This window comes from Micropterus salmoides, unplaced genomic scaffold, assembly GCF_014851395.1.
Source record: "Micropterus salmoides isolate LMB-PRFRI ecotype aquatic unplaced genomic scaffold, ASM1485139v1 Ms_hic_scaffold_19, whole genome shotgun sequence".
Taxonomy (NCBI): domain Eukaryota; kingdom Metazoa; phylum Chordata; class Actinopteri; order Centrarchiformes; family Centrarchidae; genus Micropterus; species Micropterus salmoides.
Window position 1 is genome coordinate 6,121,635 of NW_024041039.1, and position 121,896 is coordinate 6,243,530.

The 121,896-nt window shown below is 39.0% G+C and overlaps 3 protein-coding genes and 4 long non-coding RNA genes across 8 annotated transcripts in view; 4 read left to right on the forward strand and 3 right to left on the reverse strand.

Moving 5' to 3' along the window:
• Window positions 1-26,199, reverse strand: part of LOC119910077 (exocyst complex component 3-like protein 4) — a 31,719-nt gene extending 5,520 nt beyond the window's left edge. The window contains 16 exon segments of the mRNA XM_038728458.1: window positions 2,086-2,204; window positions 3,352-3,504; window positions 4,605-4,727; window positions 6,307-6,430; window positions 9,049-9,135; window positions 11,170-11,224; window positions 11,227-11,269; window positions 11,553-11,678; window positions 12,471-12,588; window positions 14,626-15,244; window positions 17,641-17,862; window positions 18,146-18,250; window positions 18,586-18,783; window positions 19,321-19,446; window positions 22,774-23,040; window positions 26,080-26,199. Coding sequence (XP_038584386.1) covers window positions 2,086-2,204; window positions 3,352-3,504; window positions 4,605-4,727; window positions 6,307-6,430; window positions 9,049-9,135; window positions 11,170-11,224; window positions 11,227-11,269; window positions 11,553-11,678; window positions 12,471-12,588; window positions 14,626-15,244; window positions 17,641-17,862; window positions 18,146-18,250; window positions 18,586-18,783; window positions 19,321-19,446; window positions 22,774-23,011 — 2,456 coding nt within the window. The 5' untranslated portion in view covers window positions 23,012-23,040; window positions 26,080-26,199.
• On the forward strand, window positions 20,518-24,865 carry LOC119910078. Its single transcript, XR_005445582.1, has 2 exons — window positions 20,518-20,656; window positions 24,178-24,865. It is a non-coding gene; the product is annotated as an uncharacterized LOC119910078 (long non-coding RNA).
• Window positions 26,200-63,825: 37,626 nt separating the features above from the next.
• Window positions 63,826-75,849, reverse strand: LOC119910936 (protein LBH-like). Of its 2 annotated transcripts, none has more exons than XM_038729784.1 (4): window positions 75,650-75,849; window positions 70,091-70,169; window positions 68,369-68,543; window positions 63,826-64,987 (listed from the first exon to the last, which is right to left on the reverse strand). In XM_038729784.1, exons 2-4 carry the CDS (start codon window positions 70,166-70,168, stop codon window positions 64,920-64,922), a joined length of 321 nt encoding a protein of 106 aa, XP_038585712.1. In that variant the 5' UTR covers window position 70,169; window positions 75,650-75,849; the 3' UTR covers window positions 63,826-64,919. The 2 variants fall into 2 exon arrangements, with proteins under 2 accessions (XP_038585712.1, XP_038585714.1); XM_038729786.1 differs by lacking the exon at window positions 75,650-75,849 and adding an exon at window positions 75,543-75,600.
• LOC119910937 lies at window positions 68,473-70,235 on the forward strand. Its single transcript, XR_005445723.1, has 2 exons — window positions 68,473-68,558; window positions 70,024-70,235. It is a non-coding gene; the product is annotated as an uncharacterized LOC119910937 (long non-coding RNA).
• LOC119910938 lies at window positions 75,426-75,956 on the forward strand. Its single transcript, XR_005445724.1, has 2 exons — window positions 75,426-75,465; window positions 75,608-75,956. It is a non-coding gene; the product is annotated as an uncharacterized LOC119910938 (long non-coding RNA).
• A 2,190-nt stretch (window positions 75,957-78,146) lies between these two features.
• LOC119910557 (neuroblast differentiation-associated protein AHNAK-like) lies at window positions 78,147-104,956 on the reverse strand. Its single transcript, XM_038729225.1, has 7 exons — window positions 104,530-104,956; window positions 97,372-97,421; window positions 96,121-96,231; window positions 93,591-93,704; window positions 93,308-93,461; window positions 92,448-92,608; window positions 78,147-92,358 (listed from the first exon to the last, which is right to left on the reverse strand). Exons 1-7 carry the CDS (start codon window positions 104,582-104,584, stop codon window positions 79,096-79,098), a joined length of 13,908 nt encoding a protein of 4,635 aa, XP_038585153.1. The 5' UTR covers window positions 104,585-104,956; the 3' UTR covers window positions 78,147-79,095.
• On the forward strand, window positions 96,156-115,382 carry LOC119910558. The gene is made up of 3 exons (XR_005445644.1): window positions 96,156-96,246; window positions 104,206-104,327; window positions 115,364-115,382. It is a non-coding gene; the product is annotated as an uncharacterized LOC119910558 (long non-coding RNA).
• Window positions 115,383-121,896: the final 6,514 nt, after the last annotated feature.

The following is a 121,896-nucleotide window of genomic DNA, read 5'->3' on the forward strand; positions in this document are numbered from 1 at the left end:
CTGATGGTGTAATGTAAAGCGCAGACTGCAGACTCTCTGTTTGATTGTGAAGAACACTGAATTATTAGAGTGAAATGAAGGGGACAATTTATATATATATATATGACATTAAACCTGTGCTGTCATATAACTTTGATTAACAACTTAACCAAAATTATCTTTGTGAACAGTTTGGGCAGTGTGATTTTCTTTTTTGCAGTAACAGAAAATAGATGGCGCTGTGATGGACGTCAAAGAAAAAGAGGCTTCCTTCAGTGCAGTAAACTGTTGGGAAGACTTTTTTTCTGTGCTGTTGAAGGTTTGTCAGAGTTTCTGAGTGAGAGTAGCTATACAAATACAAGTAGATGTGATTGGTGCTTGTATTATCACACAAAGAGAGGAAATTAAACGTTACATTATTAAGTTGAGGTGCTTTAAATCTGTGGGTCAAAGCATACCCAGGCTTAGGTTTTTTACTGGTGAAGGCTTTGTTTTTTATTTTATTTTATCTTGCCAGGTTGGGTTAGGAGTAAAGCAATAAAATCTCATCTCAACTTCAACACATCATCATTTATTTTGTCTGCAGAGGTGGATGTCATCTCACAGCCATTAACTCTGATTAATACAGTTAATTATTCCATGTAAAGTATTCTGTTTATTGGGGTTATGGGCTCCTCTTTCTTCCATATCAGACCAAAAACATGACATTTCCTTAAAGCGTTCATGAAACCCTCCAGAAGTTGTGTCTGTCTGTGTTGGACTGCAGCTTACTCATGATAAATGTCAAAGGTTTTATTTAAATCTGAAGTGTTCACTGCTATCTGTTTGGGGTAAATTAGTAACTAAAATGTACTTCCCACTTTATTTTGTTCACCCTTTTTGTTGACATTTCATCATCACTTCCTGCTTTTCCTGGTTACATTATTATATTAAGTCCAGTTGGGCGTGTTTCAGTTCAAAATGGGAGATTCTCGCATAACTTTAATCTTTTGGCTGCTCTATCTAATCCATCTAAACAGATGCAATTTCATCTCACACTTCCACAATTTAAAAAGGGGAAACTTTCTTTCAACTGTCCAACAGAACTTAAAATCAGGATGTTGGTTGAATGTCTCCACTCTGGGCTTTTTTCTTCATGATTTTTTGTGTCAGAGCCTGTAGATTTTGGTTTGTAAAGAGCAACAAAACCGCAGCTTTTCAACACAGAGACATGTCGCAGCACTCTGGATGTTTCACTTGTACAAAACAGGCTGGTTTATTAGAAACTGTGAATGGGACCCCCCCCCCCCCCGTTTTCGGCTGGCTCTGCATGATACACACTGCTGGATCAAAACTGTTGCTGCTGCTGCTGCTGCTGCTGGATGAAAAGATGATTTATCTCATTAGCCTTGACGTCCACATTCTTTGCTTAAACCTGAGGTCTCCTCTGAAACATCTGACAAGCTGGTTGACCATAAATGTGTTTAAACTAAAGATAGTTTCCCCACAGATCTGCTTTGTAATGAACACTTGTGATCACGGCCGCTTTCACACTGTATAAAATAGAATGTGTGGTCTTGACTCTATTTGGGTAATGACCTACAGCACTGTTTGTTAAATTGTAGTTAATCAAATTACGAAGCTTTAAAGAAGGTTTAAATAAGTGTATAATGTTCTTTCAACAGCAAAACAACTAGATTTTTAATTATACCATCTGATAAACACTAAAAGATCATGATCTGTGATTTACAAGTTTAATTTATATTGAGTTTGAACCTGCGGTGCAATCTAACTAGGTAAATTTACTCAAGTATTGTAATTAAGTAACCTACATTTTTACCCATTTACCTGCCAGAAATCCATCCGATACTCCAAGAGCCAGATTGTCGTGATTAATCAGAAACCGTGACCTTAAACTGCTTATCAAAAAACAACTGGCAGAAATTTGTTGGTGGCGACATAATGGCGGCTAAAATCAGGCTTAACCCATTCAATGACTGCCTGGTTTAACAGGATAAGTGTGTTTCACCAGTGGAAAGATTTATGTACTTTTCTTAGATTTATTTTTTGAATTCTGCTGGAAAACTAGGTTTGTCATATAGAATGAGATTTAAATGAGTTGCTCACCTGAAGTCTGGGTAATGGTCCACTAAAGGCTGCAGGTGGATCTTTATCTCTGTCTTATTCGTCGTGATGATGTTGCACAGGTCGTCTCCTACATAGTGGAGCCAGTCGTGAGTTGACCGCTAAGACGGAAGAAACACCAAAACATAAAAAATAATAGTTGAAATATGTTTTGAATATTTGAACTATATGTGGTGGGATTTTCATCTGGGCAACCAAAAAAGAAATTCGTATTCAGATTTGGTATTTCTTATATTTATTTTAAGCCAATTATTCCAGTGAGGGAAAGCAAGAGGGTGAGGAATCCAATGTTCAGCCAGTTTGAGAGAGGCTGAGGAGTTATCTTTGTTTGCGTTCTTGAGACTACAAATGTTCTGTGTTGCATTGTGGGAAATGTAAGATCCAGTACTTTTGGAGCTCGGCCCAAAGTGGGGAGTAAAAGTCAGAATATCTTGGCCTCTGCTGAAAGAATTTCTTTTTTCATCTGTCTCTTGTTATTTATCCAAACTTAATGTAAGTGCAATTCTAAATTACTGACATAACAGTGGTGGAAGAAGTAGTCATATCTGTTACTTAAGTAAAAGTACCTGTACAACAATAGAAAAATACTACATTACGTACTTAAGTAAAGGTACAGAAGTATTTTGAGCTACATGTGCTTAAATTACCCAAAGTAAATCTAATATATTATTATATCTGACAAAATTAGATTGTTCATACTTTTGCATCAACGTTAGAGCAGCTTTTTCTGTTGCAGTTGCTCGAGGTGGAGCTAGTTTTAACTTCTTTAAACACAGTTAGCTAGTTTAGTTCAGTGGTTCCCAACCTAGAGGGTCACAAGTTAAATCGGAGGGGTCGTGAGATGAATAATGGGAGAGGAAAAAAAGAAAAAACACACAGGGCCCCCAACTTTGTAAGATATCAGATGCCAAAAAGGTTTGAGAATCACTTTGTTAATTTCTAATACTGTAGTGTTGTTTTTTTATATGCAGTGTATATATAAACTCTGAATCTGTACAGCTTTAGCTATATCTGCCAGATAAATGTAGTGGACTAAAATGTAGTGGACTTACAAGTAACTCAAATTACTAAAGTATAGTTCATGAGTAAATGTACTTACTGTTACTTTCCACCTCTCCATTAAATCTGTTTAATTCACCAAATGGTTTGGTTTACTGCATCATGACTCAAGCTATCTTACTCAGTGGAGACGCAGGCCAAACAGAAAAGATGCTGTTAATGTTGATGGGAAAGTAAAGAGTTTATTACCATATCCTCAAACAGGACTCTGAGTTTATCCCACTGTTCACGGATCTTTCTCGCTGCCTTCTCGTGTTTTTGGTTCTTGCATGAGTAGTTATTCTTCATTAGCTGGCCGATGTATTCCTTCACCACATGGTAGTGCAATCGGCTCGCAAACTCCTGTTGCCGGGAAACATACACACACACAGAGGCAGTGATGTTGCAGAATAACAGGATGGGTGCAAAAAAAAAGGGAAATACAAGTGGGAATTTCTTTATTCGTGTAAAACGCAACCCGCACTGGTTCATCTGAGCTAACACCTCCACTTCCACCTATTCATTCATATGCCTGCTGCCCAGGTTTTCCTCCTCTCGCTTCACTGTTTTCTGCAGTCGCAGCATCCGTCTAAAAACAATGGTGCCCTCTTTGAATCACTGGAACTTCGACATAAATAAGGATTTCCTCTCCTGGGGCCTAATTAAAGAAAACATTCCCAACAGCTTAGCAAAGATCTTTGTTAGATTTTTATTTAGGTATATATTACAAAAGCAAATCCTGAACTAATCCTATCTTATTGACCTTATATCTTATATTCAATCTGCATCGTCCTGTCATGTCTCTTTCCTTGAGAAGAATTATTATAATTAATATCAACAGCTGTCTCACTTCACTGCTCACTGCGGCACCAGACTATAGATAGCTTGAGTTACCCCTATGAGGCTATAAAGACAGATCTGCAACATAGAAGTCAACCTTAACAAAAAGGGTATTGGTGATCTGTATCTGGCACCTCTCCAGCTACCAGTGCACACTCCATATCTCTGGTCAGAGCTGGACTTGAACCAGCAACCCTCTGGTTCCCAAGCCTAATAGCAGAAATTCTAAATGTCATCCCAAACAGGATTTCACACTTGACGTCCAAAGCAATTACGAATAAGTGTGAAAAACTGAACTTTATTTTTAACTGATATTGTGCATCTTTTGTCCTGATTAAATTCTAACCCTAAAAAACACATGGCTGACAAAAGTACTTGTCAGCCAAGTACTAGGGATTTGTCTAATCTAATCAGGATGGGACAAATGCCAGGAATTCTTTGGCCCTAGATTGGGAACCTGAATCATATCTGACACTTTGGCGGGTAACCAATCACCATAAAGAGGTGGAGGTCATTCCTGTGACTACAATGATTTGGCTGGTAAGTAAAGCTCTTGTTAAATCCTGGAATCCCCTCTGACGGCTTCTTCCTGCCCACCTCTTCCTCCTCCGCCTCCTCCTCACCTGGACATGTGGAGGTCTCATGACAGTGCAGTGTTGAAAAAGCAGCTCTGTCCGACGCTGAAGCTGTTTAAAGTCTTCGTCGTTGGTGAGCCACTTCCTCGTCATCATTCTCCTCAGATAAGGCTGCAAAATAACAGAGAAAACAGGTTAAAAGTGAAACATTTTAAAACACTTATTACACAGTGTGTTAATTGTTTTATTCTCCATAGATTCCTGCTTATTTCCTCCCTCCGAGAAAAGTCACTGTCATATATGCAGCAGGTTGGATTTTAACAAGTGCTCCAAATTAAATGACAACACACATAAGTGTTTTCTGATCTGATGCCCACATCGGCAGGAAGACATAACTCATCTTCCAAAATATAATCAAAGTTTCAGTGCAGTGTAAGTTATCAATCTACTAGTTAAAGGCAGTGGTAAAAAGAAAAATCTTCGGTCTTAATTTAAAAGAACTGACAGTTTCAGCAGACCTGCAGTTATCTGGGAGTTTGTTCCAGATATACGGAACATAATAACTGAACGCTGCTTTGTTCATTCTGGCACATCCAATCGTTGACTTGCTCAATACAGTTACTCAACACTTGTATGGGATCATAGTCCCCTGGTGAAATGGTTGTGTAAATCTGTGTGTCATCTGCATAATTATGGTAACATAAAAGCAGCTACAATGAATTTTTTAAATAATATTGTAGCTGCAGCTCAGCTAAGATGTTAAGAATGAAAAATGTTACATTGAATAAACAAAAGGCACTTGGAGCACTAAGAATGAGTATTTAAGCTGTGAATGAAATGTCGTCAATTGAATAATCAGCAAATATGTCACTTTTTCCAAGCCAAAATGCCCAAATCCAGAATCCAGCCTCTGGGTTTTAAGAAATTTCTGCTTTTATTTGATACATGTGATAGTAAACTGATTATTTTTGGGGTTTGGTATGTTGGTCGGACAAAACAAAACATTTGAAAACCATCTATCAATTAACTGAGGACATAATAAGTAAATTAATTAATTATGAAAAGAATTGTTAGTTGCAGCCCTAAAATAAAGTATTACTTATTTTTTTTATCTATAAATTTAGGCGGATGGCGAGTAAATCTGGGGCTACATGAGTTTGTCTGGCAGATGATGACTACTTGTCCCGTCAGCTGCTCAGTACTAATCAGAGACTGCCATCAGCACAGACATAACAGCACTGTTCAAACACTTAAAATAACAATGTTTATACTGTCTTGAACACAACATAAAACCTCTCAGGAAAGAGGTCAAAGTGGATCGCTGGACATAAAAAGTGTCCAACTTTTTGTTTCCTGCAGTCAGTGTAGGTTTTATTTTACTGTGACCGCAATCTTTCCCTGACTGTAACCAAATCTTTACCCTAATGGTTTTTGAAAGCCAACAAGGAAGGATTTTGTCTTATTGATTGGACAACTTGTTATGAGATGAGCCTGCCTCTGTCTTACATCCTGTTTCCCTACACGTGGCACACTTTTAATATGATCTTTTCTAGTAAATGCCTTGCTTAGAAGCATCTATGCACTGTTTTTGAATAGAGGTACAGGAAAGGAGTTTCCCTTTCTCAATTCCCCTTTCAGAAACCACAACTTAAAATGGTTGCTCTCTGAGTGAGGAAATTAATTGATGAAAAACGGAATTGGGCTTTCACCTAGAATAACCCTACTTTCATCCACTTTTCTCTAATGGTACCTTGACCTCCTCTTTGAACTGGTCCTCCAGATCCTGTGTGAGCCTGACAATCAGCCACTTGACCTCTTTTCTGAACCCTTCCACCTCACCAGGACAGGCTTCCTGGTACCCATCCATGTGCTGCCTGCAGGAGGAAAAATAGCATGAAATAGAAAAGCATCACTGACAGCAGTGATATTTGACTTTTGTAAAGCGTTTCAGTAAAGACAAAAGCTGCTCTGGTGATGTTCAGCTGATTTAGTTTAGTTCCGCCTTTAAATAAAGCAGCGTCCACGTTGGATGTCTTGTCACATGCTTCAACAAAGTTGCAAGCAGTTACACAAAAAAATGATTTCCCTTTAAACTTGTCAGATGGTTAAAGGTGAAGGTCAGTTACATTCAAACCCTCGCCAAAGGAGGTTCACACAACACTTATTAAACCTCTCACTGCCAGGTAAATCTCTTCCTTTTTTGCGGTAGACTAGAGTGTTTAAATCTGTGGCGACATTCCCACACCATTATGCCAACCAGCAATAATTGGTTTGCCACAGCTGAAGGGTGGAGCAATACATCAGAAGTGCATGTCAACAGTGTTTGTGTAATTACTCTCACGGTCAGAAGGGGGAGACTAAAGTTCTGCACTGCAGGTTCAAATAACTTAAACTTAAATGATCACATTATTCACCAAAAAAGCAAATATTAGAAAAAACTTCTACTTTGTGTATCAGAACATAGTTCTCCCATTAATCATCTCACAAGCCCTCAGATTCATCTGGTGAACCTTTGGAGGGACCTGACCTCTAGGTTGGGAACCACTGGACAAACTTAGCTAAATGTATGTAAAACAGATGAAACTACAGTAAAAATCTGCTCTAACATTGATGCACCAGTGGTAACAATCTAATGTTGTCACAGGAGACCTTTTACTGCAGAATAAGTTATTTTATTTTTGATACTTAAAGCATATTCGGCTGATAATACTTCTGTACTTTTACTATTTTGAATAAAGGAATTTTACTTGGAATGGAGTATTTTTACATTGTTCTATTAGTATTATCCCGAAGTAAACTGCTGTTCACATGAACATATTTTCACACTTACTGTTCTACTTCTTAGGTTGGCATCTTAAACCCCGTACCACAAGGGGAATCAAATATGATTACATCTGACATACAAACTCACAAAACCACGTTTTTAATCACTGTACATTACAACAAATGCAACATTTGTAAGGCCTCACACATATTTCCACATACACTGACCTCTAATTCAGGAGCTTTTTTGTTTCTTTTCTGTAAATGTCATGGACTGCAGAACTGAGGGAGATGTGTGGTGCAAAAGGTTGACAGGCGACAGGAAGTTGCCGATGTTTGTAACTGAAATCAACCACAGACATCAAGTCTGCACCTATGCCTGCTGCAGCCATAATCAAACACCGTTCAAGGCGTCCTTGAACGACCCGCCACAGTACACATCTGCTTTTATTATGAAGAATGGAAAGCAGCTGGGAGTACTTTCTCTTTCCACGCCCTTTAACAGAGCAGCTTTTCTCACTCGCAGCCCTGATTCCCCGAAATCACATGAGGCAGCACTCGTTCTAAAGCTGGCACGTTTATGTCATCTCTTGTAGTGGCATGCACTCGTTTTACGTGGGTGCTGAACTACTCCCAGCTTGGGACAGATTGCCGTTCTGACTTGCGCTTGAATCTCATAAGAAGAGTGTTGGCATGAATGCTGGGAAAGTCCCAGCTCCCAAAGTCTAAAATAGCTCAGATATGCATCGCTCAAGTAAAAGCTCTGCATGACTTTCTAACTATCCAAACATCCCGCACGGTCCTTATCAAGATGCAGAAACAGGACACCATCAAGATGATTGGCTTAAAGCCATTCAACCAAAATATAATTGGATTATAGAATTTTTCCCACATATCTACAAAAGCAACTTCTATTTTGGGCAAACTTCAAAGTAAAAGCACATGTTATCAGTAGAGCTTGAAAGTTCATTCTTGAATGTTAATGAGTTGTTTGACCAAGAAAAAGTCTCTCAAATTAATGTCCACTGAGTAGCTTTTTCCTGAGATCTTCCGCGGGGGTTGGCGTTTGCCCAGTTATCATGGAGACAAGATGGTGAAATGCAGAAAATGGTTATAAGTGGGCGTTGAGTTAAGATTTTCTTTGTCAAATGTAAGGCATGTATTCAAACTAATTTACTTAAATATGTCAAACTCCTGTCAGATGGTACAGGAGATGTTTTTAACAATTAATTATGGTGATTAATGCACATGCAACCTACTATTAAATGTTGTTGTATCCTAAATTATCCTAACAAAGTTAAAAAAAAGTAAAATTTCTGACATTAACTGCTATATGTACACAGTAGTTGCTATAGATATACCTGTAATCTGTGTGCCTCAACCAATAAGAAGCCACATGTTATTTATCATTTATATCTTTACACACTTTTACAGTATTTTATATTTTAAAGTTGAATGCTTTGCTTTAAGTATTGCATTTGTATGTTTCACAAATGTACTTTGTTTTATACTTTGGTGGTATTTTCTTTACTTGTTTTTTGTTTGTATCATGTTCCTGTTCCACTTTTATATCTTGGTTGGCAAAGGACAATTTCCCACTCTGATGGAAGTTTGTGTATATATTTAAATGTATTTGTATACATTTGAGCTTTTATTTTGAAGATAAAACTAAAATACTTTTGGCAGAGTGAGTTAGTGTTGCGCTGTGCCTCGAAGTCATGTGACTTACTGTAAAGCAGTGAAGCTGTTGATGTAGGTTATGTGATACTCAGTCCAAAGACTCTGTGGTCTGAGACGCTTGTACTCCTGCTCAAACCTGCAGAGGAAAGAGGAGACTTCAGTTAGAGGAAGATGACTAAAAGGGTTTCAAACTCCCACTGAAATAGACTGCCTGTTTAAATCATTTACCCCTAACAACAGTAAATGAAATACTCTTCCTCATATTTCACACTTTGACTTTGTATTTAATATGTTGAGATAGCTGCATCACTTTTATTGTGTTAATACTTTGTAGTTTCTGGTGTTTTATTGCTACTTTTTTATTAATTTCAGCAGCGTCTTTGTGTTTCCTTTATCCTGCTACAATTGCTGCTGCAGAGACAAAACGTCTGCAAAGAAAACAAATAAGATGTATCCGTTCTGTCTTCGATTGTGTGATAAAGAATGAAGGATGAAGGAGAGGAGGGCATGACTTTCAGAGGCTATTTCTTAATAAAACCCACAGTGGGGTTTCGTGATTCAGTTAAAAACAGAACTAGTCATAAATCATGCAAAGGAAATATTCTCACATTACTCAACTGGAAATTAACTCAACTGTGGGTTTATTTCAGAGGCCATGATCCTGTTTTTGGTTTGTTTTGGTCTGTTTTTCTTTGAGCAGGTTCCCCCTCATACCTTCACCTTCCTCTTCTACTTTACTTTATTGATATTCTTAAATACACGTGGCTTTATTTGTGTATCAAGTGGCATTTCCTAAAAGTGTTTGACTTTACAGAATGCATTACTTATCCTTCTGGCCTCGTGCTGCCATTCGACCTTTGTCCTCCTCACTAATAGTCATGAGGACTTTTGTAACAAGACATGGGACATGAAGTTGAAACTTTTATAGCTTGTTTTGGTGACTAACAAGACTGATGACGGTGCTGTAAAACCAAAACAGTTGTTTGTGATAATTTTATGGGTTCGTCATTGTGTCACTACACATTATCATTTGACTGTTCATACTTTAACAAGGCTAAGAGTGTACAGCCACTACAATGCTAACATGCTGATGTTTAGCAGGTATAAAATTGATCATTTTTACCTTCTTAGTTTATCCTGTTAGCATGCTAACACTTGCTAATTAGCATTAAATACAAAGTACAGCTGAGGCTGAAGGGCTTGTCATTAGTCTTGCAGGAATTGGATGATTTGAAATTCTGACCTGATGGTAGAGCTAAATGAAACGTGAAAGAAAATGAATGTCTGAATCAAATTTCATTGCATTTGAGATGTTTCAGTCTGTCCCAAAGTCGGGGAACAATAAAACAACATTACCATCCTTAATAGCTGGCATGGCTGAAAACAAAGACAAAACTATGTAGCATAGTGTGAAAATATTCAATAAATAAATTTACATATTACATATATACAAACATATTTGTCTAACAATCTAAAGTAATGATCTCAATAAATAAATGTATCTATGAAATTTGCACTGGCTGCCAGCGTTAATCAATAATGTGTCTACAAAACAAGACAACAAGATAGATTTATTTATCATATTAAAACACAGGATTGTTTGCTGAGGTGAAGTTGTAGTTCCCTTTATGTTACTGAAATAATATACACTAGATGTGTGGATAAATAACAAGTCATGAACATAGAAGCTGTTCTGAAGTCCGGTCTTTCGACAGCGGATACTTCTGTATCTCTGTAGGGTGAACGGGCTGGGATGCTATAGGCATTTAGTACATTGTCAGAATTTTTTGATATCAGATCAATTTAAATTATTGCAGGGCACAATGAAACAATCAGGAGCAGCCTCAGCAATCTGTTTTATGGAGCTGGTAACATGCTGCACCTCCAACTTCTCAGTCAAGTAACCAATTCCTTTCACTGTGCCCTGCTGTTTGCAGGCTCAAGTCCTGTGCAGCATAAAATCAGATCACGTTTGCTCACAGAATGATTGAAATAGGCCAATTACTGCCTAACTTCTTTAGTACAAAGGTTTGTTTTGCTGCCCCCAAGAATTCTGTGACCTGTAGGCTACACCTGCTGTTAGGCCAAAAACTTAAGGATTACAACTTTAAGGCCTGTGCTCAGTCACATAAAGCATCTTCCAAAGGTATGCGTCTCTATGTTAACATACCTTTTGGGGAACTGTTTCAGCTCTTCGAGGCAGGCAGAGATCACTTTCTGTTCAGCTGAGCATCAATATGCCCAGAGATCAAAACAGTTCCCTTCACTTTCTGTGGAGACAAACCAGCATTCAGTCCAGTAAAACAATGAGATTTATATGAAGCTCTCTGCTGCGCCCACATGGTCGAACCACCACACATGAGTGTGGCAAAATTAAGAACATTCCTTTCAATATGAGAGTATATCTGCAATGTATTTTAGCACACATAGGGTATTTAAAAAAATAGAAAATGAACAACATGTTTGATTTTGACCCCACTACATAAAGGCGTCATGTGAAATATCATCCTTGATCTCTAATCAATCTATGTAGCAGGTACTGCTCTGTCGTACCGTCCAGATGTCCATGTGAATCTCAGAGTTGAGGAAGTCCTCCTCCTTCTTTGGAGTCCTACTATCCTTCCAAAGTTCCTTATTTTCAAGTTCAATAACTCTGTCAAGGGAAGATCTCAATTCCTCCTGTACAAACAAACCAGGAGAAGAAAAGTGGCAGTTAACACTTAAGAGTTTGTAAAAAAAAACAACTTCAATCTCAACAACAGGCAGTCCCTTTTCTGAGAAATTACACTTTTAGCTCCTCTTCCCTTAGGGATAATCACAAGAACTAGTAATACTATATAATTTAAATAAATATTTAGCTGTATTTATATATATATATATATATATATGTTTTGAATTTCTGACTGACATGTCTGCAAAAAGATTTAATTCTGAAAGTTGATTTAGACTTTTCAGAAGACAAATGAACAAAAACTACACATTGTTGTTTTCTGATTTGGTTCTTGATTTCTTCTTTGGTTTTCTTGACCACAATCACTCCCCCACCCCCCCTTTTTGTATCTTGAAGAAAATAATTACAACAATAGCTAGGTATGAAAACAAGGGGAAAGAAAGAAAACATCCTGTCCCTAACCAGGTATAATTCATTTAAATCACCTTGAATTTAACCTAATGAAGGTCTGTGGACAGTACAAGTGAACTAGTATGTGCATTATATTTTTATCTTAAACATACAGTACATAAAATAAACACTATGTTTTATTTCCCAACATAAAGAACTAAAGGGCCTGTTTACTTTAACTCTTGAAATACTGAATCCTGGGGGGATATAATGGGTCTAAAACAACTGGAATCAGTCATTACAAAAAGTTTTTTAATAACTCTTCAAGGCAGCTAAAATCCCCCAATTCCCAGACACATTACAGACAGTCAGTGTCCTCAATAAGAGCTCCAACCCTGCATGCTCCTCACCTTCACTTTGCAGCAGTACTTTCCTTTCAGCTGCTTCAGGAAGTCACCCTCCAGCTGCAGATCATCCCTCTCATCCTTCATGTCCGGCTGCAGGGAGGGACTTCCCATGATCCTCTCGCTGTCGGGGTGAAACACGACACATCATACACATCACAACATATCTGTTACTAACATCTAACTAACATCTGTTGGCACCAAAGACTGCTGGAGACAAGTTGCTTTATGTCGGCGGAAAGATGAAATGTAGTTAAAAGCTCTCTCAAGACCTTTGTGATGTTGTATGACGTTATTTGGGAAACGTAATCTTTAAATTAGGCTTTACAGCATTACAAAACAGCTGAAAATTGTTCCCAGAAATGCTACACTCCAGTAAGAAGATGAATCAAGTTTAATTCAAGATTCAAGATTCAGTGCACAATGTGATGATGGAGTTAATACTTATTTGTATGAAAAGGACTGCATGTTACAGTGTATGTCTGATCTACTGTATAAAGAATCTTTTTTAGGATGCTACTTTACATAATCTGTGAGAAATGTGAGCACGACCTGATTTAAATTTTTCCATTTTGGCCTCGAGAGTGTTGTGCCTCTTTTTTATCAGATCAGCTGTTTATTTTTGGTCTCCCAAATGTTGTTTTGAGCGCAGTCTTTTAGTTTGGTGTGGCCTGATTCAACAAATGATGTCAGCAGTGCTGCCTCTTTTTTTAACTGCTCCCCCTTTCACGCTCGCTGTGGTGGTGTTTGGTATCTTTTAAACATCTCTGTTTGCACCATCTGTGAACACATTTTTATTGTATGTGGGCAGCCGAAATGTGTTTTTAGATGTGTTTTGGGTTTTTTCCTGCAACTTTGAGATTATAAACATTGCTGCAATCAGTTATATGTGTTAGAACGTGGTTCAATAAGCATTCACATCACTGGGCTGTTCAGAGTTTGTCTAATTGTCTGGGCACTTGTCTGGATTTTTTGTGATTTTCCCATGACCCCAGACCTCATTAATCACATTAGTGAGTAAAATTATCCAGGTTTCTGTTCGCCATGTTCACTGTATGTCATTTCGTTTTAGTAATTGGATCAATTGCACATTTGTTTGGGAATTTTGCACCGCTAGTGCAATTATAATATCAACTAAATTGGGTCTTGCATTTTGAGATAAAGTGGTCATATTATGCTCATTTTCAGGGTTATAATTTTTTTAGGGGTTGTACCAGAACACATTTACATGGTTTCATTTTCAAAAAATACTCATACTGGACAGCTCCTCTTTTCACCCTGTGTTGAAGGCTTCGTTTTAGCTATAGAGTGATGCTTCTTGCCTTACAAGATCTTTGTTGGGAGTTGCACATGCGCAGTTGCTAGTTAAGGACCACTAGCCAATCAGAAGCACAGTAGGGCGGGTTGTGAAAAGCCGGTAAACACGGCTTCGGTTCACCTGTACATGTTCCCCTTACCAGCTTAGCAACATGGACTGAGCAAGAGTTTCATAGTGGTGAGTTATTAATCTGTAACAAATGTATCTTTTATCCATAAAGTTATAACCAATCGCTCAATAAAGTTTAGTTTAGTAAAATTACAACCAATTACAATAAAGGTTTAAATCCAGCCAAGGAGTACTGGCTTCATTGGATGTACTGTAAAAGGAATTTGGAGGCGACAGGGTACACACCAAAACTTCTGTCTGCGGCTTTCAGCTCCAAGCCCATTGGTTGCTACTGAAGACACAAATCCTTGAAAAGAAGGTGACTCCAACAGCCAGGAGCACTAACAAACCAAGCGGTGTCCATAACCTGGATAACGACCCCACAGAGGTTAGAACTGAAGAAGCCTGTTGGTGAGCTGCTGCAAAAATGTCTTTGAGGATTTTCAGCCTAGTTAAGTTGCCCTTGATTTTAACCCCACCTTGGATAACTTTGACCTCGATGACTGAGAATCTTCATAGACATCCATAAAAACGGGTTAACTGTTTAAAAAAGCTCAGTAATTTTCCAAAACAGCAGGTCCCGGTAGTTTTAACAAACGTTACTCTAAGATGAGGAGATGGTGCATTGGTTAGGGACGATTTTTTTGCAAATGAATCCACATTTGGGGCTCTAGTGAGTATTTGGGGCAGCAGAACGACTGTGTGTGGGATTGAGTCAAAATAACATTCACTGACCTCTTGTAGCGGTTGATGATCCAGTCCAGCAGAGCGTACAGATCCTTTAGCTCCGTCACCTGCTTCTCCAGCTGCTTCACGTGCTGCCCAACGACTCTGTGGTAACTCTTCACGTAGGTGCTGAAGACTTTAAAGCTGGGTGGGTACGACCCTCGCAGTTCCCTCTTCACGTTCTCCAAGTCCTCCAAGATGGCTTTACCTAGCAGACCCAGATGAACTGCCAACCAGGAGGTGTTCTGCTCCCTCTGGTCCAGGTGAATGCTCTTCACCTTCGCCTGCACCCCCTCGCCCACCGCCTCCCTCCAGGCCTCCATCCAGCTGTCCGCAAGCCCGCCGGGTTCCTCAGCTCTCCTCTCCTCCTCTTGGATGATGCGGGCCACAGGTACCAGCAGCTCCTTGTTTCTGGCGGGAAGAGAGTTGGATTCGCGCACTATGGTGTTGACCTTGTTCCTCAGCTCTCCATAGAGGAGGCTAAGGTCTTTCTCCTTCTTGGCCAGCTCCATGGGCGAGTCTTCGCCACACCGCTCCCGTTCCTGCTGGAACTCCTGCCGCAGGGAGAGCAGGTTCAGGTGAGCCTCCTCCAGCACCTCCATCTCTATCAGCTTATTGATCTGCATCACTGGGAGAAAATTAGAGATGATGATGAATCTCTCCAAATGTCTCCAAATGAAATACAAATGCAGAGATTGAATATTCCTGTAGGAAAAGAGAGAGGCAAGGGAGGACACAGACTATTCTCATTCATAGCATTCATTTCAGTGTCTCACTATGGGATGCGCCTCTCCACGTGTTCCTTAGAAGCATTTATCTCATTACACCAATCCTGATTGGCTGGTGATTGGAGCATATCTTGATCAGTCGAACAGAAAAACAATAAGCGCGTCAGCAGCGAAGGGAGCCGTAGCGCTCCTCGGGAGTGGCGAGGCTGCCGTCGGTGCACCTCACGCATGCACAGTGTCGTCCAGGAGTCACGCTCGCGCCCCGCTGCTAGATGGCCCCATGAAGCCATTATTGACGGTGCACAGTGGGGAAGACACACGGGGGGCTGCCACGTACAGATCCTTTAGCTCCGTCACCTGCTTCTCCAGCTGCTTCACGTGCTGCCCAACGACTCTGTGGTAACTCTTCACGAAGGTGAAGCTGGAGCTGAGAGCGATGCAAGCGTGGTCGCGTTATGGGCCGAGGTGTACCTGTTTGCATCGAGAGTCAATGCGCAGTGTCCGCTGTTTTCTCTGCTCAGAGTGTGGCGTGTGCAGCACAAGTGCTGCTTCCTGAGAGCCGGTGGTTGTTGAGATAAGCTTATCTGGCAATACGGGAGTCTCCATATCCCATAGTGAGACATTGAAACAAATTCTATAAATGAGAACTTTAGGTTACTTGTGTAACCCCGGTTCTCAGAGTAGTATGAGTGAGATGTCTCACCAGACTGCATTTCTTGCTGGGGCGGAGCGAGAAGAGGTGCTTATTTTGAATGGTGTCTGCGTTGTAGCGTAAGCTATTTAAGCGTAGGTGGACCCACCAGATGCAGACACCGCAATCACCTGCCAATGAAGATTGGCATAATGAGATAAATGCTTCTGAGGAATGCGCGGGGAGAGGCATGCCGAGTAGAGTGCAAATCACCACCAGGTGTGACTGGGGACAGCTGTGACAGGTGTGGGAACAAGGAGTGCAGCAGGGCAGGCTGTGTGTTCAGTCAGCTAAATGAGTTAATGTAAAGTCATGTATAAAAATACATGTAGTATCTAACCGGTCGAGGCAGATGGCCGCCCACCCTAATTCTGCTTGAGGTTTCCGCCTCTTAAAAAGAAGTTTTTCCTTGCTTCTGTCGCCAAGTGCTTGCTCATGGTGGGAATTGTTGGGTCTCGGTAAATAATAGCACACAGAGTACAGTCTAGACCTGCTCTATATGAAAAGCTCTATGAGATAACTGTTGTTTTGAATTGGAGCTATTAAATAACATTTAATTGAAAATGAATTGCATAGATTAGCTGCAGACAGATAACAACACATGATTGCCACAAGGTGTGATAAATCAGAGCGAAAGAACAGCAGGGAAACTCAAACTCAAATTAAATTATTAAAATCAGAAGAAATAACATGTGGCTGGCATTTTAACAGTTAAAGCAATGACTCCTCTGTAAGGCAGGATTTAGACTGACCAAACTGAACCCCGGTGTATTTACACCCGGAATAAGATTCCTATCTTTAGGTGCTTTTGTTGCCAAAACAGAGAAAGATAAATGAGAATGTACAGACAAAGAGACAATAAGAATGTTTGGGAAGATTATGAGAAAAGGTTGCGTTCATAGCTTGCAGCTATGAATGTCTTTAAACACTTAACAAGGTTGGCATTTAGATGTAAGCTGAAGGACACAGGTTTAAACTTTTCTACACAATCTGACAACCAATGAAAATATAAGGAACTGAATATCAAATCCAAATATACCCATATAAGTTTCAAATGTCCAGCAGGAATGTCATTTGTAAACTTATTTTCCGGGAGCCAGTGATAAATAAAATAGTTAATGAAAACATTAAAGCGACTATAATCAATATTTTAGTATAACATATCAGATATGAAACATCACAGATATGAAAACAATGTGACATGGTTAAAGGTGTCAACTATAACCAGAATCTGCAGCGCTCTCGACTTTCAGCTCACTGTACAGCCACAACTTAACTGTTTTGGTTCACTCTCACCACTCTCATAGAGTCATTTTTGGCCGCAGCAGGCAGCTGGTGTCGGAGGAAAAGTTGTAAAAACCCAGTATACGCTACTTGCTCAGCAGTAAACAGCAGACAGACACAGTTAGAGGCTGTGTTGCTACAAACATCATATGCTAAAGATAACCTATGCTTGTCATTAGCATGTTATAGAAACATGATACCGAGGACAGCTCTGTCTTCCACTATGGCTGCCAGAGGGAAGGTGATAGGCGGCCTTAAAGGAGGGCAGCAACCTCCTTGGTTAAATAAGGTTTTTAAAAAAACATCTAACAGAGACTGTACCTGAGAGCGGTGTGAGGGGCATTTCTGGCAGTGTATACGACTCCTCAAGCTCCTCCCACGCCACATCCTCCAGCACTTTTTCATCCTTCTCCACTGAGCCTTCAGAGACAGGGAAGAGTGGCTCCTGTCCGCAGGTTTTATCCTTCTTATTGTTGAAAATCTGACTCAGACGATTGGATGATCCTCTTTTAAAAGAGTCACCGGACCTGCCCATATTGGGATCTGAGGATGGACAACACAAAGTTTTGTTAAAGCAGCCCAGCTACAGAGGTGCTGTATAGAAATCTGTTTCAAGTGTCCATGTACTTTATTTTGGTATCTCACACTTTTGACCATGTTGTGTATGTAATGGTGAGAGAAAACCTTTTTTATAAGCTACTTGGATCCAAAACATCGAGAAAGCATATAAATAAAAGCCATTAAAACTTAACTGTGAGCAGTTTTTGATAATAAAAATTAGCCCCGTATTAAATGACAGCTTTACGTGTCTTTGAACGTGTCAGACCTTTTCTTTTCTGCGGAGCGATGTTGGCGTCGTCTTCCTCTTTTTTCTGGAAAAAGCCTTTGATGTTCTTCAGAGGAGAGGTCACAGGAGAGCCAGTACTCAGGCCTGCCAGAGAGGCAAAGAGAGATGGCTGATAAAAGCAGAACGTTTCCCAGTAGACTGTCTCCTTAGAAAACTTCTTATTTAATAACCTCTTCATATGTTTTGTTTGCAAAAAGCTGAATTTAAACTAAAACAAACTAAAATATACATGTTACGCAGCTTCAAACATGACATGCTAAAGATAAACTATGCTAAACATTAGCATGTTACAGAAACATGATACTGTGGACAGCTCTGTCTTCCAATATGGCTGCCAGAGGGAAGGTGATGGGTGGCCTTAAAGCAGGACAGCAGCAAACCCTCATTGGTTAAATAAGGTTTTTAAAAAAAATAGAGACCTGACTCCTCAAGTCCCTCCCACACCGCATCCTCCTGCACTTTTTCATCCTTCTTCTCCTCCACTGAGTCTTCAGAGACAGGGAAGAGTGGCTCCTGTCTGCAGGTTTTCTCCTTGTCCTTCTTACTGCCAAATCTCAGGCTTCGACGAATGGATGATCGTCTTTTGAGAGACTCACTGATCCAGCTCATATTGGGATCTGAGGATGGAAAACACAAAGTTTATGTTAATGCAGCAATAAATAATATGTGGGAAGTTGTTTTGTACTGACCCAGATATTATTTCGGGTCTGGTTTGGCTTAAAATCACTCAATAAATGGATTGTGGTTTGTTTTTTACTGTATGTGCTGCTGGCCACCTACGGAGGTGCTGTACATAAAACTGTTTAAAAATTGGTTATATTTAAGATGACAGATTCCCATTGCTTTTATTCATTTTTCTAAATGATTAACTTAACTTTGTCTAATTATCTTTAGGTCAGCCTGTATGACTATTCACACGTGGACTAATAAGGTTGTTTTTCATGTATTTATCCACTTCGCTGCTGTTATTTTAGCCTTGGTAATGTTCAAGTGTCCAAGTACTTTTTTGGGTATCTCTATCTCTATCTGAATTTTTTACAAGCTACCTGGTACCAAAAAAATCAAGAAAGCAAAAAAAAAAAGACAGTTGAGCTTCAATGTTAGCAGCCAGGACACTTGTTAATATTTGGCCCAGTATTAAATGACAGCTTTACCTGTCTTTGAACGAGTCAGACCTTTCCTTTTTTGTGGACTGATGTTGGCATTGTCTTCCTCTTTTTTCTGGGATAAGTCCCCGATGTTCTTCAGAGGAGAGGTCACAGGAGAGCCAGCACTCAGGCCTGCCAGAGAGGCAAAGAGAGAGAGAGAGATGGCTGATAAAAGCAGAAAGCTTCCCGGTAAAATGGCTCCATAGTTTCACAATCACACCTCTCTTTGTGTTGAGGAATTCAGTCCTGACATTGATCCGGTTCTGTTTACTTAAAGTTCATAATTACATTTACGGGAAGTGCATGTGTGCATGACTCTGCAGTATTTTGTCCTCACAGTGACCTACAACTAAACCAACAGAGAAATGCAAAGATAAAGTTATGATGAAAGCAGACTTTGGCTCAGATCCAGAATTTAAAGTCAAAGTCACAGAGCTTTAAAGAAGTCCTCATTTCAGCTGACGGAGATAAACAATCCACAGGACTTACTCTAAATGAAATGACCTCATGTGCGCGACTAAAATGGACATCTGTGACATTTCTAAATGCTGCAGAAACTTAAAAATGTTGGTACTTGCAAATCCATACTGCATGTGTTGCTGCCTTATAAGGAAAATCCACCCTAAAACATTGTCAAACAGTAGTGTGGCTACTGTTCATCCTTTGAATAAAATTGCCAAATGCAAGCTAGGCAATTACGAGGGCATTAATTACAGGTGTTTGGTTTATTTTGCTCTTATTTAAGTTGTACATTAGACAGCATATTCAGGACATTCTTATATATTCCTGTTCAGATAATGTCAGGAGTGTTGTATGATGTACAGTATGTGTAACATTATTTGAACAGTAGGCTATAGTACTCATTGTTTTAATGTCTTTGTATATTGACGGAAACACATTTATCTCCTGAATACAATCACGTTTGATTATCCTTTTATGTAGACTCTTATTCTCATTTCCTGTATAAAGTCAATGCCTTTGCTGGTACTTCAGAAGGGCACGTAGTGTTCTCGCCGACACTCCAGGTGGAGAGAGCTGATAAATACGACTGGTGCCTCACAGTCCTGAAACCCAGCTGTTATCTCACTTACAGATATTGTTTTCCCCAAGGGGCATGACTCAACTATTTAAGACGTAAAGTCGTCACTAAGGCAAGTCATGGTAATCAGGTGCGTTAGCTTTCTGGCTGGCATGAGCCTCTTGGCATCGTAGCACACTGTAGTAGGCTTGATCAATATCAAAATAAAATTTCAATAAATTAGGTCTCTACTGGATTACTGTGGTGCAAAATGACATGCAGTTAATGAAAATTGATGCTGCGGGACAGGCTGTTTTGCCATCAGTGAGTATTATTCTGTGCAATTTTTATGATTTGCACCGACTCTGTGGCATGTGTAACTATTTAGTTGTTATGCAGAATTGTGTCACTTATCTCCGTGGTGCAACTGCTTTTATTTTAGTAATGCATAAATCACACTTTGTAATAATTTATAACTACGGTATGTTTTAACTTACATACAGCTGGTGCAATACAGCTAAAACAAGGCAATGTAGAACAAACTGAAGCTTTTCTCAAATGTATTAAGAGGTTAAGATAAACCTGAGGGGGGGGCACAAGATGAAAAAAAACTGTTAAACAGGATTATATGTTGCTTTCTTGCCAAATACTGGATTATTTTGCAGGCTTTTAAAAAAACAAATAAAAGGAGAGTAAGGGGAGAGTCTTCACTTCACAGTTTTTTAAAACATATTGAATATACCGTAAAACCTCAGTTAAAGGGGGCCATTGCTTCATTTTAAAGGGTCACGAGCTCATAAGGCTGGGAATTATGAGAAACTCAACAACAACTTCAGAACAACAGCCACCATTTTCTCCAGGGAGAATGAAGCGTAGGAAGAGTTCATGTTTATATCTGAGCGAGCAAAGGAGAAATCTGTCAATCATCTAGTGTTCAGCTTCCAGACTCTAACTTATTCATTTACAGCCACGTCAGACCAGAAGGCATGGACGGTCTCACCACAGATGTTTTAGTCTTTAAAGTCATAAAGTTGCAAATACTAAATAACAACGACAGTGGTGGATTGTAACTAAGTAAATTTACTCAAGTACTTGTACAAATTTGTGGTACTTTACTTGAGTCTTTTCTGTTCATGCCACTTTCTACTCCTACTTCACTACATTTATCTGACAGCTTTAGTTATTTTAAATTCAACTTTTTGCAAACAAAACATGTGAAGAGCTCATAAAATATGAAGTTATATTACAAATCATGCTACCCAGTTTATATAAATACAGTGTAAACGTAATTAGATTAATTAGTCAACTGACAGAGAATTATTTGGCATTGTGAATGTGTCACTTTGGGCTCTTGGTAAATGTGACCGCATGTCTCACTATTTTCAGAATTTTTACAAAAAACAAACAAAACAATCAATCGATTTAATAGAGAAAATAATCAGCAGATAAATCCATAATAAAAATAATCTGATAGTAAACAGTTGAAAATGACCCCCACCTCAACAACTACAGCAGTTAAATTCTGCTTTTATATTAATGCATGAAGAATAATAATCTAATAATAGAATATATAATATAATATTTTTTGTGGTGTCAGTGCTTTTACTTAAGTACTGGAGAACACCCTGTGCGATGTAGGCCTAGACTATGATTATAGTCAGGGAGCCGCTGAAATTCTGTGATAACACAAATCCTCATTTGCTCCCAAAACAAAAATGGACATCAACCAGAAAGTGTTTATGTTGCAAATTTATACTAAAATCCATATAAAAAAGGGAAAGATGGTGGATGGAGAGGTGAGGGCAAACTCTACAGAGAGAGCTGGAGTGAGGTGACTGTGCCTCTGCTAACATAGGAAGAAATTATTTGTTTTATGGAACATAATGTTTAGGCTTATTAAGCTTCAGGAGAAACAAGCAGTGGTTCTACACACAGCAAAGGTCACACATTTAATGAGTTAGGTGATTGTTTAAATGTGTTCTCTGGAGGACAAAAAACTCCAATCCTCCATACATTTTGTATAATTTAATCTATCCACTGGAGCAGATCAGAGTCCCTAAGAACTAGAAGGGACGGGTTTTGTTTCCAGTAAAGCTTACTGACGCTTGGCCTTTTTCCAACTAGAAAAACTGGTTTTCCTGCCCTATCAGAACTATATTCCCACACTACTCCTCTCCACCTACACATACAGGATCGCCCACACCTGAGTGGATCGAGTTCTCAAAAAATTTCCACTGGGTTTTAAAGGGAATTCTGGGAAATGCAGGCAGTCACTAATTAAAGGGGAATTTAAAGAGAGAGATTTCTCATCTTATATTATCTGATATTTCCATAAAGCGCTTATCTAACACCAAATCTCACAGTGTTTCCTCTTCTTCTGACCTTGAGAGGCCTTACATGCCCATTTCACAGCATATTTCAGGAGTCATGACGGTACTCACTGGGTGACGGAGGCGCTTCTGACCACAACTCATTGCCAGTCGTGTCTGCTTTAGTTGTGACCTTTGACCCCTTGCCTCCGGACGATAGTGGGCTTTTCTCAGTTGCTTGCCGGAAGCTCTTTCTCAATGTCTTAAGCATGCCCTTGGTCTCCTTCACGGCACTGTTGGTCGATGTCTTCCCATTGCTCCTCAGGGACGCTCTGTCCTCGTCTGAGTTTTCCGTAGATTTGTCCATCATTTGTGGAATCTCATCCCATTAACTAACATCTAAAAGTGAGAGAACAACATAAAATAAAAAAGCCAACGCAGCAAGCGCCTGCCTGTAGTCTGATGTACTTAGGAGAGTGTGCAACAGCAAGGTTGGTTTATGGTTATAGTAGTTGCAGTCAGCAGGGACAGGAGGAGCAGTTGTGTTTACAGATAACATCTCTGAGTGACATGCAGTTCTTGTGAACAAGGTGAGGAATTAAATATGTTGGAAATGTGTTGCACATGCTAAATGCCATATACTCAAAGACTCAAGAGCATACTTTCCACTGGGAATTACCCCCTCACTTTCATAGTTTCAGGTTGATTTTCTTAACAATGTCCATTCTTATTGAATAGTTAATAAAAAATTTGATTTATACTCATCTAAGTACCCTTCGATGTTTATTGCTGTAATCTATAAATAAACTATAAACTTAAACAGCCAGTGCTGCAGAGTTATTATCACCAGGATTTTGCCTCTCAGGCTGCATGCGTGCTGCTTTTCTCTGCATAATTTCTAGAAAAAATTAATTTAGTTAATATTTCTATTTACAGTTAATATTCTCTGAAAAAGAATCAAGAATCGGTGGTTAGGATGCAAGTACAGCCTTGTCTATAATAAAGTATCAGGTCTCAAGAAAACTGCACATGATTGTAAGATAGTTCAACACAGAGGTTTATGTAGCATTTCTATTTTTGTTTTGTTTGTTTTACTAACATTATAGGTGCATCTCATAAAATTTGAATATCGTGAAAACTAAATATCATTTTTCTGCAATTTAAGTCAAAAAGTGAAACTTTCATGTATTCTAGATTTATTACATATAAAGTGAAATGTTTCAGTTTGTTTTAATCTTGATGATTACAGCTTACAACTCATGGAAATCAAAAATGCCTATCTCAAAATATTAGAATATTAGAAAATAATCATTTATAATGTGGAAATCTCGACCTTCTGAAAAATTTAAGAGTTCTGAAAAAGGTTAATTAATGCATTCAGAACTTGGGTGGAGATCATTTTGCAAAAATCACTGCATCAGGCCTGTGTGGCCCTGCTGAGTAGTTATGGAATTTCCCAGGTTGCTTTGATAGTGGCCTTCAGCTTGTCTGTTTTGTTGGTCTGGTGTCTCTCACTTTCCTCTTTACAATACACAGATTATCTATGGAGTTCAGGTCAGGCGATTTGGATGGCCAACTAAGCATAGTAACATCGTGGTCAGCAAACCAGTTACTCGTGCTTTTGACCCTGTGGGCAGGTGCCAAGTCCTGCTGGAAAAGGAAACCAGCATCTCCATAAAGCTTGTCAGCAGATTGAAGCATGAAGTGCTCAAAAATCTCCTGGTAGACGCTGCATTGATTCAGGACTGGAGACAACAAAGTGGACCAACATGGCCCCCCAAAACATCACAGACTGTGGAAACTTCACACTGAACTTCTAACAACGGTCCAGTTCATTTTCTCCTTTGCCCCTAGTGCAACGCTGGTAGCTCATTTCCTGGACATGTTGATGCTGCTACTCTACTTTTATTTATTTATTTTTTTACAGTATACAGATTTTCTGAGATGGACCTGTATATGTTCTTGTTCATGTATCATCATGGATAAGACACGTGCCTTTGTCTTAGAGGCCCGGGTTCAAGTCCCCACTGTGACACATCCACCAATGTGTCCCTGAGCAAGACACTTAACACCTAGTTCCTCCAGAGGTGTGCGACCTCTGACATACTATATAGCAATTGTAAGTCACTTTGGATAAAAGCATCAGCTAAATGAGTAAACATAATATCACTTACTACTGTACTTGACATACTTAACATTTATATATCCATGTAATCACAGCACTCCTGCAAAAAACAAGGTCCTCTGTATTAAAAAGGTGTTATTCAGTCAGTCATTATTTACCTCTAACTCTGGCCGACTAACCATGTAAAGGTATCCTCTAGATACTTTCAGTTTTATTTCAAGTAAGCTGAAAAAGTAAACAATACTTTTTATATACTATACTTTCATTATCCTCCACCACAGGAGTTTTTTTAATTACACCTCAATACAAGTTTGATGCAATAAAAGTCATTAATTTCACCCTTTCAAGCAGGAAGTAGGCTACAGATGTATTTTCCACAAATAGATGTCTGTTAAATATCAATAAAGTTAGCCTATTTATTAGGTGTATGTGTTTTTTAGCCTATGTACAAATTACCACAGATCATAACATGCAGGGAAAGATTGCCTGTACATTCTACAGTTTCCCTTTAGGTTTCCAAGAACCAACAAAGTGCTCTTAACCATTCGTAGCAAAGACGATTGATTTTAAAGATAATAATTACATGATGATGATGATGATTCTAAGAAATTACTAAAACAATGGACTGTGGAACGGTTTCCTTTCTATACCAAGCCCATTATGCAACAACAGTGTAAATCTCTGCAGGGATTACCTATATAACATTACTATAATCCCAAATAATAAAAAATATAACAGTGTCACTTTAAACTGTCAATAGAGGATCACAACTCCATTATTATTATATTATATTATATTATATATATATTATATTGCACGTTATTAATGATGCTGCAGTCAATATTTATGCCATTTAAGTTTAAATCTTCAAAAAACATAGGTGGATAACAATGTTATTCATCAAATGACAGATGAGAAAAAGGTCCCAATAAAGTGGAGTAAGGCTCTTTATTTAAAATATTAAATTCTAAAAACTAAAGTCTTCAGCTGTAGCCTATCTGAATTTATAAGAAGACTACTGGTGATAATAGGTTTTTTTTCGCTGCGTACATATTTCGTCGATGTTTGCAGGAGAATTGAAAATAGAAAAAGAAAGCTCAGACTTACAGGCCTGTAGCCTACATATTCAAGGTTGTAATGCAGGAAAATAATCTCCAAGAGTTGACGTTAAGCTATAAAACTAAATCAACCATTTCTAGCCGAGACACTGACACTGAAAACAGTTTTATCTAGTTGTATTATATTTTTATAAGCATAGGTTACATTATAGAAACCTAGCATTATAGTAGCCTTTAGTAGGCTTTTATACAGACCTGTCAAGTCCTGCTTTATGTCGAAGACGTTTTTATTGTTAAACCAGCGCATGGTCAAGCATTAAATAGTTACCGACGTGCAACAGCCTGCTGTAAACATAAAGAGCGCCATTGTTTGACCAAGCTATCACTTCGCAACCAAAACTTATCACTACGACTGAAGCAAAATCCTCTGATATCGCGAAATATTTGATCAACGTTTACAAAATGTACATTAAGTTAAAGAGTTACAGGCTCATATGCTGAGAGAAAGAGAGAAAGTCCCCTTACCTGCGCGGCTCAGGTAGAAAATACTCCTTTTGTTCCGGTGTATCACCTCCACTCTGCTTTACCTGCTTTCACTTTCTTTTAAGGTAAACTCCGTTTGTCAAGTTCTGTGTCTTTAAAAAGCAAGCGGTAATTTCTTTATTTTCTTTTAAGCAAGGCTTCTCCAGGCACAAGGGTACATCAAAGATCACCTTCCTGCCTCTGTTGATTAACTGAAATTAGAGGAGGATGAGTTAATGATTAGACAGCTTTAAACTGAAGGAGCGTCGATCCCAGAGAGACTTTAAACTATTCTTATCGAGCTGTTTTCATTTCGGGATTTGTGAAAATGTTGCTAGTTTTTATGCTACTATTTTTTTTAACAAACCCTGATCAGTTTACAGGTAGATTATTTTCTTTCCTGGAATGTGGCGTTCAATTGCCCCCCGTTAAGTCTTCTCTCAAGGTCATTCGAAAATGAATAGGTGGAATTATAGTGGTGAAAGAAGTACTCAGATCATTTAAGTAAAAGTACCAGTACAACAATGTAAAAAAAAAAACTCCATAATAAGTAAAAGTGAATTAGTATTATCAGCAAATTAAGTATTAAAGGTAGGCTACTCATTCTGCAGAATACATTACTGTATATTATTATATTGTCAGTGTTGGAAAGTACATTTACTCAGTTATTTGTACCTTTGTACAATTTCAAGGTACTAATATTTCCAGTTTATGCTTTTTTAGTTTTTTACATTTTTACTCAATTACATTTATCCCTACTTGGAAATACTATCTTACTAGTAACATAACAGATTTAGATGTTACATAAAAACCATGATAATCTTATAAAATATAATATATTAATAAACCTTTTTGGCTTGTGGCCTCTTTACAAAGAAGCAGAAGGACCCCATGCCAATGTTTCATATATCTGAGTTGTTAGCAGCTTCATTAAACTTTAAACTTCTCCCCTGTTCATTTAAATAACAGTTTGAGTATAGTTTGTATAATCTGATCAGTTCTTTATAAAGCTGAAAAATAGTATCTGTCAAATACATGTAGTGGAGAAGAAGTATAAAGTAGCATTAAATGGAAATACTCAAGTAAAGTTTTGCTAACAATGTTGGAAAGGTGAATCATCAAAAAATCAGAAATTAAACAGAAAACAGATTTCATTCAACTTGATAAAATATTTAAATACAATGAATCTCAGAAGCTTGTGGAGAACAAAATGAACCTGGTCACAAAACCAAATTTCCACTGTTTGTTTTACCTAATCAGACTGGTTCTGGTCCCCAGCCTTGTGACCCCTTCAAACAAAGCAATGTTGTGACACTTCATGATTTTCAAATCTTTTGGCTTCATTAGTAGGATTTGTAGAGACCCAAAGAGCTGGAAGTATCCAGTATCCCTCATGAAAAAAAGCTCAAATGAAAAACATCAACTTTACTTTCTTATACCTTTAATTGCCACTGATCAGTTATATGAAGAGCTGCATATAAACCCAGTTGGTTAAGATGCCTCAATGTGCACCTGCAAACATGCAACGCCATTTCAGTCCACTAGAGATTGATATGTGGCATATTAGTTTCCGGTGAAAAACACATTATTCTTAGGCAGTGATGGAGGCTCTGTCCTCACCTTCCTGTTTTAATTGCAGTAAATAAAAGTTAAATTAACTTCCAAGTATGTGGATAGAAACATTAAGATTTTCAGCTGCTACCACGTCAGACATCTGCCAAAGCTCCACGGTCAACATAAATGCTACTGAGCTGCTATCACTGTCAGTGTCAGCTTAACACAAATCACCACATGCTGTTTTATTCATCCATCTATCCATCCTTCATGACCTTTCTTCCTCTTCTTCTTCCCCCTCTAAATCCAAACAAAAAGTCTTTAAAGACATTTAAAAGTCTTTCTTTTACATTTGCAGTACTATTTTTCACATGTGAAAAGAGAGTCATGCCAGCAGCTCTGGGAGGCTGTACTTTGTTACAGTGGTACTTTGAGCAAAATGCTAACATGCTTATGTTTAGCAGGTATAACGTTTGCCATGTTCACCATCTTAGCTTAGCCAGTTAGCATTCTAATATTAGCTAATGAGCACAAGACACACAGTTTAATTTCAGTAATCAAAGTGATTACAGTTCATCCTGAGGGGAAACATGAATGTGTGCTGCAGAGGAGTTTTGTCTGTTTCTTTTTGTGTTCTCCAGCCCTTCCTCACCAGAAAAACATAGTTAGGTCCTGTACGCCTGTCGCTGGACTGGTACTTTCTGACAGTCATATATGTCTACTTTCCAATGGACTTAAGCCTATGTCATTTTAGGGAATGGTCATATATGTTTTTTCAACCAACATATGTGTCATTTGGGGTAACGCTGAGCTATGTCTTGGTACTTTCCAACAGTTGGAAGTATTTGTAGTATCTTTATCATCTATTTCCTTCTTTTAATATTGATACAGTATGACTGGTTTTGCAAACCGCCCAGGGATTTCCACCGTGCTGCAGCACAAGTTCCGCCACACAATGGCTGCTATTGAGCACAGGCTTCAGATTAGTGTTGCATAATCAAAGGATAGATGTGTGTGTGAGAGAGAGAGAGAGTCCAGATGTCCATGAGCTTAACCATGTTGAGTGTTCAATTATAATGCAGTGCTATAAAATTCATATTGACGAAATGTTATGGAGATTATTCGATAATGTTTTGTGTTGAGTGAAGCAAAGGAAGCAGATTACCAACATGTTATCCCCAACCTCACTCAGATACTTTGGTTTACTTTCATCCAGACAGCAGGCTGAAAATGTACTCGTGTAATTTGTATTCATTCAGTTGATTTGCATTTTGTTTCCACGCAACCAACTTGATTATGATGATTGTAGCTAAATAAGATTTAAGTTTTAAATGTATTGTGTCTTGTGTTGTTATAAACTGAACTAAATTAAAGACACGGTGAAATGCAAAAATACATTTTTGAAGTTCTAATCCTGTGTCCCTATGTAAAAAAAAAAAAAAAAAAAAAAAAAAAAAAGGGGGGGGGGTATTTTTCCCTTCATCCCTCACTTTCATTTTCCTGTAAAATGCAGAAATATTTTGTTGACATACTTTGAACTTGTGGTTACATAATATTTATCCAATCAAATGTGGTTTGGGGTGACTAGCTAACCTTTTCTAAATGTAATTTTATCAGGGACCATGCACAAAATGCATTAATCTCAAAAAGAGAAGAGACGCTTTGTAGCAAATTAAGCTTCCAGCTAATTTCCATCTGCAATCCCTGGGCAGGTGAAAGGAAACAATAAAACAAAACCTACCATCTCCACTACTGATTGACCAACACCCTATTGATACCCACAAAAGACATTGGAATAAGCACAAAACAGAATACAAATATCAAAATATTACATACATATATCCATAATTATATTAGCTGGGTGTGCTATTGTCAAATTAATGTTTGACAAGAGTGGTTGTGGGCCGCCCGGGCATAGGCGACATAGGCGGTCGCCTAGAGCGCAAAATGTCGGGGGGCGCCGCAAGGTTTTTGACTGATGCGACACCGGCGATTTTAATCATGTGCACCTCGTGCTGTGAGTCCAGACAGTATTGTAACTGGTAGAGTTTTGCAGTATTAACATCTTAAAACTGAAGCACAGCTTTGCTCTGTTTTGGACTGTGAGCTGCACTTTATTGCCTGATCAGTAGTGTTTTGGTTGGTTTCAGTTTCACATGCAGCAAGCAGTCCCAAACTTTGTCTGTCTAATAACTGTCTAAAGGGGATTGTCTGTATACCAACCAGCGGATCAGTAACGTAATGCACACAGAGTAGAGGCCAGGTAGACTTAAAAATACTACGAGTTCTCATGAAATGATGACGTTACGTAATATTGTGATTTTTTTCTGGACATATCACTAGAGAACACTATGGGAGATATTCTGCATGTGCAGAAAGTTTTGAACATGAGCAGAAAACCTGCTGAAACAAAGGAGTCCAGGAGTTTATAACTGAATGAAAATTTATTCATTTATCATTGAGGTGAGAAGTTCCTATGTAGCGCCAAATTTCCAATTTCTTGCCCAGGGCTCCAACACTGTCAGGGCCGGCCCCAGATTGTGAAGCCTCGATCGGGGACGCTACAATCTCCCCTTAAAGCAGACCTTGAAGATCTGCTCGTTTGCTCAAAGGGAAGCTGAACAAAGCTCTTCAACAGTGGAGGTGGAGCTGAATATAAACTTGAGTTGACAAAGCTTAACACTTCATGTTTAACAAGTTCATAACAATAATGATAAACGTCATGATTTCCTGTCTAGGACTTTCAGGACTTGTTTACGAAGTTACCTAATAGGTTTTAAGACAATCTTGTTTGCCTGAGACCAACATGATGCAGTGATGGAAACTAAAAAACTAAACTAACTAATTAAGCTAGTTAGTTCCATGAGTTAGTCGAAAAACCCGGCTGACTTTTAATGTTTCATGCTTACTTGTTTTAAAATTATAACCGTGTATAATATGCCCTTGAAGCTATATACAAAATATTGTGCTAAAAGACAGAGGCTAAAGCTACATGTCCCAGGCAAAAAGTTGGCATACTCACCTGCTGATGATCCATGTAGATGACACTTAAATAAGGAGAAGCACTGTTCATGCACTGCAGGGTATGATGATGGTTAAACTAGATTTTAGGGATGTCACTTGGCATATGGGTCTTGAGCAGTGTTGGCAGATTGGTCGGTTTACGCAGCAATTCTTTAGCTATTCGCAATATCAAGTCCCAGTTGCTAAAATGTAAACAAATACAGGCTATAGTTTTATTTATTTAATTCTGTCCCTTACATCCATAGTTTTATGTTGTGTTCCTGTCATGCTAGACTTGATACTGTACCTTAATTGCATTAATGGTTTGAATTATGTCATGTCCTGTTGTTGTTGTGTTAGGTTAGGCTGTGATTTGTTATGCTATTATTATTGTTATATGCTGCAGTTCTCTAGCTACACATATACACATAGCACACACACACAGAAATATATACCATCCATGTCACGTTGTATCAATGGGCAGCCCTGGAGTAATGATGCTGGTATTTCTAGCATCAAGGGCTCAGTGCTGATACAGCTTCAACATTGAAACTGTCTGTGTTATTTGGGCCAAATATTACTGTGGGAAAATTACACAGTCGACATATGGAAATCACCCAATTTTCCAGTGACCCAGACAGCTCAGAGGTTTTCTTCCTGTCAATCAAAGAGTAACACTAGACAGGAAATCACCCGACAGAGCTGCACATGTATTGTCTGGTTTATCCAGATAGGGCACATCAAGTTTGAACTCCGCTCTTTCGAGACAACTGAACCAGGATAATCAACTGAACAAAGCTGCACCCAGTGTCCGATGTGTCCATCCTTAAAAATAACTCAGCAATGCCTTTTAACTGTGTATGTTTTGGTTTATTGCTCAAATTATTTATGCAATTTTCCCATCGTTTCTCCCTCATTTGCACCCCCTTCATAGATTGTGTAGATAGATGATATTGCTGTCTACCACTATTGGTTAGAGGGTTTATATTCTTATCCCCATAACCTTCCCATCAACTTGCCCAGGGTGAATGTCTGCTCTGTCTCCGTCTGTCTATCTGGTTTCTGCTGCAGAGCTTGATTATTCTTTCATTATCTGTCACAGCGACTGACTCTAGGTTGATATATATCTCAGTCATGTGGGCTCATCCACGTTCCTAGGGTCCTATGTTCCCAGCCTGTGTCTTTTGATATAAACTAATATCGTAAGAAACTGGTATGGGTGTTCTTTGCAAACAAACGAAGGGAGATGGATGTTTCAAATGCAGTGAGAATGGTAAAAATCAGTTTAGCCACTGTGGAGATATCAATGCATAACATCAAGAAAATTTCTTCCGTTCAAATATGAATGCATAAGTTTAGAGTATAACATCCGTAGGCTACAAGGTGGATGATTTCAACATATTAATTCAGGGAAACGTTGAACATTTGGCCTTTGGAAAAACACTGGTGAGAACATAAAACCTTTTAATGTGTCATATTAAAAAGATATTGAGTAAGAGAACATTAGCCCCTTTGAACGTAGATATGTTGGGTTGAGGGTTCATTTTGTGAATAATAAAAAATTCAGTTTTTGAGGATTTTGGTTTGGAGGATTGGGAACATCTTGACATTTCCGTTTTTGCTCCAAAGCAAATGTGATTTTCAAAACCCAAAGATCTTGATCATTTGACTGCTAAACCTGCCCCCATGAGTTGCTGTTGCTACTGGTTACAACTGAAACTTCAGACTATGGGTCCTTGATTTCAGAAAGCTGGCTAATTTCTTGATTTTGATGACTATAACTGAGGCTGGCAGATTTTATCAACTGTAGCTAGCTAGTTATTTAAGCTAACGTTGAATATGAGTATGTTGAGTATGTTGAATGAGTAACTTGCCCATTGCTGTTAACTGTATATGTAGCCCTACAGTGTAAGGTGTAGCAACATTAACTGAAGGGGGTAAAAAAAAAACATTGGACAATAGTGTGTTTGCAGGTTTTTCATGTTGTCCCAGAAAAATATGACGTTTAATTCTTCTTCTAGTCGATGGGAAGCTCATGATCTTATTTCAAAACCAAAATGTTAAGTGCTGGAGTGGGATTTTGTAAAAGCATTTGGAAACCACTGTGTCAAACAACAGAGCAACACAGTATATTCAAGAACAAAAAGAAAAGAAAAGTCAACAGGCAGATGGCAGGAGAGTGTCAGCTAAACAAGCAAAGTGGAAGCTGAGTGATCTTTTTTGTCTTTTTCTTCATCTGTCTGGATGGATTCCTGCTCTGTGACTCATTCTGTTTTCAGTTTTCTCTGCACACTGGAGAGCAAAGAAAAATAACAGGTGAGGTGAGTTTTTATATTTGTGCTGTCAGAGGTGGTTTTATGAAAATGTTTTTGGGGGAAAGTAGGAAAAGAAAGACATTACACAGAGAAGATGAGCTTCACAGAAAGGAAGACTGACAGAGATGGGGGAGAGTGAAGGCATGAGATGAAAAAATATTAAGCTTAGTAGAGAAAAATGTACGGGAGACATGGGGAACAGAAGGTATTGGATTTATAAAAACTGGGTTATAGGGAGAGAGCAGACTTTCTTCTGAATCCGCCTCAATTTTATTACATATTCCTGGTGTCGTGACACTGGAGAAGTCCTACACACAGTGAATATATAATATGGAGTAAAATAAAAACGCACCACTGCTTTTGGGAAGTAGACAACATTGTGAAGTCAATAAGAAAATCAGAAGTCAGGCTTTAGTCAAACACAGACAATGCAAAAGAATCACAAATGAAGACAGGGCCTGCAAACTAAACTGTAGACCACATTTGCATTTTGTGTATGCCATATCAGAATTGTTTGTCAATTGGATGGTATAAAGCAGTGGTTCCCAAGCTAGGGGTTGGGGGATGTGTATGAAGAGGTCATGAGATAAATATAAGGGGTCCCTAGATGATGACTGGAGCAGAAAAAAACAAAATTCAACTGCAGAAAATTTCATTATACTTTTCTCTAATAGTTGCAATTTCCTGTAGTGTTGCCTTTTTAGGCCTCTAAAAATTATTCAAGTAAAACAGAAAAAGAAAGAAAAATCACACTTTGTCCCAAATCATAGACAACCCGTGACAAATTCATATTAAGGGGTCACAAGTATTGCGAATTACTGATATTGATGACTCAAATCACATTGTACACACAGTCTGATGTCTTAAAATGCATTAAATATACAGTTATATCTAGAAACTCACTAATAAAGACAAAAAATGTAATATAACCCATTGTGTTGACCCACTGACAAAAAACAAAATTTGTGCAAGAGATCATAGTAGGCGTAGTATAAGTAGGTGAAGATCTTCAGTTAGCAAATCTGATAAAACAAAGTACAGACCTGATAAACCATCTCAATGTTTAGCTGTGCTTAATGTTCTTATTCTGTTGTTGTGATCTTCTTGTGCCTCCTCCAAGGTCTTGGTATTTTGCCATCTCTAACCCTCAAAGTAAATTAGTGAGTCAGTTTGTCTAGCAGATTTCAATTAAGCTTCATATCGGATGAAAGACAGATGGAAGTCTGATGGAGATGGATAATTGTTTGGACAGAACATATTCATTTAACTTAATGGAAAAATACATAATGTATCAGTCTGACTGCCCTGTTGGATAAAGCCTGAAGTGAGAAAAGAGAAAGAAGAGATGGGGGGCCTAGCACTATCTGAATAAAAGTAGAGTAAAGAAGAGTAAAAGCTTAAAACCCTTTTCATTATGCTACACAATCATAGAATAAACTAACACTTCGGATTTTGCCATTATTTCAGATGTTGGGAGAGTTTAAACATTTGTCATGAAGATGATGCTAAAAGAACAAGAACACATCTCATCACCTTACAGCAGAAACAGGCTCACTCAATATAATTTAATATTTTCTCATGTGCAAGTCTGAATTTTGGCCTGATGGTGGCACTAGAGGAAATATAACATGGTCATCAAACATTAGATCCATCTTGTGGAGATCATAAGTATCCACAACAGATGTGATACCAACGAGAGAAATGATAATCTAGTCATTAAGTTATTTGATTAGCTCACTGACCTTTCCAGGTAAAGGCCTTTGGGATTTGCAATGGACCAGTGGAAAACCTTCCCAAACCCGACACGCATAAATACCTTTTCAAAAAGAAGAAACCTGACTTTGAACAATATGACCCAGTCCGGGTCTCTATGACCTGGAACCGGTTTCACAAAAGCAATTTGTGAGCACTGCTTAAAAACAAAAAAAACTGCAGCTGGCAAGTTGCAAATTTGGTCAAATGATCTGCCCCTAAGACAAGCTTGTCCAGGCTGCAGGTTGTTTGTTTTATACTTGGATGTCTAACTTGTATAAAGTTGTCTTTTTATTGACTGGAGTTGGATCAACCAATCAGCTTGCATGATATGTTTTTGATTCAGGAGCATTGACTCCTCTGTAACACCCTTCTCTGCATGTTTGCAGAGTCGTTTAAATGTCTTATTTAGGAGGAAGCATAGTTCTATTTTTATGTTGGAAGAGAGCAACTATTTGTATTTTTACTTTCTATGTGATGATTGTGCTGCACCATGTGTTTAGAGCTAGAGTCCACTTGGTCCACGTGGGTATCAGGCATATCAACACACAGACAAGAGATCTGTAACAATACAACAGGACCCCATCCGACCTAGTTAGACCGAATGTAGTTTGGACCGGGGTACTTTGGTTCCTGGGTTAGTTCCAGCCCATCCTCACCGGAAAAATGGTCGTATCAGTCGATTTTGCGAGCAGCTTATTATGACCCATATTTATGTTTATTGTTAGGCCACATCAAGCAAATGAGGAAGTCAGGGGATGTAGTAAAAAGAGCTAGAAAGTCAATTCCGGATCATTAAATCCTTTACTTGAACAGGTCATTGAGCTAATCAAGGCCAAACTAGGTTAGCCAAACTGTGACTGTTAACCACATGTATAAAGTCACATCACGGGACTTATGCAACATACTTAAGGTCCGATACCGCCTGTCGCTGGACTAGTACTTACCGATGGTCATCTATGTTGTTTTGGGGAACGGCCATAGCATATGGTGTGGTACTTTCCAACGGCTAAACTGTAAAGGTACGCTACTTACCTACTATAGGTGTGTTGGTTTAGCTACAACAACAACATCAGTAAGCAGACAGGGAAAGAGTAAAGGCAAATGGAGGAAAAGTTTGTGGTGATAAACAGTTCCTGTGCTTCTCCCATGTTGTCAAAAGAGCTTTGCTGGAATGTGTTGAAGGCAAATCCCCACTACACACACACACACACATGCACAAACACACACACATGCACAATAACCCCCACAGAATCAGCTGTGTGCTTTCTTTCAGAGCAAGGTCACAGATGGCTACTAATGCCCCGATCACAAAAACATCAACCTCTATCTTCATCTCTGCCACTACATCCTCTCTAAACACACACACACACACACGCACACACTCCCACACCATCCTCCACTCTGCCTTTTTCAGAGAATAAATGAACCTTAACAGGAGATTTTTCAGTCATGTGTTGCTCCCGTGTTGCAGCATAAAATGTTGTCAGTAAAAACAGATTTATATGCAGGCACTAGGCAAAGAAAATGCATTATGTAACACATTAGCAAGTTGTCGGTCACTGATGTGTTTAATAATGTCTGTTGTTTGTGTGTGTTTATCAGATCTGAGGCAGAAGGATTGTCGGAGGCAAAAAGTTAATGACTTAATAAAATACATACATGTATGTAACATGTATATGCATGTTTTTTGTTTGGTTTTCTCAATTGTTCCTCTGTTTTTTTAAGTGGCAAATAAATTAATGTTATCATTTTATATATATGTACTATCAATTAAATTAGTAAAGATTCGAATATACTTCAAAGTTGACGCTGCAGACACAGTCTACTTCTACTTCACACTGCCATCTGGAGTTAACTTGGTGAACTCGTTCCAACCATGCGCAGAAGATCGGTTGGTGCCCTGGTAGCGTACTGGTCACTCGCATAATCAAGAAGTAAAACACTTGCACAATTCGTACTCTCAAATTATTGGCCTCTAGGGGCCAGTGAAATCCAACATAAGATGACTGACATACAGTTTTTTCACTTTACAAAGCTGCCATACTAATATTTTAGCAGACTTTTCCCTACATTCACACTGTTTATCGACTGTATTTAAAGTCAGTGCCATTTACACCGTCCTGCGGGCAGTAATGCAGCTATGTGCAATAATACTGCCACTAAAAATAAAACATTACATCTTCAGCAGGAGCCAACCAGCCTGTCTGGGTTCACAGACAGGAAGTCGGCCCAACAGTGACAGACGGTCTAACACATTGCTGGTTTTGGCTTTTTGACTGAAGTTGTTGGCAAAAAGAAAACTATCACTAGCCTTTATACTTAAAGGTGCAGTAGAATACTCAATTTCAGGCTCATACTTGTATTTAGGGTTTGTGCTAGAAAATGTTTACATGCTTTAATGTCCAAAAAACACATTATTTTTCTCATACTATCCACTGCTTCAGCTCCTCTTTTCACCCTCTGTCTGAACACTCCTTTTTAGCTCCTGTCTCTTTAAGGCCCCCCTCCCTGAAAGCCCACCTGCTTCTGATTGTATATCAACAATAAACACAGTTAAAACAGGCCTAAAAATAAACTAGGACTAGGACTAATCAAGGACAACTGACCAAATCAATAAAATCTGAACATGTCAGCAAAATCAGGTAGGCAAAACGCTCTTATTCTGAAATGTTGGACATGAAGTCCTGCATTGAACGGAAGAAAACTGGTATACAGAGCTGTGATTATTAGTAGAAGCTCAATAAACGACAAATAAACAACAAGTCAATAACATGGGTCAGGTTAAAGTTTCGCTGCTGAAACGCTACTGGAATGTTTTCCGTGTGAGTTGAGGTTGGAACAAAACAATTAGTGTGTGAATAAAATTAGTACAGAAGCTTTGGACAGCTGGTTCAGACAGCAGCTACCATTAGCAGCAGCTGATTGTTACTGTAGCGTCAGCAACTAAATCTATCTGTTCATCAGGAAGTTTCTAAATCACAGTGTTGTGGCAGAGCGGCCAAAGACCATCAGAGGGAAAACCCGAAAATATTTACCTTTCCTTCATAAGGGTAAAAGCACTTTCTGTGAGACTACAGAAAGTCTGAACCCCCAGGTCTGGCTTGGTGAGCTTGTGTGACCACTATGTAAATTTTGGGGACATGAATATTAATGATCCCAGATGTTACGTCACATCTAGCACTTGTTCGCGTGTATGTCCATAGTGTTTTGCACGCACAAGGTTTATATATGAAGGAGGAAACGATAATGATCAAAGGCTCACAATATGTCCGTTCCATGTACTGAACTCTTTTTATTCAAGTATGCCATGGTAAATGCAGTTTCCATTCTGACAGCAAACACATCCACCAATTACAGACTAAAGATAACACCAAGTGGCATCTTCAGTCACCTTTTACTAGCAGAAATGTAACCCCTGATACTTGCTAGGCTCGGTATGAAAGGGACGTCTAAGCTAAAATCCATCTCAGGTATAAAGTAAACTTGATACAATTTTCATGGGGAGTTTCACCCCAATTTGCACAATCTATATGTCACAGCCGTGATAATGAAAATCCTCACTTTAACCTTGCTTCCATCCTCTCTTTAATAGGTGAAATCCACAAGGGATTTTGGCTTTGCCTTCACTCACCTAAAATGTATTTCATTGAAAGAGCCTCTTAAATAAATACATGCAGGTACTCTGTCATATATATTTATCCTGTCCTATCCTGTTAATTTTTTTAATGAAAGTGGCGTTTGACATCACAGGTTTAGAGGTTGAACCGCCTCGCTGCTGCGTGGTGCGAACATCAAACGCACGTTCAGTCTCAGATGTATTTTTAGCCCCTCAGCACCCCACTCACTCCCCTTGTCTGCGGTGAATAGACCCTTTCAAGGGATTTTGTCTGACCACTTCCTTTATCCTCCCCGCTGAAGGCTAATTGAGGTTGTGCAAATTAACAGAGGGAACTGTCAGACGGTGGGAGGCTGGCGGAGGGACGGGGTTTTGAGTTGTGGGGAGGTTTGGATGCTGGCGAAAATAAGCGCTTCCTCCTCAGTGGTTCTCAAAATAACCCGCCCCCGTGGCTTGATCGCCCCACTCCTGAGGACCGGGTATCCCAGCTGTGAGACGGGCTGTCAGAGTCGCTCTCTCTCTGACACAGACACACATATACTCCCTCCTCTATTATGCAAAGAAAGCAATATCAACACCTACACACACACATCCTGCACAGATACACACACTCCCTCTCTATGGCTTATTTATTGCTTCCATTTTTATATTAGGCCTATTACATTTTAAACTTTGGTTTCTTATTACGCTGCTGACATATCTGTCTATCTAAACTACCAAGTATGTGGACAGCCATACAGTTAACCCATGTGTGACTGTTGAACATCTCATTGTCAAGCATGCATCAATCTGCTGCTAAAACAGCCTCCACTCTTCTGGCTTCCTTCTTTCCACCAGATTTTTGAAGTTATTATATGTATTCTGTTTTAATAGTTTATTTCACTCTATCTATCTATCTATCTATCTATCTATCTGTTAAGGGTTGTTAAATGAACATTGACCTTTTAGGGCTTTTTAAACAATGCTGTATAATTGCAGGATATTTATTATAACATATGAGAGATTTATATCATCGCAACACATTTCTAAGATGAAAGAGATCTTGAGTGCAACAGATGTCCATGATTAGGACACTTCTTTAGTAAATTTTAATGTAATTTTAATTGAAATGTAAGGATATATATATATTAGTCGGGCAAATTCATGAGTCAGACTTCATCGCACTTCACAACCTCCTACATTCACATTTATTAATTGAAAGTGGCGTTTGACGTCAGAGATACTCTTTCAAAGACCTGTTTTCTGTTCAAGGATTGAAACACGGCTCTCGCTGCTCTGTGATGCAAACCTCAAACGCATGTTCAGTCTCACTTTTACTCTTGAGTACACCTCTGCAACTCACATTTTCAAATTCCATACGGCGCTTGCTTAAAATATAAATAAACTAAAAGGGCGTTCGGAGAGCGCAGGCCAAGGCCAAGAGTCCAGTCTTCTCTGATGTGAAAATCTGCAAGCGCAACCACTATATATGTCTGGATATATTACTTTCAAAATTACAGTATGTCAAAATCGGGTTGTGTCTATACTGAAGGCTTATCATTTCAGATGTGCATTTATTAGGTACTTCAGCTGATTGCTTATTTTTTACATACCTGCTGCATTTGTTTCTACAGCAATGTTTGAGGTGGCTGTTAATCTTTAATTGTGGCACACCATTCAATTTAATTACGACTTGCTTGTGCAAGTTAATTTTACCATAGACCATTGTGACAACTGACATACCTCGCAATGTTACCGAAAGTGAAAAGGTTTTTGTGTATCCGCCCCGTGGTTGCAATACTTTCTCACTCCCAACTCGTCACACATTAGTTAAGACCCCTCGGCATCACTTTTAAACGCCCTGGGCACCCCTTTTGCAATTTTGAAACAGCACGTTGTTAATGTGGTTGGTTAGGTTTAGGTTTAGGAATACATCATGGTTTGGGTCAAAATATCTACCATATGTGCTTCAGTTAAGTTACATAAGTTACACAACTTACTTAACCTACATGACTTAAATAAAAACATTCAATGTTGACTTTTTGTTTCATATGGGAAATGAACACTGATGTCCTTGTTGAAAGTCTGGTTTCACCCCAACAACCTCCTTTCTCTTCTCTTTTATGTTAAATATCCTACACCCACGTTTATTCAAAAGTGACACTACAGGGTTTTCCCCAGTATGTTGAACTATGACAGTAAGGGGTTTCCCTGTCGTGGTGGCAGCCCGGCTGACGGTGAGTGTCCTGGCTTTTTCTCCTTTTTGTCTGTGATTCTGTTTTAACCCTGGTTTTCTCTATTCTGCCTGCCTCCCTGTGTCTCCTCCCCTGTGTGTGTCTTCTCTCTCTCTCCCTCTGCTCCTGAGCCCAGCCACCTGCACCTCGTCAGCCACCTCCTCTGCCTGCCACACCTGCCAGCAATCAGCCTCATCTCCAACAGTTCTTCTACCCCAGTTCTCCAGTCAACCCCAGCTTGATTATCGTTGCTCCTAACCTGGTGCCGCAAGTTCAATCAAGCTCTTCAACTCTCTGTAGCTTCTCTCATTTCTCCAGCTCTTGGTTCTTCCCTGTGCCACTAACCCTGTCCTTCTGTTTATCTCTCCCCAGGTTCACTCACCCTCGTCCTCCGTCCAGTCGGCTGGGCCCTCTCACCTGCCTTCGGGCTTCCCCCACGGCGTCCTCCCTGTCCTCCCGTGCCTCCTCTCTTTCATGGCCCCCACTGTTCTCTGGTCTCTGCCTCCTTGGTTCCCCGTGCCTGCGTCTCCCCGGCATCACTTCTCCCTCGACTCCGGTCCCTCAACCCCTTTTTTCCCCAATAAAACCTGCCAATCTGAGCGCTGTGGTTGGGTCCTCTCTGTCCCCACACCACACCATCGTAACAGAACGATCAAGCCAAACATGGACCCAGCAACCTCATTCCCCTTCACCGATCCCGTATCCACGCCATGCTCCACACCCTGCTCAGCTAGCGCCGCTAGCCCCCAGCCAGTCCCCCCGCCTGCTAGCACCACTAGCCTCCAGCCTGTCTCTCCTGATCCCCAGCCCCTTAGGGCCGCTAGCCCCATACCTTGTCGGGGGACCAATCGACACCAGTCCCGTCGGTGGTCCGGCTGACTCCCACTCCTCGTACCCTATTGCCGGACTGACCGACCTCAGTCCCGTCGGTGGGCGGGCTGACCCCCGCTCCTCGTGCTCTGTTGGTGGACCAACCGGCCTCAACTCCGCTGGTGGTGCAGCCAACCCTTGCTCCTCGTACCCTATTGGCGGATCGACCGACACCAGCCCCGTCGGTGGTCCGACCGACCCCTGCTCCTCGTGCTTTGTTGGCAGATCGACCGACACCAGCCCCGTCGGTGGTCCGACCAACCCCTGCTCCTCGTGCCTTGTTGGCGGATCGGTCGACATCAGCCCCGTCGGCAGTCCATCTGACTCCTACTCCATTGTGCCCTGTTGATGGATCGACCGACATCAGCCCCGTCGGTGGTCCGTCCGACCTCTGCTCCTCGCACCAAGGCCCTCAGCCCAGCAGTCCCGTCCATGATCCCCCCCGCTGCTGTCTCGCTGCCGGCCTCTCGCCCGCCAGAACTCCCTGGCTCTCATGGTCCGCCCTCGGGCTGCCCGCCCAAACCCTCTGGCCCCTCTGCTTTGCCCTCCGGCCGCCCGCCTGAACTCCCTGGTCCCGCTGCCCTGCCTGTTTGCCTGACCCTTCCCAGCCCTGCCCCCCCACACAAGTCCCTTGTGTCTCGTTTTGTTTTGAACCCTGGACCCACACCAGCCAGACCCCAGTGCAATTTCCTACCACCCTGACGGCCTTCTAAGCCCTGCCCAGCAAACTGGGAGGTCCGCCGGGAGGCGTCCATTGAGGAGGGGGCCCTGTTGTGGTGGCAGCCCGGCTGATGGTGAGTGTCCTGGCTTTTTCTCCTTTTTCTGAGAAATCTGCTGACAGACAAACAAAAAGATAATCCAATCATTAGTTGAATTCCCTTTAGTTTAGTTGCCTTCTCATACACTACACATGGTCATTTTTTGTATTGTTACATGTGAAGTGTATTGTCTATTTGTTGTTTGTAATATATGCACGTGATGTTGAGCTTAAACATACTGTACCGAAAATACAAATTCCACATTCCGCATTGTTGTGTGGCTAACAGTTAAAGAATCGAATCTAATCTAATCTCATGCAAGTTTAAACCCACAGATGTTTATTTTTAATTCTAGTCACCAGCCCAAAGTTTTCAGTATGTCAGGCTGAATCTGGGGGAAATCCATCCATCCATCTGTCTGTCTTAAACATATCATACTCCTCCTGTCTTATGTCGTTGAGATGAAAGTTGCACCATGATTGCTTGTAGCATACAGAATGTGCACTCGATGGCCTGGGAGAGCTTTGGAGTGTTTTTGTTCAGATTCATCAAACTGTTTCTACAACAGAGAGAAGAAATATGAGACAGAAAATGAAAGATTTAATTCCCCTCAACTTTTATGTCTGGGTGAGGCTTGGTTGTTTTCAAGTTTGCAGACAAAGCTTGATTTTTTTATTTTTTTTTTTTTGACACTGAAGTCAAATCCAGGTCAAACACAAACGTGTTATCGTGTCTTTTCTGCTGCGCAGCATCTGACGCAATTATGCCTTGTTGAATTTATGAGCACTGACTTTAAAACCTGGCTTTGATGTGAGAGGGCAGGAGCTCAAGTCATGGACATTTGGATGAATTAGCTGCACAAGACCTAAAATATTGAATAAAATCGGAATGGAAAGAGCACGAGTTCAAACAGGAAAATGTGCCTGCTGCAGGCTAAAAGGAAAGAGTGGCTGGAATGTCGGTGTGGGGAAAATCTGAGACAGAGAATAATGCTTTTACCACCTTTAGCTGAAGTTGAGATGCCCTCAAGTAGAAAGCTTGAATGTAGAAATGTACTCAGTGAAGCCAAAAGTAAGGGGCTGCAGTTGGACAGGGCAGCTTACATTGACAGGTATGTCAATGTAATTGAATTTGAGTAAAGCAGTGTAAAAGAAAAATGGTTACATGTTCAGAAAATCAACCCCAGGATAAACACATTTAATAACTATAAACACAAGAGTAATATATAAATAAAACAATACTGGAGTTCATATTTTCATATCTCGTGACCCAGAGATCTATGAATGACCGTACTGTGAAAGTCATGCTCCACCTGCTGTGTGAGCTGCCTCAGGTGATGCTGTGAGCTCGATAACACACCTGGCCAGCTCTGCAAGCATATGGACGCCACCAGGGTAGGAAATGTAAGCCACCACGGGGGGTTATTACAGGTTACACATGATCTATCTATTCTCTCCCACTCTAGGTTTACATAGACTTCATGCTAATAGCCCTAATTGAAATGACGCTTTGTTGTTAAGATTAATCAGGAGAGTATCCTGGAGTTGTGGAGCAGAGCCTGATTAATGTCACATCACCGTGTCATATTATTATATATGATATGATCCGGTTACGACCAGTTTTGGTGCTTTTTTGGTGCAGTTTTGGACATTTTGAATTTGAGTGGATAAAAAAAAAAACACACAGCAATGCCAAAAATCTGAAAAATCAACCACAATAGTGCAAACAAGTTTTTTAACCATAGCAGAGGGATGTTAGTTAATGGATAGGAAAAGAGAAGATGCATTAAATGCTGATGAAAACACAACAATGATACTGCAGAACCTCCTTTCACTTCTTCTTTTGGTTTAATTTCCTGCAGTGTAGATGAAGTGTTGCCTCCCCGCACCATCACAGGCCTGCCACTACAGCCAAGCCATTTCTTTAATGATTTAACATGGCTCAGCACACATTGTGAGGCAGGTGTGGTGCTATAAAACATAAGTAAATATTCCATTAAGGTGTTTTAATTTCAACCAGACTAACGTTGTTGTACTTTGAGGTTGTACTTGTGCTTGCACTGAGCTAAATGCTGATTATGACAATGCTAACATGCTGATGTTGATGATGTTGAGCAGGTTTAATGTTTACCATGTGCATCTTAGCTTATTTGCTAATTTCCAATAAACAAAATACAGTTGAGGGTGATAAGAGTGTAATTTGCACAATACTTAGTGGTACTTTATGGTTTATGACCATTTGGTCATGATTAAAAATTCAACCACCAAATCATTGTGGCGCTAGAGGAAAAGTAAGAGGATGACCAAAATCAGGAGCATTCATTGTTTGGGAACCATGGACATATGTACAAAATCTAATTCCCTCTGATAACTTGAGATATTTTACTCTGGATCAAAGCTAAGGATAAAATTGACATATTTGATAATGCAAACTCTGTTCTCTTTACAGCTGATCAATAAATGCAGTTTGGATTTCTGTTTTTTTGGATTTGTGTAATTTAAGAGCATTTCAGTCTATGGGAATGCATTCTGTGCTCAGCTCCAATCAGTTGGTAATAAGTGAAATTTACCTTAAAAGAGACTATTTAGGAAACCCTTTAGTCTGAATTTTTTGTTTGCTTGTTGAGGAGCAATTCTGTTCTGGATTAATATCTATCATCCACAACGGCTTGAGTTTTTCCTTTGTTGATAACAGGGATATTATGTGCAGAGCTAAACCTGCATCTCATGCTATGTGGACTCCACAGGTAAAAACACCCTATAACAGGTAAATAGCAGCTATTTGTGATGTACTCTGCGCTCATGAATCTATATTGCTTTTATGTTTTCTTTCATGTTGTTGAGAGGAGATGAGAAAGAAATCATGTGAAGACGTTTTTGTCACTACGTCAAGAGGTATAAAGAGGCAAAATATCACAATGTCAGCATTGATGCTAAATGTCAGATTTTCTTGTCAGTTCCTCAGAAATGAAGACAAACTGCTTCTGCTTTACAGACTCAGCAGCTTTAAGCCTTAATACAGAAAGAAAGAAATCCTTTCATGGAGCAAGAAACAAATGTTTCCTCTGGAGGACAAGAGATAAATGGCCATGCATTTGAAGCAGTAGGTCACACAGCTCTACTCTATATCATCAAACTCCCTCAGGAACTTCGGTTCTCACTAACAATCCTCACTAACTATCCTCCTCTGCATCAGGTCGCCTTGTTTCCATGTTGCTTGGGGAAGAATCAGTTATAAGACTTCTCTCTGTTGGGGTTTTCTAAAAAACATCTAAAGTATGACATACAGAAACAGGAAGACATTTGATTTCATCATCACTCCGGGGCTCCGCCTCTCAGTTATTATCCAGTGATTTCACTGGGTTATGTTCGAAGGCCAAGTCCATGCCACTTTACAGATTTAAGACATTTCACTTAAAACTCCAAATTCAGGGGATCACCAAAGTCAGTAAGGTGAGTTTATTTATTTAGCACATTTCATACACAGAGGCATTTACATAAAGCATAAAAAAGAACAAGCATAAACACATGGAACAAATAAAACAGAAAATAAGTATACATTAACAATTTATTAAAGAAAAAATATATATGACAGTAGAAATACAGTACATTTAAAAGATTTCAAAGATTTAAGAAGTGCAAAAGTAATGTAATGTCTTCAAGTGATCCCTGGAAAGGCATTACAAAACAGGTTTTAAGCCTTTTAACATTTAAAAGAACACAGGGCTGGGGTAGATCATCGCAAGTGTTCTGGAAGTTAATCCCAAATCTGTGGTGCACAGTCACAGAATCTGAAAGCTGCTTCTGCATGTTTGGTTCTGACCCTGGAGACAGTGAGGAAACCTGAGCTATGCATGGCTCGAGATGTATTTGGGCCCCATTCAGTGCTTTGTAAGTCAATAGTCTTTTAAAATTGATTATTCTGGGTTATAAATAAGCTGCAGCTGTCTGATTTATTTTTTAAAGACACTATCAAAGTAGAATTCATCATCTGGGCATCGTGGATATATGGACAAATTTCCATCTGAATCCAACTGATTGAATGTGGATGTTGGAGTTTATGGTTAAAATCAGATCAATCAATCACTTTATCTTACCTGTCTGTAGTTTCCTAATAATTTCCTAATAAAAAATTATAGTTTCCTGGGAAAACAATGTGTTTTTGTGCCAATTAAAGGAGGAAAAAATGTTAAATTGGTGCACTTATGATGTCATTTAAATAAATTGCCAGTGTAACCCAGAGTATTTTAGTCCAACAACAGCAGGTCAGCAGAAATGAAAAAATGTGAAATTTGTTTAAAGGCAAGCATAATTCAACATATATGGAGATTAAAGTTTTTTACCCAGAAAATATTTTTAGCACATTTATTGTTGGCTTTGGTCTCTTATATAAAAAGAAAATGTATTTTTTGAAAGAAATATCACGCCATCTCTCCAACTCTCTCTCTCTCTCTCTGTGCAGAGGGGGTTGTGAGAGGTTGCAGATTAAAATGCTATGACACTGGGAGCTGGATGGACTTTAAATAATGCATGCGGCATCATCAGCTCTGTGTCATGTGGACGAGCCAAAGATGCAGAGATGCTGAGGCCCCGGGGCTCTGCATGACCTGCCGCATCTCCAAGGCTTTGAGCGAGTCAACGAGCGAAATGAGCAATTGTTAAATTTCAATAAGCTGGTATTTTCTTTACAGCAAAATGACACATTGCAGCAAGAGAATAGCTTTGTAAATGTCTCTTCCCTTTTGCCTGCATCTAATCTTTATGACTGAAGCAGATTTTACAGGTGTGGAACATAACTAAAGTACAGTACAAATGTGAGGTACTTCACTCTTAGTATATTCTATTTTTCTACATTTCTCAAATTCAAACAAATGTGGCTTCAAACTCATATTTTACATTCAACACGAGATTAATATCACTATTAATGTTTAGAAATCTTGTGTCTACAGTGTCACACAGCATAGTTTCAGTGCAATGAAACAATGAAATGTTATGGAATGAATTTATTTTGCTGTGAAATTTTGTCATTGAGTTTTTTTAACTCATTTTCTTCTTTCATTACTTCTTCAACTAATCTAAAAGCATGAAAGCACTTTGTAATTAATTAAATGCACATTTATAGTCTAATGGACTTCTGGAAGTTATAATGTGTTAATCACTTATATGGAAACAGAAATGCTGGTGGGCGTTTTTAGACAGAGCCAGGTGAGCTGTTTCCTCCTGTTTCCAGTCTTCATGCTAAGCTAAGCTAACCGGCTGCTGGCTGTAGCTTTGACGAACAGTGATATGAATCTTCTCATCTAACACTCAGCAAGAAAGTAAATGATTTCCCAAAATATTGAACTATTCTTTTAATTAAAATGTTGGCTACTACTTGGACTTGTTTGCTTTTTACTCAACATTTTTTTTTCAACATTTGTAAGATCAATAAGGGATCACAGCTTGGAACCTGGAATGACCAACATTAATTACATTTTCAAAAATAAAGAAACTTCAATATATATTTTTTTATTTTTGATATTCTATTTGACAAGTCCTCCAAATTGTTTAATTTGGAGTTGTTTAATTTGGAGGACTTGTCAAATAGAATATCAAAAAATTAAAAAAATTAAATCAGTTTTAGGATGTGACACTATGATTAAGGTTTGGTTAGGTTTGGGTTAAAGGATCATGGTTTGGGTTAAAGTTGCAACTTCGTTAAGGTTTGGGGACCACGTCACCATCGTGACTTGATTACAATTATAAACATGGCTGAACAGGGTGAATAGTTCATATCTTTAGTACACAGGCCCCAACCTTTAGAGTAATTCTGCATTTTAATTTACATGTTCATGGTTTAGCACCTGCCTTTGAACTTAGTTTTCCCTGGTCTTACCTTAGTCCCACCCCCGTTTGGATCTGGTTTTAACTCAAACATACCTGAACAGACTTGGACCTGGACCACAGAGATCTTTTCAGTTGAAGAACTAGGGCATCCTGATGCAGAACAGTGAGAAGAGCTCCGTCTGCAGGAGTTTGTTTTGTTTTTGTGGGCTTGCTGCGACTCCCAGAAGAGAAAAATAATACATCCTGCTCCTTGATTGCACTCGTCCCTGTTGTCTGCCTTCTTATGTTTGCTATTCAGGTGGAATTTCTGGTAGATATTGTTGCTTTATCAAGACAGTACGCAGCAGACACAGAAAGATAAAAATGACTGTGGAATGAGGGGAGAAAACATTTCGTGAGCTGAGATTTGACTCCTGATCGAAGGCATGTGCCAACATCATCCGCTGCGCCAACAGGAAAACATCCAACGGCAGATTTAAATTTTAATTCTAACCATTATTCCCTGAGGGAGCATCAGGACCACAGAACAAATATACTAATTCAAACCCGTATAACTTTCACAGATAAAGATATTTTCTTTTTGCTACTCTTCACACCCGTTGCACTTCAAACTATACCCAGCATTTGTAAGTGTTTGCATTTACCACTCAGTACGGGACTCCATAGTGTTACATCCACCTTTGGTAGATGTGGAATTCGTGAAATATGCTCCCAAAGCAACTCATTTTAAAGGAGTTTAGTCTGGAGGGGGGGACATGTGGAAAATTTGCTCCATAGCGCTTCTGGTGGTAAAAAAAACAAACACATGGTGCCTTTAACTCCTTCCCAGAAAGCTCTGAGGATAAGCTGCCATTTTGTTTTCCTTCTCGTTTCACCTTTTATTCATTTATAAATGTGATAGATAAATAAATGTATTGAAAGCTACATCATATTTATAAAATACTGACCTATACAAAGTGTGTCCCTCCCTCCTCTCAGCTCTTCATAGCACACACTTTGGCTCTTTAAGTCTCACGAAGCCTTTATAAAACCATCTACAGTAGGCGGACGCAGACTCAATCCAGCAGCAGCTCACATCACCCTCATTTCCTCCTCCCAACCCGCTCCAGGCTCCACCTGCAGAGCCGCCCCATCTAAAATTGATTACGGTGACATTTACTATTCATAGAAAAGGTTACTAGAGTAACCTTGTGCTGTGCCGCATGTATGAGTGGAACATTATTCCCAAACAAATGAAGGGGCTCTCTTCACTGAACAACTGTGTACCAGAGCTGAATGACAAACTGGTTGTGTAATTATGAATAATATGCATATCCGCTGTGTCTTTGGTTGGTTTATATTTAAAAAGGGAAAGTGAAGACAGTGAGTGGTTAAATTATTACTGTTAAATCAATATTCTAGTATTTTAATGGCACTCTTTTTTGCACAAAACATAGTTGATGATGATCAAAACTTTTTTCATACATTACTGACTGGTTTCTGAATAATTATCATTGTTTTGTTCTTTAAAATGCAGTTTCATGTAATATAATGCTTTATGCTTTATAAGATAATCTGACTGGCTGGCAGGTGTCAATTAAAACTATACATCAGAGTTTTGGAGTCTTAATCACTAGTAAAGGGTTGATATTTACCTGCAGGGAACCATGGCTATAAAATGTCTGTTTCATCCTTCCATTAGTGTAACCAACCTGACCATGGGTTAAAACTGACTACAAACACAGCCTCCATTTGTTTTTCCCATTAATGGCTGTGTCAATTTAAAATTGGTTTAAAATTTAATTTTCAAGTCTAACTGAAATCACAAAAGTAATCAATTCTTTTTTCAATTCTTGAAAAGGAAAAAGGGCCCTTCGAGATATAAAGAAATACATTTTAGTCTCTCTTTCTGCAGAAACCTTCAGGGGCCTATGGAAGCCAATACACCATTGTGGTGAAAAAAACAAACATCCTGTAAGTCATTAAAATGAGAAATATCATTATTTTCAGATACTAAGTCATTATTTTGAGACACTAACTCATTATTTTGAGACACTAAGTCATTATTTTGAGGTAAGAAGTCATTATTTGAGAAACTAAGTCATTATTTTGAGATGCTAAGTCATTATTTTGAGGTAAGAAGTCATTATTTTGAGATACTAAGTCATTATTTTGAGATGCTAAGTCATTATTTTGAGGTAAGAAGTCATTATTTTGAGATACTAAGTCATTATTTTGAGATGCTAAGTCATTATTTTGAGGTAAGAAGTCATTATTTTCAGATACTAAGTCATTATTTTGAGATACTAACTCATTATTTTGAGATACTAACTCATTATTTTGAGGTACAAAGTCATTATTTTGAGGTACTAACTCATTATTTTGAGATGCTAAGTCATTATTTTGAGATGCTAAGTCATTAATTTGAGATACTAAGTCATTATTTTGAGATACTAAGTCATTATTTTGAGGTACTAACGATTTATTTTGAGATACTAAGTCATTATTTTGGGATACTAAGTCATTATTTTGAGGTACTAACGATTTATTTTGAGATACTAAGTCATTATTTTGAGATACTAAGTCATTATTTTGGGATACTAAGTCATTATTTTGAGATACTAAGTCATTATTTTGAGGTACTAACGATTTATTTTGAGATACTAAGTCATTATTTTGAGATGCTAAATCAGTATTTTGAGATACTAAGTCATTATTTTGAGATACTAATTCATTATTTTGAGTTACTAATTCATTATTTTGAGTTACTAATTCATTATTTTGAGGTACTAAGTCATTATTTTGAGATACTAAGTCATTATTTTGAGATGCTAAGTCATTATTTTGAGGTAAGAAGTCATTATTTTGAGATACTAAGTCATTATTTTGAGATGCTAAGTCATTGTTTTGAGGTAAGAAGTCATTATTTTCAGATACTAAGTCATTATTTTGAGATACTAACTCATTATTTTGAGATACTAACTCATTATTTTGAGGTACAAAGTCATTATTTTGAGGTACTAACTCATTATTTTGAGATGCTAAGTCATTATTTTGAGATGCTAAGTCATTAATTTGAGATACTAAGTCATTATTTTGAGATACTAAGTCATTATTTTGAGATACTAAGTCATTATTTTGAGGTACTAACGATTTATTTTGAGATACTAAGTCATTATTTTGGGATACTAAGTCATTATTTTGAGGTACTAACGATTTATTTTGAGATACTAAGTCATTATTTTGAGATACTAAGTCATTATTTTGGGATACTAAGTCATTATTTTGAGATACTAAGTCATTATTTTGAGGTACTAACGATTTATTTTGAGATACTAAGTCATTATTTTAAGATGCTAAGTCATTATTTTGAGATACTAAGTCATTATTTTGAGGTACTAAGTCATTATTTTGAGGTACTAACGATTTATTTTGAGGTACTAACGATTTATTTTGAGATACTAAGTCATTATTTTGAGATACTAAGTCATTATTTTGGGATACTAACTCATTATTTTGAGATACTAACGATTTATTTTGAGGTACTAACGATTTATTTTGAGATACTAACGATTTATTTTGAGGTACTAACGATTTATTTTGAGGTACTAACGATTTATTTTGAGATACTAAGTCATTATTTTGGGATACTAAGTCATTATGTTGAGATACTAAGTCATTATTTTGAGATAATAACTCATTATTTTGGGATACTAACTCATTATTTTGAGGTACTAAATCAGTATTTTGAGATACTAAGTCATTATTTTGAGATACTAATTCATTATTTTGAGTTACTAATTCATTATTTTGAGGTACTAAGTCATTATTTTGAGATACTAACTCATTATTTTGAAAACGTTTCTCCTCATAATGACTTACAGGATCTTTTTTTCTTATCACAATGGCAGAAGGGCAGAGGTAATTTGTTTGTTTGTTTTTAATTTAAAGCTAGGGTAGGCAATTTATTTCAGAAGCATTTTTTGTTCAAATTTTCCTTACATCCAGACAGCAATCAATAAATCAAATGCTTTGATCCGGTATCTGTGGCATTTCATGTCATTGTTGTTAGGGGCTGATAGCTTTTTTTTTTTTTTAGAAATAAAGTAGCTGGGGGCCTAAAAAAGGGTAGGCAGCGGACCAAACCACTGTGAGGCACTTATTTACATTGTTAAGCCACGTTGCTAACTTGACCGCGGAGCCCTGCACATGCATTAAAGGGGTACCCAGGGGGGTAAAATGCAAAGCCAAGGGGTCCTGACCAACTGTTTTATGTGATGAGTTGGCAGTGAGAATGTGTTGACCTGCATGCACTCATTGCCTTGAAAATGTGTTCTGAGGGAGCGACTTTGAAAGGATGTCCCAAAGGAGTGGATGAAATTTTTTCGGTTGGATACTCTAGCTGTCTGTTGCTAGTTTCTCCAACGTTTCCTAAACCACCTTTAAGTGAGTTTTGATATAAAAATTCCATATTTATATTGAGTATATCATTCATTAGAAGATGTCACATCAAAATTATGAAAGACAAAGACTTTCTCCTAATTATGAGGGAGGGAACGTGTACTATTTTGTGAAAAAGTAAGATAGAGGACTTTTGTGTGATTCTAATTGGGTTTCCACACATGATCAACATCTACATGTGTTCAACTTGAAATCACCTGAAGAGTTAAGACAGCAGCTACAAGTTGGCGGATGAATGTTTACGTTAGCTTTCTGCTAAACATTTCCAGTCACAGCGCTGTGCTGGGCAGCCATGATGAGTCTAACGTGGAGGTGTTTTTACACTGTGTGGGTGTTCAACTCGAAAGGCTGAGAGGCCCCAGAGGAGACGGAGCTCCTCGCTGGCTGCCGTCCATACAGTAAGTGCTCTTCATACAATCATACACACTGGATCTCGCTGCTCTTTAATTCGGTCAGTGCACATTCAAGTGTTTCATCAAATTCATACTGTGTTTCATCAGTTTGGCCTTTCAAGAAATCTCCTTTCTGCTTGTGTTGAATGGCACATCATAAGCATTAATCCTGTATAATGAGACCAAACCTCTGCCCTGTTTTGAAACATTTTACATATTCAAGTCTCATTCGTAAACGTAGCATTAGAGCTTCACAGACAGATCAGAATCACAAGTCTTTTCAAAAACTTATTTTTTATACATTAGACAAACATAGACAAGAATAATGATACAGTTCTAATCTCAAGACTGTAAGTGATCGATTACAATTGAACATGTTCTTAAAGGAATATTTTGGGATTTTGCTTTCTATCTGCATGTTTAATGAAAGGCTACAACCAGCAGTCAGTTAACTTATCTTTGCTCAGACTAGAAATAGGGGGAAAGCACTGGCAACAAAATTATGTCTTGTTTGTTTAATTCAGACAGAATTAATTACGGCAGAATATTGCTGACAAAACAATATTGGTTCAGTTTCTTCCCTTTTTACCCTAAAAAATTGCTCATTTTAAAGAGAAAAAACTTTTATGACACAATAAGAAAAAGGCTTTTTTTAAACATGAAAAGGATCTTGTTAAAATAAGAATCTTTTCACGTTTCAATGAAAGTCAGAAAATATTTATTTGTAACGTTGTCAGAATTGTTCATTAAACTAATCACCCGCAAATGATGGGCCATAGCACATTTTGTTGAAGGAACATTTGTATTTCAAACAAATAGGAGACTTAATAGCAAATTTTAACAAAACTTTGGATGGACTTACGCTGCTCTATATCACCCCGTCCCTCAGAATTCCCATGATGCATGGCTGTGAAGAAAGTTTTGTTAAAATTTGCTAATAAGCCTTCTATTTGCTTGAAACACAAAAGTTAGTTTGTGATTTATGTTTTGTTAATCATGTCTGCTTCGAGTATGGTGTTTTTTGTTGCTAATTGTCATTCTTGTGGCAGTTTACTATTTTTTGTTACAGCTTGAGCAGCTGAGCATGAAAAAATAAAGCTACACAATAATCACAGAGTTACACATTGCTAGATAAAGAATTGGGGGAGCAAAGAAGAGTCAGAAATGATTACTTAAGCTGACTCAAGCTTGATAGTGGACTAGATATAATGCAGCCATTTTTATCAAATGAAACAGGCACTTCACTCCTGGTTTCAATAGTAAACCACCACAAGAATGACAATTACCAACAAAAAACACTATATTCTAAGCAGACTGTTTGTCTGTGTCTGTTTCATTTGATAAGAACACTGTTAAAGAATAAAATGAAGATTCTAAGAGTTATACTGTGAAAGACTTACTAACATGTAAGTAATGTTTGCCTTTAGAGTTTTGAAAGTAACCACTGAAAGTCAGTAAGGACTCTATATTTTGTTAGCAAAAGCAGCTGTGTAAATTCACAAGCTATAATATATTAATATTGTGAAATCAGATCAGTGTCAGATGCATGAAGTGGTACTGTGAGGCCTGTGTCTTTACCACTACACTTTTGGATCACACGGCTTTTTGAAGTATTGTTAATTGGTAAAGTGCATTGGCCCCTAAATATTAAGCATTCCAGCAGTCATTAGGCAATTTGAGCTACAGCTTGGGCAGCTGAGCATGAAAATATAAAGCATGGGTCTTCACCACAACTAGAAAGAAAGATAATGCAAGTTGAAGAACTGATGGAGCAAAAGAATGACTCAAACCTGGCTGCTAGTTAGCTATCAGTGCAGCCATTTTTATCAAATGAAACAGTCTCTTCACTCCTGGTTTCAATAAACCACCACAAAATTACCAACAAAAAACACCATTTTCTAAGCAGACACATTTAACAAATACATAAATCACAAAGTATTTGTTTGTATTTCAAACAAAAAGGAGACTTATTAGCAAATTTTAACAAAACTTTCTTCACTGCAATGCATCATGGTAGCTCCGCCCCCGCTAGGTCGGAAGAGGAGTCCCATAGGAACCCATTCATTTTAAAATGCATAAAAATATTAATATAAAATCAACCATTACAGATATCAGCTACACAGGTCATAGCACCCATCTCATGAAGAAGATGTACAATTTGAAGTTGAAACCATGTTTGTAGGACAAACGTTACAGAAGAAGATAGATGCCAAAAAAACAGCAGAATAAATAATAATAAAGAGCGAAGACAACTAAAGTGTGAGAGTTACAGCTCTCACACTAATAACCTCTTTATCCAGTCGTGGTGAGCTGTGAGAGGCTGCAGGCAAAAGGCGGGTGTGCGCTACCTCGGCCTATCACGGACACATTTGAAAGACCCGTTTGAAGCCAGCAGGAGTGGGAGATGAAAGTCCTGGCACAGCACACTTTGACATCATCAAAACACAACTCCCTCACAACACTCAGCGGCTCTAATGGCTGTGTTAAAAGGTACTTTTAAATACACAGATTTACAAGTGGCCGCTGGCATGGTCCCTGTGGTCTTTGTTCTGAATTGAACATGAATGAATTCTACATAATGGAACAGGAGAGCAGCCAGAGGAGATGCAGCAGAGCAAAATTATTATTATTTACTGAGATTGAGCTAGTTAAAATTTTGTTTTGGAGATTTAAGCAGTGAAATTAAAAAATGTAGCAAGGTTTCACTGACAACTGATGAGTGAAAAGTTTGTATCACCAGTTTTGGGACTTTCATGCGAGAAGGGAAAAAAGAAGGGAAAAGAGATGAAAAGGAAAAGAGGAAAAGAGGAAACAAGGAAGGGGGATCAAAGGTACAGGAGTGGGGATGCAAGGAAGAAGGAAAATGGAGGAAACAAACTTTGTTAAGAAAAGGAAAGAAGTGTGGAAAAGTGGAAAGAAGGAATGAATAAGAGTAAGTAAGAAGACTAACAGAAGACAGAAAAATACTTATGAAGACAAAAAACAAGGAAGGAAGAAGGGAAAATAAATAGTAGAATTGGTGAAGAAGGGGAAGGAAATAATTAAAGTGGAAGGAAAGAAGAAATAAAGGAGGACAGTGGAAAGGATGGACAGAAGCAATGAAGTAGGGAGAAGAGAACTGAGGAAGAATTGAACAAGTATGGAAGAAGGGTAAAGGGGACAGACAGGAGGAGGAAACAGAATTACAGAAAAAGGAAAAAAGAAAGGAAGAAATAAGTGAAGAAGGATCAAAGAAAACTAAAAGAAAGTTCTATTAGTGTAAGAGTTTATCTCATGTTGAATGTCAATTCTTAATCTGCAAAGTTAATAAATGCAGCAAGCAGATAAACGTGAAGAAAAACATACAATATTGTTGCTTAGTGTTTTCCTCCCTGATAGTCTCTCCAGTACCAGCTGGAGCATGTGAGCGATGACAATTTCCCGCTCCTTGCTCACGGCCTCCGCTCCAGGCCGCTGAGATCAATATCGCTCCGCGCTCATCTCAGATCTCACCCGTTCAACTCATATCGTTCACTGCTCGCTCCAAAAAAGGTAAAAGCTACGTAAGTATATTAATTTTAGCCTAAACCACCAGCCTGGCATCCAAAAGAACTGAGCAGCCAAAACCACATTTGAGCTGTGTCGATGCTAAATTGGAGCGGGAGATGAGGCGACACTCCAGTATTTAAAAAAATCTGCTCTGTGCTCCAACCAAAATCCTCCCTCTTGCGCTCGCTGCTTGCTCTGCTCTACTAATATGCCCTGGTACCAGTACTTTCATATTAATTATAAATAAGTAAATGTAGTTATTTCACAGATAAGCAGAGGGGACATGCTAACACACCGATGCTAAGCAGGTTTCATTTTTACCATGTTCAGCATCATTAACATTTGCTAGTTAACACTAAACACAAAGTACAGCTGAGGTTGATAGAAATGTAGTGAGTTTTCCAGGTATTTGGTCATATACCAAAATATTCAACAAAACCAAATTTTGATTTGCTGGTGGTGAAAGTTAAACAACCAGATTGGATAAAATCATTAGGAAAAATCCTCTGGGGAATATGACTGTCTGTATGAAAATGTTTGCCAGTTCATGTAGTAGATTTTGAGATGTTACATGAGATATGTGACAATTTTGACCTGCTGGCAGCGATTGAAAAGTCAGAGAATCACTAGGATTCATCCTTTGAGAATGATTTCTTGAGACATTTTAGTCTGTACCAAAGTGGTGGACCTAATGAAATTTCCATCAGGCACAAGCAAATACATTCACATCAGTGAATCTTGCTGTATTGATTGTAGCGCTGTAGCAGCAAATGCTAAAACCTCCACCTTTGTGAGAATTATGTGTAAAATATATGCGAGACACAGAGTGTGTGCGAGCCGTCCTTAAGAGCAGCGATGAGTGCAAGTATTCCTACCTCTGAAAAACAGCTTGTGACATTTGAGAGATAATTGACACTGCATTTCCCCCCCCCCCCCAGCTTCCCTCCCCGCAGCCCTTCATTTTCCCAGGAGTGACCCCGCTTGCGCCGATGAAGTGCTCTTCACAAGGTTGTCATCTGAAAGGTCAGATCCAGAGAGCGAACAAGCCATGAACGAAATAAGATGGAGATCCTGCCATCCATCTCACTGTCTGGATCAAGACACCAATCTGACCTTTAACAGTAAATCAGCCTCAACAAGCTATCAAAGTGTAGGTGGGAGCGCGGCGCATGTTGCCTGTTCGTCTGAGTGTGTGTATACAAGACAGATGGAAGAAAGAGACAGAGAAAAACAGACACACAGAAAACCTTTAACTGCAAACACTTATATTTCTAATATGTAACTGCAACTATCCAATTCCTGTTATCTTAACGTTTTATTTTACCAATTAAAATGTTCCTCTTCTTGTGTGCACTGCATGATCAAAACATTTTTTATTGTCTCAGGGGTTACATTTCAAGTACCTGCATTTTTCAAAAAGGCAACTTTAAGGATGCCTTGCCCTTGAATTGAATGTAGTCGAGCTGTGGACAACTGTGTGAAGCAATTAGACAATTCATTCTCTGAACAACGGCTGAAACTAAGAACTGTTTTCATTATTTTTTTGATTGATTATTTATTTAGTCGATAAAATGTCAGAACACATTAAAAATGCCAATAGCAATTTCCCAAAACCCAAGATAATGTTTTTGTCTGACCAACAGTCCAAAACGTAGGAAACTATGAAAATTGTTAACCGACCGATCATATCAGCACTTAAGCTGAACATACAATGCAAATGCTTACGCATCTTTCCCCCTCCCACCAAACCCACAAGAAGGTGCTGGTCCACAGCGAGAGTCTCGCCAAGACCCAGGTCCCTCTTGCTTTGACTGGTCTTCTCAAAGACGCCCCAGGGCAGAGCGCCCCAGGCTTTAGAGGCAGCTGCGACAACAGCGGGAGGAGAGGCTACAACACCACCCTCAAAAGTTATGCCCCAATATTTGTCGTCATGCCTCTTTCCAGTTAATAAATTAAGTTAATTAGAGATGCTAGTTTTCACCTGGATTCACCTGGTCAGAATAAAGTGTTTTTTGCTGGGTTTATGTCACGTTAGATTTTGCTGTAAATTTGACCTTCTGCATGCATCCCTAAAATTTCTTCACAGAACACATGTTGCTATTTGTCCATGGCTAATTTATTTTGATTGAGGGTTCGACTAAAAGTGAAAAATGCTTTCTGTTCTTTGGGTGTGACGTGAAATGCAGCAGTGGGGGTACAGCAGTGGTTGGGTTTCCTTGAATAACGATGAGGCGAGAAACATAAATCAGAGACATAATGAGAGCAGAGTTTGGATTCATGGTGCGGCCTCCAGCTCGGAGGAGAAGAAACACATACATTAACTTCTCTCATTGAAAAGATAGAACAAGAGAAATTCTGCAAGGCTGCAATCCCACAGGGCATTTTTCTTTATACAAGAGAAGTATTTTCCACAAAATAGTATGATTATTAACATCCATATCTAGTCCTATCTAGTTAGTGCTACTTTTGATCTTTTCTTTTGTACTTTTTGTCTTGTATATCAATGTTTTTTGATGTTATCCTTGAAGTGCATTAAAGCAGTGGTTCACAGTGGTGGAATGTAACTAAGTAGATATTATTAGTTATTATTCCACTTTTTACTTCTACTCTAAACTCAGAAATCATTAGTTGCAGTCCGATACAGTATTCAACATGAGCTCCACTTCAACCAACTACAACAGTAAAATCCTGCTTACTACAGCAACAAGTAAAGCTATGTGTCCATCAGGGAAATCACAGAGTTGAGACAGAGCAGTGGGAACACCAGAGAGAAAACCTGAAAATATTTTCTCCATGAAATATGATCAAGTTTCAGCAAAATCACTGAATACAGTTACTTGGTGCCCGGTCCCATTAACACTACTTTTCAACAGCATCATAAAAATCAAGAAAGCTTTTCATTGGACACCAAATTAAATTTAGATTTATCAACATTTTAAAAATCGTTTTCCAGGAAATCTAAAATATCATCAAGAATACCTACAAAAAAATGTTTTCATTGACGTATGACCTATAAGCCTAGTGCAAGGCATAGGCCTATCATATAAAACATTTAAACATAGATTTTGATTTCATGGGAATGTGATATTTATAATTATATATATATATATATATATATATATATATATATAATACCGCATCTTTGATACTCTCTTGTCTTTATTTGCGTATTTGGCATTGAAGTAATACAAAAGTAACTAAAAGTAATTGGATTACATTACTTATATTTTGTGGTACTTGGATAACGTTACTGGTTACACTTTTTAACAAGTAATTAGTAATTGTATTGGATTACATTTTAAAAGTAACCCTCCCAACCCTGGCCCTAAAGCAGCACAAGACAAAAAGCTCAGGAACCACATCCTTATGGTGTGGTTGAAAAATGATTTTGCTTGAAAAATGAAGTAACATAGGTAGGGATACATGCAGAAATGGCAAGAGCTTGTGTTGTTCCACAGGTTGTAGGTTATACAGCTTCTTATGAAATACTTAATTGTCATTAACCTCTGGTACACTCACTACACCAAGCGGCAACCTTTCTTCTCTGCTGCCTGAATTATTTTACAATGGAATTTCATTACCAATGACACTCGATATTTCCTGAATGAGAGGTCAATAGCCCAACATTCTCAAACTATCTGGACACTAGAGAGCCCTGAGATTGTATCAAAGCTTAATCAGAGCAGATGAGGCGGGGTGAGTTCGCAATTTGTCCTCTTCATTTAAAGGAACACAGAGGCCTGGTGGATGATTTGCATGACTAAGCCTCCTCTGACCCCTGTATCCATACAGGGGGAGGATGTCGGGGTGGTTCACTCATATAAATACCTCAGAGTGCACCTGGACTAGGGGGCTGGGAACACAGGGATCCTCTACAAGAAGTGCCAGAGCCAGCTCTACTTCCTGTGGAGGCTCAGAGGCATCTGCAGCAAGATGCAAACGAGCTCACCAAGCTAGTTAGGAAGACTGGCTCTGTGATTGGAGGAGGAGTTAAACTCGAGTCTCTGGAGGCGGTGATGGAGGAGAGGATGCTGTCCAAGTTGGTTAGCATCCTGAACAATGTTTCCCAGTCCCTTCACGACATGCTGGTTGAGAAGAAGAGCATCTTCAGCCAAAGACATTTTCCCCGAAGGGGTTCCACTTGGCAACATAACAGATCTTTTCTATTTTTTTTTACATTAATGTTAGTACGTGCATTTGTCATTTGTTTTTACACTGTTGTTTAAAATCAAGGGCAACTGGACTAGGTTGAAGATGAAGATGGTTTAAGACATTTCACCTCTCATGTGACAGGCTTCTTCCGTTCTGCCTGACTGGCAGGGAGTCTCGGCTATTTAACCTCCCTGTCTAAAAAATGTACATTGTTGTCCTCAAGTCTTCCTCAAGCCTTGAGTCTTCTTCAGTTTACTTACATCTGGACTTTTACGCAAAAGGATAAAGTACATTCTTCTGGGGACAACAACATTGTACATATTTTAGACAGAAAGGACAGATGGTTTGAAAGAGGAGTCAAGGAGGCTATTTACACTCAAGTGGAAGGACTATCTCTTAACAGGGGAAGAGGCTTGCAACACCACTTGTTGCCCACTTACAATGCTGTCCTTTCATCCCTTCCCAGGAAACTCAACAAATGCTCACATTTGGCCTCATGCAGATTGGCCTCTGGTGTCTCCAACAACTTTAACAACTGTCGTTACAACAGCCTGGAGCACTAACAATCCAAGCAATATCCATCACCTTGATAACAACCCCCACAGAGGTCAAATAGCTGGGACTCCCTGCCGGTCAGTAAGAACTGAACAAGCCTCTTGGATGAGAGGTGAAACGTCTTCAAGTATGTTTAACCAAGTCCAGTTGCCCTTAATTTTAGCCTTCCTTGGATAATGACGACCTGGATTTCTGAGAAATGGGTATAGAACACAACAAGGTATAGAACATTAAACTGTTGTTTGCGTGGTTCGTTTGTGTACTGCTGATGTGACTTGCGAATTTCCCCCTGGGGATAAATAAAGTATTTCTCTATGAAATGACCTTCACTGTGTCACATTCAGAATGGCTGCACTGTAGCAGCAGTTATATCTGAGTAAACCACCGTCAAACAGATGGTAAGCTTTCTGTTTACATCACCTATTTGATGATTGAAGATGATTCTCCTAACAAAGATGTATTATTCATTAAAGTAGTGAAGTGTTTGAAAATCGCCAACAAAAACAGCGTTGTGTTTCTAGCAGTTATTCTTTGTCTTCCAACAAGTGAGTTTACATGGGGGGAAAAAGATGTTTTGAACACCAGACATAATCATAAAGAATGTTACATGACACATTTGTATTCTTATGGAGCTATTTTTACTGTTCTGAATAGATAAAATGTAACACAACTGTATTTTCTCAATTTATCTTATTTATAAATGGGCAGTACCAGTAAAACTTTCTCTTATCTAAAAAAAAAAAATAACAGAAAATAATGTACCTGTAGATGTTTGATAGGGTTTTCAAAAGCCTTTACACAATGTTTTCTTCATCACCTGCTGAGATATAAAGCTTTCAGATCTCACCTTCCAGGCAGTGCTTTATTTTTTCAAAGCAGCATGATAGTGGAAGGTGGGCGCTAGACATTACTTTTCATTCACCATATTTCAACCCCTGCAGAGTCATTGGCAGCTCATGCATACTGAGTGCTGTCCTGGGTCTATCTAGAGTTAGCTGTCTCTCTGTATTTTACCCCGTGAATTGAATCTTGACACAGAGTAACTAACATGCAGAGTCACGTAACAAGTGCTCAAATCGCAGATGGTACTACGCTAGCTAACCAGCTGTCTGTGAGGCTGTTGGATACTGCTGGCCCACACAGTTTTTAGACCAATTAAATTACAGCACCAACACTGTACATCAGAACCACACATTCATGTCCATCTGTAAGATACATTTTGTAGAGGGTGCTGTAACAGCAGAAAAATTCATTTCTTTCTTTTGGAAATAAACACCAAGGCTAAATATACTGATTTCTCAATCTCATGTGATCAAAAGTCACTTATTTAAAGGGTTTGTTATGCTACAGATAACATTGTTGAATCCAGATGTGTCTCAGCATCAGTAAATCCCAGCAGCTGCTCTCCCTATCTATGCTACTTTATACATTTACACCACTACAATTCAGAGGCAAATTTGGTGCTTTATACTGCACTACATTTATTTGACAACATTAGCTACTTTGCAGATTCAGATTAGTAAAAACAAAGTATAATCAACTAAAAAATTATTATGTATTTTTACAAAGCTACACAGCAGTAAAATAGCGTTCCCAGCTGTTACATTGAAGTGATATACACATAATGCCTCCCTATTTATTGTCATCGTTTTGGGATTAAGGGTTATTATTTCCTGTTTTATTTTGTTAAAAGCTTACTATTGTGTTTTGAGAACTTTTTGTTCCTTGTTATTTATTCATTCATTCCCCTTCCTCTTATGTGTTTGCTCATCCTTTGGTATTTTCATCTTGTTTCGGGTCACTTCACTTCCACCTTGTGTGATTGATTGCTCCCCCCTGATTAAGTTCACCTGTGTCTCATAATCTTATCCTCACTAGTATATTTAGTCTTGCTGTGTCCCTCTGTCTTTACTTGTACGTCAAAGTATTTTGTCTGGAGTTCAAGCCCTATTCCTTGTATTAGTTTGATTCTATTTCCTGGATTGTTTATTTCCTTGTGCTTTTGGACTGCCTGTTTTTGGACTGGATTTCGATTCTTGCTTGCTCCCTATTGGATTTCCCAGTTTTAGATCTCTGCCTGCCAAATCACCAGCCGGTAAGTCTTGCCCCTGTTGTGTTTGGTTTTTCATTAAAATCAATGAACTGAACCTGCTCTACCTCCATTGTCTGCATTTGGACCCAAATCCTTTGATTTCCTGCTATCCTTTCAGCAGTCAATGCGATATGCATAATCCAATAATATACATTATTCTAAAATGGGCCAGTACACATAATGAATAGGAATACTTTGACTTTTGGTACATAAAAAACACTTTGATGCAAATACATCTGTACTTTTACTTAAATATCTGAGAACTTCTTCCACTGCACTTGAGGCACTACAGACTCCATTAAACACCACAGACTTTTTCACTTATAGAAGACAAAGATTCACCACCAATCAGAGTAAACCTGACCTACCCTTTGACCATTAAAAACCACAGGGGCAATAAATTATAGAACGTTTTAAGAATTTTTGAAAAGGTTTATTAATTGTGCAATAATTTAGGCTTCCAGTATTTTAAAAAATATCATGTCTGTGACAAGTGACACACATCTAAAATATACTGGTTATTTTTTACTTCAGTAGTCTGTAACAAAATGGACTGCCTTTAAATTCCCGTGAAGTAAAACAAAACACGATTACATTCCCTTGAACACCTACTGTATGAAGACATATTATATATATATATTAAAGAATGTATTGTAATAACATCGAATAAAGTGATGAATGCTTTCTTAATCAAATACTGTTCTTTAAAACATCGTAGCTATTATTACAAAGTGAATAGTGAGACCAAGATCACCAAAACTACAGCAGTCAGCACTTAACAAACAGTGATGTAATTTACATCTAGAGTTAATGTAAAAACTGTGCACACAATACAATAGCTACCATTAACAGTAGTATCAATATGGCACACATGAGCTAAATACTTAAGACAGCATTTAGAAACATCAACATCTATCCAGATCTGATGTGATATCATGGACATCTGGATGGCGAGGGCTGGGAGCCAGAGAGAGAAAATGTAATTTATCAAATTAAAAATCTGTATTTATATCAAACTCTCACAAAGCTGGAAATGTGACAACAGTCATATTAGATGGGGAAACCCTCAGTCACTTAAAGTATTATCTCTGTACTTAAAATTCTGACATTAAAAGCGTGTCTGCTCCCAAGAGTTAAAGAATTTTGTTCATTTAACGGCAGACAACTTCAAAAAGCGTGAAAAGAAAATAGCCAAAAGGCAAGTACAAACTGGAAAAAAAGAAATGGTTCAAGGCAGCAACCCTTCAATCAGTTAGCTTACATGTGTCAGAACAAGCTCCATCATCAGCGTAGAAGAAAAAAAACACCTTGTAAATGAAAATTTATTTAAGAAGGTGGCAACACGACTCTGGCTCCAAGCCCGTTAGCTGGGGTTTGGTAATCTGTTTTTCTACCCTTCCTCCTCTGTCTCCATAATCGTTCTATCCATGCAATGTACTCTTCTTCAATCATCCAAGTCTGGACACACTCACAGTAACAGTGGATTACACAGGAGGAGAGTCTGTTCAGTTGGAGTCCTGCATCTCCTCCCCTGAAGCCTCTTCATCCACGCCGACATTCGACTGTTCCACATCTGGAAAAAAAAAAAAATGCGGATGCTAGATTATGCCACAATCTTTCAAATTGGAGCTTACTTTGATTTCTTTCATGGCTTTGTTTTTGAGCATGATCGAGGAAGTGAATGGGATATAAAGCTGAGTTTGAACCCTTTTCCAGATCTAACTAGCACTGCAGGTATTACAGTGCTCTGTACATTCAGCAACACAAAAACAAGACTCTACAGTCTTCAGCCATGCTAGCAGCTCTGTGAGGTTGCTCTAAAGGTGCTTTGAATTAAATGCTAGCATCAAACTGGCAATGCTAACACACACATGTTTCACAGGTATAGACGGTGAACATGTTTACCATGTTCACTATCATTTAGCATGTTAGCATGCTAAATTAGCAGTAAACAAAGTACAGCTGAGGCTGATGGGAATGGCATTAGTTTTGCAGGTAAACCAAAGTATTGGACAAATTACAAGTTTGGCCCGATGATGGTGCTAGATGAAAAGTCAGAGGATAACCAACGTTATTATAATTGATTCTGAGGGGAAAATTTATGTGAAATTTCATGCCAACTCATTCAATGGTTGTCAAAACCACAAATGTCAACCTCATGGTGGCGCTAGAGGAAGTCAGGGATCAAAATAGTCATTCTGATTCATTGTCTGGGCAGCATGAATGTCTGTACAGAATTTCATGGCAATCCATTTGATAGTTGTTGGGATATTTTAGTGAGGATACAAAGTGGTGGATTGGCCGGCAGTCAGACATTACTATCCCTGGAACCACTAGCATGGGGGGAAAATATTATATCAGACCTAATATATCTGTATCTGCCTAAAAAAAGGTCCACTTAGGGGTCAGACTCTCCTGTGAACCCTGAACGTACACTTTAAACACTTTGAATATGCAACACAAAGTGTTTTCGTGCTTCAATGTTCTTATAAAATACATCTCGATAATCTTGTTTAACAACCAGGAGCCCGTTTTACAAAAGCAATCCGCTTAAACGCACATTGCATTTCACAAAATATTGTCTCTTTGAAGTGGTAAGTATACATTTCTGAGCCCTACAGGATTCATGCATGGTCATGGATGGAAGTATGCATTTCATTAGTTTAAGATGTAAAAATCAACAGGAGAGGAAATTATGTCATGTTGCAACTTTGGTTAATCAGGTCCCAGATCCTAAATACAAGGTAAAATGTAAACTATCTAGATAAAATGTCCACTTTAAAATGAACAGCAAATCAATTGAACTCAATTGACTAATATTCTCTAACAGCTTTGATGGCCACAAACTCCTATTTTATAGCAAATATGGTGAATACTGCGGTTCAGTTCATTTCACAATATCAAGTGGTACTTAGAGGCAGCATGAATGCTAATAAAGTCAACAGAAAGGGCCATCCAGAGGCAGACAGATGCAGGCACACTGTGCAGCATGAATTGAGAAAAAATGTGTTCCCTCTATTGATTCACCCTAAGAGGAAAATTGCATTTATCCTGAGTTGTATGACTCCAGCAGTGCCCTGTTTGGGAGCCAAATGATTAGACTGACTCATTTTCGAAATTCTTTTCTCAACTGAGTTTTTTTTTTTTTTCCTATGTAAGATATTATGCCACCGTATATCACTACTGTACATCTCTGCTCGTGAGTGTTTTCTCCTTTTGTTCAGATCCTACGGTCAGGATGGTATGTGTTATTAAAGGAAAGAAAATACATAAAGATAAGAAAATACATAAAGAAAATACTACAGGAAGTCATTACATGAAATAACCATTTGTGGGTATAAAGAGACGGATGTTCATAGCTGATGGCCAGCTGCTCCTCATGTTTGTAGAGACACTCAAAAGGCAGCTGTTTGTATGAACACCAGATAAGGTGTACTGCACTTAATTTGGAGGTACTTGTACTTTACTTGAGCATTTCTATTTTTTGATCCTTTATACTCCACCACATTTCAGAGAGAAAGATTGTACTTTTTACTCCACTACATTTACTTGACAGCTATAGTTACTTTACAGATTATGATTTAACATGAACATCTGTATATATAAACATACATTTATAAAACAAAATACTTTAAAATTGAAAAAATTTAATTATTAAACATCAAACCAGTCTTTCTCAAACCTCTGGCTTGTGATCCCTTCATGGTTAAGGCCTCTTGTCACATTTCAGATGCCTATGACTTGTTAACAGATCCACCAAAGAGTGATTTCACCTAAATTTCTCAGTAACTTTCATTTAAATAACTAGGAACTAAGATGTAAAAATATTCAATATTTCACAAAAAGATTCAAATATTAGAGAAAAGCACCCAAAAAAATGAAAACCATCATCTTCTTTACCTTCCTGTTAATCATCCTATTTCCCTATGGGATGGGAACAATCAGTGTAGCTGAGATCAAAAGTACTAGCACTAAGCCCTCACCCGCATCATAGGACATTAGAACGTCCTTAGAGACCGTCAGACGAGCAGTTTCAGAAGAGTGCTGTGTCCGAAACACGGACTGAAATTTATTATAGACTTTGTGTCTCTCCAACGCTGCAGTGAGACAGTTGGACAAAACCTTCTCTAGTCTGACAAAAGTGGGAGATTAGCTAGGTTGGTTTTCTTCACTATGGGCTTGATGGTAGCATGCTTAAAAGAGGATGAGACAGATCCTGTAAAAGGAACAATTGACGATCACTAAATAGCAAGGAACTCTAAACTTCAAAACTCTAAAAATAGGGAAGATTGTATGGTACGAAACTGTATCTTCCTAATCAAGTCCATAAAATCTTCTAGGCTGATAGGTTGGAAGCTATAGTAATGTAAGTTGTTAATACTGTACTGTAAATAAATTAGCTAAAACTAGCTAACTGTATATAAATTAGTTAAAACTAACCTTACTGTATATAAAGTAGTTAAACTAGCTAACTGTATATAAAGTAGCTAAAATTGACTGTATATAAAGTAGTTAGACTAGCTAACTGTAAATAAATGACCTAAAACTAGTTAACTGTATAAAGTAGTTAAAAAAAGCTCCACCTTCAGCAGCTACAACAGTAAAATGCTGCACTAACATTGATGCATCAGTATTAATAATCTAATAATGTCAGATAAAATAATATTGGCCACAGCGGACATTTTAACTGCAGAATGAGTGCTTTTACTTTTGGTACTTTAGGTACTCTTAGATGATAGTACTTCTGTATTTTGAAATGTAAATGTAAAGGAGTATTTTTACATTGCTGTATTGTTATTTTTACTTAAGGAAAGAATCTGGGTACTTCTTCTGGTTTTGACTGGCCAATTGAAATCTAAATGAGCGAAATACAACAAGGAAACAAGGTCAAACTTTCCACTGTGGCTATGGACCAAAGATAACAAATGTTCAGTTACCTCACACTCCTCCTCACCTGCACTTTGTTCCTCTACACTCTGTCTCTCAATCTGAGCGTCTGGAGAGCTCGGCTCGTCAGGTGGCCAACGGAGCTCGCCGCTCTCCACCTCGGCTCCGTCCGTCGGCTCGACCACGATGGAAGGAAGCCTCTTGGACAACTTTGGAATCCTTTCATGGGTATCTGGGAACATCTGTTTAAAGCTCATGTAAGGAAGGCTTATTAAATTCGGGGGGATACGAACATCATTTGTCACAACACACGTGAAAGAACAACAATGCGGTTAAAATCAGATTAGGAAAACTGTGTATCAGAAAAAGGATTAGCAGCTGGACTGGACTGATCTGTTACTTTGATCTCTAACTTCAAATGTGCATATGCTTGTGATGCTGTCATTTTTATTTTTTAATTGAACTGTATCTAAAATTATCTTGACACATTGTTGATCTGGACCAGGATGGATAAAACTGTGACTTACTATAGAATCTTTCAATGAAGTGTGATTCTTCACTCTTGGATATAAAAGACTACAATTATGTCTACCCAAAATAGCAGGGCTCCAAAGGTGATATGTCAAGCCCACCGTCATGATTAAGACTACTCAACCTTCATTGGATCCAACATTGGCATAAAATGTAGCATGCAAGAAAAAGCTGTTAGTTTTATAATATTAATATATTCAATCAGGACTATTAATCGTAAAAATATTAAATGGGTTCAAGAAGAATATAGTCTAAGTGATACTAGTCTGTGGAGGCCCTATAAAATGCTGGTATAGGAACAAACTTCATTGCTTCCATTATTCCAAAAGAAAAAATGTTTACTGGTTTTGTTTCAAACCTTATTTAATATGATTTGATTGACATACATGGTACACTAACATCTGATTGGATTGATGCTGTGTAAATACTGTCTTGAAGCTTTTCTTGTTGTATATAAGTATTAATATTGGGACAGATTAGAAATTATCAACAGTGTGTTTGTGGGCAAGCTTTTTGAATTTTGACTCACTTGTGATAAAAAAGTCACTTGATTTACAAAAAACGTCCGTGGTTATTTGCAGGACAAAAGACATCTAGATGTCTAGAGCCCGTCTAGGTTTCATATAACAATTGTTTTAACTGTATTTAAGTCACTATATTTGAATGTGAAACTTCTTTTGACTTCAATGGTTATTATTTGACTTAAATCTAAAAGTCCAAAACAAAACTTCAACTAAATTAAGCAGAGTTTTATCCTAGATGCCTTGATGTCCTGACCTGCACACCATGTAATCAGTACTTCTTGGGAAATGCACTGCGAACATCCTTTGTTCAGTCCATTTTGTTTAGTTTTATTGAACCTTTTTCACCAAAGAATTCAGAATATCAGGCTGAAAAAGTTGAAAAACATCAGCATCATAGAGAGAGAAAAAACATTTCACTGGCACTATAAAATAAAGCAAGAGTGATCACTCTTCACAATTCACTTAATGATGATGCGTTACGTTAGGAAAATTAATAGTACAATTGTACAGCAGTTGATGATAACTCACTCGGCTGGATAAGACACATACCATTTACTCACAGCAGGACAGACTCCAAATTATGACCTTACTCGCATCAGCCCACTTTTTCACTCTTACTCATCACTCCTGTGACTCACCACTGTATTCTTTCTACTTTCTAAAACAGGACTGGTTTGAAATAATCGAAACACACACATTCACACAAATATTTCCAGACACACCTGGAAGGATACCGTGCCCTGATCTGCAGCTGCTCCACCCCCGCTGAAGTCCTCCGTTCCTGGTTCCAGGGAGTTCATCACCTCAGTCATCCTGGAGGAAAAAACATGGTGATGATCACCAATCAATAAACTGTATGCACTGTGTTTCTCTACACAATTCCCTTTGGCTTTTCAATTGGCAGATGTGACTGTTGCAATTGAACTGAATGTTCAAGGCTCTCTCGCCTGATCTGATTATTATTTTATATTACTGAAAGATTATGGATTAGTACACCTTTTTGGCACCATTAATGAAAAATGTCTAACACTCAGCACCGGTGATTTTCTTAATGGTGTCCTGTGGAGTTTTCTTATAAACAAATGGAAACCTGCATTGTTAAAATACATGTTACCAAGCTAGCAATCTTTTGCCAAGTGTCTTAACCAGTTACCGTCACCTGCAAATTATTTTTCCACTAATTATTAAAAGTGTCATTTACACTGGGGACGCTGGGGACATGTCCCCACCCCTTTTTGAAATGGCTGATTTGGTCCCCATCACTTTTTAAAATCATTATTTGTTAAAAATCGTTCTGAAATATAGCTTGTACTTAAAAAACAAATGAAAATGCCATTTGAAAGGTTTATTTGCACACTAAGAAAGCATGCAATGCAATTAAAATATAGAAAAAACAAATGTGAATTGTCCAAATAAAGCCAAGTTTTCCGTTCTCTCCCTGTGAACATGACAAAAGAGGAGGGAAGACTAAATCATGCCTGCATATGTGTTGCCTCAGCGGGGATGATATTTCATGAGAAAAGTTGATCTACAGGAGAAACAGATCTGAAAGCAAGGATTCCACCAGTAATGTGGTGGTGTAGAAACTTTCACCAGAATGCAGGAAATTAAGTGTTTAATTATCAAAATTCCTGGGGGAAGTCCCCCCAGACTCCCCACTCAAATATCTCAGCATTGAGGATCTCATTAAAACACTGTTAAAAAATCTTTCCATCTCAATCTCGTGAACTTGATATCGCATATCGTGATATCTCACACGCCCCTAAGCTGAGCCCCTATGTTCCCACCACTTTTCAACACAAAGTGACGTCCTTGGTAGAATCACAAAGAGCTGCTCTATAGTGCTACTAGTGGTCCAAAACTCCACGTACCACTCCTCACTCACTTATTTTTCCTGACAATAATAGCTAATCAGTGTCAAATGTGCCGATACCAGCCGATACCAACTTTTCATCCTTTTTTTAAACCTTAATTTATTCAGAGTAATTCCACATGAGAGAAAACATCTCTTTTGCAAGCACCCTGATCACATTCCCACCCTGAAGCTGCACAGTACAGCCACAGTCTGATCTTCACTTGATGCTAGAGACACATTTTGTTTGGTACTAAAAAAGTATTGCGGTTTTATATCCTGCCCTCACTGCTGTCAACCCCATCAACCAGGCACCAGCATGCACTCAGTTTCTCTAATGTTAAGCAAAACATAGAAACTTAAACCTGCAATATCTGATATTTCTTTTTACCACTTGGTTGGCAGGGGAAACAAGCTGTGAAAAGCACAAGACATAAGTTGAATGCTTAGTTTTTAAGTTGGAAAAATCATAGAGCAACACTTCCACTCATTTGGAGTCGTCCTTGTGTCACCTAATGAATGTAAGTCCAGTATTCTCTCTCTTGTAGCTCTAAATGCTATGAGGGCGATGATAGTGAACCAAAAAAGGAAGTGATACCACTCTTCAATGCAACATCACGCCTCATGCATTATTTTCTTATACTGGGACACGTGGTTTTGCATTATCACTTACTTAAATAATAGTAGAAAGCAGAATAATGTTGGACTGATACCAATTTTGTTATAAAACATTAAAAACCAGCCGACAATATCAGTCTTCTGCTCTCTAGTAAAAGGCAGACTTTGTGACAAGTTATCAGAAACACCACTTTTCATACAATCACACCGGCAGTTGCTGTTGCCATGGGGACGAGCGATTGAGATTGTATGCCTCTGATTGTCTGAGTAGTGCACTTTGCCTGAGCGCACGAGGCCCGAGAGCTGATTTGGGGGAGGGGGGGGGGGGTATGTGTGCTGTTAAACAGTAATTACCGCCGTCAGGACGGGGCCACGTTGTTATGAAACCTAGAATCGCTTCTGCCCTTAACCATCGCAGCACTGAGACAATACGGCCTTTATTCCCCATCAGAGGCTCGTATTGTTCCTCCGGAGAGAATCTGTGCGGTCACTCCAGCCGCTCTCATGTCCTGTTTTTTTTTTTTTTAAAGAGGAAAAGGCTCTGCAGCTCTGAAGGTAGCAAGCTGAAGAGGCCTGTCAAGCTCTACACAGTATTCCAGTCTGATCTTGTTTCTGAGAAGTGCCTTCACTGTGGGGTGATGTGAAGCGTAGCAGACACAAGAATTTAAATGTTGATGCCAGGCGTGACGCTTCTGTCATGACTTTTTTTTCCTTTTCCTCCAGCTGAATAATAACGCCTTATTTGAACCATTAGGTCTGAACAAGGTTATCCATAATCTCTGCCTGTTTACTCTGCGGGAAGCCACTTCACTTCTGCCTCAACAGAGAAATGAAATGTTAAGTCTCTTTACACATTTAGCTGCTTGAAGATGAAGCAGCAAGTGTTTAAACTGGTGGTTCAAATTATAGCATCTTGCATTTGAAAACACGTCATATATCTATTTAAGATCTTGAGTTTTTAGTTTGGATTGTCTTTTTAAAAGTAAATGCCACGTAAGCGAGGATTTCATGGTCGTTTTAGATGCTGCTTGATTAAGGAAGTGAATCAATACTTTGACAACTTACAACATGACAACTGAAATTAATTAAACGACTAAAGCTTCAAAAGATTTGTGAACTACAAATATTTAAGGTGCCCTGTAGATGTTAACCTGCGGTATTAGTTTTAAATCGTGCATTATTTATGTCCATGTTGGCTTACCAGCAGTCTTCTTTTTCATTGCCTTTGTTGGCACAATGTTTTCATTTCTTTGCACATTACAAATAGCATGAAACGAACAGCTGTGACCACAATCAAAATGGGGAACCAGCTCGTAAAAACATTTCTTCACGGCACCACTAGCGGTCAAAACCTCCACAGAGGACCTTTTAAGCATTTGTTGGAGCTACAACTAACAAGTGTTTCATTATTGTTTAATGCTTTAAAGAAAATGTCAAAATTGATGGCAGATATCAATCACAAGTAAAGTGTGATTTATACTTCTGCATCGGGTCTACATGTGTAGCTACGCTGTAGAATTAGCCATGCATTTATACTTGTGCGTCGGTGTCTTCGTCGTTTTGCTATTACACCACCAAACACTATTGGGCAGTAGCGCTTCAGCGTCCACTGTGTTGACTTTTGCCGGCCGAGCAGGCTAACTTCCAGTTTAGGCCTCTGCTTATTTGAATGGGGGTAAAATTATATAAGTGCGGCTGTTATAGACTTTTCAAATGTTATTGACCGAATGGATCACATTCTGATAGAGAAGCGAGTCATTTCACTTGGGTTGTGATGCTCAAATATATTGATCCACCGTGTTACAGCCGCTAGATTGGCCGCAAGTAAAATTCACTTGAATACACGGAGCACTTCCTGTCGGCTCAGCGGCATTGTGAGGCTACCTAGCTGACCAATCACAGTGCTTACGGTCTGCGTCGCCCCGATGTGAGTCAGATTTTTGAGGAGGTGAACGTCAGGCTACGGTGTAGGCTACAGCGTAGGGTACGGGGCTACGTGTAGCAATAAGTAAAAATACATAGTCAAGTACAAAAAGTAAGAGTATTACATTATTATATATCTCATTATTGGATCATTATCACAGAATGAGAAGCATTTTCATGTTGTAGCTGGTGGATGCGATGGTACTATTAGCTATATGTGTATAATAAAGTAAGTAAAGTAAATAAAGTTACAGTCCACCACTGGTAGAATCCAACATAGTGTCTTAAAATTGCTGTTTTTTGTTATTCACAGCCAAAAAAAAGAAATTTATTACATTTATGATATAAAAAAGAATTTGCATTAAAAAGTCTAAGTCAACTAGAGCTGAAATGATTGGTTGATTATTAAAATAGTTAAACAACACAAAATGAATCCGCAAATAGTTTTATAATGGATTCATTGTTCATTTATCAAGCAAAGATTACCAAGTTCCAGTTTCTCAGTTGTGAAGATTTGCTTCCTTTCTTTGTCTTATTGATAATAATCTGAATATATTTGGGGTTTGGTTGGTCGAATTAAACAAGGAAGTATTAACAAGCCCTTTTCATTTTTTTCCGATTTTATGGACTAATAAATTTAGTTTAGCTGATAATGAAAATTATGATAATGGAAATAATTGTTAGTTGCTGTCCTGAAAATCAAATATACAAGCCAAAACCCACAGGAGCACCCTGATGTGCTGCAGCATCACTCAGCTGATGTTGGCTTGCAGACTTCAGTTTGAAGCCAGATTCTTGCACCTACTAGTGTTTTTAAAAACAAGTCCAGTTTCCAGTTGAAACACGGCCAAATCTGCAGACAATAAATCTGCCTGCAGCCACTATCATCTTCCATCCTCACTGTTTGCTTGTCGAATGTAAGATGTCCATGTGGTGTGACCTCACGGATTAAAATTCCTCCTCTCTTCTGTCCATCACGACACTCACGGTGGTGGAGACTGTCCAGTTAAAGGGGTAGCGGTTCCCAGAATTGGCATCCTCCAGGACAGTTCATCAATCAGTTTAATTTCACTATTTCATTTTTGCAGATATAGGATATTGATGGGATGTTGCTAGAATGATTCTCTCGCTCCTCTTATTGCCCCAGCTGCACAGATATTTTTCCATTCCTGCTACTAAATAGGAGCAAGCAGTAGCATCACCACCTCCTCAAATGCAGGTTGTTCAGATAAATCCAGTAAGTTTTTTACCGCCCAAGGACATGACAAAAAAAATTCAGTCCATGGCCAAATATAGAGACATTCTTCTTTACTTACCACACAGCCTTCTGAAATGTTCCACTGCTCTGTTTTTGTTGCAGTTAAATTAGATTTACCGTGTGTTTGTTGCCCTAGTTCACATTTCCTGTTCTATTTTTTTTTTGACTCAAATGCACTTAGTTGATGTTTTTAATTGCGCAGAAACTTTGTTTTATGCGTTTGATACAAATGACAACATATGTATAAGTAATACATGTGCACCTATGGAGCACTGGTTTACCTGTATGGGACACAACAGGTAGTCAGTTTAATGCAGGTGGCAGATCCATACTATCAATAGATTTAAGTACCTGTGTATAAAACATAGCTTCTGCTACGCCTACACTTATACTCACAGGCTGTGCTTTCTGCCCACAATCCCACACACTGAGCATCCCCGGTGCAGAAAGACCACAAGGTAAAGCAGGTTTTATGAATTCTCCAAAACCTCAAAGGTACAGTTCAAATAATTCAACGGCTCATTCTTTCACTTACTTTTTATAAAAACGGATAAAAGCAGATTGTAGATCAGTGTTTGAAATGAAGAAATGTTTTGTCAGATTGTTTCCAGAGTGGGTAAAAGGCGGAGAAAAGCTCCGTACCTGTCTGCGAGCTGATCCAGTGTCTCAGAGCAGGAAGGTCTCCGTCCTCCGCTGCTTCATCACACTGATGCTGCTGATGCTGATGATGATGGTGGTGGTGATGATGATGATGATGATGATGATGATGCTGTTGTAGGCGACAGGCGGCGGGGTGCGCGAGGCTCCCGGTGAAGTTGCAGCTCGCTTCAAAGTGTACAGAGACTGCGCAGTGGAGCGAGACCGGTGTTGCCTTCAAGTGCTGTCGGAAATGTTACATTAGGAGAGGGAGTGTACGAGATGTTGTAGGTAGACTAAATGACTAAAATTATGTACTTCTGTGTCATTTTGGTGGATTCCTTTAAGGATTATTTTAAAGCTTGAGCATACAATCATATTTGAATAGTTATCCCACGTTTGTGCCTCTAATGTGTTGATTGTAATTAGATTATAGTCACAAAGCTAATCATGATTTTTTCCCCGCAAAACTGACTAATAACCGATGATCATGTTTGAAAAACCCAGAAGGCTGTTTAATTACATTTAGCCTACCACTGTCAGATTCAGAAGGTATTATAATTGAGAAATTGAGCAGGTGCATAATTATAATTAATAATTTAACTGACACTTTTATCTAAAGTGACTTACAATTGGTCACACGCCTCTGGAGCTACTAGGGGTTAAGTGTCTTGCTCAGAGACACCATCACCATATGCAATTTCCACCCAGTGTGATTTTTGCCCACTATTCTTCCGTTATTGTAAAAATCAATTATTATTGTCATATAGTTGCATAGCTGTTATGCAAATTGCTATTTCACACTGGCCTTTTTTTTTACCAGTTTACAACAGTTCAGGGAATTAATTAGGTTATTTATTAGTTGACTTCTTAATTTATTGAGTAGGCTAGTTAAACACAAATTATATACAGGTCTAATATAGGCTATATATATTTATCTAACAACCTCCCCACCAACACAAACAATCCCCTCCTTTCTTAAAGTGGTGAAATGCTAAGGCCTATTTAATTATTTTTATTTAAAGTTATTTTCAGAAGTCTTTGGAGAGTTACCATCTTCAAATCTTGTCTTTTGAATTTAGGTGGTGGAACAAACCTGTAGATTAGATGAGTGGTTCTCAAGCTTTTTCATGTCAAGGATTCCCAAATGGACACAAATTAGACCACGGACACACACTTGAAAAGATTTGGTCACAGGGTTGCCCATCTGATAGGCTTTTAGCAGTTTTATTACAAAAAGTGTATGAAACCCATGGCCAACATTGTCATAAATTCTAGTCGTACAGTCACTGTGTCATTTATGGATGGAATTATAGTGAAAATAATAATGTGTAATAAATGATTCCCCTTTTTGATGTGGATCCCCTGGAATATCCCCAAGGACCCCTGGGGGTCCCTGAACCTCACTTTGGGAGCCACTGGTTTAGATTTAGATTACAAACTGTGTCTGGAAGTAAAGCTATGTTCAGGTCTAACAAGTGACCTACAACTAGGCCTATTCCTTGTGATGCATTTTGGTGTTACAAGATTATGATAACTAGAGTGATTAAATTTCCGGATTTATACCTGGTGAGTATATTCCATTCATCCATCTCGTTCCCAGATGAAACACAAACCACCAGCAGAAAAAGAAAAATTGTTGTTATCAAAATGCCCCTATGGCTCTTGAATCAGTCAACCTTGAGGGCGGATTTTACGAGGAGCACCTGAAGGAAGCAGCTTATCAGCGGTAAACCGAGCAGCTGTTGATTAATTTAAACGCGTTTATTTTGTCAGCAATTTGTCAGGTAAACTAACTTGTCTTTTTTTTCCGCCGTATGTTAACGCAATAACTTGAACTTAGAGACACACAAAGATCTTTTTATGCCTATTTTAATGTTATAACATTTAAAGTTAACTATCAAACAGCAACAAAGCCTAACGTTACAACGTTAGCAAGGAAACATTTGTAATTAAGTTAGCACAGAGAGATTTCATTATGAGTTACACAGATAATATGCTTTTTCTAACATTTTACCCGAAGAACACAGTGATAGTAAAAATATACTTGTGAACTATGTCTCCCTCTAGTGTGCAAATACACTGTGACAATGTTAGTAGTAGTCATGAGCAGTGGTGGAAGAAATAACGTTAATCAGCCACAATGTATTTGCATTAAGTAAAAGTACAAAAGTATTAGCATTAAAATATACTTTTACTTTTATACTTTTGACTATATAAGTTAAAGTGTCAACAGTAAAAGTTATCACGCAGGATGGCACCTTTGAGAAGATTTTGAATCTGTAAAGCTGTCAAATTAGTTGAGTGAAAAGCTTTGCCTCTAAATTGTATCGTTAGTGGAGTAAAATTATAAAGTAATATAAAATGGGAATGCCCAAGTAAAGTACAAGACCTGTACTTGGTATTCTGCAAAGAATACAAACAAAAAAAAAACATTTTAATTAGAGCTTTTTTTCTTGGTTTTGGTTTCTTGGTATTGGTTGAACATCATCAGCTTCAGCCACAGGTTTGCAATAATATTTATTTATTGTGTATATCTTTACAAACACGTTGAGTTAAAGCCTGTCAGAATTCAAAGAGGAGCAGTAGGCCTAATCGAACACAACTCCAGAGATCATTAAAAGCTATTTACACAGCCCGTTTAATATTCCCACTTTGTACACTGATACATACTGTTGATATATTTTTACTGTAGCAAATTAGGTTTTTTAAGCAAAATATTAATAGAAAATATACTCGCAGCAGTGCATTTGCTGTGTTTGATCATAAGCATTTCATTTCAGCTTTGCATTGCTATTGTTTCTTGACAATTTCAGCTACAGCAACAAGAATATCTTGGTGATAAACGTACATATTGATTTTTCAGTCATATACTGCACTATTGTGCTGTAGGTGTTTTCTGCTGTCAACTTTTTACAGTGAAATGGTTGTAAACATAGTTTGGACTGTCAGTAACATTGATCGATTTTTGCAACAGTCTTGTTCAGAACAGCTGTTTTGAAATCAAGTGCACTAGTGATTATCATCCGACAAATAAGATTACAAGTAAGTATCAGTGTTGTACATTAAAAACTATGAAACAACAAATATATAAGTTTTGATAAGCATAAGACATGGCTTACTTATATTTAGGAAAGCTCTTTTATAATTTGCATTAAGGGCACTCAGTTACAAAGCTTATTAACAACTTGATCACATAGTTTGAATAACATTAAATCATCTTTTTATAGACCAACCCCATGCAACCAGAGACCTGAAAACTGACAAAATTTATCCTATTGGTAAGTTAACTTGCTAACAATCTTTTCCAGTTGCCAACCTGTTTTCTGTCTCACCCTTCTGTCACTTAGGGACTTATGCGACTTATGGGCAGTGAAATTCAGAATCCACGGCCCACTGAGGCTGGACAATGAGGGATCGTATCTTTAGACATCATTTACAATAATTTTTTTTCACTTTTCAGCTCCATCAAAGAACCTCATTTTCTCAGAGTGCACAGAGTCTTTCAGTCGTTGAATGGATGAAGCTGTCTCACCTGGGACAGAAGAGTCAAACATATGTGTAATTTGTTTAGTTATAACAATTCTTCCTTTGCTTTCACTTGTTTCACTTGACGTTTCCCTAACTAAATGCCTCTCATAGACTGTTCTTGTGCCGCTTTGTGAATCTTCGACAGTCCACGATGTAGTTTCATGAGCCTCTGATTTTAGGGGAAGGCCTCCAGCTGGTTGGACCTGGACAGCAGTCAGTAACTTGGCATGCTGTGCTTCTGGGGTTGCTTGGATATTGGAAGTAATGACGTGTATTTTTCCAGATTCCAGTCTGAGCGTGTCTTCAGATGAAGATGAAACTCCTGATGACGGAATGGTGATTTTCTCAGGCAAGTTGGGCTCAACCGAAATCAGCTCCGTCCTTGTGGTGGAAGTAATGATGTTACTGTGCATCTCTCCAAATCCTGTAGCAGTGTTAGGATCAGAGTATTTGACAGTTACCTTTGTTGGAGACGATAAGGACAGGCCGACATGCTCACTTGTCATTGCAGAGCTAATATCAGCAAAGGCATCCGATGACTGGACAGAACAGGTAGGGCTAATTTCCTCATCCACTGTTTCCCCTGCTGAGCTCTTTTTATCCTTGTGCTCTTCTTTTTCAGAAATCTTGGCAGGTTCTGATGGGGAGGACAGTCCAAACTTGGGGAATTTAAACCAACCTGTCCTCTCAGGACTTTTGACAGTATCTTGCTTGCTATTTGTCTCCTTTTCTTTTTTCTCTAGCTGCTTTCCACTGGGTTCATCTGTTTCAAGATCTTTTTCATCCACTTTTGGAACATCAAATTCAACATCAACATTCTTGAGGATCTCACCAAATGATGTCAAAGTCATTATTGGTGATTTAATCTCTCCTTTCGGCTCAACTTCCATTTCCAGCTGATCTGCTTTGCATTCAGTTTCAACAGGGACATGTTCGTCTTCAGGTTTGGGTCTTGAGAAACTCAGCTTTGGCATTTTAAATGATGGTAGTTTGAATTTACTTGGAGAGCCGAGACCCACACTGTCAGTCTCAGGCTTTGTTTCAGAATCTGTTATTGCTGCTTTGCACACGTCTGTTTTAATATCAACATCTAGACCTTTGATGTTAACAGTAACATCCTCCTTATCTTTAGCTTTATTAGTTTCAACTACTTTGTCTGCATCAGGTGCTTCTACGGTGACATCATAGGTAGCACCGCCAAATTTCGGCATTTTCACTATTGGCATTTTAGATTTTAATGGCGATCCTCCAACATCTTTTGACTTAGATTCAGTCTTAGTAGCTTTAATTTCAACACTAGCTGAAGATTCAGTTTCAGGGAGTTTTACATCTGCTTTAAGTTTTGGCAGTGTGAAGTCTACATCTTTCTCTGATGCATTTAAATCTTCTTCCCGTCCTTTTGCTTTTGCTTTTGCAATTCCGAACTTTGACAATTTGAACTTGCTTCCTTGTCCATCATGTCCATCAGCTTCAAGCTGAGGTGCTTCAATTGCCATTTCAGGTTGTTTGACTTTCACTTCTCCCTCTGGAAGAGAAACATCAACATGTGGGAGCTTAGCACCGACTTCAGGTTCTTTAACACTTGACTTTGAGAAAGAAATTCTGGGCAGGGAGAATCTAGTTTTTTTCAAGTTTGCATCAAGTTCTGCAGCAGGTGGCTCTTCCATTGAAATAGCCACTGAAGGTCCTTGGACTTCAACATCTGGTAGACAGACTTCTGCTTTGGCCTCTGGTGATGTAACATCAACTGTTGGAGTTTCAAGGTTGACATCAACTTCAGGGGCTTTACCACCTGTCCTTGAAAATGAAAATTTAGGAAATGTCCAGTTTGGTCGTTTCATCTTAGCTTCAGCGTCAACTGTAGGTGCATCTGGTACTGAAATGGCACCTTCAGGTTCTTTGACTTCAACATCTGGAAGTTGAACTTCAGCTTTGGCTTCTGGGAGTGTGACATCTACATCTTTCTGTGATAAGCTCAAATTGATTTCAGGACCTTTTACTTTTGGCATTGAGATGCCAAACTTTGGCATTTTAAATTTGCTTCCTGATCCTTCAAGTTTTATCGCTGTAGCTTTTACATCTACAGATAGGCCTTCATTGTCAATGCTGGGTGCTGTGACATCCACTGTAGCTCCTTCTTTAGTTATGCCCAGCTTTGCTACATCAATTCCAGTGTCTTTGTCCACATCAGGTACTTCCACACTGACCTTTGGAGTAGCGGCTCCTAATTTGGGTAATGTGAATGTTGGCATTTTAAGTTTTGACGGTGATCCTTCAACATTATCTGTTTGAGCTTCAATCTCAGGAGCTTTAATTTCTACTTTAGCAGACGCTTGTTTCAATTTAACATCTGGAAGTTGAACTTCAGCTTTGGCTTCTGGGAGTGTGACATCTACATCTTTCTGTGATAAGCTCAAATCGATTTCAGGTCCTTTTACTTTTGGCATTGAAATGCCAAACTTTGGCATTTTAAATTTGCTTCCTGATCCTTCAAGTCCACTTCCTTTAACTTTCACATCTACGGATAGGCCTTCAGTGTCAATGCTGGGTGCTGTAACATCCACTGTAGCTCCTTCTTTACATACTTCCAGCTTTGCTTCATCAATTTTAATGTCTTTGTCCACATCAGGTACTTCCACAGTGACCTTTGGAGTACTACCTCCAAATTTTGGTAATTTGAATGTTGGCATTTTGAATTTTGATGGGGATCCTTCAACATTATCTGTTTGAGCTTCAATCTCAGGAGCTTTAATTTCTACTTTAGCAGACGCTTGTTTCAATTTAACATCTGGAATTTGAACTTCAGCTTTGGCTTCTGGGAGTGTGACATCTACATCTTTCTGTGATAAGCTCAAATCGATTTCAGGTCCTTTTACTTTTGGCATTGAGATGCCAAACTTTGGCATTTTAAATTTGCTTCCTGATCCTTCTAATTCTGCATCACCTTCTAGTGGCTTGAGCTCCACTTCGGGTCTTTTGACTTCCACATTTACTTCTGGAAGAGAAACATCAACATGTGGGAGCTTAGCACTGACTTCAGGTTCTTTAACACTTGACTTTGAGAAAGAAATTCTGGGTAGGGAGAATCTAGTTTTTTTCAAGTTTGCATCAAGTTCTGCAGCAGGTGGCTCTTCCACTGAAATAGCCCCTGAAGGTCCTTGAACTTCAACGTCTGGTAGACAGACTTCTGCTTTGGCCTCTGGTGATGTAACATCAACTGTTGGAGTTTCAAGGTTGACATCAACTTCAGGGGCTTTACCACCTGTCCTTGAAAATGAAAATTTAGGAAATGTCCAGTTTGGTCGTTTCATCTTAGCTTCAGCGTCAACTGTAGGTGCATCTGGTACTGAAATGGCACCTTCAGGTTCTTTGACTTCAACATCTGGAAGTTGAACTTCAGCTTTGGCTTCTGGGAGTGTGACATCTACATCTTTCTGTGATAAGCTCAAATCGATTTCAGGACCTTTTACTTTTGGCATTGAGATGCCAAACTTTGGCATTTTAAATTTGCTTCCTGATCCTTCAAGTTCACTTCCTTTAACTTTCACATCTACAGATAGACCTTTAGTATCAATGCTGGGTGCCGTGACATCAACTGTAGCTCCCTCTTTAGGTACTTCCAGCTTTGCTCCATCAATATTAATGTCTTTGTCCACATCCGGTACTTCCACACTAACCTTTGGTGTAGTAGCTCCTAATTTGGGTAATGTGAATTTTGGCATTTTAATTTTTGACGGTGATCCTTCAAAATTATCTGTTTGAGCTTCAATCTCAGGAGCTTTAATTTCCACATGAGCAGAAGGTTCTTTCAGTTTAATGTCAGGGAGTTTTCCTTTTGCTTTGGCTTCTGGTAGTGTCACATCAACATCTTTCTTTGATACGCTTAAATCAAAATCAGGCCCTTTAACTTGAGGCACAGAAAAACCGAGACTTGGCATTTTAAACTTGCTTCCTTTTCCTTCTTGTGGAGTTCCTGTAGTTTTCATCTCTATTGATGGGCCTTCAGTGCCAATGCTGGGCGCTGTAATGTCAACTGCAAGAACCTCTTCAGGAATTTTAATATCAGCTCCTGCTGTGGCACTTGGAGTACCAATTCCAAATTTTGGTAATTTGAATGTGGGCATCTTAAATTTTGATGGTGATCCTTCTGTATCCTTTGTAGCAACCTTAATCTCCGGAGCTTTAATTTCCACCTCAGCAGAATGTTCTTTCATTTCAACGTCAGGTAGTTTGACTTCAGCTTTGGCTTTCGGTAGTGTCAGATCTACATCTTTCTTTGATAAACTCAAATCAATTTCAGGACCTGTTACCTTTGGCATTGTCATTCCAAACTTTGGCATTTTGAACTTGCTTCCTTTTCCTTCATGTTCAGTTCCCGAAGTTTTCATATGTATTGATGGGCCTTCAGTGTCAATGCTGGGTGCTGTAATGTCAACTGCAAGAACCTCTTCAGGAATTTTAATATCAGCTCCATCGATTTTGACGTCTTTGTCTTCATTGGGCACCTCCATGGTGGCACTTGGAGTACTAACTCCAAATTTTGGTAATTTGAATGTCGGCATCTTAAATTTTGATGGTGATCCTTCTGTGTCCTCTGTTGCAACCTTCATATCAGGAGCTTTAATTTCCACATGAGCAGAAGGTTCTTTCAGTTTAACGTCTGGGAGTTTTCCTTTTGCTTTGGCCTCTGGTAGTGTCACATCAACATCTTTCTTTGATACGCTTAAATCAAAATCAGGCCCTTTAACTTGAGGCACAGAAAAACCGAGACTTGGCATTTTAAACTTGCTTCCTTTTCCTTCTTGTGGAGTTCCTGTAGTTTTCATCTCTATTGATGGGCCTTCAGTGCCAATGCTGGGCGCTGTAATGTCAACTGCAAGAACCTCTTCAGGAATTTTAATATCAGCTCCGTCAATTTTGACATCTTTGTGCACTTCTGCTGTGGCACTTGGAGTACCAATTCCAAATTTTGGTAATTTGAATGTGGGCATCTTAAATTTTGATGGTGATCCTTCTGTATCCTTTGTAGCAACCTTAATCTCCGGAGCTTTAATTTCCACCTCAGCAGAATGTTCTTTCATTTCAACGTCAGGGAGTTTGACTTCAGCTTTGGCTTCCGGTAGTGTCAGATCTACATCTTTCTTTGATAAACTCAAATCAATTTCAGGACCTGTTACCTTTGGCATTGTCATTCCAAACTTTGGCATTTTAAACTTGCTTCCTTTTCCTTCATGTTCAGTTCCTGTAGTTTTCATATGTATTGAAGGGCCTTCAGTGTCAATGCTGGGCGCTGTAATGTCAACTGCAAGAACCTCTTCAGGAATTTTAATATCAGCTCCATTGATTTTGACATCTTTGTGCACTTCTGCGGTGGCACTTGGTGTACCACCTCCAAATTTTGGTAATTTGAATGTCGGCATCTTAAATTTTGATGGGGATCCTTCAACATTATCTGTTTGAGCTTCAATCTCAGGAGCTTTAATTTCTACTTTAGCAGACGCTTGTTTCAATTTAACATCTGGAAGTTGAACTTCAGCTTTGGCTTCTGGGAGTGTGACATCTACATCTTTCTTTGATAAGCTCAAATCGAGTTCAGGTCCTTTTACTTTTGGCATTGAGATGCCAAACTTTGGCATTTTAAATTTGCTTTCCTGCCCTTCTAATTCTGCATCACCTTCTAGTGGCTTGAGCTCCACTTCGGGTCTTTTGACTTCCACATTTACTTCTGGAAGAGAAACATCAACATGTGGGAGCTTAGCACTGACATCAGGTTCTTTAACACCTGACTTTGAGAAAGAAATTCTGGGTAGGGAGAATCTAGTTTTTTTCAAGTTTGCATCAAGCTCTGCAGCAGGTGGCTCTTCCATTGAAATAGCCCCTGAAGGTCCTTGGACTTCAACGTCTGGTAGACAGACTTCTGCTTTGGCCTCTGGTGATGTAACATCAACTGTTGGAGTTTCAAGGTTGACATCAACTTCAGGGGCTTTACCACCTGTCCTTGAAAATGAAAATTTAGGAAATGTCCAGTTTGGTCGTTTCATCTTAGCTTCAGCGTCAACTGTAGGTGCATCTGGTACTGAAATGGCACCTTCAGGTTCTTTGACTTCAACATCTGGAAGTTGAACTTCAGCTTTGGCTTCTGGGAGTGTGACATCTACATCTTTCTGTGATAAGCTCAAATTGATTTCAGGACCTTTTACTTTTGGCATTGAGATGCCAAACTTTGGCATTTTAAATTTGCTTCCTGATCCTTCAAGTTCACTTCCTTTAACTTTCACATCTACAGATAGACCTTTAGTATCAATGCTGGGTGCCGTGACATCAACTGTAGCTCCCACTTTAGGTACTTCCAGCTTTGCTCCATCAATATTAATGTCTTTGTCCACATCCGGTACTTCCACACTGACCTTTGGGGTAGTAGCTCCTAATTTGGGTAATTTGAATGTTGGCATTTTAATTTTTGACGGTGATCCTTCAAAATTATCTGTTTGAGCTTCAATCTCAGGAGCTTTAATTTCCACATGAGCAGAAGGTTCTTTCAGTTTAATGTCAGGGAGTTTTCCTTTTGCTTTGGCTTCTGGTAGTGTCACATCAACATCTTTCTTTGATACGCTTAAATCAAAATCAGGCCCTTTAACTTGAGGCACAGAAAAACCGAGACTTGGCATTTTAAACTTGCTTCCTTTTCCTTCTTGTGGAGTTCCTGTAGTTTTCATCTCTATTGATGGGCCTTCAGTGCCAATGCTGGGCGCTGTAATGTCAACTGCAAGAACCTCTTCAGGAATTTTAATATCAGCTTCTGTTGTGGCACTTGGAGTACCAATTCCAAATTTTGGTAATTTGAATGTGGGCATCTTAAATTTTGATGGTGATCCTTCTGTATCCTTTGTAGCAACCTTAATCTCCGGAGCTTTAATTTCCACCTCAGCAGAACGTTCTTTCATTTCAACGTCGGGGAGTTTGACTTCAGCTTTGGCTTTCGGTAGTGTCAGATCCTCATCTTTCTTTGATAAACTCAAATCAATTTCAGGACCTGTTACCTTTGGCATTGTCATTCCAAACTTTGGCATTTTGAACTTGCTTCCCTTTCCTTCATGTTCAGTTCCTGTAGTTTTCATATGTATTGAAGGGCCTTCAGTGTCAATGCTGGGTGCTGCAATGTCAACTGTAAGAATCTCTTCAGGAATTTTAATATCAGCTCCATCGATTTTGACGTCACTGTTTGTATCAGGCACTTCTATGGTGGCACTTGGAGTACCAATTCCAAATTTTGGTAATTTGAATGTCGGCATCTTAAATTTTGATGGTGATCCTTCTGTGTCCTTTCCTTCAATCTTGATATCAGGAGCTTTAATTTCCACTTGAGCAGAAGGTTCTTTCAGGTCAGTGTCAGGGAGTTTGACTTTAGCTTTGGCTTCTGGTAATGTCACATCTGCATCTTTCTTTGATAAACTTAAATCAAATTCAGGCCTTGTGATTCCAAACTTTGTCATTTTAAACTTTCTTCCCTGTGCATCAATTTCTGTTTCACACTCTGGTGGTTTCATATCCACCGCAATTTTAGGAGTTTGTGGGAGTTCAGCCTCCGCTTTAACATCAGGAAGTGTCACATCTCCATCTTTTTTTGAGAAGTTTAAATCAAATTCAGGCCCTTTTACTTTTGGCATTGTGATTCCAAACTTTGGCGTTTTAAATTTGCTTCCTTGACCATCAATTTCTGCTTCACACTCTGGTGCTTTCATATCCACTGCCTCTCCTTTCACGTCAATATTTCCCTCTGAAACCGCAACATTCACATCCTTAAGACTGACATCAACTCCTGGGGCCTGAACACTTGGTTTTGAAAAAGAAAATTTGGGCATTGAAAACCTTGGCTTTTTCAGTTTTGCGTCTACCTCAACCCCTGGCTGTCGCTCTATACCAACACCCCCTGAAGGCTCTTTGACTTTAACCTCTGGGAGATGGACTTCTGCTGTAACTTCTGGTACATCAACATCTGTGTGTGGCATAGATATGTGCATGTCAGCTCCATCAAGTTTGATTTCCTTGTCTGTAACAGGTACTTCAGCACTGACAATTGGAGTTGCAAGTCCAAATTTGGGAAATTTGAATGTTGGCAATTTATATTTTGATGGTGATTCTTTCACATTACTTAATTGAGCATCAATTTCAGGAGCTTTTATTTCCACTTTAGCAGAAGGTTCTTTTAGTTCAACATCAGGGATATTGACCTTTGCTTTGACTTCTGGTAGTCTTACGTCTACATCTGTCTTTGATAAGCTCAAATCAATTTCAGGTCCTTTTAGTTTTGGCATTGATATTCCAAACTTTGGAATTTTGAACTTGCTTCCTTGCCCGTCAAGTTCACCTTCAAACTGCTGGGATTTCATTTCCAGCTCATGTTTTTTAACCTCCATCTTTGCTTCTGGAACTGAAATATCTACTTTTCCAAGATTAAAGTCACTGTCAGGGGCTTCTGGGAGTTTAACCTCAGCCTTAGATTCTGGCAATGTGACATCTACATCTTTCTTTGATAAGCTTAAATCAATTTCAGGCCCTTGTACTTTTGGCATTTTGATTCCAAACTTTGGCATTGTGAACTTGCCTCCTTGTCCTTCAAGTTCAACGTCACTCTGCAAAGGTTTCGTTGCCAGCTCAGGTTTTTTAACTTTGGCCTTTTCCTCTGGAATCATAACTTTTGCTTTTCCAAGACTGACATCAATTTTAGGGGCATCTGGGAGTCTGACCTCAACTTTTGTCTGTGGCAGTGTGACATCATCATTTTTCTTTGATAAGCTCAAGTCAATTTCTGGCCCTTTTACTTTGGGCATTTTGATTCCAAACTTTGGCACTTTGAACTTTTCTCCTTGTCCATCAAGTTCACCTTTAGTCTGAAAGGACTGCATTTCCAGTTCAGGTTTTTTAATCTCCATCTCAGCCTCTGGAATTGAAACATCTGCTTTTCCAAAATCGACTTCTGGAAGTTTTACATCAGCTTTAGCCTCTGGTAATGTGACATCCACGTCTTTCTTTGATAGGCCTAAATCAATTTTAGGTCCTTTCACCTTTGACATAGAGAAACCAAGATGTGGCATTTTAAACTTGCTTCCTCTTCCGTCCTGTTCAGTTTCTGTAGTTTTCATATCTATCAAGGGGCCCTCAATGTCAATGCTAGGTGCTGCAATGTTAACCACAGAACCGTCAGTTCCATCAATTTTGACATCTTTGTCCAAATCAGGAACTTCTACAGAAACATTTGGAGTACCAACTCCAAATTTTGGTACTTTGAATGTCGGCATCTTGAATTTTGATGGTGATGCTTCTCTACCTTTTGCTGCAACTTTTGTTTCACCAGCTTTAATTTCCACCACAGAGGGTTCTTTTAATTCAACTTCAGGGACTTTTCCTTCAGCTTTGGCTTCTGGGAGTGTGCCATCTCCATCTTTCTTTGATAAGCCAAAATTAATGTCAGGTCCTTTTACTTTTGGCATTGACATTCCTAACTTCGGCATTTTAAATTTGCTTCCTTGCTCAAGTTCAACTTCAGTGTGTAGAGGTTTTATGTCTATTTCAGGCTTTTTAACTTCCACTTTGTCCTCTGGAAGAGAAACATCTGCTTTTGCAAGACTGACATTAACTTCAGGAGCTTCTGGGAGTTTGACCTCAGTATTGGATTCTGGCAGTGTGACATCTGCATCTTTCTTTGACACACTTATATCAATTTGAGGCCCTTTGACTTTAGGCATGGAGAACCCAAGATGTGGCATTTTAAACTTGCTTCCTTTCCCCTCATGTTCAGTTCCTGTAGTTTTCATATCTATTAAAGGTTCTTCAGTGTCAACGCTGGGTGCTCTAATATCAACTGCAAGAACCTCTTCAGGAAATTTGATATCAACTCCATCGATTTTGACGTCTTTGTCTGTATCGGGCATTTCTATGCTGGAACTTGGAGTACCAACTCCAAATTTTGGTAATTTGAATGTCGGCATCTTAAATTTTGATGGTGATCCTTCTGTGTCCTCTGTCGCAACCTTGATCTCAGGAGCTTTAATTTCCACATGAGCAGAAGGTTCTTTCAGTTTAACGTCAGGGAGTTTGACTTCAGTTTTGGCTTCTGGTAGTGTCACATCTTTGTCTTTCTTAGATAAGCTGAAGTCAATTTCAGGACCTGTTACCTTTGGCATTGTCATTCCAAACTTTGGCATTTTAAATTTGCTTCCTTGCTCAAGTTCAACTTCAGTGTGTAGAGGTTTTATGTCTATTTCAGGCTTTTTAACTTCCACTTTGTCCTCTGGAAGAGAAACATCTGCTTTTGCAAGACTGACATTAACTTCAGGAGCTTCTGGGAGTTTGACCTCAGTATTGGATTCTGGCAGTGTGACATCTGCATCTTTCTTTGACACACTTATATCAATTTGAGGCCCTTTGACTTTAGGCATGGAGAACCCAAGATGTGGCATTTTAAACTTGCTTCCTTTCCCCTCATGTTCAGTTCCTGTAGTTTTCATATCCATCAACGGTTCTTCAGTGTCAGCGCTGGGTGCTCTAATATCAACTGCAAGAACCTCTTGAGGAAATTTTACTTCAGCTTTGGCTTCTGGTAGTGTCACATCTTTGTCTTTCTTAGATAAGCTGATTTTTTCAATTTCAGGACCTGTTACCTTTGGCATTGTCATTCCAAACTTTGGCATTTTAAATTTGCTTCCTTGCACATCTATTTGTGCTCCACTTTCTGGTTGTTTCATATCAAAAGAAATGTTTGAGTCTTCTGGGATTTGGGTATAAGCTTTAGCCTCTGCTACATCTCCATCTTTCTTTGAAAAGCTCAAATCAACTTCAGGCCCTTTTACTTTTGGCATTGCGATTCCCAACTTTGGCATTTTTAACTTGCTTTCTTGTCCATCAAGTTCATGCTCAGTCTGCAGAGGTTTGACTTCCAATTCATGTCTTTCATCTGCCAACTTTTGCTCTGGAACAGAAACATTTCCAATTTCAACCTCAGGAACTTCTGGGAGTCTGACCTCAGCTTTAGCTTCTGGTTGTGTGACATGTCCTTTCACCTTTGGCATGGAAATGCCCAGATTTGGCATTTTAAACTTGCTACCTTTTCCCTCTCTTTCAAGTGTTTTTATCTCTGCCACATCAATGTTTATATCCATATCTGCCTCAAGCACATTTACTCTGTTGCCTGCAGTAAGAGCTTCAAGTTTGGGCAGTTTGAATGTTTGCTTCTTGGCTTCAACATGTTTTACTTCACCTCTGATCTCTGGAAAGGAGATGTCAGCCTGTGGCTTTGCAGCATCAAGATTAACACCAAAACTTGTAAGCCTAATGCCACCATCGTTTTTGGCTGGTGAACCACCTACTGAATCAATATATTCAATGCTGTCAATTTCAGGTATTTTGACATCAGCTATGACTCCTTCAGTCTGTCCCTTGCCTTTCAATGTTTCAGTTACTGATGTTTTCATTTCTTTTCGCTGAAGAATAGCAGCTTCTTGTGCACTTTCTTTTCCTGGTATTATAATATGTTCTCGTTTATAAACCTCAGTTTTTATCTTGTCGCTTTGTTTTGCCTTGGTTTTGTACTTCTTTTCAGGTGTTTTTAAATCTACCTTGGTCTCAATTAAAAGTGCCTCTGAGGTTAAATCAGCAGGTGTGATCTTTGGTAGTTTGACTGTAGTCTTGGAGATTTCTGGAGAGGCAGTAATGTCAAACTTGGGGAAGTGTGCCTCATGTTTTGTTTTGGTATCTAAGACTTTAGTAGGTGTTTTCACAGATATTCTTTGTGCATTTGCATCTATCACAGTAATTTCTTCAGGAATCGGTACGCCAGATGTGTCAACCTTAGGCAGCTTAAATCCAGGCAATTTTGAAACTGCCTCTTTCACGCTGTCAACATCAATTGACATTTGTACAGTTTCAGCTTGAATTTGTTCATAATGTCCAGTAGAAACAGCTTTAGGATCTTTAATTATCTTGGCTGTGGTCCTCATAGACATATCCTCCATACCTGGAATCTCAATGTCTTCACGTTTTGGAAGTTTTGTTCTGGAAAGACTGCGTTTTGACAGTCGCTCATAAGGATCTTCTTTCACTTCTGAACCCTGAGTTGTAAGCTGCTCAATTTTAGCTTGGCGTTCTTCAACATTTAAATTAATTTTTTGAATAGTCTCCTCAGTGGCAATGTCACTAAAACCTATTTTAGGCAGTTTGAATGCTGGACTTGTCTTTGTTTCTTGTTTTTGTTTAATATCCTTGCCTTTCTTTGTTTTTTCTTCACCTTTCTGTGGAGATTTTTCTATTAATGCAACATCAGATATATCAAGTTCCACCTTTGGTATGCTCATTTCCATCACTGATTTGGCTGAGATTACCCTTGAACTTTCACTGCTGATTATTTGCGTATTGGCATCGAGTGCTAGTTGACCTCCCTGTACATCTGATTTTTCATTTTCAGGTTGATCTGCAATTTCCATACTTGCCCCCAGCGTTTTCAGCCTTTTTGGTGAGGATTTTGCTTTTGCATCTTTCTTGTGCAATTTATCCTTCCCCAAAATTTTCATTTTGAATTCAGATCGTTCTTTCTTCTTTTTCTTCCCGTCAGGGGACTTGAGACCAGAGGGGCTTTTTTCATCTGCCAGAGCCACAGTTAGATCTTCTGTTTTCAAAGTGCTACCTATAGTGATGAGTTCCGCCTTATGTTGAACAGTTTCAGTCAGTTTTTGATCATTTTGCTCAAGCATTAAATCGTCCACTATTTTTGGATCCTCTGTCACATAGACTTCAGGTGTTTCTCCCGAAGGACTTTGAAGGCACTCCGGTGATAGCATGTCTGATGCTTCGTGTGTCTGGAGAATATTGCCACTGATCTGCCCACTTACATCTGTGTCCTGGTCTTCAGATGAACTTATGCGGCCTCTCCTTTTAAAAACAGATTGTTTTATTTTTTGCTTCTTGCCTTTGAGAGCATCCTGTGATTTTATAGGTGACTCTGTGTCACTTGTGGTGGGACTAAGCTCAAGCTTTCTCTGCTCATCAGCCTCTGAGGAACTGTGAGACCTTGCGAAGCGGGACTTCCGTCCTTTTCCAAAGGAGGGAAACTTAGGCCATGAAATGCGGGCATCACCACGCCTTTTAGTTTTTCCTTGCTCCCTCATCTCTGGAGCGTAGAGATCATCCTCCTGTTGAGCAAGAGAAATATGAAACATCAGTTTTAGCCACTAGAGTACTTATCACAAAGGGTCTGAGATGACAACTTGAAGATAGTTACAGGGATGACATCAGATTCGATGGCTGGTTCAGTCTCTATAATGTCCGGTTTGCGTTTCAAGCAGAGCTTCACTTTGTAAGCCTGAGCGTGCTCCAGAATTTGAATGGCATCCTCATATGACACATTGTCAAAATACACCGTGGCACTCAGAATCTGATCACCTGTGTAAACAAGAGCAAAGTATTACAGAAGCACGTAGATAAGAAGGCTTTTGGTCTATGAAACTGTTTAATAAATGATAAGTCTTAGACTCTGTAACTTAATCTTATAAAGTTTCTTCAGTTAAAGTACTGTAAAGTGTGATTTATACTTCTGCGTGGAATCAAAGGCGTAGCCTCTGCGTAGCCCCGTACCCTACGCTGTAGCTTACGCTGTAGCTTACGCTGTGCACCTCCTCAAAAATGTAACTACACATCGAGGCGACGCGGACTGTAAGAACTGTGATTAGTCGACTGGGCAGCCTCGCAATGCCTCCAAACCGACAGGAAGTCCCCGTGCTTTGAAGTAAATTTTACTAGCAGCCAAACCAGCGGCTGTAACAAGGTGGATCAATATATTTGACCATCACAACCCGAGCAAACTAGCGTAAATGCATGATTTATACTCCTGCGTCGGGTCTTTGTGCGTGGACCCGACGCAGGAGAATAAATCACGCTTAATGGTCTGTTTGTAGTTTTTAATGGGATGTTGTTTATAGGTGTTGAAATTTGTAAATAACAAATAGATTTTCCAATTAACCTAATTAGAAACTTTGTTAATCCTACATTTCATACTCGTATCATTTGAAGCATGTTTAGTTTTCAATGTAATGTAAAGAAAATATGACTATAATTGTTTCTCATTTCCAACTGCTATTTTACCTTCCTTCAGTTTCAGACTTTTTGAGGCAGGTGACTCTGGTACCACCTCCTTAATGAAGATCCCCTCTTTCCCACCTCCACCATAAACGAGACCTTCTGAACATCCATCTTTGGCTGTTTTCACTATCAACCCAGACTCAGGGCTATGAACTTCCTGCCAACACATCAAAACAGATAGGATAAAATAATTTTACCTTAAACTGTGGTATTTATCCCCTGCTGCAGCACAGCCTGAAGGGATTCACAGATACAGTACAGAGAGGAGAAGGTGGGAACGTCTCACCTTTAGTTTACTCATCTTTGGAGTTGAGCGCTTTTCAAACATGGACCCAAGCCCAGACTTTTTAGTTTTCTTTCCACTCCCACTTTTGTAGTGTGGGTCATGCTCCGCTTCACACTAAAAGGAAAATAGAAAGAATATTGTTTAATTATAACTAAACATGATACTGAAAAAAAAAAAAGAAAACTGTTGCAGTCAGAGCTTCAGCCTTATTTGAACAAAAAAAGGCGACAGATATGTTTGATCAACAGGCTTTGAAAGTATTTGCGCTGAGAGGGTTCATACATGGGAGTAGCTGAGTCTGTATCATTATTGCAACAGTAAACAAAACAGAGAGCCCATCTTACATCACACTGTTGACTGGACACAAATACTGTGTGTGTAGTGGGTAAGTGATATATTGTTCCTTTAAATTCTGAATTTGTGCACTCAGTGTACAAATTATATCCACATGTTTAAGATCAAAATAAATTTGTATTAAATCCAAGCTGTCTATACTGGGAGTGCAGAGGAGAAAAGAACAAATGGCTGGATGATGGTGATAATTTAATAACTTAATTCGAGGGAACAAATTGCTACATTGATGGAACAGTTTATAAAACATTGCGCACTGCCTAGCAGGCTTTGTACAACAAACTATAGCATTGTTAGCAGGCTGTGGCTACTTTAAAGTTTTAAAGTAGGAAAAAGAGCCAATAGAACGTTTTCTTCCATCAAAGGTTTAATTTAAATGTTTAAACAAATTTTTGAGAGTGGCAGCCAAGCACAGTAACTCACCAAACATAAATACAGTTCTCTGTTAACAGCACCATGTAGTTTAGGACTGTTCTGTGTTAGCATATGCACATTGTGGTTACGATTTCAAAGTAATCGTGATGTATGATTTCCATTATATACAATTCCAATTATTATTTTATTTCTACGTATTTGTAACATTTAAGTGTGGGAGCTTCATGTGGAGCAAACACTGATGCAGTCCAGTTAAAGTCTTTGTCAATATCACTAGCCTTTGTTTTAGTGATCCTCACTTTTAGATTTTAGGGCATGCATACTGTAGCTCTGCATAAGCATAAATGAGCTAGATGCACAAGCTTGCTTCTCTTGAACACAAGCTTGTTTTTCTAACTTAATTTGTCTACAGCTTAAACAAAATAGACTGCATGACTAAGTGTTATTACAAGTAACCAGGTTCAAGTTTTCGGGGTTAACCCTGGGTTTTCAGTACTACGAAGGTGGTTCACTTTTTACCATGGTAACTTATGCTGAATGGCTAACCTGCTCCGGAGCAGGTTATGTTCCAGATAAGAGATCAACTCTATGAAAACGCCGTCTACTGACCAATCAGCTCTCTTGGAAAATGACATCTCCATCTGTAGAAAATCCCACCCACTGTTTTATAGGCTGCTTTTATGTTTGTGGCGGTGTTGTGGAGAAACTCTTGACTCTGAGGTCAAGGGCAAATGGACTTTGCTGAAGATACTAGAAGACGTTTAGTCCCTCATCCAAGAGACTTCTTCAGTTCTGACTGGGATAGTAATTGCTCCTGGCTGTGGTAAAGACAGTCGTCATGGTCGTTAGACCACACGTGGCCGAGTCTGAACGACCATCGTTAGTATCTTCACCTGAGGCCAAGTGGTTGTCAACGCTTGTTGAGTTGCCTGGGAAGTGATGAAAGGACAGCATTGTAAGTGGTGGCGTAGACCCCCCCTCTGTTCAACGAGGGCATCTCATCCCGGGGGTTAATGGCTTTCTTGACACCTCTTTCAAACCATCCATCTTCTCTGTCTAAAATGTGCACCTGGTGATTCTCAAACGAGTGTCCTCTGTCCTTCAGATGTAAAAAAGAGTCTTGACCTGAGGAGTTGGCCCTCCTTGTTGCTTTTCTTGTGTTTGGATGTGCGGCCTTTGGGTTGTACCAGCCTCTGTCTTAGCGTGTTCTTGGGTTTAAAAAAACACAGGTTGTGGTGTTTGTTGAAAATCCTCCTGAGTTTCTCTGATACTCCAGACACATATGGAATCACAATGTTGTTGCGTTTGACCTTCCTCTCCTCATCCCCCGTAGTGTTGGTCTTCTTCCTGGATTTTGTTTTCACAAAGGTCCATTTAGGGTATCCACAGGCTCTCTGGCTTCTGCTCTTGTTGGTATGTGGTCCGCTCTGTGGTGCAGGGTTCTGATGAATCCTAGCTTGTGTTCTGTAGTGTTACAGTTTGCTCTTCGTTTGTAAAATATGACACTCTGATGCCAGTGGACTTGTTCATGTCTGTGATTGGTTATCTGCTGCTAACACCGCCTCTTTTATGTTAACGCGCTCTTGGCCGGATTGGGAAAGCCTGGAATGACTTACCGAGTTGATAACCAGCTTCGTGGTACCGCTTATCCAGACCGCGATTGTTAGGGTTAGTTAAGCCAGATAACTAAAAGATATCCTGGGTATGTTGAACTCACTTTGTGGTACAGGCCCCTGGTTTCTCCCTGTAACCTGGTTTGTTGTGTCTGTGTGTTACAACATAGTGGTATGTTGGTGCTCTGTACCTCTTTGTCACTGTCTGTGTATTTTTCGGTTTCAGGATACTCCTCGACGGGGGATGATCCTTGAGGGCGCGGCCTCTCTCCCTCTGTGAACTGAGATGGCTCGTCACATATCTGCGTGGATATAAGGTCAGTAAACAACGAAAACAGTCACATGGTCTTTTTCCAAAACAGTGTTCATTTCAAATAGATACCATGACATTTGAGTCAGTTTAAATCTGACATCATGCATCTGCCTAAACAGCATCTCCTCTTCTTCAGCCATGTTAAAACTCGTGAATTTGCGCTTCCAGCATGAACCATAAAGCTGTCGATAAAACTGGATCACAAGTAGTGTGATAACACCTTGCCATGCCAAATGTAGCACTGATTGGGTGTTTGGCTGTTTAATAATTGTCACATTAGTTGTGTGTTTCCAGGGATGGCAATGTTGGCCGGTCTGTCAGTCCAACACTTTGGCCCAGAGCAAAATATCTTAAAAAATAATTTGATTTATTCCCTTAAAATTTATTACAGACATTAATGGTCCCCAGAGGATTAATCCCAATGACTTATCAATCAATGACTTGTTTTAAACATGGGCCTTCGGATCAAGAAGCTCAAGAAAAGTAAAGTGTGCCAAATTTAGAAGGGTACAGCTGTTAATTCACTATTTCAGACATATTTAATAATCTTTTAGGTAGATATACGGATCAGACTCGTTATCAGATATACCTATAAGTAATTTGGAGTAAGGCCAAAAAAGATGATACAGACATCCCTGGTGTATACTTTTTTTTTTAAATTGTGAGACACAACATACAGACAAAAACAAATAATAAATAAAAATAAACATAAATACATGACAACAATAACAATAGTATTAACAAAGTTAATCAATGCATAGACTTAATGTTTTCTGTTTTTACATATTGTTTTTGGGGCGGCTGTGGCTCAGGAGATAGAGCGGGTTGGCCTTGGGCAAGATACTGAACCCTGAATTGCGGCTGTTCCGCCAGTGTATGAATGTGTGTGAATGTTAGTTTCTGTTTGAGCACTTAGGCTCAGTGTATGAATGTGTGTGACTGGTGAATGCAGATGTAGTTTAAAAGTGCTTTGAGTGGTTGAAAAGACTAGAAAGGAGCTATACAAATACAGAGCATTTACATTTTTCTGTTGATTGAAGCCCTTCAGTGACTGATAAAGAAATCAAACGGAATGACAATAAATAAATAAATTAGTAATTTCACTGTCAGTCACAGTGAAGTCACTCACTGAGTCGTCCTCTGTACCAGGCTCTGGTGCTCTCAGCCTCCGACCAGCTCCTGTTTACACACAAAAAACACCTGATATGACATCTTCTTATCGTAATAATATTTTTATAAACAGTAGAGCTTCATTTCAACAGGCTTCGCGAGCACAAGTACTTAACGTCATCTAAAAAAATATGTTGCCCTTTCCATTAGGTAATGTTAGCAGCACCAATCACAGAGCAGCTTAACAAATTCCACTGAATAAATAATGTTGTTTAATGTCATTTTACATGTACAAACACAGCAAATAAAATGCATTGAACAAGAAGTATGTAATTATTTTATTGTACAAAACTATGTCAGTAAACAATACAGTCTGCACAGTACAGAACAGAAGATTAGCACTGGCGTTTATATCTATTTTTTAAGCAGTAAGCTGAGACTTCTACCCAGTCTGACTCCTAGCGTTTGTTTTGGGGCTCAGAGAGACTGGAGCCGGTGATGAGACTATTTAGAGTTCTTCCTGGCAATAATTCCCCCAGGGACCCGCTGCCTCCTGCATCTGTTAAGTGATCCTTATCGATCTACAGATTTGATTCTGCAGCCCATCAAGGCTGCCAAAAAGGGAAAGTCTGATTCCATTTAAAAATGGTTAGTCAGATTATTATTATTACCAGCTCTGACAACTACTCTGTGTTGGATTTGATTCCATTTTAAACTATGTCTTTATTCAGGCCATATTAATAGGTTCATTGTATCAGGATTCATATTTGGAGATATCGTCTATTTGTTCATAGTTCTAATGTTTGGGTTAAAATAATTTTAAGTTTGCGTTTATGTAGGCTTAACGGTTGTGGAGAAAGCACATTGCTCTGACCACATCTCCACATCTGCAGTGGTTTTAGATCCTCATTGGTCAATAAATTCATGTCATCAAGAGGCCACTGATCAGCAGATGTTATGTTATCAGTAGAAATTAGTAATGAATAGATGCAGTTGTATTGGTTCAATTGCGGATAAAATGTTTTTGGTCTTTGAGCAGCTGATTAAACTTTTTCTGCTGAGTGATAGCTGATACATTATAAAACTAAGAATGTAGTCTTTGTAAGTCTTAATAAAGCACTAAAATCCTCAACTTAAATCAATGAATTTAAGCCAAAAGTGTTTAATGTTTGAACCTGCAACACTGGATGAGAAGGTCTGTAGTTAAATTCTTTCAGGGTAACAGAGCTCCCAAAAGCAATTAACAATCCAGTAAAGTTAATCAGTGGCCACTTTACAAAAACATTAAATTAATAATCAAAATAGTTGTGTGTATGCTCTGTGTGCCAATACACTCGTTTGGGTCCAGAAGTAGTTCTAAACAGATTTTTATGGATGATATTCTTTTTCTCTTGTTGTTAAAAGCATCTCCTCTGTATCAAAACAGCTTCTACACATAGAGGCTAAAACTTTGAATTAAACAAACTTGCACAATGTGCACAGTATATAACATATATACTGCTGCACCATAGTTTCTCAACTAACCACCACAATGACACCCCACCCACTGCCCTAATGCATGTCATGTGAAGAGGTTTAACTGCCTGTGTCAGTCTCTTATCTTCTAATGCACTTAGAAGACAATTATGGCAAGAGACTCATTGTATAAAAACCTCCTACTGTATCAGGGTGTGTTGCTGCCTCAAGGTTGATCATTCAAGAGAGTTAGAAAAGCTATCAAATGACATATTATATTGATTTTTCCTTACTGGTACTGAAAAAAAAATACCTGAAACACAACCTGCACTGTCATCATATACATATATTGCTCTGACACAAGGATCAGAAATAACACCAGAGGAGATTTATCCAACAGAAAGGCAGATTCACAGCTCTGAACACACCACAGTCTGGAGTCTCTACTTCTGCCTGCATATGAACTCAAGTCTCCTATGAATGCTTATCATAAAGTCATAACCATCTGTCTGTTCAGGTTTGAGTAACAAAAAACTCTCAGAATTTCAAATACAGAGCCCATTCTGTGAAATCAAACAGCACACCTACCTGCTGCTGTTGTTAGTTCAACACCTGGAAATAAAACAAGGTGTTAATAACACGCTGTCCAAACTGTCCGTGAGTGTGACTGCCAAAATGCCCAAAGTAATTTGTTCAGTCTCAGATGGACAAAGGAGGCGGGACACTTTTAGGTTGCAGCATACCTTGGGTGTCACTCCCAAATTGAATAAAGTGGTTTCTACAGGTCCTCGTGGTGACTTTTGTTCTGAGACTTAACTCTTTGCACCACATATTCCTTAAAATAACTTTACATTTAATAATCTTAATAAACTAATGAAGGTGAAGACCACCCTACTTGTCAAGTCCACCTTAAACAACACATTTTGAACAGTTTAATTTATAAAATAAAACGTAAATTAGTGGAACCACTAAAACTTACAGAAGGCTTTTTCCACTGCAGCAAAAAGTAACTGAGAAACGTAATCAGTCTTTCTACATTAACAACCCAATAACAAACCATTCCTGTAATAAGTCCTTTAAAATATCAATGATATGGGCATTTTTTGTAAGTCTTTTGGTAACTTTAGTTGAGATTAAAATATCTAAACAGCTATTGGATGGAATGACAAATTGTACAGGCATTCATGACGCTGAGTCCTACTGACTTGAGATGCCTTAACTTTCCCTCTAGAAAAATGTGTTTTGGTTGGTAGTTTAAAGGGTAACTTCAGTGTTGTTTCAACCTGTACCTTATTTGCTCATGTTTGTGTGTCTGTGTGACTAATTGGGGACAATTTCTTTTTAAACTGGTCTAGTATTGAGATATGAGCGCACTGCAGACAGGGCCGCAACGTAATCCTTGCCACTGACTGGCTCAGATGTTATTGTAAGTGTCTGACAACATTATGGAAAGGATCCCTACAGAGAGAGACCTAAACCCCTTTGTTTAACAAGAAACACTCGCTATATCACTCTCATCAAAGCCACTAGACTCCTTTGATAAAAACATTCATTTTACCTCACGGGAGTTGCTGGTCTACTGCTGCCTCGGTCGGTTAGTTTGTGTTATTGTGTGACATTGGTATTTTGCACACAATTACACATGCAAACTATAACCGATCAAGGCAGCGGTGGACCAAAGAGGTAAAATAGAGCTTTTGTCAAGGGAATTTGGTGACGGAGAGCGTTATTACAACAGTTTCTGGTTAAACAAAAAGGATCTTACACTGTAGGGATCCTTCCATTATGTTGTCAGACTCTTGTAATAACAATCTGAGCCTGTCAGTGGCAAAAACGAGCACTTTTGTGGACTTTGATTAATTTGAGTACTCCGCAAGAATTGCATTGCAGTACCTGTGCCACTGCTGTCAACTGCAGCACGCTCGCTCAGTACTGGACCAATTTCAAAAACATACACACAGAAACATAAGGAAATAAGGTTGAAAAATGCTGAAGTTACCCTTTAAAGTCTATCTCCAGTCTTATCTTCACATCTGGACAGTACACACAAGATGCAGTTGAAACCGTAACCAGCTGTAGACCTATCACTTTATGCATCAGTCCCCTTGCACAAAAAACTTTCAAATATGTTAAATGTGCTTCTTTAAACAGGTGAAAGACACGCTGAAAGAGAAGTATGTATGTTTCAGCCATAACAAGCTGATTAGATGGAGGAGACACACCTAGAAACAGGAAGCAGTTTGTCATTGAAGGAGTGAGATGGAAAAGAAAAGTGTGGAGGTTTTGCAGAGATATTGATATTCAAGTCTGACAACTGTGTTACATCTCATAAAATGTTTTTCACCGAGTTTCTGAGAAACTATTTCTTGTTTTACACAACTTGTTTTGAAAGTGGGTTTACAGCTGCACCTTTCCATTTAGCGGTAAATTATTTACAACAAAGTACAGTGTCATATTTTAAATTTAATTGTATACTTTGCTGTGGTGCAAGGAGGCGTGACTGATCCAGTGTGTCTTCAAGAAGTTAAGCTGAACAGAATTAGATAGATTTATTAAATTAACCAGAGAGCCTGGGCTCTTCAAGGCAGAAAACTGTCGTGTCGTGTCTCAAGTACACAGCTGCTGGAGTAGTCAGTAGGCATCAATGTGTGTAGTGAGCTTTATAGAGGATCATGACTATTAGTATGTCTTATGTTAGTCACCACTTCATCCAGGCGGATGTTCAGTGTTCCTTCCCCAATAACTGGCAGTGCACATGTAGAAACCTCCTTTCTCAAATATTTGTCATGTGGGCGCTGTGGAGGGCCTGATAACAACTCTCACTGCTCAAATTGTCTAAATAAAATCATATAGTAGACCTATTTACTTGTTTGACGTGTCATAGATCAGATATTGTAAATATTCATAAAGCTGTAATATTCTAATTTGACTTTGATGGCAATATTCCGCAGATGTAAGCACAAGCGGTTGATGCTGAAGTCTTTTGTGGTGCAGATCCTGCATGATTCATATTTGGGTGCAACTGCAGCTCTGGATTTGGGTGTGGCTCATCCTCATGCTTGTGCTGATAAAGAATGAGGCTTATAAACTACAGCGAGTCTGCGACCGTCTGCTTTTAAACAACACTAATGTGGGCAGTTAAACTCATCTGTCGTGACACAATGCTATGTCAGTGAACCTCTCATACGCTCACCTGTTGTCATTGATTCATATCACAAGATCTTACATAAACAAAAACTGTTCTAGAAATATAAATAGGTTTGTAGATTTACTCTTGAAAAACTTATCTGAACTTATCTGTACTGTGTTAGTTGCCTTTCCTCATCTCTTACGTAACCACCTTCTGCTCCAGTTTATGTTTCCTGTTGAAAAGCACCTGGAAGGCTCCCTGAAGCTCCCTTCTTCACTAAACTAATATAAGGTTATGCAGCTCATTATTTGTGCTCTTGGATTTGGATTCAGCTCAAGTTTTGTGTAATAGACAGACACAAGCTCCTTTCACTGGAAGGCAGTTTCTTTGGATCCAAGTTATAATAAGATTTGAGTGAAGGGAAAAAAACAGAATTAGATTTTCTACATGGGTTGTATGAACATGAGACTGCAAAAGCGTATGCTTTCAATATATTAATTTGCTGCAGCGAGACTTAGCACAACTCTGGAATTCGTATCTTAATCGGCCTGTTTTCCCACGAATGCGATTACAGCAAAAACACTGAGATATAATATTATTTCAGGTCAGCAACCTACACCTGGGTTGGACTGTGTTTGCAAACACTTCTTAGTGTTTGTTTTGCCTCACATGCCTGCAGCACCAAGTGACTTAAACGTGATTTATTTGAGGTACTTGAATTAAGTTGTTTAATTTGTACAAAAAAAAGATAGATTTATTTTTAATTTCACTGATGATACCTTTTAGCTTGTAAAACCATGTTAATAGAGTCTATATAACCTGCAGTGTTTTTTTTCATTTAAAGCACTTATGTTTTTAAAAATTGATTTCAAGCGACTCCGTCTGGGTTTAAGTGTTCTATAATGGACTAAAAGATGTTTCAGAGGTCTTCAATCTATGACAAAACATGAAAATCTCAGTGAAAATTGATTAAATACAAAAAAGAACAAAACTGACAAAAGCAAACGTCTGTTTAAACTTTTGGTGAGCCTGGAGCCCCAATTGGTCAAACAAAAAGTATAAAATAACATCCACCTGGCTGATGCTCCAATCAGGTTAAAACAAATGCTCTGATTAACTCTTTTCAATAGCTACACTTACAAACTACTCAAGGGTGTGATATTGATTTAAGAGCAGGAATTGTCTGACTGAGGCTGATGGTTCGTAATGTATTGGGATCGTCTGCTTTCGGCTCCACTGCCGAGCAGCTCAGCCACTCTGTCTGGCTCCCATCCTAGCAGTAAGTTGAGCTCTCTCTCTCTCTCTCTCTCTCTCTCGCTTCTTATCTTTCTGACCTTGAGCATCATCTGAAGCCTCTCAGAGCTACACACACCTCTCCATACCTTAATGCAGATATAATTAAAAGCAGCAGCAGGGGTAAATGAGGACAATTGAGGGAAATGGAAAGAGGCAATGTGGAAACACAGCCAGTATTATTTTTATATTGTACCATATTAATGGTTTACCAGACAGCAGATCATCAACATCAACCTGAGCACTTGCCTCAACATAAACTAACACAAGCTACAACAATAATATGTCTTTAATATTATTTATCACATTGCAAATACCAGTAAGAATCTTTTTGGTTTTCTCCTGAATCCTATATCATCTGTCATGATGCAGCGATTTCTTTGGCTCATTTTACAGTTTGACTTACTCCTCCTTGGTAAGAACACCCACAATATACCGGAAGACATCCACTAACCGTAAACAACTGATTCAAGATTACAACCAATTTGCAAAAGTTTCACACAAATTGCGCGACTATGTTTTGTGCATACATACCTATACGTGATTGGATATGGTGCGTTTACATGGCGTGCATATATTGAATTAAGTTAGAAGATCATCAACATCAATTTGATGTAACCATGAAGATAAGATCTGATTCCATTAAACCCTAGAATTAAAATAGTGAAAAATGAATCCTGGGATGTGTCAAGCTTAGGTTTTAGAGCTTTCAGCATCCTAAACTTTGAGAAGTTTCATTATTCCTCAGGTTACTACAGTAAAACTGATGCAAGGTTACAGATAGTAACGCTTCCCGATTTCACAGCTGCACCTTTAAAGCTTAGATCTGGGTGCCAGTGAAGGTATTGTTAATTTTAGGACTACTTCTGTTCCCACATTTCATCTCCCTTTTTCATCTTTACCCCGAGGAAGTTTATCCTTAGCCACTATTTTAGCTGATATCTGCTTTGCTAACTGAGTGTGTTTGCCTTTCAGCCTCTGCTTCAAAGACACAGCAGGAGGGAAACAGGAGATGTGCAGAGCTGCCTGACATCCTTGATGATGACATCTTCAAACACTCCCCTGCACTCTGCAGACACACCCAGCACTCACTGCAGGTTAGCAAGACAACGCAGCATCAGCACCAGCTGTCTTACACTCACTCAGTTTCTCTCTCCATCACAAACACACACACAGACGTAATCTCTCCCACTGCACTACTGAACTCTGCTGCTGAATCTCTGAATTGCTCAGGGGAAAACAGCGCAGAGAAAGTGATAGAGAAAGGGAAGCAGAGAGAGCAAAGAGAGCAATGCCCACCCGTCCCTGAGGCGGCGTGCCAGTTGGGGAAGGCCAGGTGGAAACAGTCGCACATGATGGCAGTGGTGGTGGAGGCGGCGGCAGCAAAGATGAGGTCCTGGGCCGGGCAGAGAGGGAGGGTGGTGGTTGTGGAGGATTAAGCAGGTGCTGCTGCTGCTGCTGCTGCTGATGTCGCCGCTCCCGCCCCCCCCCCCCCAGCTAGTCCTGGATCAGCCTGTGTGTGCAGGTCGCCAGTCGCAGCACAGTGAGGGATGAATTGCACAAATAACCAGAGAGAAAAGAGTGAGAGAGCTTGCTGCTGCCTTCTCCGCTCTCAGAGCCGTCCACTGAGTGAAGGAAACTCCCTCGCCTGCCCTGTAAACATGGACCTCCAGCGCAGCACGCTAACTTAGTTATGGGAGGAGCTGCCCCCTCCTCAACACACACAGACACATCCCTCAGTTCTCCTTCTACTCCTCCTCCTCCTCTTCTTCCTCTCTCCTCTGTTCAGTCTCATTGATTGTCCTAATCGGACAAGGACAATCACGATGTCAGCTTCTGGCTCTAGCAATAACAGGAGGGGGGGAAACAGTTTACTGACATGGAGCCATAACTCAATTTGACGCTGTGTACACTTTTAGTTTAAAACCCCTCATGGTGGACAGGGAGGCCAGATGATGAAGATTTTATCTGGGAACGCGTGTAAACCGATGCAAATCAAACTGAAACAGCACATGTTGCCAGTCATGTTGGCCTGTGAGGCTGATAAAGTTTGGTTTTCAGGTCAAGGAAAGCAGATGAGCAACCACAAAAGTCAGTTACAAGACGATTCATGTTTCAAACTGGCCTCTTGGAAGACTTGATCCAGTCACATTTACAGTCACAAAGATATGATATGCATGTAGCTCACTAACAAACAGTGTAAGGCATCTAGTGTACATTACACTGTGATGACATAGAAAATACCAATACAAACAAAAGTAGGTTCTAATGTAGGAATCTGAAAATTAGCAACCTGGGAGCAATGAAACCTGAGTGAAATACAATTTACATTAGTCTGTCTTACATTGTTATCTTGTGATGATGAGAAATGCATCACCAGGTGTTTTCATATTAGTGTTACAGTATTTTTCAGGTGGATTATTGCTTTAACAGAGGCCAGCTTGTCCTGAAATCCTGAAACAACAGACTCATTAGGAGACCTGTCTTTCCCTGTAACAGGTTGAAAATGTGAAACCGGGTATATCTTAGTGATTCAGCCTCTGCATCAGTAATGTCTTGAAGGCCAGATGGTCACAGAAGAGACGGAACAGGTTAAGAGCTTTTCAAAACTGGGCAATTAAGACATGGCTGCTGACCAAAAAGGGTCTGTAACTCAATCAGGAGGAGGTTTCTAATGTTACCCAGGTGGTGGTTTGCAAGATGACTTCCGTCAAAATGTTGCACACATGCACTCTGTCAGCATCAGGATTTATTAGAAAATCTATTTGGATGTTTTACCTGCCTGCTGGCCAATTCCCCACAAGTCTGAACAAATCATCGCTGCACTCTAAATGTCTGTGGGTGCGCTTGTGTTTGATCGTCAGTGCTAAGTGATGTTTGGACCTGAGAGTGAAGCTAGCACTGCATTAGCCATGTTGGGACGAGCACTCAGATCAATACAGCAGAAATGCAAGGCAGCGTTATGGTGTGACAGGCAGCGCAGGTATCAGGTAGATTGTATTATCCAGGGCATGTTTCTAATATGTGTTTGTCTTCAGCTACATTGTTTGTGTGCTCAGTAACTTAAAAGGAACAACAAAGCAACTATGAAAACACGAGTGAAGCAATATTTCCAAATCATACTGCTCTGGATGGGCATGTCTACACCAGAAGGACAAGAATAATATTACCAGGTATCAGGACAGGACATTTTAGGCACATTTTCAATCTGTGCTTTCTGCAGCATGCAGATACTTTCCGGTGATGCAGCAATTTAATCTGATAAAACAAAATGAGCCATTATTCAAATGTGAGTGAATTTCACATTATAAACTGAATCACACATCAGTTAAACTAATTTAATAATATTTTTGTTCCAGCTCCCTTTTTTGCTTATCACAACTCACAATATTTGTAATTTTCTAAATGTTCTTTTTTTTTTTTTTTAAATCTGCGTTTAAGTCAGAGCAAATCCCGACAAATGAGATAATCTCTTTACATCTTTTCTCTTTCCTTCTTCTTCTTGGCTGTGAGCGGACGAAGTGACACAGCATTTAGTTTTGGCACAAGTTCAGAAAACATTTCTAAACCTAAATCAATTTCTGGCTGGAGAGAAAAAGGAGAAAAAAATAACTGCAGCTGCATTCTTTGTCATCTGTGCGGAAAGGACATGTGCCATCACATTTAGGCTTGTTGTTTATTTTCTGATCTTATACATATTAAATTAGATTTTTTTTAAAGCATTTATCAAAAAGCATGTTTATATGAGAATGCTAGAAGACACGAGTCAGAACAATCAGTACCAATATCAGGAAAACGCAGATTTTGCTGTTCTGTGGTTTGTTGTTTATCCTTCTCAGGTAACATGTCTCATTGTCCTTCAAAAGTCTTACAAAACCCCTATTCATCATGTGTATGATTATATTATGATAATATGGCAAAACAAAACACTTAAGTGTTATATTAAGATTGAATCCACTTTCTTTTTGTTTGCAGACAGATAAAACGTCAACATAAAAACACACACAATAGCTAGTCAAATTTCTTAGTAAACATCTGTCCAGCAGGTTCTAATCAATATTAATTCTCTTTAAGGACACATATATTACATATGTGAGAGTAAAACCTAGCAGTAGACTAAGTTATGGGCGTAACATTATCCAGGAATTGTTTTTAAAAGCCTAATGTTATCTGCGCCCTGTCATACATGAAACAGTTTTAGCAGCTGGTATAGTTATTAGTGACTTAACTGATCATGTTGGGACAGAAGAGTCTTTTAATTTACTGTATGTCCATTTCATGATGCTCTGTTTGTGATATCAGAAGCTGAGGTGTATAACTCGTAAACGGACAACACGCGCAGCTTATTGAATGTAATTTGCTACACCTTGTTACCTGTTTTTGATGGCTTTACCAATACCCCCCACTGTGCATTCTGCTGATAATGTTAAACGCTACTGCCAAACTAGACGCCTGTATCCTGTGAGCCAAGTTTTCCATTCGATTTTCAAAGGAAGTCTGGAAAGCATCTTACCAAGCATTAATTAAGACCAGAAAGAAACATATTGCATCATTTAGCTTCTTTCTTCTGCATCTCCAAAACTCACAATCAAAATTAGGCATTGTAAAAATAAAATATACAATTTCATGGATCGTGTCTGTCCACAGTTTTGCCAGGCTAACTACATATTGCTAAAGCTAAATTTAAATATCCCACACCATTTAATGTACTTGATCTACATGACCAAAAAATAAGAAACAGTCTAACATTTTATTTTAAAACAGAAATGGATGATAAATTTGGTACAAATCACACTGCAACAGATTCCTAAAAGCGGCATTAATTGATTTTGGCCACTGGTCCAGCAGAACAAGCTGTAAACACAACACTATCATATGATCATCTTTTAAGTTGACATGGCGAACTTGTTAGCAAACAGTTGCTTATTTGCACGTTGAGCAGACACGGAGCAGCAAAGGTAACATATTATCTCGTTATAAAGTTAAAATGGTGAACATGTTAACAAACAGCTGCTAAAACCAAACATGGGGCTGAAAGATGGGAGACAAACGCTCTGTAGAGGGGAACTGTAGAGGCAGCTGATAATTACATTTACATACATTAATTACATTAAACATATTGATTAGTGCTACTTTAAAGTCCATGACGTAAAACTACTGTAACAAGTATAAAAAGTCAAAGTGACTTTCTCCACTAAATGTGCACCCACATCAAGCTGAATAAAACATCATGAACAAGAAACCAGTGTCAGCTTTTCCTATTCCAGATGTAGCAGTTTAAAGGTTTTCTTTGCTTGTTTTGAAGCAGTGCTGATGGATTTGTTGCCGTTAACCTGCGGTGAGGTGCGCAGCCCCATGTGAGAACTTTGACTGCACTTCATATCCCAGAGAAATGCAACCTGACGAGCTTTCAGTTCCACACAACACACTGTGAAAAGCAAACCTGATGGTCCCAGACGAGACCGCATCACATCAATGGAGCCTTATAATACATAAGGACACACACACAGACAAAGTATGCAGGCACATATCACAGACTTTATACTGTTCTATTGGAATGTGCTTGGATGAGACTTTAAGGGATTCATACGCTCTGCTGGAGTCACGCTGATTTTAATTCAGTCTCAGGGACACTCAGGCACTTTATGTTTATCAGCAGAGGGCACAGTAGTTTATACACACATGTATAAACACTTCCAAATTTGTCCATCTTGTAGATGTCAAGATATATCAAATGTTTCTATATACAGTATATATAAAGTGAAGGTAATGTCAATCTGCCGGTCGGTCGTTCCACCACTTTGGACAACTATCGGATGGGTTGCCATGAAGTTTTGTCCCTGGAGAAGGAGTGATTATCTAACTTTTTCTCTTACGCCACCACCAGGTCAAAGGTGTTATTTGTCTAGTGAAATATCTTCTAAATGGACAAAGTTTGAAACACACAAAATGGTTCCCCAACTTGCCCTACTGACTTGGTGATCGCATGACTTTTCCTGTACCGCCATCATCAGGTCAAACATTTTAGTTTGTCCTATACTTTCCAAATATCTGGTCATAAAACCATCAGCCTCAGCCGCACTTTGTGTTTGGTGCTAATTAGCAAATGTTAGCATGCTAACATTTTAAACTAAACTGGTGAACTTGGAAGACATTATACCTCAGCATGTTAATATTGTGAATATCAGCATTGATGTTAGCATTTAGCTCCAAGCACTGCTGTGCCAAAGTACAGCCTTACAGCGCTGCTAACGTGGCTGTGGACTCTTTGTCTTTTGCTAATATTTCAACTATAACTGAGCAGCATTATACAAAAATACAAACAAAGGAAATCACATTTGTTTTGATTCATTGCTTATGATGACATTGTGTCTTATAGTGTTGCAGCCGTTCTGAAAAGACACACTTTCAAAAGATGAATTTCGGAGGGTCAGTGTTGGTGAACTCTCCATTTGAGTGGCCTCATCTGCAGTAGTAGTGACATAACAGGAGCAAAGTGGCGGTTTTCATTCACAGCTTTACATTCAGTGATTAATAAGATTTAATTTGGTCATCTTGGTGATGCTGTTTTTTAAAGATTTATTTGGGGAACATTTTGATTTTATCAGATAGTTGACAGTGGAGAGATATTTGAGGTCATGGCAGCAAAACCCCAATGGTGTCATGGAAACACCATGACACCATTAGTTAATAAAACCACTGTTTGCATTCTTTTCATTATTCTCCAGGTTGCTCCTCCGGTGGGAAAATAGTAGCATCCAGTCATTGCCACTCTCAAAATCAAGTATCTTGGATTTTAAAGTGTACTTAATTGTCATTTCTCAATTGTGAGCATATAAGTCAGTATGAGGCAAAACACAGTACAAAAAGCAGGTGGGGATTTTCATCATCCTCGTGCTTTACACTCAGCAGTGTTGGAAATTAATTATGTCTTCATGCACACAACGTGATTTCATTCTCCACGGACATGAAAACTTACCGAAGGTGGACAGAAGATTCATGCTCAAAATGCTGCAAGGACATGCTTTGACTTTGAATCATTTGAAATGCATTTCTTTATGGTTGGATGGATTTATTATTCACTCACTCTGAGTAACAGTTTATCACGCGGCTTCTTCATATTGTTGCACCACAGAAACCAGATTTATAGTAAAATATGTGAAGTCAGTCATGATACAATTTTGTTGAATATAGAAATAATTTATATTTATATCTCTTGTTCCATATTTGTTTCAAGTGAATCATGGTCTGTTCTGCATTGTTCATATTTATAGGAAGTACCACTACAAGTGCAAATACGGAAGCTGCTCACCAGCCTGGTAACATTTTATCATTGTTCATTTCTCTACCTTAAGCTGTCTCCAAAGGCGTTTCAGAGAATTTTGCAGTACATCCAACCAGCTTCACAACCGCAGACCACATGTAACTACACCAGCCCAGGAACTCCACATCCAGCATCTTCACCTCCAACATCGCCTGAGACCAGCCACCTGGACAACTGTTGCAACAATCGGTTTGCATAACCAAAGAATTTCTGCACAAACTGTCAGGAACCGTGTCAAGGAAGCTCATCTGCATGCTCGTCATTCTCATCGGAGTCTCGACCTGACTGCAGTTCGTCATCGTAACCGACTTGAGTGGGCAAATGTTCACATTCGATGGCATCTGGCACTTTGGAGAGGTGTTTTCTTCACAGATGAATCCCGGTTTTCATTGTACAGGGCAGATGGCAGACAGCGTGTATGCCGTTGTGTGGGTGAGCGGTTTGCTGATATCAATGTTGTGGATTGAGTGGGCCATGGTGGCGGTGGGGCTATGGTATGGGCAGGCGTGTGTTATGGACAACAAACACAGGTGCGTTTTGTTGATGGCATTTTGAATGAGATACCATGACGAGATCTTGAGGCCCATTGTTGTGCTGTTCATCCACGACCATCACCTCATGTTGCAGCATGATAATGCGCCGCCCGATGTTGCAAGAATCTGTACACAATTCTTGGAAGCTGAAAACATTACATTTCTTCAATGGTGCCTTCAAGATGGCGCCGTGGAGGATGGCAGCCTCTGGAATACGCTCCGTAGTGCTTTTTGTGTTTTTGTTTATTAACCCTGTTTTCTGCCGTCCCTCTCTGGTAACATTTAGCAGAGAAGAGCTCTTAAACAACGGACAGCTCTGTTTGGGATCTACTGGAGACGCTGAAGGGGAAAGCGTGCTGGCACGCTGGTTAATCTGAGACAGCGGGGTGTTCGCACTGCATTACCTTGTATCCACCTGGCATATGTCCACTCTCTGGCCAACAAAATTGATGAACTGCTGCTCCTCAACAGAACTAACTCGGACTTCTGCAGATCTGCCGCCCTCTGTTTTACCGAGTCCTGGCTCACCAAGCACATCCTGGACAGCGCACTTCACTTCTGGGATTTAATCTGGGCGGATTGCGTAACAGAGTTTATGGGGAAAAAAGGGGGGAGGGGGACTCTGTCTCTACATAAACAAAGGTTGTTGTACAGATGTCATAATGTTGAAGCAATCATGTAGCCCTCACTTGGAGACCTTATTATTAAACTTTAAACCTTTTTATTCACAGCTGGAGTTTTCCTCGTTTGTTCTGGTCACCGTTTACCTGTGTTAGTGAGGCGTTACTACACATGGCCGGACTCCCTGCTCATTGTTCTCAGGGACTTTAACAGAGCAAACCTCAGCCATGAACTTCAAAAGTACAGGCAGCATGTTAAGTGTCCCACCAGGGACACTAACAGACTGGACCACTGCTACACTACATTAAAGGACGCCTATCGCTCTGTTCCCCGTGTATCCTTAGGACTCTCTGATCACTGTCTGGTTCATCTTATCCCCACTTACAGGCAGCGACTGAAATCTGCTAAACTTGTTGTAAAGATTGTGAAAAAATGGACCAACGAGTCAATGCACATGCAACAACCAAAAACCCTGGTTCACAGAAAAACTTCTTCAGACCAAAGAGGAGGCCTTCAGAAGTGGGGACAGAGACCTGTACAACCAGGCCAAGAACACACTGACTAAAGAGATCAAAGCAGAAAAGCTAGGAAACAGCTTCACAGCCAGCGACCCTGTGTTAGTGTGGAGAGGCCTGGAGATACTCACTAACTACAGGAGACCATCCCCCAACTCTGCTGGTATTCCACGACTGGCTGACGAGCTGAATGGTTTCTATTGTAGGTTTGAGAAGCCCACAGTCACACCTCTCCCCCACTCCAACACCATCTTCAAACAGTCACCTTCCCCCACTGCCACGGTTTCTGTGTCTTGTTAAGTTTTCAGATTTTGAGAAAGGAGAAGCTTGGTCCAATTGTAAGGATTCACAGTTTCTAGTCAAGTCCTAACAGACTGAGCTAAAGCCACCTCCGGCAGTGGACTGAAAAGCTGCTTCTCCTCCCAGATCCACAGCTTACAGTCTCGATTCTCACAAAATGGCGGGTCCTTTTTCCTCCACATTGATTAGGTCCATAGTCATTGGTTGTTTGGTTGGTTTCTTCGTCACCCAATAAGGAAGGCTGTACCATTATTGTATTCATTACTTTTGGTCAGACAAAAGTGCGCTGATCCCAGACGTGAAACCCCCTTCAATTTACAGGAATAAACACTCTTTTGCTCTAAACTAATCATAGAGAACAACAGGGCTTGTCCTAAAAATGGTTGACACCCTATCTTTAGTGTCAATGAAACAGTTAAAACAAAACAGTCCTTCTGGCACTACACAAAGAGGTGTCAGTTTTCTTCACATTACAAAGAGGATACAAACAATGGTTTAATCAACATTCTGATGCAATCATCTGGCCTAAAGTCCAGCAGTTTATATTTTAAAGAAAACAGAAAACACTGAAATACATTTGGTAAAAAATGTCAGCTTTGTTGTAACTTTTTAAATTCTACAGTCTCCATCCTGCCTGAAAATCTGTGCAGACCAACTGGCCTCCGTCTTCACACAGATCTTCAACAGATCACTGGAGCTGTGTGAAGTTCCCGCCTGCTTCAAACGCTCACATCATCAGCACCAAACTCACCCAGCTCACCGTGCCAGCCTCCACCTGTCAGTGGACCAGTGACAGGAGTCAGCAGGTCAGACTGGGGAACATCACATCCAGCACCCGGACAAATAGCACTGGCGCCCCCCAGGGGTGTGTGCTCTCCCCACTGCTCTTCTTCCTCTACACCAGAGGTCACTAATAGGCGGACCGCAGTCCGGATCCGGACCCAGCCGCTGTCCTCTCCAGACCCGGACCTACAGCCGATTTATTATTGAGAATTACTACCTCGTGACGGAGCGTTTCTTTTTTTTTACCTGTGCAGCTTTTCTAGCATTTACTGTACTGGTTTAGCGGACCAGGAAACTCACAGACCAATCGCATGTACTCCAATCGTCTCATGCAATGCTGCTCAGCCAATCAAATCTATGCATTCCGACAGGCATAGCGAGTCCGTGAGTTCAATACACCGGAGATGTTTTGGAAACACACAGGGAGAGAAAGCAAAAGAGAAAAGAGATTTCACATGGCTTTTAACCAAGAATGTACAGATTTTTACATGTACATTCCTCCCACGGGCAGTTCAAAACTAGAATATTTCATATATCTCCAATCCTTGCTGGCAGGACAAGTTAGAGTTCACGTTTCTCACTGAACAAGAGAAAGTAGGAAAGTGGTAACTCAATAAGAGGGAATGAAAGAGAAGAGGGCATTATAGCTGTTCATTTGTTAAGATGTGTTGAGTGTAAATTGGTTAAGACTGCACTTCATCACTTCAAGCTACACTTTTATTTATTTATTTCTGAAATTAAGCACTTTATTTTAGTTTACTTAAATTTAGAATTTATTATTAGAGCAGTTATTAATTCTTATCCCCCCAGTTTGATGTGAAAACTGAATACTATTGAAATATTGTCAGTTGTTGACTAAAAACACCATCCAGTCTGTACCTCCATCACTGGTTTGGATCTGCCACCAAAAACGACAGGAGCAGACTACAACAGACAGCCAGGACTGCAGAAAAGATTTCTCCATTCAGGACTTTCCAGAGTCAGGAAACAGGCAGGAAACATCACTGCAGATCCATCTCACCCCGGACACAACCTGTTCCAACTTCTGTCCTCTGGTAGGCACTACAGAGCACTGTACGGCCATGCCATCGCTCTGATGAACTGCTGACTCAGACTCACAGCAATTCCTGTTCAATAACCCAGTAAATCTGTTTCTAATCAGCCACCTGTTTACTGGCTACCACCTATTATTGATTCATCACACTCTATTTCAGAGCTGTTCATACTGTTCATATTGTCATTTTGCATATTGTAAATACTGTATACCAAATCCACCTACCTCAAGTACATAGCACCTGCACATAATACTTATTTATTCCAGCATCTTTTGCACTGTGCTCCATCACTGTGTACATGTATGCTTGTATGTGTATGTGCACCTGTATATCACATCCACCTCCAACATGTACATAATAATAACAACAATAATGGTAATAATAATTTACTCCTGCATCATTTGCACTCTGCTCATTGGACTATTGTCTCAATCTGTCTGTTCCTCGTATGTGTACACATACCTGACAATAAAGCTGATTCTGATTCTGATACTCATCGGACATGTCACCCATTGAGCATGTTTGGGATGCTCTGGATTGCTAATATCCAGCAACTTCGCACAGCCATTGAAGAGGAGTGGACCAACGTTCCACAGGCCACAATCAACAACCTGATCAACTATGCGAAGGAGATGTGTTGCACCGGGTGAGGCAAATGGTGATCACACCAGATACTGACTGGTTTTGGGACCCCCCCCCCCCATACAGTGAAACTGCACATTTTCGAGTGACCTTTTATTGTGGCCAGCCTAAGGCACACCTATACAATACCCATGCTGTCTGATCAGCATCTTGATGGGCCACACCTGGGAAGTGGATGGATTATCTTGGCAAAGGAGAAGTTCTCACTGACACAGATTTGGGAACAATATTTCAGAGAAATTGGCCTTTTGTGTACATACAGAAAATCTTAGATCTTTGAGTTCAGCTCAAAGTTAAATTGCGTTTATAATTTTGTTCAGTGTATGTAAAATGACTGTTTTTCCCTTACATTGTTTTAAGCTTCAAACATTCTTCATATCAAAGAGGTGGACTTGAGACTGGATGGTTGTTGGTCCCTGCACAGACAGGTAAATAAAAATTTATTCCATCAGTTTGTTGGCTCTTTCAGCCACTAATTGTTTGTGAGCAAAGCAGCATAGACTGGTATAATTGTGAAACAGGGCGTTTCAAAGGGATTCCCCAGGATAAATAAAATACCTGGAACTGTTTTTATAGTTGAGGTTTGTCCACCGTCTTCTCTGCTTTTGTGCTGTGTAAGTCATTGTGTAGATTACGACTGTCTTGCATTAGAGGATAAGAGTTGATGCTTGTGTTGCATCAAACCTTTTTGTGTACAGACCCACAAACTATCTGTTTCAAAACTTGATAGTGAGCGATGAGTGGAATGTTTTATGGTAATATAATAATATAATAAAATGTATTTAAAAAGAATACTATTAAAATACAGTACAATAAAATTAAAATTTAAACACTAAAAAGTAAATACCACTTATACAAAGACATCAAAGATTAACAAACATTTAGTACTCATACGTAGCAGTGAATAAGTAGGTCTTAAGCTTTGATTTAAAAATCTCAATTGAACATGCCAGTCTAATATCTGCTGGAAGAGTCTTCCATAATGTTGGAGCACGAAACAAAAATGCTCGCTCACCAACCGTTTTCTTCCTATCCTTTGGTCCAGTCAGAAGGGAGCGCAGTAACCATGTAGGCACATAAGAATTCACAAGATCAGACAGATATAATGGTGCAAGGCCTTTCACTATTTTGTACGTTAACAACAAAACCTTAAATTCTGCTCTAACCTGAACAGGGAGTCAATGCAGTGAGGCCAGCACAGGAGTTATATGCATGTATTTAGATGATCCCGTCAGAATACGTGCTGCAGCATTCTGGACCATCTGCAGACCTCGCAAACTTTTCTTAGGCAGCCCCAAGAACATTACATTACAATAGTCCTGCCTAGATGTAACAAAGGCATGAATGAGGGCCACAGCATTTTTAAGTGCCAATACTGATCTAATCTTTGCTATTCTTAGGAGATAAAAGGCTACTTTTGTCACCTCTTTAATATGCAAGTCAAACGAAAGTGATCAAAAACGACCCCAAGATTCTTTACTCTATCCTTGCAATGAATGACCGAATCTTCAATGGATAGAGTAAAATTGTCATACTAATGACCGAATCTAGCTGCTCCAATAGCTATCATCTCAGTTTGAGTAGCAGGAAGTTTGCTGACCAGCTCTTCACAGCAGCCAAGCAAGTCAATAACTGAACCGAATCACACATTTCCTGCAATAACTGGCATTTGTAAATCATCAGCATAGCAGTGAAAAGCCATGCCAAAAGAACGAATGATGTGACCCAATGGCGCTAAGTATAACAAAAACAACAGTGGACCAAGGACTGAACCCTGTGGAATGGGGAAGAGTTGGAAAATGTGTTGTTATAAAACACACATTGAGATCTTTATGAAAGGAAGGATCTCAACCAGTTAAGCAAGTATTTCTCAAGTCTGTCCAAAATAATTCAGTGGTCCACAGTATATTTTGTTGTAAACAAAACATGTTATATATTTGTTCCAGACAGTGATTCTCTAAACCTTCAGTGACAATGACTTACCATTTTATCTCTGGGGGAAAAGCTTAAACTTCAGACAGTTGTTTAGAAAAGAGGAACAACCTTCAGATTTATTCTCTCACTGTTTGTCATTCTCCTTTTGATGGACTGACTTTGCGACTTATACTGCATGTTCAATTTCAATTTCAATTTTATTTATATAGCTCCAAATCACAACAACAGTTATCTCATAGCGCTTTTCATAAAAGAGCAGGTCTAGACCACACTCTGATATTAAGTCATGTTCCCTGGTGTAAATTAACATTTACATAGAAATGTATTCAAACACCTGGAGCCATTTAAGAGGCAAAGTCTGTGATCCACAAGGAAATCACCTATATTTAGCATCTGCTATCACACATTAGCGCTGGCAGCGTGGCTTTAGGGATGGCAAGGTGATTTGGTTGTTCGGTCGCTCCACCTCTTTAGTCCTGAACGAAAATATCTGAAGAGCTATTGGATGGATTTAAATGAAAAGACGTTCATGTTCCCCAGACTTTAGTTAACCCCTGACTTCCTCTAGCGTCATCATCAGGACAAAAAATTTTATTTTTACAGTACTTGTGTTTACGAGAAAATACCTGCTAATGATGAAAACAAATGATATTCCAATCAGCTTTACTTTGAAATTTATTCTAATTAGCTAATTTCTAATGCTTATTAGTTCTAATTAGTGCTAATGTTTAAAATATTAGCTTGCTAACAGGCTAGCTCACATCAGCCTGTTAGCATGTGATGGTGAGCACGTAAGCATCATAATCAAAGCATCTAGCTCAAATATTTTTGAAGATGTTCCTACATTTATTCAAAACGTTTTATAGTATTAAATCACTGTGCTTCACTTAAATGTCTAATTAATGTCTGTCATCAATGTAAATAAGCTTGCAACTTAAAAATATGTCCCTCCATGCATGTTGGTGAGTGAAAATTTGCCAAATGCTTGTCTCATCCACATGCAACCAGTGGCAGATGCCTGTTAGTCACTAATGGTGACTAATAGCTTCTACTCTGCCTTTAATTACCCACATTTGTTATTTATTCAGATGAAATTAGATTCAACCACGCAGACAGAGCAGCCATATGGTACATTATCACTGTGTCTTGCCGGCCAACATTTGCCATCAACAACAACATCATCATCATCATCATCAATATTATTATCCACCATGCCATTATGTAAAAACCATGTAACTACATTTATGTTGATTTTAATTTTAATTGATTTTAACCTTCTGTAGTTCCAGCTTCAGAAAATTGCATATTTGCTTCTTTTCTCTGGTTAATAACATTATAAAGTGAATATCTTCATGGTTTGGATTATTGGTTGGACAAAACAAGCATTGATTAAATGGTTGCTTGAAATAATATTTAATAGATTAATCAAGAATGAAAAAAAGTATCTTTAGTTGCAGCCCTAAATCCACCAGAGCTGTAAATCTGTTTAAAGTTCAGTCCTATGTTTCTGAAACATGTTTCTCACCTAACAACATCATTATTAATCAGGGTTTGTTGTAGTTTATAGTTTATATGATTTATACTTAATATGGACTAACCAGTGGTGGAAAAAGTATTCAAAATGTTAATTAAGTGAAAGTACAAAAGTATTAGCAGCTAAACTGTTCTTAAAGTCTTAAAAGTATAATTTTAATACTCTTTATTTTATTTATTATTATTTAATTTTGATATAATAGTTATATAATAGTTTCCATTCGCGTGGTATTTGTATGTACTTCTACACCTATCGCTCCTTCCAATAAATGTTTTTTTTTTAAGTATCAGAAGTAAAAGTACATATTGTGCAAAATGATGAAGTCTATGCATATAGTTTGTATGTAAAATCCTAATCTGCAAAGGATGTAAGTACAACATTTCCCTAGTAGAATATAAAGCAGCATGTATTGTAACATAATGTAGAGTACAAGTACCTCAAAATTACTTGTGACTGAAGTACTTGGGTAAATGTACTTTACACCGCTGGTACTAATACATTTGGCTCAGCTCAGAATTGGAAAGGTAAAATTTGGGGAGTTTTCAGGGTAATATTGAAAATAGAATTACCATCATAATTCTGTATTTTTCATCTTCATGTTCTCAATTTACCACTCTACTGTCAAAATACAGTGAAATACCAAAATATTTAAAAGAAATAAAATACACCAAGTCAGATCCAGTGAGAGATAAACTTGGAAATGACCTGGTCACTAACTTCCCCTTATTAACCCTTCGAATTAGCGAGTACACGTGGTTTAGGGTCACAACCTTTTTAAGAACGCCTTGCTCTGTCTCTGTCTTTTATTACACCAGTCAGTCAAGAAAAACAACATACCAGCAGCTAATTTGTTTCCCCGTGAAAAATGAATTGGAGTCAGTAGGAAGATGCCGTTCAAATCCATTCTACATGTAGGCGGGTGTTCAGGTCATATCTCTGACCTGTACTTGAATCTCCACGGTGTCTGGAGGACCTTGTAAATCACTTACAGATAATCAGACAAAAAGGAATTTGTTCCTCAGGGTCATGTACACATTCCCACATGTCTCCAAAGTTGAGACACTACTCAGAGTCACAAGATTTCAGTCATTTTTTGTCTATGTTTCACTCTCAAACTGATTCCCTGATTAGGTTTCATGATTTCCTTGCATCTGTTGCCTTTAAAACCATCTATTTATCAGTGTATTGGTGTTCAAACCACATTGTAAATGAGCAAGCTACTGCGAGCCTCTCGTATGAACAGATTTGTTCTTAAGCCTCTGAGTGATTTAGGAGAACTTGCCGCATTCTTGTATTTTGAATTTTCACTTGCATGAACACAATTTACGGGGGGTCCAGACCTCCAGAATCATGTACAATTAGTCTGTTGTGATCCAAGCCTACATTTTTCACTAATGGATTGTATAAAATAAGGTCAGCTGGAAGTGTAATCTTTTGGATGCCTTAGTGCATCCGGCCGTGGGAAGAGAGCGGCAGAGTGCTGATTTATTGGCAGAGACAGAGGATTGGTTGTTCTCTTGGTTTCAGCTCGTCCTCACCAGAAAAATGGCCGTGTAGGTCGATTTTGCAGCAGATTATTACGACCCATATTTAAGTTTTTTGTTAGGCTGCAAACATAAAGTGCAGAAGAGGTCAGGTGATGCCGTATAATTATCTCTAATTGTTCTTGTGGTTTTTATGCTGATCTTGTTAATGTCTTTTATTTCCAAGTAAAGTACCTTTTAAAGGGCTTTATAAATAAAATGTATTAATATTATTATCATGTAGTATGAAAAGTCTGTGTAGGGAGGTGGTGGGGTGGATGGGTGTGTCAAGTAAGCACAGGACATTCACTGAGGAAACAGAGTTTGAGTTGACATGTTGTAAGTTAAATAACATTAAAATAATGTACTTATTTTAACCCAAACCTATATCACCTAAATTTTTACCTCCAACATTGTACAAAATAAAAATTACAGCATAGAATATAACTGAAATGATCAACAGAAAATTAATTGGGAACTACTTTGATACTTTCAAGCATAAATACCAAACAATCCAGATTTCCATATTCTTAATTATAAGGATTCGCTGTTTGTCTTTGACCTCTGTACATGTAATAGCACATCAATAATTTAAAGGTTTTGGATTGTTGATTGGACAAAACAAGCTGTTTGGAAATATTAACCTGGGATTTTAGACATTTCAAGGTATTTTCTGAAATATTATAGACCAAACAATTCATTAATTAATTGAGAAAATAATAGGTAGATTAATCAATAATGAAAATAATGGTTAGTTGCAACATTAGACTAGACTAATAAGTTATAAAACTGCCAGTCTGTGTATTTAGTTTGTGTTTTTTTTTTCTAACCAGAGTTTGCAAAAATGATGTATTACTGTTACTGTGTGTAGTTTTCTCTGGACTTATACTCAGTGAATGATTAGGACATAAATTTGTTGGATTTCACTCTTAATGGATAGGTTTACCATTTTTTCACAACAGTCAGGTGCCCATAAGAACAATGAACCAGTTTTTGCTTTCTGTAATCGTTCCTCCTATGTATACTATCCATTAAGAGATCCTTTCCTGATGGACTTTATAAGTGATGGGGGGTCAAAATCCACATCCTCGTTCTGTGCAATAAATGTAAGAAAAAGTTAATATGAGGTTTCTGCCGTGTGAGTTAAATAAAGTGGAAATCTTCCAAAGTTAGAGCCCCTTAAGTACAAAATTCACCCTTTTTGTTGCTGTCCTTCCACTGTAGCTCAACATAGAAACTGTCCAGGGAAACACAGAGAGGGAATTGACACTAAATGTAACTTTGGAAGATATATAATTGATTTGTGTAACTCAGACTGCTGAAACCTCGCATTAGCTTCAGATAAGCTTTCAAATACATTTTTGCGCAAAACAAAGCCTGTGGATTTTGTCCGAAAATCATTTAACGTTAGAAGTATGTCAAGAAGACTCAACTTATACAACAGTTTATTGAGCCTCGGCCCTGGGAGAACAGAGTACAGACACAAAGTAGTACCAAAACCAGTCTGAAGGATACTTCCTGTCTGGGGGTATTTATCTGTCCTACACCTACAGAGATTCACTAAGTGTCCAAATAAGGTTATGGTTCAGCCCACTCTATTTGATATTTAGGCCAATAAGTCATGTCGTGTGTCCTTGAAACCACTGGCAACATTTACACACAGAGCCAGTCAGTCTGTCTGTAATGAAACAAAATAAAGATTATCTCGACCTTGGGTTACCTAAAAAATGGATCACAGAGTGCATCCAGAGTGCATCCTTATCAAGACAGCTGCATCAGTCAGTCGATCAAACAAACGGAGAGGAGAGACAGAGTCTGACCTACTGTTTTGGAGAGTCCCTGACTGTCCCTGGGTCTTAGTGTCCTTAAAATAAAAACAGTTTGAACCAGAGGAATGATTA

What these genes read in the sequence shown, in the direction of transcription:
- LOC119910936 (XM_038729784.1), bottom strand. Translation starts at nt 70,168, where the DNA reads ATGACTGAGGTGATGAACTCCCTGGAACCAGGAACGGAGGACTTCAGC. An exon ending in CAGCTGCAGATCAGGGCACG is followed by an intron (nt 68,544 to 70,090) that starts GTATCCTTCCAG and finishes AGCTTTAAACAG; the next exon opens with ATGTTCCCAGATACCCATGA. An exon ending in TGTAGAGGAACAAAGTGCAG is followed by an intron (nt 64,988 to 68,368) that starts GTGAGGAGGAGT and finishes TTTTTTTTCCAG; the next exon opens with ATGTGGAACAGTCGAATGTC.
- LOC119910557 (XM_038729225.1), bottom strand. Translation starts at nt 104,584, where the DNA reads ATGTGCGACTGTTTCCACCTGGCCTTCCCCAACTGGCACGCCGCCTCA. An exon ending in CTGGTACAGAGGACGACTCA is followed by an intron (nt 96,232 to 97,371) that starts GTGAGTGACTTC and finishes ATATCCACGCAG; the next exon opens with ATATGTGACGAGCCATCTCA. An exon ending in CAAAGATGAGTAAACTAAAG is followed by an intron (nt 93,462 to 93,590) that starts GTGAGACGTTCC and finishes ATGTGTTGGCAG; the next exon opens with GAAGTTCATAGCCCTGAGTC.